General features: G+C 38.9%; 2 protein-coding genes across 2 annotated transcripts; both read left to right on the forward strand.

Annotated features, from left to right (window-relative positions):
- The first annotated feature begins 14,562 nt into the window (after window positions 1–14,562).
- On the forward strand, window positions 14,563–24,752 carry LOC148128668 (vomeronasal type-2 receptor 26-like). The gene is made up of 5 exons (XM_087948609.1): window positions 14,563–14,946; window positions 17,308–17,520; window positions 20,534–20,660; window positions 23,339–23,454; window positions 24,732–24,752. Exons 1-5 carry the CDS (start codon window positions 14,563–14,565, stop codon window positions 24,750–24,752), a joined length of 861 nt encoding a protein of 286 aa, XP_087804735.1.
- A 41,070-nt stretch (window positions 24,753–65,822) lies between these two features.
- On the forward strand, window positions 65,823–121,640 carry LOC113428573 (vomeronasal type-2 receptor 26-like). The gene is made up of 9 exons (XM_087948610.1): window positions 65,823–65,900; window positions 66,894–66,986; window positions 79,231–79,492; window positions 82,904–83,053; window positions 97,276–97,550; window positions 105,564–106,355; window positions 110,037–110,249; window positions 113,294–113,420; window positions 120,584–121,640. The coding sequence occupies exons 1-9, from the start codon at window positions 65,823–65,825 to the stop codon at window positions 121,486–121,488; spliced, it is 2,895 nt and encodes a 964-aa protein (XP_087804736.1). The 3' UTR covers window positions 121,489–121,640.
- The last annotated feature ends 10,500 nt before the right edge of the window (window positions 121,641–132,140 follow it).

Below are 132,140 nucleotides of genomic sequence, written 5' to 3' on the forward strand. Positions count from 1 at the left end.
ATAATAGCTTAAGATTTAGTTAGCTTGTGGAGAAAAAAATGGATTAAATAGAGAAAATGTATTTTATTGCTGCTGCTACTGCTGTTAATACTAATATGAGCATGGTTTTAAACTAATTTATCTTATCTAAAGAAATACATACTACGTGTGATTTTCAATATTGAAGTTATTAATAAAAATTATCAGCCCATGCACAACCTCACACTTGGCTGCAACATCCATGACAACTATGAAAACACCCTCGGCACTTCAGATGCCTAGCTGGACATGCTGTCTACCGGAGAAGCCAATGTTCCCAACTACAGCTGTGGAAGGAAGGACAACCTTTTGGCACTTGTTGATAGAGCTGACAGAGACATCTCCATCCAGATGTCAACTTTAGCAGGTGCCTACAAATTTCCACAGGTTTGTTTTTGTGTTCCCCTATCTAGCAAAGTGAATGGGGTGTAGTGTTTGATGATAGATTAAACCATATCTTCATTATAGAATTCAAAAGCTGCTTTTCACTATATCCATTGTAGGTTTCATGGCTGGGGATTGATATAACAATATCCCAACACGTGGGACCCTCTATTTGCATGTTCTTCCATGCCTATTTGAGTTTATATCCATATCTATCTCTATCTACCTATCTACCTATCTACCTATCTACCTTTCTATCTATCTCTATCTCTATATCACATCTATATATTTATCTATCTATCTCTATATCATATCTATCTATCTATCTATCTATCTATCTATCTATCTATCTATCTATCTATCTATCTATCTATCTATCTATCTATCTAGGCTTAAATACATGCCAGCTTCCCATTGAAGAGAGTTGAAAATGGTAGATGAAAAGTGCATTCCTTGTAGAAGAACCAGCAATCTTTAGGCAGATGAGATCCACTATTGACAATTGTATTGAATTGAATTCTCCCATAACTGGCCTCCAGAAGTTGTAAATGCTCCAACACCGGTATTTTTTTTAAAGAAAATAGTGGACAACCATTTGTCTGAAATGATATAGGGTTTCCTGCCTCAGCAGGGGGTTGGACTGGAAGACCTTTAAGGACCCTTCCAACTCTTCTCTTCTCTTCTCTTCTCTTCTCTTCTCTTCTCTTCTCTTCTCTTCTCTTCTCTTCTCTTCCCTTCCCTTCCCTTCCCTTCCCTTCCCTTCCCTTCCATTCCATTCCATTCCATTCCATTCTATTCTATTCTATTCTATTCTGAATAGAATTGAGAGTGGTAGATGAAAAGTTCCTTGTAGAAGTACCAACAGATTTTAAGCAGATTTGATCCACTATTGGTGGTTGCATTGCCTTGAAAAATCTCAGAATAAAAATATCAGTCAGAGGAAATGATGATTTGCTGCTTTCATAGCATTTGACACAGTAAACATAGAAATATCATGGAAGAAACTAATTGCTCTTAAAATGGAACTCAGAATGCTGATCCTGCTCAAAGCCCTTTCTGCAAGCACTGTGAGAAAAATTAATCCGTGGAACAGCTTGTGTTATGAAGCTGTGCACGCTCCATTGCTGGAGGCTTTCAAAAATAGCTGTATATTCATTTTGTCTGGAATGGTATATGATCTGCTCTGTGAGCAGAGAGTTGGACTAGAAGACCTCAAAAATCCCTTCTATCTCAATTATTCCATGTTCTTCATTCATTTGTTTGAGAGTGTGTTTAGGGGAACATTGAGTTCCCCAATGTTTTCAGCTTTCAAGATTGGGAGGACAAAGGAGATGGTTCATAGATAGATAGGATACAGCATGTGAGCATGTGCTTTCCCTTTACTCACACATGTGAGGATGAGTGTGTGCACATATGCACTTGCTGGCCATTTTCATGACCCAATTGCAAACCCCTCATGGCCCACTAGTGGGTCATGACCCATAGGTTGGGGACCCCTCTTTTAGGATGAATGGAGCCATGAGAGGTAGGACTGATCCTTACCAAATGGTAAGAAAAGTATGATGCCCATGTACATTTGAGTTTCATGTATTGTTAAGAAAACTTGGCTCTTGTTCTCATAAGAATTATCTGATTACTGATAAGTCAATGTCAAAATTTCTGGTCTTTGGGAAATGACATATTGCCATATAGGGCTATTTGATGATGAATAGAATAGAATAGAATAGAATAGAATAGAATAGAATAGAATAGAATAGAATAGAATAGAATAGAATAGAATAGAGGAAGAGGAAGAGGAAGAGGAAGAGGAAGAGGAAGAGAATAGGAATAGGAATAGGAATAGGAATAGAACAGAACAGAACAGAATAGAATAGAATAGAATAGAACAGAATAGAATAGAATTCTTTTATTGGCCAAGTCTGATTGGACACACAAGGAATTGTCTTGTTGCAAATGCTCTCAGTGTACATAAAAGAAAAGATACATTCGTCAAGAGCCAAGAATCATCAGGTAGAACACTTAATTATAGTCAAAGGGTACAATAAGCAATCAAATCATACTAGGAAACAGTCAATATAAATCGTAAGTATACAAGCAACAAATTTACAGTCATACAGTCACACATGGGAGGAGATAGGTGATAAGGAGTGATGAGAAGACTAACAGTAATAGTACTGTAGATTTTGTAAATAGTTGGACAGTGTTGAGGGAATTATTTGTTTAGTAGAGTGATGGCTTTCAGGAAAAAACTATTATTGTGTCTGGTTGTTCTGGAGTGCAGTGCTCTATAGAGTCGTTTTGAGGGAAGGAGTTAAAACAGTTTATGTCCACGATGTGCGGGGTCTGTAAATATTTTCACAACCCTCTTTTTGTCTCGTGCAGTATACAGGTCCTCCATGGAAGGCCCAATATTACCACCATGTACTTATATTGAGCTGAATTTTTGGATTTAATTTATAGTGTTGTGGTAATTCGTTAGGGGAATGAGTGCATACAGGGAGACGTATTTGAGAGTAGTGTTTGAATAATACACAGAGATACACTGTACAGTAAATGTTGGTTTTTACTTCCAATAAAGGTTTTAAGCAAAGTTCAAAATAAGCAGTCCAAAATCATTCACAGGTAAGATCAGTCAGTTTTAGTCCAGGGATAATCCAATAACAAAGTCCAGTGTTGAAAACAGTTCAGTATCAGACTTCCATCAAATCCAGGAATATCAATCAATTAGGAAGAACGGCAATATTCTCCAACAGAAGAAAACAGAGATTCACTCACACTCTCTTCTGAGACTTCTGAGTCTAAGACTAAACAACCCAGCTTTTTGGCACCATCTTATGGCTGTTAGAGAATTACACTTTTAGGATTCTCTTAAAGAGACAGTATTAAAATGTCTATCCTCGTTTATATATTTCCATCCCAAATAGCTGTTAGGTTACTTACATTCCTAACATTCTCCCCTTTTGGGTAGGACAATATATACAACCTTACATTCTAAGTCCATAATCTTCACAGCTAGCCTTATGCTTTATAGAGCCTTGGGCCTTTGTAAAATGATCTGCTATATTGTTTTCTGACATACATTATTCTAGCTTAATCATTTTACTTTGCACACATTGTCTCACATTTAAATATCTTAAATCTCTGTGTTTCGTTCTTGTCTTAACATCAATATTTGAAGTCATCTGTATTGCTGGTTGGTTATCTTCGTAAACAACAATAGGATCTGTTACATCAATTCCCATATAATTAATAATTGCTTATACAAAACTAAATCTCTCCGTAATAAAGATAAACATGAGAATTCAGCCTCCATTGTTGACAAACTTAGATGTTTCTGTCTAATAGACCTCCATCCAATCAATGCTTTCCCCCATAATATTACAGTACCCGATGTAGATTTTCATGTATTTATGTCTGTAGCAAAACTTGCATCAGCTTATGCAGTTAAACTCAGTTCATCTTTAGGCTCCAAATAAAATGCATAGTGCATTGTTTGTTTCAGATATCTTAACACACATTGAGCAGCTTGCTAGTGCTTTTCAGTTGGCTCAGCATTGATATCTCACTAATTGATTAACACTGTGTGCAATTTCTGGCCTTGACCAATTACTGAGATAAGATAAACTACCAATCAAGGACTGATAAATGTTCTTATCAAAAATAGGACTTTGAACATCACTATGGCTAAACTGCTGGCTCATCGGTATTTTAGCCAGCTTCCAAAGTTCCACTTTAAAACTTTTTAGTAATTGGTTAATTTTATCTGCCTCTGAGGTCTTGTATCCTCTCCTAGTTCTATCTATCTTTAAACCAAGATATTGTTTGATTTCTCCTAATTGTTTTATTTTAAATTTCTTTTCTAATAGTGAAATTATTTTAGTAGCTTCTTTTTCAGTTTTGGTGATTAATGCTATGTCATCAGTAAACAATAGCAACAATGAAATCATACCATTACTTTCTCTTTTAAACAAACATGGATCAGCCATGCCAGCTACAAAGCCTATCTTAGTTAATTCTTTAACTATACATTGGTTCCACTCATATCCTGATTGCTTTAAGCCATAAAGACTCTTTTTCAATATCCAGCAATCAGTTGTATTATCAGTTTTGATACCTAAAGGTTTCTTTAAATATATAGTGTGTTGCAACGGTGCGTGCAGATATGCCGTCCCTACATCCAAATGATTTACAATGTATTTCTCCTTAGCTGCCCACACTAATGCTGCCCTTAATATAGTAGCCTTCAGACTAGGTGCAAACACGTCATCGTAGTCATTTGCTGTCTGATTAAACCCTTGTGCTACTAACCTGGCTTTATGGGTAACAGTCCCATCCACACCTGTCTTCAATTTATAAATCCATTTACATCCTATGGCATGTTTACCTGGTGGTAACTTAACATTTTCGTATACCTCCAGTTTTTTTAATGATTCCAGTTCCTTATCCATTGCTTTCTGCCAAGCAGCCTGATCCTTAGCAGGATACAGTTTTAGTTCACTATAATTACTTGGAACTGTATTCACTTGGCATACAACACTAGCCTGATATCTATCAGGTGGTCGTGTTACTCGTGTTGAACGTCTTGGTAATACAGGGCTTACTGGTGGACTTTCCTGTGGCACCTGCTCCAGTTCTTCTACCTCCTCCTGTTCCTGTTCTACTACTTGCTCCTGTTCTTCCTCTTTAATGGCTATTCATGGTTTACTGATTTTATCTTTAGGGACTATTTGGGTATCAATAATGATATCATTGCTGGATTCCTGTTCCAGTTTATCCCACGCAACGTGCTTCAGAAATTTTGCACTAGCACTACCATATACTTGAGCTGTGCGTTGATCCCAAAATCTAAATGATCTATGGTTAGTCTCATAACCAACAAAAAATAATTTCTTAGCTCTATGTTGCCCTTTCAGTCTTACTTGTGAGGGAATATGCACCCATGCCGGACCTCCAAATGTGTGTAGGTAGCTTAAATTTAGTTTTCTGCCATGCCAACGAGTGAATGGCAATTCACCAGTTGTTGTATTAACTACATCGTTTAAAACATGATTACTACACATTAAGGCTTCACCCCACAGTGTTTCAGGTAAACCTGAATCAGATAACATAGTACGAGCCATGGCTTGTAATGTTTGCCCTCTTCATTCTACAAACAAGTTATGTTGTGGTCTGTAAGGTGCATAACATTTATGTTCAACACCAGCCAATTTCAACATAGTTTGGAATCTTTTGTTAACAAACTCAGTCCCATTATCAGTAACTAAAGTAATTACTTTAGTTTTCATTTTTCTCTCAGTAAACTTTAGCCAGTAAAAGAAATGTTGGAATGTTTCTGTTTTGTTGTTCACAAGATAGGAGAAACCGTATCGTGAGTAATGGTCCATAATACTCAAAATATAGCAGGCACCTCCTAAACTTGGTTTCTTAGGACCAATTATGTCAGCAAACACAACCTCTAAAGGTTCTTTGGTCTTAAATCCATTTAGTCTGTTTGCTGGAGTAACCTTACTTTTCTCCTGGCTACAGGCATTACAGTTTAAGTACTTACTACAGGGTTTCAACTTTACTCCTTCTGACAATTTGACAGTTTGAGCATTTTGAAATTAATGTGCCCTAGACGTCTATGTAGTAAATGTATACATTCATCATGTGGCTTAACATTGTTATAAACTGAGATAGCCATTTTCAACTGGTTGTCATGTATTACATATAAATCATTCTCTAATATAGCAGTAACACTTTTACCCTCTTTCTCTATTGTACAGTTATCTCCCCTAAAGGTTACTACATAACCAATATTAACTAAAGCCCTTACTGATAACCAATTAAATTTCAGTTTAGGTACATATAACATAGTTAAATGTTCGTTTATACAAGAACAATATGCAGTACCTTCACCTGATGCTTTAATCTTCCATCCATTTGCCAATGATACATGTTGCTTACTCGTAGACATCTTTACAAACCTCTCTCTATCTTTAGTAATGCACTGCGATGCTCCACTATCAACAACCCACAAATCATGGTTTACAGTTGAATTGATAGACATAGCTAAACTAACATTCTTCCTGGCATTCTGGTGTTTACTAGTATTCTGTTGTTTTCCTTTCTTACAGAATCCAGCTATATGTCCCCTCGCCCCAGAAGAAAAACATTTCCTAACAGTATAGGTAGTTGAAGACAAATCCTCTTCTTGTGGTTTTTTCTTCCTCAGTTTATTTATTTATTTATTTATTTTATTTATTTGATTTGCCAATTGTTTACAAGATAATAAGTATAAGTGTATACATAGTTGTGAATACATGAAATGGGTACATATAAGAAAAATAAAAGAAGAATAAGAGAAACAATAGGACAGGGACGGTAGGCACGTTGGTGCGCTTTATGCACGCCCCTACAGACCTCTTAGGAAAGGGGTGAGGTCAATAGTAGACAGTCTAAGGTTAAAGTTTTTGGGGTTTGGGGAAGAAACTACAGAGTCGGGTAGAGTATTCCAGACATTGACCACTCTATTGCTGAAGTCGTATTTCCTGCAATCAAGTTTGGTGCGGTTAACTATGAGTTTGTATCTATTGTGTGCTCTTGTGTTGTTATGGTTGAAGCTGAATTATTCATTGACAGGTAGGACATTGCAATGTATAATTTTATATACCATGCTTAAATCAGACTGAAGACGGCGTAATTCAAGGTTTTCTAGTTCTAGAATTTCAAGTCTGGTGGCATAAGGTATTCTACAACGAGTAGAGGAGTGGAGAACTCTTCTTGTGAAATATTTCTGGACTTTCTCAATTGTGCTAATATCAGATACGTAATGTGGGTTCCAGACTGATGAACTGTATTCGAGTATTGGTCTAGCAAATGTTTTGTATGCTCTCGTTAGTAGTGTGATATTACCAGAGAAAAAGCTACATAGGATTAGGTTAACAACTCTTAATGTCTTTTTGGCTATGTAGTTGTAGTGGGCTCTAGCACTTAGATCATTAGAGGTGAGTATTCCAAGGTCCTTTACAGAGCTTGGGTCATCAACAAGATCTTGACTATTCAGCTTGTATTTTATTTTCTGATTTTTTTTTGCCAATATGTAAGACAGAGCATTTATTTGTTGAGATTTGAAGTTGCCATTTGTTTGACCATTCTGATACATAGTCAAGATCTTTTTGTAGGGTAGCAGTATTGTCTGTGGTATTGAACAGCTTTACATCATCAGCGAAAAGAACGCAATTGCTCTTAATATGATCACAGAGGTCATTTATGTAGAGTATGAAGAGAGTTGGTCCTAGAACACTGCCTTGGGGGACACCACTATTGACAGGTACAGAATTTGATAGGACGCTCCCAATTTTGACCATTTGTTGTCTGTTTGCCAGGAATGCTTCTATCCAGTTATTCAGTTGTCCAGAGATACCATAGGATTTTATTTTTAGGAGTAGTTTGTCGTGTACCACTGAATCAAAGGCTTTACATAAGTCTATGTAGATTGCGTCTATTGCTTTGCCCTGGTCGAGTTGTGTCGTCCATATGTTTTTGCAGTGTAAGAGTTGCAGATTACAGGATAGTTTTTTTTCTGAAACCAAATTGTTTATTGGAGAGTAGATTGTTTGTCTCTAAGTGGAGGATGATGGATTGGTTAATAATTGATTCCATGACTTTACAGGTGACGCAGCATAAGGAGATTGGTCTGTAATTTTCAACTAGGCTTGGGTCTCCCTTTTTGAAGATGGGGATAACTGTGGCTTGTGACCATAGGTTAGGCAAGGAGCTGGTCCTGAAAGATTTTTCAAAGATTATGCTTAGAGGTTTTGCTATGGCAGTGGATAGCTTTTTAAGAAGTAGTCACATATTCCATCCGGTCCAATAGATAGAGATGGTTTTAGATTGCGTAGTGCTTTTTCAACATTGTCTTCTGTAAAATCGATATGTATTAGATCATTGTTGTTATCTGTGGTACGGCTAGGAAATACTGGGCATGATCCATTGCTGTTTACAAATACTGAGCGAAGAATGTGTTAAAGATGTTGGCTTTAATGGTGTCGTCGTTGCAGTCTTTACCATCAGGTCCTATCAAGGGTGGGATGGACCTTGAGTCTTTTAGTTTGTTGTTTACAAAATTGTAAAAAGCACGGGTGGAATTGGTGCTTAGAAGGTTTTCCTCTTGTTTAATGTGATAATTGGTGCATTCGGTCTTTATCTGGTGGCATAAATTTTTGTATCGGCTTTTGAAATTGGCAACGTGACCAGATTTGTTTTTCCGCCAGAGTGATCTCTTTTTGGATTGAAGTTTCCTTATTGTTATGGGTAATCTGCTTTTTTGTTTTGTTTTGGGAGTTGTTGTTGGTACATATAGTTTGATGACTCTTTTGACTTCAAGTAAAAATATGTTGTAATGGTCTTCAACAGTATTGCATCCAGTGAATAGAGATTGCCACTCAAGGGATGAGAGATCGTTGTCTATAAGATCATAGTTGCCTTTTTTGAAGTTACAATTGGGGATTACATCATTGTGGTGATTTATGTGTGGGTGTATGTTGAGACAAAAGTCAATCATATTGTGGTCACTGCTGGAAAAGGGTTCTTTAGTTTGTATTCCGTAAATTAAATTCAAACTATTGCAGAAGATGAGATCGAGGCAGTTGTTTAGTCTAGTGTTGTTGGTTACTAGTTGTTCCAGTCCCAGATTTGTAATAGCATTGTAGAAGGTTGTGTGTATGATTTCAGTTGTACAATCATTTAGGGTCCAGTCAATATGAAGTAGATTGAAATCGCCAAGAAAGATAAAAGGGTATGGGCAGGATGCAGCCCATGTTAGTAATGTATTTAGCTTGTTTACATGTTCGATATCATAATCAGGTGCTCTGTAACATAGTAAGAATCGAATTGTGATATTTAAGGATAGTTCACAGATGATGGTCTCAGGAAGAGCAAGCTCCTGGGTAACTTGGATATTTTTTAGATGTAAGGACTTTTTATAGAAGATAGCAACACCACCTCCTCTCACGAATTTCACGATCTGATCAGTAAACATGATAGTCTCTTACTGTGGTAATGGAGTCAGGGAGAGATGCATTGAGCCATGTTTCACAGACAAATATAATGTCGAATTTAGCCATATTTAATAGGAGGAAAAATTCAGGTATTTTATTCACGAGGCTTCTTGCATTGAGTAGTTTGCATTTAAGGCCAGCAGTAGTTGGAATTGAGGTAGTTAGGGCGTGCATGCCTAGTCTTGGGTGATGGTGGTTCGGTTGAGGTAGGGTTGTGGTTGAGGGTTAAAGCTGAGTTGCAGGTTGTGTGGCTTACTTTTGATACAGTCAGCATGGTAGTCAATGTACAGGTCCTTCTCTCCATTGTCTAGACGTTTTTGAGTTCAGTGCGGAGTACACGGGGCGGGCACGTTGCTGTATGGTTAGGTCAGGCGACAACGGAGGTTCTTATGGTTGGTGTTGGTTTTGGCGAGTGAATTTATAGTGTAAATGAATTTACGTTTGCTTGATTCATTTTTGCAAATGACCCTGCACAAGCGTGGGGCCACAGAGCCGTCTCTGTTTTTGAGCTCTCGGCCAATGCGGGAAATGTCAAGTATTTCATCAGCGGAGATGGTTGATGCTTGATAATCACTGATGATGTTTCAGACAGTTGTGATGTCATCATTGTCATTGATGTCCTCTAGACCAAATAAGATGGCGTTTGGACGTTTCCGTTCACGCTCAACAGCTTCTCTGATGAGGATTGGGATATCAATATTTGTCTGGGTTGTGTTTTTTTGTGGATTGGGTTTTGGATTGGGTTGTGGTTGTTGGGTAGAGATGTGGTTTGTAGCTATTGGATGTTCAGGTTTTTGCGTTGTGTCTTTTTTTTCAAGGTTGGATATTCTTTCTTTTACGGCGTCCAGGGATGCTACTATGGTGTTAAGGGATGCTTCAATGGTTTCAATGGTATCAACTCTTTCCAACAGATCAACTCTTTCCAACAGATCCAGTTTGGGTTTGCATGATTTGCAATGATATGAAAACTCATTGGATGATTCCAGGTATTGAATAAATTGCTTGGTTAATCCCAAGCAGTCATGATGAGCGTATTTTTTACACAGAGAACATTTGATGGAGTTTTCATTATCCTTTAGATTTTTGTAGCATTTAAGGCATGTGCAGGAGTCTTGTGGTTCATTGGTGGGGATTATCTTCTCTTTAGGTTCTGGTTTGGCATTGGATTTTCTTTTTGGCATGGTAGGTTTGTTAAGATAATACGTTGATTGAATTAATTAAAGGAACAATTTTGGGTAATCTATATAGCCAATATCACACCAATCAATCAATTGCAGTAATCTCTCTAGTCAGATAATATTCCTGAGCAACAATCAGTCTAATCACTTAATTACTCTAATCACTAATCAATTAATTACACTAATCATTAATCACACTGTTCCTTTAAATTCACTAAATCATTGATTTTACTATTCAATTAAATTACATGAATCTTGATCTTTTAAACTAGTCAGTAATCACACTATTTGCACTAAACACTCTAATCACACTAATCAATTAAAACAATAAATCAATTAAACCATTAATAAAATATTTTATAGAAATTGATTATCTAATCGTTGATATAGGTGATGAGGTAGAAAAGTTGTAAGTTTTGAGGTAATGAATTAATCAGTGTTTGATTAAAGTAATGAGGTAGTATTAAGAGTCTGCAAGGAAAGGGTTAATTGTTTTACTAGCAGCTGTAGTTGACTGAATGAGAGGAATTTATTGCTCTTTGTAATAGCAGATTGCTATTACTCTGTAAACAAAAGGTTGTAACACGATGTTCAAAGGGTTTTTTGAAATAGAGTAAAACTTGCTGAATTAAACACTTTGACTACAATCAATATGTCTCTGAATAAGATTGTTTTGCAATAGTTTCTTAAAGCTCTTCAAGTTGAGTAGTAGTAAAAATACAGTCCAGAAGTTTGGGTTAACCAATCCAATATGTCCTTTACTTTTAACTAAATCTGACAGTAACTCTAGATCGTTAAATCGCAGCTATTTTCCTCCTTAGAGTCCCACTTTCCAAGGAAAATTCCACTGCAGAAATTGGAGTGATTTTTTACCAAGATTAAGCACGTTGTTACAAGATCCTCTCGCCACCCTACGCCCTCGGCGAGAGGATCCGAGTGGTCGGAAGGGATTCCCGGCTTGTCCCGCTTAACCCTCTCGTGCGTCGAAAACCACAGGCGCCCTGTGAAGCCTCACTCACTTCCGGGTTTTGAAGAAACTTCGGGACAGAAAATCCTAACTCCTAAGACGTTCCTGGGATCTTGGATTCCCAGCGGATCCCTTGCAAGATCGAGCCCTGCTTTTCCGCGGATCCGCCGCTCGGATTCTTCTTTGCCTGTGAGGCTCGTCCCGGTTAAAAAGGCGTCCCCCTCCACTCCCGGCCCTCGCCCGCTTTCCTTTGCGCCTCCGGGCTGTCTGTTTGCGCTCCTTCGCGGTCGTGAGAACGCTCGCTCCGTGCCCAACGAATCTTTGTATCTTTGTCTTCTCTTTCTTTTCCCTTCTCTCAACTATCCTTCCCTTCTCTCCAACTTCCCTTCTCTCAAACTATCTCTGGATAATTGTTCCCTATCCAGCCGTCTTCTTGCTTCTTCTAACAATCTTTCAGTTATGTCAGTCAATGTCAGTTTATCTTTGGTCAGGACTTCCAGTGAATATACGTAATCATCATAACTTTCATCCAATGAGGAAAGAATGATGTAAACTTGATGCAGCTCTGAAAATATCAGTTCTTTTTCATGTAGCTCTTGAAAAGTTCTTTTCATGAAGTTCAAATGAGCTAACACATCTCCACCTTTCAGAAGATGTGCTCTAAACAGTTTATGTGTAAGATGTATATGTGCACCTCCACTGTCACAAACATAAATCCTCTTCAAATTCTCCCAACACCTAGCAGCAGATTCTTCTCCATGAATATGGACTAGCTGCTGGTCACTCAGTGTTAGTCCAATTATACAAAGAGCTCGTTCATTGTTCTGTTTAAAGTCAGCAAGTTTCTTGGCATCATCCTTATTATTTGGATCCCAAGCATTTACATCCGGTGGATCTTGAACTACATTTCATAACCCTTCTCTACGCAGAAGTAGACTGCACTTCATAGACCAAGAAACATAGTTTGTTCCATCCAACCGGGTTATCAGTGATAGCCTTGTTGAAGTGACTTGTGCCATCTTTACCAGGATAGTAACCCACAATTAAACAGTAAAAAGCTGTCTGTATACAGTAATGTGCATTCACACCAACTCTCAGTTATCTGAGCCTGGTATGGCCTGGGCCCATAACCAGTGTTGAGGTAATTCCCCCGCTCATTAGGAGAATGAGCACATATAGGGAGACTAATTTGAGAGTAGTGTTTGAATAATACACACAGATACACTGTACAGTAAATATTGGTTTTTACTTCCAATAAAGGTTTTAAGCAAAGTTCAAAATAAGCAGTCCAAAATCATTCACAGGTAAGATCAGTCAGTTTTTAGTCCAGGGATAATCCAATAACAAAGTCCAGTGTCAAAAACAATTCAGTATCAGAGTTCCATCAAATCCAGAAATATCAGTCAATTAGAAGGAACGGCAATATTCTCCAACAGAAGGAAACAGAGACTAACTCACACTCTCTTCTGAGACTAAGATTAAATAACCCAGGTTTCTGGCTCCATCTTATGGTCGTTTGAGAAACCACACCCAATTACACTTTTAGGATTCTCTTAAAGCGACAGTATTAAAATGTCTGTCCTGGTTTATATATTTCCCTCCCAAATAGCTGTTAGGTTACTTACATTCCTAACATATACCACTTCTAGAATAAATCCAATCACATCATCTGAGAAGAATCTTAAGGATGGTTAAAATGTTTATTTTTTTATTTATTTTATTTGGTTTGTCAATTGCTTATAAGATAATAGTATAAGTAAAAACATAGTTATGAATACATGGATACATATAAGAAAAATAAAAGAAACAATAGGAAAGGGACGGTAGGCACGTTGGTGCACTTATGCATGCCCCCTACAGACCTCTTAGGAAAGGGGTGAGGTCAATAGTAAAAAGTCTAAGGTTAAAGTTTTTGGGTTTGGGGGAAGAAACCACAGAGTCAGGTAGAGGATTCCAGACATTGACCACTCTGTTCCTGAAGCCGTATTTCCTGCAATCAAGTTTGATTTGATTAACCTTGAGTTTGTATCTATTGTTTGCTCTTGTATTGTTATGGTTGAAGCTGAAGTATTCATTGACAGGTAGGACATTGCAATGTATGATTTTATATACTGTACTTCAATTGTTCCGAAGGTGGCGTAGTTCTAGATTTCTAGATCTAGAATTTCTAGTCTGGTGGCATAAAGTATTCTGCAATGAGTAGAGTAGAGTCTTCCAACTGCTGCCCTGAGAGCTGAATTGGGATTTATTGACAATTTATAAAATTAGGACATGTATTTTTTTTATAAAAATAATGATATGGAAACTGTAAGAATCTGAAATGCTTAGAACAAACACATTTCAACTAAAACATTCTTGAATGAACAATTGACATAGGTACTGCAATCTCTCTGTCTTTTTACAAATAGAGGGAAAAAAACTAAAAAAAAATATGATATGGCCTAATGACTAATCAAGAAGAAACTGTTCTAATATGTGCATGAGAAAAAGGTTGGATTCATTGAAAGCTAAAAATTGGGACTTGGTAGGACCCCAAATATAACCCAGCACTCTTTGTTGATTTTTTCAGATCAGTGAGAAAACTGCTTCAGAGGCTCTGAGTGATAAAAGTCGATTCCCTTTTTTCCATCGAATGCTCCCCAAAGAAGGTTTTCAGTACCCAGCAATTGTCCAACTGCTCCTCCATTTTGGATGGACTTTGATTGGTCTCTTTGCTCCAGACACAGAGAAGGGAGAAAATTTCATGAGAACTTTTACCCCTATGCTTGTGAGGAATGCAATTTGTGTTGTTATATCAGAACAATTCCCAGTGACTGATACAGCAGCCCTCAGGAATGCCCTCTCTATGTGGAAACAAGTCAATGTCTTTGTTCATTTCATAGAATTTGAGTTCATTTCTGACAGAATTTTTCACTTCCATTTAACACTTAGTCATTTACCAGAACCTATTCAAGGGAAAGTCTGGATCATGACAATGGTTGGAGTATATTCAATGAAAAAAACCAGGGATTACAAGTATGTCCATAGTATCTGGAGCTTTCCTTCTAAGTGGAAAAAAAGTTGGCAAAAAGATGATGCCTATAAAAGTGTTTTCTTTGTGGAACCTGAATTTCAAGATGAGTATTTTCATTGTGCTATTTCAAAACACGTCTTTTCTGTCAAAGGCCGGAGAAGATGCACCCAGAAAGCACCACTGGAGACCCAAGAGAAAAAGAATAGGAAGCAGATCAAAAATGACGGCATTACGTACAGTGTCATTAAGATTCTGGCCCACACATTAAATTCTGCGTCCAACTCCAAGAGGGGAAGAAAGAAGGGAGAAGAGAGTTTGGGGGCTCAGAGGCTGCATCCATGGCAGGTATGGGGTCTCAACAAGCAAGGGTTGGATCCAACAGGGTTAACTACTGGTTTGGTGATTAATGAGATTCAGTGATTTACGATGTCATTACAACCCAGGAGATTACAGTACAAGACCCAGGAGTTCAAAACAATAAAACTCAGAAGGTCATCACACAGCCCATTACCCAGGCCGTTAAAACACAGGAGGCTGATAGACACACAGCCACATATGTTCTTACGAAAAAGCCAGCCAATCGGCAAACATCAACTTCATCAACCAATCAAGAAATGAAAACACAGCCAACATCCCCACCAGTATATATAGGGAGACATCAGCTCTGATCACGCTTTGCTTGCACAAGCATGAAGCCAAAATCACCAGCCTTAAGATGGCGAGTGGGACCTCGTCGAAACATTGCCAAGATGCTCTCAATCTTACACGGGAAAAGAACCATGTATGTATGTACCCTAATGTAATATATGTATATATATATATATGTATATATATATGTATATGTATATGTATATATGTATGTATCTTTGGTTATTCGGGTTTTATCCCGCGTAAAATTGGAAGTATCTAGGCAACGTTTCGATGAAGTCTCATTCATCATCTTCAGGCTTGTGTCTTCGGCTCTGTACTTCTCAGAGTAATGTGAGCTTGCAGCTGCTTCTTCCTTTTAACTGCTAGTGGGGGTGTGACTTGATTGGTTGGGGGGTTGGCTGTGTTCTGATTGGCTGGCGGTGTGTTCTGTTCAGGTGGGGGCTTGGTTGTGCTCAGGTTAGTTTTAGTTGCTGGGGGATTTGAGCTGGTGAGCTGTGATCCTGCTGTTTGGCTTCGTGGTCATGCCGCATCTTCATGGTGGGCGTCAGTTCGCTTCATGTATGGGTTGGAGGGGTTTGAAGTGGGTAGTGATGCAGCTGCGGTGCGGCTTCTGGTCCGTGGTCGTGTCTCATCTTCTGTGTGGGTGTGAGTCTTCTTTCTACGTGGAAGTGTGGTGGTAGCATCTTGTGTGGCCCTCGTGGGTGTGGGTCTGGTGTCATTCTTCATGTTAGGTACTTGTCTGTTCATGAGGGTCGGTTTCCAAATGGCTGGTAAGCTCGCCAAAGCCGAACACTTCAACAACAGAATAATCAGAGAAGCCATAGAGATAGAAAAACGCCCACACAGCATGAATAAAAGAGATGACACCTCCCGCTTACCAGCCATTTGGAAACCCACCCTCATGAACAGACGAGTACCTAACATGATGAATGACACCAGACCCACACCCACCAGAGCCACACAAGATGCCACCACCACACTTCCACGTAAAAAGCAGACTCACACCCACACAGAAGATGAGACACGACCACGGACCAGAAGCCGCACTGCAGCTGCATCACTACCCACTTCAAACCCCTCCGAGCCATACAAGAAGCGAACTGACCCCCACCATGAAGATGCAGCACGACCACGAACTCGAAGCCAAACAGCAAGATCACAGCTCACCAGCTCAAATCCCCAGTAACTAAGACCAACCTGAACACAACCAAGCCCCCACCTGAACAGAACACACCTCCAGCCAATCAGAACATGGCCAACCCCCAACCAATCAGAACACAGCCAACCCCCAACCAATGAGAACACACCCCCACCCAATCAGAACACAGCCAAGCCCCACCCAATCAAGTCACACCCCCACTAGCAGTTAAAAGGAAGAAGCAGCTGCAAGCTCACATCACTCTGAGAAGCACAGAGCGGAAGACAGAACCTGAAGATGATGAATGAGACTTCACAACGTGCCTAGATACTTCCAATCTTACGCGGGAAAACCGAATAACCAAAGATATATATATATATATATAGACTTAGTAATAGATAGATAGATAGATAGATAGATGATAGATAGATAGATAGATAGATAGATAGATTAATAGATAGATAGAATAGATACAGATAGATAGATGGATATAGATAGATGTGATAGATAGATAGATAGATAGATAGATAGACTAGATATATAATATAGATAGATAGAAGATAGTGTGTGTGTGTAGATGTGTGATAGATATAGATAGATAGATAGATAGATAGATAAGATAGAGATAGGTCACGAGATAGAGATAGAGATAGAGATAGAGATAGAGATAGAGATAGAGATGAGATAGAGAGAGAGAGAGAGAGAGAGAGAGAGAGAGACAGAGATACACACACACACACAATTGAGAACTATTACTAAACCTTTGTTCTTGAGATTTGAAGACAATGGCAACACTTGTTCTCCCAACTCACAATATTTATAAGTTAAACAACTGTAGAAGAAAGATTAAAATGTAAAAAGAGGATGTGAGGTAAGAAAACAAGATTTCTTAAAATTCCTCAATGTTTCCACTCTAGTTCCATCCATATTTAAAGAAGAATGAATTGTGCAATCTTTCTTTGATGAAAGTGTATTTGGACCAAAATGGAGACATAGCAACAGATCTGCGGATCATTAGTAGGGTGTTTCTGCCCAAGGAGGATCCCATCAACAAGGAATTGGGGAGTTTTGAAAGGCAGAGAATTATAATCAACCAAGATGTTTTGTCACAGCTAAAGTTGCTGAACAAGGTGAGCAAAATATTGATACAACCCCCCACCACCACCACCACCAAAGACTTACAATCCATTTCAAGTGGGCTAAATCTAGTCAAAAGGGTGGGTAACCTTGACTGGGAATTGAATGTGTGGAGTAAAATATCTATAATTTTCTTAGACAGATAGGGAGTTTTCAGATCTATTAACCAAGAGATGCTATAATGCTGAATACTGTTATAACCTGATTCAGCTATTTCCAAAATGAGATTTGGAGTGATTATTACTTAGGACACAAATCTCTGCCATTTTATATGCAGTTTAATACCTCCATAAACCCGGTGAGAGAGGGCATCATATCAGTGGTGGTATGCTACCAGTTTGGACAGTTTTACTCGAACCTGTAGTAAAAAAAATGCCTGGGATCAGCTGAGAGGAAGAAAACAATCCTCCAAAGATCAGCTGAGAGGATAAAAGACTGAAAAATGCACGGGAGGATAGGAGGGTCACTTCTTTACCCTCTCAGCTGATTGGCTTTTAGGGTTGCATATGTTAGGGTGCGCGTACGTGCACGATCTCCCACCGAACCAGTAGTGTCTAAGGTAGGATCCCACTACTGCCTCATATGTTGAGGACTTTGGTGTTACTAGTTTCAGTTTCACTAATTTCTTCTCTTCAAATATCAAAGGTGAAGGCAATTCTGTGGATTGGGACCTGAGTTCAAGTTTGGGCTCAATCTGATGAAATGGAATCAAAATTGGATGGAAGTCTTGTTGATCCCAGTGGGAAATAACCTTAATAAGCAAATATTTCTCTGGACTTTTAGAGTTGTCAGCAAAAAGGGAGTGGGGGAAGTAGTACATTCCTTAAATGCTTTCATAGATAATTGCTAGGTGGCCAAAGCTTCTGGCATGCAAGATTATTACTGGAGAGCATGATTGATGACACTTGGCTTTGGATGTGTCCCAGTGGAGAATGTGCCCCATTCGAATGGGGGTGGATGCTAGAGCCCTGACACTTCATCTTGCCCTGATTGGAGTCAGGGGTCTCCCAAAATTGCAGGCTCATGGTTGGGGAGGACCATCAAGGAGGTCCAAGGCTTTTGGTTCACATGATATAACAATGACTGGTCTGATGTGAGCTTATTTATTCATTGATTGATTAAATTTATTTGCTGCCCATCACACCACAATAATGGCCTGAAAACTGAAGTACTGAAACACAACTTTAGTGCAAAAAAAATCCTGATATCAGAAGTAATAAAGAACAATTTCAAGGGAAATGTTACTTAGGTTTTGGCATTGGCTTTTAAGAGTGCCCTTCATCTGAAAATCCCTTGCATCAGAGGTGGTATTCAGCAGGTTCTGTTCAGTTCTGGAGAATCGGTAGTGGAAATTTTGAATAGTTCAGAGAACCAGCCAATACCACCTCTGACTGGCCCTGCCCCATCTATTCTCTGCCTCCCGAGTCCCAGCTGATTGGCTGGGTCTTATTTTGTTGCCCTGCATAAGAGAACGGAGCTGGAAAGCAGGTTAGTGGGGTGGGGAGGGAATGGGATTTTCCAGTAATCTTCCCCAGGAATGGGAAGAGAAGGGAGATTTTACCTTCCCAAGGAGTGAGAAGGGAAGGGAGACTTTTCCTTCCCCTGCCATGCCCACCAAGCCACGCCCACAGAACCAGTAGTAAAAAAAATTTGAATCCCACCACTGCCTTGCATGCAAATGTTTATTTGGATTGTTAACTATCTTAAGCCACTCTGGGAGTCTCCAAACTTATAATGAATATAGGTGTGCATTTCCCTGTTAGCTTGTGTCACCTAATTGTATCGGGTACCTTGTATTGGATACCTTGTGTTGTATATCACTTTCCCACACAGAGCTCTCACTCATGACCCCACGTGGTGCATCGGAAGATCCCTGACTCACCCTTTTTGATGGACACATTTTCACCTCCATCTCACCTCACTATAATTTTAGAAATTAGTCAGTTTTACTTTTAATTAACCAGCATGACAGCCGTATAAATTGATCAAATAAATATACAGATGAGGAACATCATGTTTAAGGTTGACAGCCTTTACTTGTAAAGAATTTTTCCTTTGTATCTTAACTAGGAGATCATTTTGAACTGTTTTCAAAAAGGAGTTTTGCAATCCAGAAGAAACCATTCTACATCTTACCAATCAGATGTTTCTTTTTTAATCACAGTTTTAATTTACTGCATTTTTTGGAGTATAAGACACACTTTTTCAGCCTCCATGTGCTACATTTTCTGCCCATTCTGATTCCTGCCACTTGGAATGGGGCAAAAATGGGGCACGTGGAGACAGCAATAGGCTATGTCAATCCCTGCAGCCTGAAACAACTGTTGGTAGGGAGGCCGATCCAACCGACAATCAGCTGCTTATGCTAATCAGGCTGTGCTGAAGCTGTTTGCTGCAAGGAGGCAAATTGCTGGGAGGCAGAGGCAGATTTTTTTTCTTGTTTTTCTCCCCAAAAGGTAGGTGGGTCTTATACTTTGGAGCATCTTATACTCCAAAAAATGTGATATTTTAAATAAATTAAAAATAAATACAATTTTAAATAAATGCATTGATGTATAAAATACACATCAATCAATCATTTAATTAGTCAGTTAATCTTTATAAAGTTTACAAATGGAATAGAAATGTAATACATCTTTCACAATAAAGTTTAGTCTAAAATTTAAAATAAGTGGATATCTTATTTTAAAATCATGCATATATGAAGAATGGAGGAGTGCATGTGAATTACACTATGAGGAGGAACTAAGTGTGACTTGATGTTTAATTTTTTTCTCATTTCATCCCTCCAGACTTTATTAAGTAGAAAGGCCCCAAGAAAAAGGAGGAACTAAATGAGGCATCCGCCTGCAATTGTATTCCTGCAATAATTTGGAAGTTGTCAGGGATTTCATATTTTTCTATCTGAAGCCCAGAGATTACTTGGCTAATGTTTCTGTCTACCTCCATGTTACATAGATGGTGAGATTAACCTCTTTCCTTTGGCATTTTTCTTTTTCTTTCCAGTCTCTGCCTCAGTCCAAATGTGTGGAAAAATGTCAGCCAGGATTTGTCAAGAAAGTTCGAGAAGGAGAACCAGTTTGCTGCTATGATTGTGTTCCTTGTCCAGAGGGGACCATCTCAACTCAGGAAGGTTGGTGACACCATAGGGAAACCTTCTGAATTCATCCAAAGCACTCTGATCAATATACATCTTAAAGAGTCATATACGTTTGATGGTTTTGTTTTTAATTTCCATGGTGTCCAATTTCTTCCCTAATGGGAGGCAAAAGAAAAAGATCTCAAAGGATGAGTTAGGAAGAAGGATGTAATGTATTGGGTAGGAAATCTTTTTTAATATATTTTGCCAGTTTGGATGTGTCGTTTCATATTTATCTTTCTTAGAAATATATGAATTCCTTGTAACTTGAGATATGATTTTAGATCAATGCACTTTGCTCATCCAAATCAACCTTACACTACAGGCCAAAAGATACATTTAATCAATTACTCTTTATTAAGATCATAAACTCTTATAAGATGAAATATCTAAATATCTGAAACAATGAAGGGGGAGAAGTTGGGTTCAAAGAACAAATAAAAACCAAACAGAGGACTCGTCATAAAACCATCAAGTGCATATTTACTTCCCACCTTTTCTTATATTTTCAATTTGCATTGTTAAATATTGAGATAAAACCTGTTATAATACCAACCAAAAATGAATATGGTTGTGGTTCTGAAAGGAAAAAAAAATACTAACATACAGTGCTGGGATTAAAAGGAACAAAAAGAAGGGGGGGGAGGAGAACTAATAAAAGACCAATCTACGAATAGATACCAATCTCGATTTCATTATGTCTTTAAAATTGCTGCCAAATCTAGAAAGGATGGAAATATATTGCTTTATCTTCCCATTTTTATTGGATAAAAAGACTTGGCAGATAACAGACTCAGTTCCTCTTCTTGAATTCCTTCACCAATTAATCTTCTTTAAGGCTCTTTCTTTTCAGATTTATTGACCACATTTATATGGTGATCTATTTCACACAAAGTGACTTTTGGTGGTACACAATTAAATCACAAATTAAAAATTAAAAAACCGAGAACTAAATGCTAAGTTTACTTTACTTTATTGTCATTGTACCTCATACAATGAAATCAAACACCATCTTCAGTGCACATCATGACCATGAAAATAAACACAAATGCACATCCTTCACACTCCACACATTGAATTGAAAACCCACCCACCAACATGGTACTATACAGTATAATTCAACAGAGCTATTGCCCTGGGATACTGCCCTGTTTTCCAGTCTATGTGTCCTTGTTTTTATTGTCCTGTACCATCTGCCAGATGCTAATAGTTCAAAAAAAGGGTGCCCAGGATGAGATGAAGCTTTTAGAATATTTTGAACTTTTTTAAGGCAGCGGGAGCTATGAAGCTCTTCCAAAGAGGGGAGAGGGCAACCAATGATCCTCTGAGCAATGACATTAACCCTCTGGAGTGTTGTCCTATCTGCCACTGTGCAATTGGCAAACCACACACAGGTGCAGTAAGTTAAAATGCTTTCTATGGTCAATGGTGGAAGGTTACCAGCAATTTTTCATTCAGCTGTTGTTTTCTGAGAAGTCTCAGGTAGTATAATCTCTGCTGGGCCCTTTTGACCAATGCTGCAATGTGAGCGCCCCAGGTCAGCTCCTCTTTTATGGTAACACCCATAAGAAATCAAGAGAGAAGTACATCAAGATGCTACCTACCATGCATCCAGCACACAGGGTTGTATTGTCAGGGGATCCCCAGGACTGTTGGAAAATATCACATTTTAAGGGATTTCTAGAAGCCTTCAAAGTTTGGAGATACTCTCAATTTCAGGATAATTAATGATTTTTTTCCCTGGAGGGGGCTGTATCCATCTGCCCTGAAGTAGGCAGTGTTGCAACCCTTCTCAAGAGGAACTCCGTGGATCTAACCACATTAGACAAATTTTATCCTGTGTCCAATCTTTTTAGAGCAGTTTATTGAGAGCATCAAAATCAACAACTGATTTTAAACATTCTTGGGATAAACGTATGTCCATCACCTGACAAAAATTTAATAAATAAACAAGTAAGTAAATAAAGAAATAAATTAAGAACCTGGTTGGTTAAGTCAGAGAAGGGAGGTAGTGGAACAAGATTGCCACATGACTATGCGGCAGCAGCAAAAAAAAAAAAGCTAACACAATCCTTGGTTGTGTATAAACAGAGGCATAGAATCAAAATCACGTGAAGTATTAGTACCACTTTATAAAAGCTATGATGACCACACTTAGAATGCTTTGGCATGCAAAAAGGTCTGTTCCCTAAAACATTGCCACTTTATGAGTCCTCAGAAGCCTACCTTTTCTGGTGCAGCTCCTACTCCACTCCACCCTGAAATTCAATAGTCCCCATCCTCTTAAACTTCTGGAGACTTTCTACTTCTCCCAGGAGTTCCCATGGGACAGTTTCTTGTTGCAGTCTGGAACTGGCATTCAACAGGTAGCTCTCCCTCCCCCCCTCTCTTTGTGGCAACTGAAAAGCAAAAAATAGTTGCAATCAACAAACTTTTGCTTTAAAATTGAGTTTGTGGCACCAGATATTTCTTCTTTTCATTTTATTTTCTTGTTCTTGTTTTTTTCTTGTTTAATTTTATTTAGTTGTTCTTGTTTGTACATATTTGGGGATCTTTTTGCTGGAGTGTAAGAATGTACCATTAATGATGCTTTCCTGTCTCTCAATATCACATCTCATTCAAAGTTTTCTTTTAATTTGAAAGACTATAACAAAAAATATTTTTTTTCTCAGATACTGAAAAATGCACAAAGTGCCCAGAAGAACAATGTCCAACCAAGAACCGAGTAAAATGTATCCCCAAAAGAATAAACTTCCTGTCCTATGAAGAACCTCTGGGCATCATCCTCGTCTGCTTTGCCCTACTCTTGTTCCTAACCACAGGCTTTGTTTTAATCATATTCATTAAACATCTAGAAACTCCCATTGTCAAAGCCAACAACCGGGACCTCTCCTACATCCTCCTGATCTCCCTCTTGCTTTTTTTTCTTTCCTCCTTTCTTTTCATTGGCCAGCCAAGGAAAGCCACTTGTTTTCTCCAGCAAACAATGTTCAGCATTGTCTTCTCAGTAGCTGTGTCTTCTGTGTTGGCCAAAACAATCATGGTGATGCTGGCTTTCCTGGCCTCAAAACCAGGAAACAAGATGAGAAGATGGTTAGAAAAGACCTTGGCCAACACTACCATCCTTTCTTGTTCTGGTGTCCAAATTTTCACTTGTGTCATATGGCTGGGAGGTTCCCCCCCATTCCCTGACTCTGACATGCACTCCCAGCCTGGAAAAATCATCCTTCAATGCAATGAAGGCTCTGTATTACCATGTTTTATATTGTCCTCGCCTACATGGGTTTCCTTGCTATCATTTGCTTCATAGTGGCTTTCTTGGCCAGGAACCTGCCTGGGGCCTTCAATGAAGCCAAACTGATCACTTTCAGCATGCTGGTCTTCTGCAGTGTCTGGGTTTCCTTCCTTCCCACCTACCTGAGCACCAAAGGGAAATACATGGTGGCCGTGCAGGTCTTTTCCATCTTGGCCTCTGGTGCTGGACTGCTGGGCTGCATCTTCCTCCTCAAGTGCTACATTATCATCCTTAGACCTGATCTAAACACTAAGGAACATCTCATGATAAAAATAGGGAAGTGACAATGAAATTGTTTCTTAGGACCATAACATTTAATTATTGATTGCAAATTGTTATTGGTTTATATGCTTTGTTTGCCTCTGTTTGACAACATATGTTATTTAAAACAGAAAGAAATAAAAATAGTTGGTTAGATGTGCTGCGGACTGCTTTAAGCTTCAGAGTTAGTTTGGAGGGTCTCAATCTCATCTTCATAGTTTTTTCAGAATTCAGAATCAAGTCTAGGACCAAAGCAATTATTGAATTCTTTCTGCAGTGCTTTTCAGCATGTCCTAGTGGGACTCCCTGAAATAGTATTGAGAGTTGGCCGCCATACAACAAAGAGATGCACTCTGTGGTATGTATGAATTACATACTAAGGATTACACCTGTGAAAATTAGGAACATAAGTAACACCATATTTATCCGATTTCTGACCTATGCAATAATTACTGGAATATTACTGGACTGTTATATAACTATAAACATAAGTTTATTATGTTCTGTAGAAATTTCAATTTTTTGGCTAGAACATGGAAATGTCAAATCTTTGGCAATGATAATATGTGAAATGATTTTGGGTCATCCTGACCTAAAAGGAATTGGTTAATGAGCTATTATATTAAAAACCTGCTGATGTAAAAAAAAAAACAGGAAAAGAAGAAGCCATGAGAATGGCAGTTTCCAAGAGATGAGGTTCTGGGAGGAGTTAGTGGACAAGTACCCAGAGAAATCTAAGGACTTACCAAGAGTGAGAAACAGGAAGGATGATGTGAATGTAGCCTGTTGCAGAACCCTATAAATGTAATATTCAATCTATGCCTGGTGTCCTCATATTCTGAATGTTCAGGAAATGAGGTCCTTTCTTCCGATTTTTGCAAATCTCTGAATAAATAAGTTTTTTATGGTTTTTTGGTCATTGTGTCAATTTTTGGTGTTGATAACAATTGGTGAAGTCAGGCCAGGAGCAAGACTTCTTCCTCTGAATGTCGACGGATTTTGAAAGCTGCAGGTGCCCCCGCTGCTTTCAGTGGATTTAGCAGTTTGATGGATCTCTTGCCCTTGGGAGGGAAATTGCTCTTAGTGACCTGTGGACAGATGACTTGTAATGGCTGAGTGAACCCAGATACTGGTGCATCTGGATACAGGTGAGCTAGCTCTTATAATTTGTTTTCCACTGTGTTGCAACACTGTTTAAAATTTGTTTTAAGGGTTGTTTGAATACTGGGTAAAAAGGGTTTTTCTTAAGCCTGATAAGTTTATGTTAGCCCTGTGTGTGTGTGTGTGTGTGTGTGTTTGTGATAGTGCTGTATTGCTATTGTTCTGCATTATCATTTCCTCTTTTCCCTTTCCTGTGTTAGAAGGGAGAGTGTTACTATTTCTAAATGGAGTCATATTTTACTAAGCCAGATGCAGAGATCCCATCCATTCCACCCTCCTCCCCTCTGGGTGAATTGCTTAAATAATGGAGTGAGCCGTGGTTAAGCCTTTATACAAAACATCTGAATAAAGTAACAATAATTGAGCTTTGCACTGGGGTGTGGCCAATGCTTATCTTAATTCCGCTGAACTATAGGTGGGATAAATTTGGAGAATCTGATTGTTATTGCATAAGAGCTTAGAGAAAAGTTCTTGTTAAAAAGAAGTTAAAAATGCAATTGCCGTATGTGGAGCCCTGGCTACACGTTCAGTGGGTGGACCCTTTTTCTTCTACAAGTAAGAGAATTTTATAGGAAGCAGAGGAGGAGGGAAAGTGGGACCCACTGGAATATGCCAGCTGTCCAAGACCCCCTCCATATAAGATACAGAATGTAGCTGCTGTGGCAGTAGCTGTAGATGCAGACGGAGCTGAGAAAAGTGATTTTCTGGCAGTAAAACAATATAGAGAATTAAAAAGGGAGTTGGTGTCAGGCCTGGAGCCCGCCACATTGATGAAACGATAGTGGAGGAGATGCCTACCGCTTTGCTCGCACCCAACGTCTCCTCCGGCATGTCACGTTTCAGTCAGCTGTTGAGCGGAGAGCTGTTTGATTCCAGAACTACAGGGCTTCACTGTTTAACAGAGGCTTTGCAACTATGAGGCTTCATTCACCTATTGGAGCGGGGATTTGGACAGACAGGACTGCCGTGCTAGCTGAGGGGGAGGGGGAGACTACTGAACTGCCATGGGGGCTGTGTGGGAGGCTGGACTGAGGGTAGGAGGATTAGGTGTGGATGATTAGGCAGAGGGAGCAGGCGCAGGGGATAATTAGCTGAATGGGCAGATGTTAGGCTTGTTGAGAGGGGTTGGGAAACTGCTATAAGGAGCACTGAGAGGCACTTGCTCTCAGCGCTAGCTTTATTTGGGATCCCCGTTGTTGCCAATTAGGATTGGAATTGCTGCAGTGAACCTTTGAAATTCACCTGCAAGCCTGTGAGTAAAGTGCTTTGTCTGTGAGACTCTCCAGTACCCAGTTGAGGCTGACACCAATCTCTTCTTGAAAGTCTCAAGTGATGATGGTCCCACAACTTCCGAGGGCAAGCTGTTCCATTGGTTGATTGTTCTCACTGTCAGAAAGTTTCTCCTACTGTAATTTCCATGTTAAATCTCTTCTTGTTCAGTTTCCATTCTTTGTCCCTTGTTTGGCCTACAGGTGCTTTAGAAAATAGCTTGACCCCCTCCTCTCTCAAATATTGGAAGACTGCTATCATGTCTCCCCTGGTCCTTCTCTTCACTGGACCTTCTCTACCATTTTTTCTCTGCTTCTTTCCTCTGGTCTCAACCATTTCCTGCCTAGATCTTCCAACCTTGCCCACATTCACAAATCCCTTTGTGTTTGTCATAGGTGTAGCTCCTAAACCTTTGCCTACAGAGGGTGATATCATATCTATGTAGCATTATCTTTTGGTCATGAGAGTAATCCACTCATTCTCTTGATGAAGATCTACTATAAGCTCCCAAGGCCTTTCCCATTAAATATGGCAACCTATTCATTCTCAGGCCATTGACAAAAAGTGGCAACTCTTTTGAACATGGTAAAATAAGCCTCTGCATCTTGCATTGCTGAGCAGGAAATTCCAGTCTCAGGAAACTGACTGAAAAAAGGCAAAAATCCTCTGAAGGAATTGTCTTCACAAACCTCTCATTGTTCTCTTCTCACATGCTCCATTGATCAGAACCATCGTGACAACATGTAGCTCAAGCTCAGCCTGAACTGCCTTCCAAAATGGCTTCAAATATATTTATTACTTTATTGGATTGCAGTAAAAATGCCCAGAATCACTTTCTGTGGGATTGGTGGCCATATAAATATGATGAAACAATCATTAAGCACACATCAACAACAGGAGTCTTTGGTGTGATCTGATCTTGTTGTTTTCTTGCCGACATTTCATTACCCAAACTAAGTAACTTCATTGGTGTTATTTGATGTTACTTGCACTGATTATGGAACCTAGTTTGCGTACTGAAATATTTTCAAGAAAACAACCAAGATCAAAGGGCACCAAATACCCCTCCTTTTAAACATTCTCCTTTATTGACAACAACAATAACAGGCCTAGCCTAATCATGAGGTAGTTGGGGCCACCTGGATCTCCAGTTCTTCCACAAGGCAGGGGATGTCAAAGAGAAGGGCTGCTTTGTGGGTCCAACAGGACAATATGATTGTCAGGATTCTGGCAGTTGCCCTAATTAAATTATGAGCCTTGAGCCAAGTTTCAAAAACTTCAAAAAATTTATTAGGAGTGAACATGTCAACATGATCTGTATGAAGCCGATTCTAAGACATATAATTCATTGTCACCCTTGACCCTGGTTTCCCTCCACCCCTCTGGGTGTATCATAATTCATATTCTCCAATGAAACAGATTCATAGCCAAGAGTCATCAATCACATTCTCCAATTAGAGATTTGCGTGGCAGAAATTCTGGTCGCTTAGTTATAATCTTTGCAAGAATGGAATGCACTTTTGGTTCCAAACTGCTGCACTGCTCTTTCAAATCCCCCCCTTCTGTTCATGGCAACTCTAAAACAAGCATGGAAATGTTTTATGAGTTGTCAATGGTTTCATAGAAGGGATACCAAGAATCTTCTTCTGCTAGCCCTGCCCTGAGCCACATTGGATGCCAAAAAATTAACGACTTCCCCTTCTTTATTTTCTGACTGATTCTTTACATGAACCTAACCAAGGACTGCAGAGTATGAAATAAAGTAGACAAGTTTTATAGATGGAAGATTTTATTAGGTTTAGTCACCAAGAGCAGCTCAACAACTTTCATAGGTTTTACATCTGAAAATATTAGGCTATCCTAATTTTACCCATTTAGTTATTTATCTCTATATTTATATTTTGCTGGATACTTTCTATTTCTCTTTTTGTACTGATCCCTGACCATAATCATCTTCTTGTTTCTTATATGATTTAGTTCCACATTTACAAACAATCAACAGCTTTTTTTTTTTTTTGAATGAAAGAAAGCTACATTTTTCAAAGTGGAAATGCCCCAATAGCAGAACCTGAAGTCAAACTTTTGATGTCTATATTGAATAAAAAATAATTTTCAGAGATTTTGTTCTTGTTTGGTACGTTATAAGAGAGAAGAAGTAGTCATGTGAACAAGAGCAGCCACCCAGTGGTAGTATGCTACCGGTTCGGCCCAGTTCGATTGACCCAGTAGTAAAAAAGAGCCTCCAACAATAAGCTGAGAGGAGGGGGAAAAAAGCCTCCAGCTGAAACAAGAGAAAAGCGCAGGATCGGCTCTCCCACCTGCCCCTGCCCTTTTCTCTTCTTTATCATCTCATCTGATTGGCACTGCAGGGCTCAGCTGGTGTGTGGAAAGCTGCACATGTGATCACCGAACCAATAGTGGAACAGATCCCACTCCTGCAGCCACCCATCTTTGAACAAGGCAGCCAAACAGGATCAACTATATCCATGAGGATTGAAATTTCAGTTTCATTCCAAAATTCTCTTTGGAGAGTTGATTGCATCAAGATATTTTCTAAGGCATGTTTGGGAGAAAGTTCTCCCATCTCACTCCTTGCCCCCTTTTTAGAGTTTCACCCCATTTTTGACTCTTCCTAATTGACATCTGCCTGTTGACTCACTCAGAGGTTAGAAAGATGATGTCTCTCCTTGGAGACATTATCCAAATCATAGTGATTTATTTCTTCTCTTGTTGCTAAATCTCAAAAGACATGTTGGATTGCCTTCAGATATCACACAAACACAGCCATAACATGCTTCCACTTTGATATCATATCAATGCCTTGTTGGCTAATGTCTTTGCACTGGGAAATCTTGGGGCCATAAATGGCCCTGGAGAAAAAGAGAACCTTGAAAGCTTTTAGGACAGGCAGGGGATGCAGATATGAAGGCTTGTACAGATTCTGTCAGAATTAGAAAACATCTGGAGCTTCTGTCTTGGAAGAGGGCTTTGCCTTCTTCCACCTCTTCCTATCACTTTGTCTTCAAAGTAAGGATGGCGACTCCATCAGGAACACAAATCATGTTGCTGCTTCTGCTGCTTCTGCTTCCTCGCAAAGTTCTGGCAAGTTTCAGAGCCAAATGCATCTTGACTCTGAATAGGGATGAGGTGCACCCTCAGAACTATTACAAGCCAGGAGAGTTCCTCATTGGTGGTATTGTCTCTGGAACAAGGACAACGCTTCTACCATTGAGCTTCAACAAATCTCCTTTGACTCAAATTTCTCAGTATGTCAAAGTTTCTGCACAGAATTAGGTCCTCTCCATTCCACCCTAAGTGCTAAAGTTTAGCTGCCTCTCTTACAATGAATTATGTCTTTGATCTGCTAGTTTTTCTCTCTTTCTGTCTCAATTTATCCTTGGTTCATCCTTTTCAGCTGATGAACCTGATTTGAAATTCTCAAATGAGTAATCAGAAGATACATTCTGTTTTCTTGACGAAGAAGAAGAAGCACCTGCTTTTCTTGACATCCTCTTAGCAGAGTTGGGCTGAGGATGGAGAAGAGAGGATGGTTCTTTCTTTCTATCACTCTTATACCCATTAAGGTCATCAGCATGGATAGAAAAATGCAGAAATGTTGACTTTGAAGTAAAAATGAGATAAGCTTGACAATTTTATTCTGTACCACCAATTAAATGAATGGATCCGTAAGGATTGATATTTCTTAGATGTGTGAATCCCATTTGAATGAATGCCAGAAGCTTATTCATACAATGTGTTAAATGTCAATTAAATCTCTATTGTGGACATGTGGGCCATATAAACATCTCCAGCAATTGAGCATCTACCCCATTTGTTAACAGTCATAGTTGCTCATTTTATGTGTCATTGTGGGTGTCTGTCTGTATGATTCTATATTTCATGTGGAATAATAGGTCAGACTTCCAATTATTAATTATTGGAGGGGATAAATAGGCAAAGACTGACAGAGAGAGATTGAAAGTCTAAAATCTTAATACAACAGCAAGAATAAAGATAATATGAAGAATAACCCAAAACTGAATGTGTAACTGAATTATGTACAAATGATAAACATGTAATAACAAAAATATATAGTTTTAAACATTTCAAACAGAAGATGAACAGGTTAAATTTGTGTGACTGAATGCACTGTTGACTGTTAAATAGAGATTCAGTTTACACACTGTTATAATTTAAGATATTTTTTAAAACCAAAAAGATATAACACCAGACAAGTTATCAAAAATATGTAAATATATTTCAAACCAATTGCAGGAATAGTAAAAAGCATTTAGGAACATTTTTATCATTCAGAGTGAACTTGTGAGAAAGCTAGGAAATTTTAGATGCAAACTGAAACAATAATGCAAAGAATTTGAAAGGTTAAAAATTATGAAGAAACCAGAATTATTTTTTATTGGGACATCTGAGCAATCAATTAGAAAAGATCCATAGTGGATGGATATTATATATGGTAACTACAGCAAGATTATTGTATGCATAATGATGGAAGAATTGTGGAATTCCCACAGTGCAGGACTAGATTGTGAAAAATGTAGATTTTGCAGAAATGAAAAATTATCTGTTGAAAAGAAAATCAGAAAATGTTTTTTAAATTTAAATGTTTTGTAATTTCCTGTTTTTTTTTTATTTTTTTTTTTTTTTTTTTTTTTTTTTTTTTTTTTTTTGGTTTTTCGGTGGTTTTTTAAAATATTTTGCCCCCTTCTTTTTTGTGACAGCCTCTCAAATATTGGAAGACTACCATTTTTTCTCTGCTTCTTTCCTCTGGTCTCAACCATTTCCTGCCTAGATCTTCCAACCTTGCCCACATTCACAAATCCCTTTGTGTTTGTCATAGGTGTAGCTCCTAAACCTTTGCCTACAGAGAGTCATCTCATATCTATGTAGCATTATCTTTTGGTCATGAGAGTAATCCACTCATTCTCTTGATGAAGATCTACTATAAGCTCCCAAGGCCTTTCCCATTAAATATGGCAACCTATTCATTCCCAGGCCATTGACAAAAAGTGGCAACTCTTTTGAACATGGTAAAATAAGCCTCTGCATCTTGCATTGCTGAGCAGGAAATTCCAGTCTCAGGAAACTGACTGAAAAAAGGCAAAAATCCTCTGAAGGAATTGTCTTCACAAACCTCTCATTGTTCTCTTCTCACATGCTGCATTGATCAGAACCATCGTGACAACATGTAGCTCAAGCTCAGCCTGAACTGCCTTCCAAAATGGCTTCAAATATATTTATTACATTATTGGATTGCAGTAAAAATGCCCAGAATCACTTTCTGTGGGATTGGTGGCCATATAAATATGATGAAACAATCATTAAGCACACATCAACAACAGGAGTCTTTGGTGTGATCTGATCTTGTTGTTTTCTTGCCGACATTTCATTACCCAAACTAAGTAACTTCATTGGTGTTATTTGATGTTACTTGCACTGATTATGGAACCTAGTTTGCGTACTGAAATATTTTCAAGGAAACAACCAAGATCAAAGGGCACCAAATACCCCTCCTTTTAAACATTCTCCTTTATTGACAACAACAATAACAGGCCTAGCCTAATCATGAGGTAGTTGGGGCCACCTGGATCTCCAGTTCTTCCACAAGGCAGGGGATGTCAAAGAGAAGGGCTGCTTTGTGGGTCCAACAGGACGATATGATTGTCAGGATTCCGGCAGTTGCCCTAATTAAATCATGAGCCTTGAGCCAAGCTTCAGAAACTTCAAAAAATTTATTAGGCGCGAACATGTCAGCATGATCTGTATGAAGCCGATTCTAAGACATATAATTCATTGTCACCCTTGACCCTGGTTTCCCTCCACCCCTCTGGGTTTATCATAATTCATATGCTCCAACGAAACACATTCATAGCCAAGAGTCATCTATCACATTCTCCAATTAGAGATTTGCGTGGCAGAAATTCTGGTCGCTTAGTTATAATCTTTGCAAGAATGGAATGCACTTTTGGTTCCAAACTGCTGCACTGCTCATTGAAATCCCCCCTTCTGTTCATGGCAACTCTAAAACAAGCATGGAAATGTTTTATGAGTTGTCAATGGTTTCATAGAAGGGATACCAAGAATCTTCTTGTGCTAGCCCTGCCCTGAGCCACATTGGATGCCGAAAAATTAACGACTTCCCCTTCTTTATTTTCTGACTGATTCTTTACATGAACCTAACCAAGGACTGCAGAGTATTAAATAAAGTAGATAAGTTTGATAGATGGTAGATTTTATTAGGTTTAGTCGCCAAGAGCAGCTCAACAACTTTCAAAGGTTTTACATATGAAAATATGCTATCCTAATTTTACCCATTTAGTTATTTATCTCTATATTTATATTTTGCTGGATACTTTCTATTTCTCTTTTTGTACTGATCCCTGGCTGTTAAGTTTGGAGAATAAGGAGACCAGACATCTGACCAGTGACTTCAACTCTTTAATAATAACAGGAATCAGAATGGAACAGAGCAAAGCTATGGGCAGCAGTAGCCCTTTTATAGGGTTAGCTGCTACCTTATTAACCAATGAACTTGCAATAGGTTCAAACTATTAACCAATAAGAAGTATTCCCAAAATGGCCAATCAGGGTCTAGTTCTGGCCCAATCCCAAGTTGTTGTACAAGGACCAATCAAGTCTGCAGGTTTTCAACCCCTGATTTGCATTTAGAATATCAACTTTTATTGATTCACAACACCCCTCCCCCTTGGGCTCCGTTTGAGGGGAGCTGTAATAAAATCCTCAAGATAGGCAGACCGTTTGGTCTGCCTGGATGATTTCCGAGGCTCCACCGGGTTTTGTCTAATGTCCGGTTCCGGTGGAGCGTTTGGATGACCTTTATTAAATTCTATTTCGCTGCACGGCGATTCCGTGCTGCATTCGCTTTGGTTGTCTCTGCTACTCCGTGTTTCTTCGGGGTTTAGCAGTTCAGTTTCCCCCGTAATAGAGTTCCCTGGCAAAGTCAACTCCCTTCCCGCTTCACGCTCTGGTGTTTCGCTGGGCTGTAGGGCCTCCGTTGGCCCGCTATTAATTATATCAAAGTCACCCTCCTCGATGCTTCCTCCCCCTTGAGTTGGAGAAACCGGGGGCCCATGACCGCTGGGTGGTAATCTCGACCGGAGCTGGTCTATGTGGCGTTTCCACACCCTCCCATCGTCTGTAAGCAGGCGGTAAGATCTAGGCCCGGTGAGGTGGGTAACGGTTGCGGGTATCCATAGCGGGTCGCCGGAAAAGTTTTTGGCAAAGGTTAAATCGCCTACCTTAAATTCCCGGCATTTGCTGCTGGAACCGAAAGGCTTTTCTGGTGCGAAAGCAGGGTGGAGCCGGTCAAGGTGCGATCGGAATTTCCGCCCCATAAGAAGTTCAGCGGGCGTTTTGTTGGTCACGCTGTGAGGCGTGATGTGTTGCAACAAGAGAATTCGATTGATTTTCTTGTCGATGTTGCCAAATTCCATTTTGTGAAGGGTCTTTTTTACGAATTGTACCATGCGTTCTGCATGTCCATTCGCCGCAGGGTGCGCGGGCGAGGTTAACGCATGGCGGATGCCCCGATCGGCAAGATATTGTTCAAAGGGCAATGCAGTGAACTGAGGGCGTTGTCCGAGACCAACACGTCCGGAAACCCGTGTGTGGCAAATAGTCTGTTTAATTTATTAATAACTGAGTCTGTTGTAGTTGTGTGCATTCGATGAATCTCGAGCCAGTTAGAATAGGCGTCGACAGTAATCAGGAAAGTGTGCCCTTTGGTAGGCCCCGCAAAGTCAATATGAATACGGGACCATGGTCCCCTCGGCGTTTCTCATTCAGTTGGGCTTGCTTTAGGTGGGGCATTGCTGACGTCCTGGCAACGTTGGCAAGTAGCGACCCAGGCCTCGATTCGTTTGTTGATTCCCGGCCACCAAGCGTAGCTGCGTGCAGTGATTTCATCCGCACAATACCGGATGTCCCTCATGCAATACCGCCAAAACAGTCTGTTGCAATTTGTCAGGGATTACGACTCGATTGCCCCACAAGATACAGCCTTTTTGGGAAAACAGCTCGGTTTGGCGGGCTTTGAAAGGCACCCATTCAGGTGCTATTTGGTCCGTCGGCCATCCCCGTTCGACCCAGCGGAGTATGTGTCGCAGAACTGGGTCGCGTTTCGTTTCAAAAGCAATGTCTCTAGCCGTCAAGGGTGGTGCTTGTAGAGCTTCGATCTGGAGTGTTGAGATGGTTGGGGCTGGATCCACAACAGAGTCTGGAAGCGGTGTTCTGCTCAATGCATCAGCGTGGAGAATCGATTCCCCGGGCGATGTTGCAAAGTGTAGTTGTAGGCCGCCAAGAATTCGGACCATCGGGTCATTCTGGGGGACAATATATACGGGGTTGGTTTATTACCCGCAATGATCCCCAGTAGCGGTTTATGATCAGTGATTATTGTAAATGCACGGCCATAAACATATTCATGAAATCTTTTAACTGCAGCAACAATAGCTAAAGCTTCTTTGTCCAGCTGACTATAATTTCGTTCAGCTTTAGCTAGGGTTCGTGAAAAAAACACGATGGGGGCTTCCGCTCCGTTTGGTAACACGTGGGCCAGGATTGCCCCAACCCCAAAAGGCGACGCGTCACACATGATAGTGAGCGGCAGAGTCTCGTTGTACTGCATAAGTACTGAATCCGAAGTTAGCAATTTCTTTACTTGTTGGAAAGCATGTTGTTCCCGTTGCCCCCAAACCCACGTTGCTTTTTTGTCTAATAGTCTATGCAATGGTTCAGTTACTGTTGCTTTGTGTGGTAAAAAAACATTATAGAAATTGATAAGTCCAAGGAACGCCTGTAGGTCTGCCTTGTTCCTTGGAGTGGGTGCCTTTTTAATTGCTCGTAATTTGTCTTCGGTGGGATGAATTCCTTGGCTGTCCAGGAGGTATCCCAAAAATTCTACTCTTTTCGGTATATAACTGGCATTTATCCTTTTTACTCTGAGGCCTGCATTCTGGAATCTTCGTAAAACCTCTCTGAGTCTTTTTTCTAGAATGTCTCTGTTAGGGCGGCGATGAGTACATCGTCGAAATATGGGACAACGCCTTTTATCCCCTGTAACAACCTTTCCATTAAACTCTGGAAGATTCCAGGGGCGACGCTTACCCCGAATTGGAGCCGGTTGCATTTAAATGCGCCCCTATGTGTTACGATCGTTTGTGCCTCAGCTGTGGTTGGGTCTACCGGCAATTGTTGATACGCCTGGGCTAGATCTAGTTTGGCGAAAACTTTCCCGCCGCCCAGAGAATGGAGCAAATGTTGTACTACCGGTACTGGATAAGCACTTTGCTGTAGTGCGTGGTTTAATGTAGCCGCAAATTAGTCTCCGCAAATTCTTAAGGACCCATCAGGCTTGATAGGCGTCACTATTGGGTTTTCCCAACGGGCGTGGTCGGTGGGTTCCAGTACGCCCTGCGCTATCAGCTTATCGAGTTGTTCGTCGATTTTAGGCTTCAAGGCGAACGGCACCCGACGCGGTTTAAGGCGAATGGGTGCTATCTCAGGGTTCAAGTTAAACGAGATTGGGGTCCCCTTATACTTGCCTAGTCCGTTCGCGAAAACGTCTTGGAATTCTTGCACGAGGTCTTCCTCCCAATCGACACTTTCGGCCTTGTGGACTCCGGCTACCGTGATTCCGAGCGGCTCGAACCATTGAAGGCCTAGAAGACTAGGCTGTCTCGATCCACAACAGTCAGTGGTAGTTCGACAGTGCGGTCCTTGAATGAGACCTGGAATCTGCGGGACCCGACAACGGGAATTCTATTTCCCTGATAATCTTTGATTATAACCCTTTGAGGGTTAAGGTCTTGGCAGTGGATCGCGGGAATGAGCTGTTGGAGCGTTTTCCACGACACCATCGAGAGGGAGGATCCCGAGTCTACCTCCATCACGCAAGGTTTTTTTTCGATGGCGACCTTCACTCGGATTTTCCCGGCATCAAGGGATGTAGCGTGGCCTATGGTGATTGTTTGGTGGGTCTCTTCCCACCGGGTTTCTTCGCGCCTGGTGGAAGTGGTGGATGGTTTGTTTCTGTAGGAGTGGTTCACTTTTTCTCGGTGTGTGCCGAAGAATCCAGAAGACTGGAATTCGGCCTGTCGGGGTTTGGAGTTCTGTTTGCTTCTGCAAACCTTTGCGATGTGACCGCGTCTCCCGCAATGGCGGCAAAGTGCGTCAAGGAATTTGCAGCCGGATCGTGGGTGATTTGCTCCACAGCCGGCACACGGTCGAAATGAGTGTTGTGAGGACTGGTCTCTCTCTGTTCGAAGTCGGTTGACCTCTTCCTCATCGCTGTCAGACGGGGACTCTAGGTCTTCGTGGTGAGTTGATACCGGGTGTCTCTCTGAGCAAGGCGAGGTATCAGTAGCGAGTTTACGTTGTGGTGCGTTGGTGCGGCGCATTTGGGCTGCCGACTTCTTTGTCGCCTCTGCTGCCGAGGCTTCTTTAAGGGCATCGGTGAGGCTGATGTCCCCCTTAGCCATAATTTTACTCTGGATCATGCCGTCTTCTAGGCCCAGAACCAGGCAGTCCCGGAGGGCTTCTTCTAGGTCTGCAAATCCGCAGAGGCCTCCTAGGTTCCGGAGGTCCGCGATGTAATTGGCAAGGCTTTTGCCCTTCCGTTGGTCCCTCTGGTAATATTCGTGTCTTCTTACTAGGGTTGGCACGGAAGGCGCATAGTGAGCCCTGAGTAACGGCTCGAGGACGTCCCAGTCCATTTCTTTTACCTCTGCTGGCTTGGCAAGTGATTTTGCCATCTTAAACATGGTTGGCCCGCAGTGAGTTAGAAAGATAGCTCTTTTTTTGCCGGTTGTTGCATCTTTCAAATTGTTGGTCTCCAGAAACATCTGGAATCAATCCATGTAGGCCTCCCAGTCTTCGGTTTCTGGGTTGAATGGAGCGGGTGGTACGGCACCGCTGGCCATGTTGCCGTTGATGGTGCGTGATCAACCACATGCTCTGTGGGTTGCTCTGTAGGTTTAGTCAGCTCTTGGTCTCCTATCCCACCTTCGTCGCCAGTGTTAAGTTTGGAGAATAAGGAGACCAGACATCTGACCAGTGACTTCAACTCTTTAATAATAACAGGAATCAGAATGGAACAGAGCAAAGCTATGGGCAGCAGTAGCCCTTTTATAGGGTTAGCTGCTACCTTATTAACCAATGACCTTGCAATAGGTTCAAACTATTAACCAATAAGAAGTATTCCCAAAATGGCCAATCAGGGTCTAGTTCTGGCCCAATCCCAAGTTTTTGTACAAGGAACAATCAAGTCTGCAGGTTTTCAACCCCTGATTTGCATTTAGAATATCAACTTTTATTGATTCACAACAGAGGGCAAATGAAATTTCACTTCAGTTACAAGAATTATAAAATGAGCCCCTAATTAGGATTAATATATGAAGATCTCATTGAAAAGAAAATCCCATATAGCGCTACTCTTTGTCGTAAAGACAAAGTGATTAAATTAGTGGATCAGCTGTGGACATGGTATTCTGGGATTTCAGTAAGGTATCTGACAAAATAGACCACAACCTGCTTCTTGGTAAACTAGAAAATGTGGGATAGACAGCATCACCAACAGATGGACTGGACAGCTCTTTGCTTGAAATGGTATAGGGTCTCCTGCATGAGCAAGGGGTTGTACTAGAAAACCTATAAAGTTTCTTTCAAATCTGTTAAACTGTTATTCTAACATTAGACTGGGTTCAAGGATACTGATTGCTTCCATGGCATTAGAGCACAGACAGCACTAGAGTTAATTATCACCAACCGAGAGTGGCACCAAACTCCACAGCTCTGGATGACCTTCCCTAGCAATCTCTGGAAGCAAGAGATTCCATTGAAGGACAGCATAAGTCACTTTCCTGGCTCTTGAAGTATCTTGCTCCAAGCATGACTTTATGCACATATCCTAACAGGAAAGACTATGACCAGTTCAGGACAGTGCGCCAATGGGTGTATCTGTGGTTTTTCACCAAAGTCCTTTTTTCTGCCTACTCCTCATTAGATGGAAGAAGTTCAGGGTCCCAAGAGGACAAGTTTCTTCTCACTGTAATTGTTACCTTACATGCCTTGAGACCTCTTCTTCTACTTCTCCAGTGTCTGCTTTTGATGTAAACATGAGACTGAAGCAACATGGAAGCGACCTTGCATTATAAAAGGATAAATACTACAGGTTATGCCCTTTGTGGCTCAAATAACAGGACAGGTGGGAGCTGTGCTCTTGAATGTACCTTTATCTCTTCCAGATGAATCTTGTCTGTTTGAATCAGGAAAGCCAGAGGATATTCTATCCTGTGAGAGTGCTTTGAATTCTGCTAATTCTTCTTTAAAAATAGGAAGGAGATTGATTCAGCCCCAGAAATTATGGATCTCCTGCTTCTGCTTTTGCTTCTACTGATGTCCCAGCCGGTCTCCGGAAGCTGAGAATGAAGTGCCCACTGAGTTTGGACAACCAGGATGGAGAAAAGCCATGGAGCTATTATAAGCCAGGCGATCTTCTCATTGGTGTAGTCATCTCTCTATCAACAATAGCACATGTAACATTACCTTTCAACAGGGCTCCTAGGCAGATTCAGTTGTAAGTCATTCATTGTGATGGAGTTTCATTCCTTACATTTGCAGCTCTAACACTCTTTCTTTCTCCTTCATCTTATTTTACTCATTTTTATATTGCAGGACCTGACTAATTTCTTGAACCCTTTTGATTTCCACAGTCTCTATCTCTTTTGTCTTATTTTCTGGGAGAGGTTCAAATCAAAACATGAGGCAAATAAAACCTGAAAAAGCCCACATTATTTATGTTTCCCTGTTCAATTCTCAATTCATGACTTGAGTAGTGAGTTTTATTGAAAGTAGTGATTGTTGTAGATTCCCCTGCCGAGGTCCTTTTCATATTTTCATAACCTCTCATTGATATTCAATGCTTGATTTTTATAAGAATAGAGGATGCCTCTTTTTCAGAACAGCTTTTCTGGGTCACTTATCAAAAATCCTGTATCTTTTAGGATTGTTCTACTTTAATGACTGAATTATTCTTCAAACTGTTTACTGCACTGATGAAAATTAGTACTTCTATAAATAATGGTGTATTTCTGATTTTAACCCTTTTGGAAAACTATATCCATTCTATCATCTCCACACTCACAACATTTAAGGATGATGAGTGATTATCATTTGCCTCCTGTTTTGGATCAATAATAGCTTAAGATTTAGTTAGCTTGTGGAGAAAAAAATGGATTAAATAGAGAAAATGTATTTTATTGCTGCTGCTGCTGCTGCTGTTAATACTAATATGAGCATGGTTTTACATTAGTTTATCTAATCGAAAGAAATCCATATTACGTGTGATTTTCAATATTGAAGTTTTTAATAAAAATTATCAGCCCATGCACAACCTCACACTTGGCTGCAACATCCATGACAACTATGATAACACCCTCAGCACTTCAGATGCCTTGCTGGACATGCTGTCTACCGGAGAAGCCAATGTTCCCAACTACAGCTGTGGAAGGAAGGACAACCTTTTGGCACTTGTTGATAAAGCTCACAGAGACATCTCCATCCAGATGTCAACTTTAGCAGATGCCTACAAATTTCCACAGGTTTGTTTTTGTGTTCCCTATCTAGCAAAGTGAATGGGGTGTAGTGTTTGATGATAGATTAAACCATATCTTAATTATAGAATTCAAAAGCTGCTTTTCACTATATCCATTGTAGGTTTCATGGCTGGAGATTGACATAAAAATATCCCAACAGGTGGGGCCATCTATTTGCAGGTTCTTCCATGCCTATTTGAGTTTATATCCATATCTATCTCTATCTTTGTCTACCTATCTACCTTTCTATCTATCTCTATCTCTATATCATATCTATATATTTATCTATCTATCTCTATATCATAACTCTATCTATCTATCTATCTATCTATCTATCTATCTATCTATCTATCTATCTATCTATCTATCTATCTATCTATCTAGGCTTAAATACTTGCCAGCTTCCCATTGAAGAGAGTTGAGAATGGTAGATGAAAAGTGCATTCCTTGTAAAAGAACCAGCAGTCTTTAGGCAGATGCGATCCACTATTGACAATTGTATTGACTTGAATTCTCCCATAACTGGCCTCCAGAAGTTGTAAATGCTCCTACACCGGTATTTTTTTAAAGAAAATAGTGGACAACCATTTGTCTGAAATGATATAGGGTTTCCTGCCTCAGCAGGGGTTGGACTGGAAGACCTTTAAGGTCCCTTCCAATCCTTCTCTTCTCTTCTCCCCTTTCCCTTCCCTTCCTTCCTTTACCTTCCATTCCATTCCATTCCATTCCATTCCATTCTATTCTATTCTATTCTATTCTATTCTATTCTATTCTATTCTATTCTATTCTATTCTATTCTGAATAGAATTGAGAGTGGTAGATGAAAAGTTCCTTGGAGAAGCACCAACAGATTTTAAGCAGATTTGATCCACTATTGGTGGCTGCATTGCCCTGAAACCTCTCAGAATAAAAATATCAGTCAGAGGAAATGATGGTTTGCTGCTTTCACAGCATTTGACACAGTAAACATAGAAATATCATGGAAGAAACTGATTGCTCTTAAAATGGAACTCAGAATGCTGATCCTGCTCAAAGCCCTTTCTACAAGCACTGTGAGAAAAATTAATCTGTGGAACAGCTTGTGTTATGAAGCTGTGCATGCTCCATTGCTGGAGGCTTTCAAAAATAGCTGTATATTCATTTTGTCTGAATGGTATATGATCTGCTCTGTGAGCAGAGAGTTGGACTAGAAGACCTCAAAAATCCCTTCTATCTCAATTATTCCATGTTCTTCGCTCATTTGTTTGAGAGTGTTTAGGGGAACATTGAGTTCCCCAATGTTTTCAGCTTTCAAGATTGGGAGGGCAGAGGAGATGGTTCATAGATAGATAGGATACAGCATGTGTGCATGTGCTTTCCCTTTACTCACACACGTGGGGATGAGTGTGTGCACATATGCACTTGCCGGCCATTTTCATGACCCAATTGCAACCCTCATGGCCCACAAGTGGGTCATGGCCCATAGGTTGGGGACCCCTCTTTAGGATGAATGGAGCCATGAGAGGTAGGACTGATCCTTACCAAACGGTAAGAAAAGTATGCTGCCCATGTACATTTGAGTTTCATGTATTGTTAAGAAAACTTGGCTCTTATTCTCATAAGAATTATCTGATTACTGATAAGTCAATGTCAAAATTTCTGGTCTTTGGGAAATGAAATATTGCCATATAGGGCTATTCGATGATGAATAGAATAGAATAGAATAGAATAGAATAGAATAGAGGAAGAGGAAGAGGAAGAGGAAGAGGAAGAGGAAGAGGAAGAGAATAGGAATAGAATAGAATAGAATAGAATAGAATAGAATAGAATAGAATAGAATAGAATAGAATAGAATAGAACAGAACAGAATAGAACAGAATAGAATAGAATAGAATTCTTTTATTGGCCAAGTCTGATTGGACACACAAGGAATTGCCTTGTTGCAAATGCTCTCAGTGTACATAAAAGAAAAGATACATTTGTCAAGAGCCAAGAATCATCAGGTAAACCACTTAATGATAGTCAAAGGGTACAATAAGCAATCAAATCACACTAGGAAACAGTCAATATAAATTGTAAGGATACAAGCAACAAAGTTACAGTCATACAGTCACACATGGGAGGAGATAGGTGATAAGGAGTGATGAGAAGACTAACAGTAATAGTACGGTAGATTTTGTAAATAGTTGGACAGTGTTGAGGGAATTATTTGTTTAATAGAGTGATGGCTTTTGGGAAAAAACTATTATTGTGTCTGGTTGTTCTGAGTGCAGTGCTCTATAGAGTCATTTTGAGGGAAGGAGTTAAAACAGGTTATGTCCAGGATGTGCGGGGTCTGTAAATATTTTCACAGCCCTCTTTTTGACTCGTGCAATATACAGGTCCTCCATGGAAGGCAGGTTGGTAGTAATTGTTTTTTCTGCAGTCCTAATTTTCCTCTGAAGTCTGATGAACTGATAGAGCAAGTTCACGCTATCCTTACCTTGGTGCATTTCTTTCAGTGACTAGATCTTTTTTTCTTCAACATTAAAAGAGGCCATTTAGACCAAAGGTACAAGTGAAAACACTAAGAATTTAAAAATATCATATCTATGCAGCCCCCTTATCCTGAAATATTAGTACAAAAGCCCAATATTACCACCATGTACTTATATTGAGCTGAATTTTTGGATTTAATTTATAGTGTTGAGGTAATTCCCATTAGGGGAATGAATACATACCGGAGACGTATTTGAGAGTAGTGTTTGAATAATACACACACAGCACAGATACACTCTGACAATAAATGTTGGTTTTTACTTCCAATAAAGGTTTTAAGCAAAGTTCAAAATAAGGAGTCCAAAATCATTCACAGGTAAGATCAGTCAGTTTTTAGTCCAGGGATAATCCAATAACAAGGTCCAGTGTCAAAAACAGTTCAGTATCAGACTTCCATCAAATCCAGGAATATCAATCAATTAGGAAGAACGGCAATATTCTCCAACAGAAGAAAACAGAGATTCACTCACACTGAGACTTCTGAGACTAAGATTAAACAACCCAGATTGTTGGCACCATTTTATGACCGTTTGAGAATTACACTTTTAGGATTCTCTTAAAGAGACAGTATTAAAAAGTCTATATTGGTTTATATATTTCCATCCTAAATAGCTGTTAGGTTACTTACATTCCTAACATTCTCCCCTTTTGAGTAGGACAATATATACAACCTTACATTCTAAGTCCATAATCTTCACAGCTAGCCTTATGCTTTATAGAGCTTTGGGCCTTTGTAAAATGATCTGCTATATTGTTTTCTGACATACATTATTCTAGCTTAATCATTTTACTTTGCACACATTGTCTCACATTTAAATATCTTAAATCTCTGTGTTTCGTTCTTGTCTTAACAGCAATATTTGAAGCCATCTGTATTGCTGATTGGTTATCTTCATAAACAACAATAGAATCTGTTACATCAATTTCCATATCAATTAATAATTGCTTATACAAAACTAAATCTCTCCATAATAAAGATAAACATGAGAATTCAGCCTCCATTGTTGACAAACTTAGATGTTTCTGTCTAATAGACCTCCATCCAATCAATGCTTTTCCCAATAATTACAGTACCCGATGTAGATTTTCGTGTATTTATGTCTGTAGCAAAACTTGCATCAGCTTATGCAGTTAAACTCAGTTCATCTTTAGGCTCCAAATAAAATGCATAGTGCATTGTTTTTTTCAGATATCTTAACACACTTTGAGCAGCTTGCAAGTGCCTTTCAGTAGTCTCAGCATTGATATCTCACTGATTGATTAACACTGTATGCAATATCTGGCCTTGACCAATTACTGAGATAAGATAAACTACCAATCAAGGATTGATAAATGTTCTTATCAAAAATAGGTCTTTGAACATCACTATGGCTAAACTCCTGGCTCATCGGTGTTTTAGCCGGCTTACAAAGTTCCATTTTAAAACTTTTTAGTAATTGGTTAATTTTATCTGCCTGTGAGGTCTTGTATCCTCTCCTAGTTCGATCTATCTTTCAACCAGGATATTGTTTGATTTCTCCTAATTGTTTTATTTTAAATTTCTTTTCTAATAGTGAAATTATTTTAGTAGCTTCTTTTTCAGTTTTGGTGATTAATGCTATGTCATCAGTAAACAATAGCAACAATGACATTACATCATTATTTTCTCTTTAAACAAACATGGATCAGCCATGCCAGCTACAAAGCCTATCTTAGTTAATTCTTTAACCATACATTGGTTCCACTCATATCCTGATTGCTTTAAGCCAGGCTTGTCCAACTCACAGCCCGGGGCCGCATGCGCCCAGGTCGCCCGTAATGTGGTCTAGTACCCACCCCAACCTTCCTGCAAGAGCCAGCGAGGAGGAGGAGGAGAGGCAGGCGCGAGGCGGGCGAGGCAAGCGCCACGCCAAGCAGCAACATAAAAGGCGGGCGCCGTCAGAGCGCTCCTCGTGCCGAGGCAGCCGCAGCACAAGAGTCCCGCCACGCCATCTCCTGCTGTTGCCACCACCGCCGCTGCTGCCGCTGCCGCTGCTTCTGCTTCTGCTGCCACCGCCACCGCTGCCGCTGCCGCCGCTGCGCGCCGCCGCCGCTGCTGCTTCTTCCCCGCCGCCGCCGCCGCTTCTGCCCCCGCCGCCACTGCTGCTTCTGCCACCGCTGCCGCCGCTGCTGCTTGTGCCACCGCCGCGCCGCTGCTGCTGCCGCCGCCACCGCCTCCTTCTCCTCCTTTCCGCTGCAGCTACCCCGCAGCCAAGTGAGGGCGAAGAGTCCACCGACTTGGAAAAGTGGCATGCCACAAGCAGGCGGCTGGCTGGAAAACGCGGCGAGGGCGGGAACACCCCCCCACTGCTCCTCCGGCTCGGTCTGCGAGCTGCTCAGTGGGACGAGAAAGTCTGCGGGGGTAAAATGCGGCAGCAGCCTCCCAGGGTGAGGGAAGAGACTTCGCCTGGCCCAGGTAACTGTCTCTTGGGGATTTAAGGGGGAGTTTCTGGAAAGGCAACGGGCGTCCTTCCTTCCTTCCTTCCTTCTCTCTCTCTCTCTTTTCGCCGGGCAGGGCTGCTTTTGGTGTCTCCACCACCATTCTTGGTCGTTGAGTCGGGAAGAAAAGCAGCCCAGGTTTGCTTCCCCCCCACAAGGAAAGAAGCTGTCGCGAAAAACTCAAAACTTTCCTCTCACCTTCCCTTCTTGCTCTCTGGCGACTTTTTGAGTTTTTTTCCGCTTCTTTTGTAGACTTAAAACTTACACTGCTCTTGTGACGTCATCGTCGTACCATCCCCTTCCCCCCTTTCTGCACTGTTGCTTGTGCATTTGAGAAAAATAATTGGGAGTGTTTAGGAACGATACTTTCTTGTCTGGAAGACTCCCCCACCCCCCACCCCCACTTTCCATAGGTCCCGCTCCGTCCCGTCCCCCTCCTTGCTGACATGTCTCTGGCTTTTTCAATTAGTGGAACTGAATTCCACCTCACCCCCCGCTGCTTTCTTCAGGGATGTTAATGGAAACAAGAAGCAGTCTAAATCTATTCTGTGTGGGCTGTCTTCCTCTTCAAGTGTACATTAGCTTTTGTTTTAGGAAAACTGTCTCTATAATAAACTGATCATTTTTTGGATGATCAGGTATCGTTACTGTTATTTTATTTTATGTGCGGCCCAAACCAAATTTTCATCTTCTAATGTGGCCCAGGAAGGTGAAATGTTGGACACCCCTGCTTTAAGCCATAAAGACTCTTTTTGAATCTCCAGCAATCAGTTGTATTATCAGTTTTGATACCTGAATGTTTCTTTAAATATATAGTGTGTTGCAACGGTGCATGCAGATATGCCATCCCTACATCCAAATGATTTACAATGTATTTCTCCTTAGCTGCCCACACTAATGCTGCCCTTAATATAGTAGCTTTTCAGACTAGGTGCAAACACCTCATCGTAGTCATTTGCTGTCTGATTAAACCCTTGTGCTACTAACCTGGCTTTATGGGTAACAGTCCCATCCACACCTGTCTTCAATTTATAAATCCATTTACATCCTATGGCATGTTTACCTGGTGGTAACTTAACATTTTTGTATACCTCCAGTTTTTTTTAATGATTCCATTTCCTTATCCTTTGCTTTCTGCCAAGCAGCCTGATCCTTAGCAGGATACAGTTTTAGTTCACTATAATTACCTAGAACTGTATTTACTTGGCAACAACACTAGCCTGATATCTATCAGGTGGTCGTGTTACTCGGGTTGAACATCTTGGTAATACAGGGCTTACTGGTGGACTTTCCTGTGGCACCTGCTCCTGTTCTTCTATCTCCTCCTGTGCCTGTTCTACTACTTCCTCCTGTGCTTCCTCTTTAATGGCTATTCATGGTTTACTGATTTTATCTTTAGGGACTATTTGGGTATCAATAATGATATCATTGCTGGATTCCTGTTCCAGTTTATCCCACCCAACGTGCTTGAGAAATTTTGCACTAGCACTACAATATACATGAGTTGTGCGTTGATCCTAAAACCTGAATGATCTATGGTTGGTCTAACAACCAACAAAAATAATTTCTTAGCTCTATGTCACCTTTTCAGTCTTACTTGTGAGGGAATATGCACCCATGCAGGAACTCCAAATGTGTGTAGGTAACTTAAATTTGGTTTTCTGCCATGCCAACGAGTGAATGGCAATTCACCAGTTGTTGTATTAACTACATTGTTTAAAACATGAGTACTACACATTATGGCTTCACCCCACAGTATTTCAGGTAAACCTGAATGGCTTGTAATGTTTGCCCTCTTTGTTCTACAAACAAGTTATGTTGTGGTCTGTAAGGTGCATAACACCAGCCAATTTCAACATAGTTTGGAATCTTTGTTAACAAATTCAGTCCCATTATCAGTAACTAAAGTAATTACTTTACTTTTCATTTTTCTCTCAGTAAACTTTATCCAGTTAAAGAAATGTTGGAATGTTGATGTTTTGTTTTTCACAAGATAGGAGAAACCGTATCGTGAGTAATGGTCCATAATACTCAAAATATAGCAGAGCTTGTTCATTGTTCTGTTTAAAGTCAGCAAGTTTCTTGGCATCATCCTTATTATTTGGATCCCAAGCATTTACATCCAGTGGATCTTCAACTACATTCCATAACCCTTCTCTACGTAGCGGTAGACTGCACTTCATAGACCAGGAAACATAGTTTGTTCCATCCAACTGGGTTATCAGTGAAAGCCTTGTTGAAGTGACTTGTGCCATCTTTACCAGGATAGTAACCCACAATTAAACAGTAAAAAGCTGTCTGTATACAGTACTGTGCCTTCAACCCAACTCTCAGTTATCTGAGCCTGGTATGGCCTGGGCCCATAACCAGTGTTGAGGTAATTCCCCGTTAGGAGAATGAGCGCATGCAGGGAGACCTATTTGAGAGTAGTGTTTGAATAATACACACAGATACACTCTACAGTAAATGTTGGTTTTTACTTCCAATAAAGGTTTTAAGCAAAGTTCAAAATAAGCAGTCCAAAATCATTCACAGGTAAGATCAGTCAGTTTTAAGTCCAGGAATAATCCAATAACAAAGTCCAGTGTCAAAAACAGTTCAGTATCAGACTTCCATTACATCCAGAAATATCAGTCAATTAGAAGGAACGGCAATATTCTCCAACAGAAGGAAACAGAGATTAACTCACACTCTCTTATGAGACTAAGACTAAAACAACCCAGGTTTCTGGCTCCATCTTATGGTCATTTGAGAAACCACACCCAATTACACTTTAGGATTCTCTTAAAGAGACAGTATTAAAAATGTCTATCCTGGTTTATATATTTCCCTCCCAAATAGCTGTTAGGTTACTTACATTCCTAACATATACCACTTCTAGAACAAATCCAATCACATCACCTGAGAAGAATCTTACGGATGGTTAAAATGTTTATTTTTTATTTATTTTATTTGGTTTGTCAATTGCTTATAAGATAATAGTATAAGTAAAAACATAGTTATTAATACATGGATACATATAAGAAAAATAAAAGAAACAATAGTAAAGAGATGGTAGGCATGTTGGTGCGCTTATGCATGCCCCCTACAGACCTCTTAGGAAAGGGGTGAGGTCAATAGTAGAAAGCCTAAGGTTAAAGTTTTTGGGGTTTGGGGAAGAAACCACAGAGTCAGGTAGAGTATTCCAGACATTGACCATTCTGTTGCTGAAGCTGTATTTCCTGCAATCAAGTTTGGTGCGATTAACCTTGAGTTTCTATGTGTAGTGTTTGCTCTTGTATTGTTATGGTTGAAGCTGAAGTATTCATTGACAGGTAGGACATTGCAATGTATGATTTTATATACTATACTTTGATTGTTCCAAGGCGGCGTAGTTCTAGTTTTCTAGATCTAGAATTTCAAGTCTGGTGGCATAAGGTATTCTGCAATGAGTAGAGTAGTCTTCCAACTGCTGCCCTGAGAGCTGAATTGGGATTTATTGACAATTTATAAAATTAGGACATGTATTTTTTTATAAAATTAATGATATGGAAACTGTAAGAATCTCAAATGCTTAGAACAAACTCATTTCAACTAAAACAGTCTTGAATGTACAATTGACATAGGTACTGCAATCTCTCTGTCTTTTTACAAATAGAGAAAAAAACCTTAAAAAAATGATATGGCCTAATGACTAATCAATAAGAAATTGTTCTAATATGTGCATGAGAAAAAGTTGGATTCATTGAAAGCTAAAAATTGGGACTTGGTAGGACCCCAAATATAACACAGCACTCTTTGTTGATTTTTTCAGATCAGTGAGAAAACTGCTTCAGAGGCTCTGAGTGATAAAAGTCGATTCCCTTTTTCCATCCAATGCTCCCCAAAGAAGGTTTTCAGTACCCAGCAATTGTCCAACTGCTCCTCCATTTTGGATGGACTTTGATTGGTCTCTTTGCTCCAGACACAGAGAAGGGAGAAAATTTCATGAGAACTTTTACCCTATGCTTGTGAGGAATGCAATTTGTGTTGTTATATCACAACAATTCTCAGTGACTGGAAATACAGCAGCCCTCAGGAATGCCCTCTCTATGTGGAAACAAGTCAATGTCTTTGTTAATTTCATAGAATTTGAGTCCATTTCTGACAGAATTCTTCACTTCCATTTAACACTTATGCATTTACCAGAACCTATTCAAGGGAAAGTCTGGATCGTTACAGTTGTTGGAGGATATTCAAAAAAAGAAAACAGGCATTACAAGTACGTCCATAGTATTTGGAGCTTTCCTTCTAAGTGGAAAAAAGTTGGCAAAAAGATGATGCCTATAAAAGTGTTTTCTTTGTGGAACCTGAATTTCAAGATGAGTATTTTCATTGTGCTATTTCAAAACACGTCTTTTCTGTCAAAGGCCGGAGAAGATGCACCCAGAAAGCTCCACTGGAAACCCAAGAGAAAAAGAATAGGGAGCAGATCAAAAATGATCGCAGTACGTACAGTGTCATTAAGATTCTGGCCCACACATTAAATTCTGCGTCCAATTCCAAGAGGGGAAGAAAGAAGGGAGAAGAGAGTTTGGGGGCTCAGAGGGTGCATCCATGGCAGGTATGGGGTCCCAACAAGCAAGGGTGGGATCCAACAGGGTTAACTACCGGTTTGGTGATTTAAGAGATTCAGTGATTTACGATGTCATTACAACCCAGGAAATTACAGCACAAGACCCAGGAGGTCAAAAGAATAAAACTCAGAAGGTCATCACACAGCCCATTACCCAGGTCGTTAAAACACAGGAGGCTGATAGACACAGATGCACACATGTTCTTATGAAAAGCCAGCCAATCGGCAAACATCAACTCCATCAACCAATCAAGAAATGAAAACACAGCCAACATCCCCACCAGTATATATAGGAGACGTCAGCTCTGATCATGCTTTGCTTGCACAAGCACGAAGCCGAAATCACCAGCCTGAAGATGGCGAGTGGGACCTCATTGAAACGTTGCCAAGATGCTCTCAATCTTACACGGGAAAAGACCCGAACACGCCAAGACTTTCATACCTGTACCCGTGAAAATCTATGAATGTGTGTGTATACATACATACATACATACATATATATATATATATATATATATATATATATATATATATATATATGTGTGTGTGTGTGTGTGTGTGTGTGTGTGTGTGTGTGTGTGTGTGTGTGTGTGTGTTTGTGTGTGTGTATGTATGTATGTATATATATATATATATACACATACATATATATACATACATATATACATACACACACACACACACACACACACATATTTGTTTTCTTAAGTTTTCGCGAGTACTTTACATATATGGTATTCAGCTTTGTTCGGTATTTTCCCATGTCATTGTAGTTGTGCTTTTAAAGTTGTAGCAACGTATCGGCAGAATCTCATCTGCCATCATCAGGTTTCTGTATTGTGTCCGTCTGTGAGTCAGGCCCCCACAGTTGTTTCAGTTTTAAATTTGGGGCAGCCTATTGCTGTGCCAGAATGGTTTTTCTTCATCCTTATTGGTTGGGAGTCTTGATCTGTGTTTATTGGTCTTGGAGTTTGCTGTGTTCTGCTAATATCTTCTGTCTGTTTTGTGGCTCTTTTTGTGTCTTGATTGGCTGGCAACATTGTGTTCCTTTATTGGAGGCCTTTAGTGCAGCTTGGCTCTGAGTAAATGGATGGCTATCATTTGTTAGGAAGCTAGGTTTCATCTGGGTGCCTGGTTGGGGTGTGTTTGAGTTGGAGGTATCAGGGGGATCTGTTTGTGCCCAGGTGTTTGCCTGGCTTGTGGTGTGGAGATTTTTTTTGTTTGTGAGTGCAGGCTTCCAAATAATTGACAGTCTGGTGGAATCATCTCTTCTATTCATACTTTCAGGTCTTTTTCAATCTCTATTGAAATCTCTGAAACAACTGTAAAAGTCTGATTCACAGATGAACAAAATAAAGAAGCCTGATGATGGCAGATGAGATTCTGCTGAAACGTTGCTACAACTTTAAAAGCATAACTATAATGACATGGGAAAATACCCGAACAAAGCTGAATACCATACATATTCATATTCATATTCATATTCATATTCATATTCATATTCATATACATATACATATACATATACATATACATATACATATACATATACATATACATATACATATACATATACATATACATATACATATATGTAGGTCTAGGTGTGTTCGGGTCTTTTCCCATATAAGATTAATAGTATCTTGGTGATGTTTCGGTGAGGTCCCACTCGCCATCCTCAGGCAGGTGCTTTCGGCTTTTTGCCAGTGCAAGCAGTCTGTGATCGGAGCTGCCGTCTCTCTATAAATACTGGTGGGGGTGTGCTGGGCTGGTTGGCTGTGCTCCTGCCTCTTGATTGGTTGATGGAGTTGATTTTTGTATAATGGGCTGTGTGATGGCCTTGTGAGTTTTGTTTTGGAGATATCCTGGATCTTGTACTTTAATCTCCTGGGTCGTTTGTGTTTTGATCTCTTTTCCATTAGCCTCCTGGGTTGTAACGGTTTTGGTCATGGGTTGTGCGGTGACCTTGTGAGTTTTATTGCTGTGGTATCCTTGGTCTTGTGCTGTGATTTCCTCGGTCATTTGCTGTGTTGCAACTTCTTGAGATCTTGTGGTGTAATTTCTTGAGTTTTCTGATGTGATATCCTGAGCGGGTGGCTGTGATGTAGCATTCTGGGTTTTAGTCTGGCTTTGAGTTTGGGGTCTGGGTCTGTGTTCTTGGCGTGTGTCAGCTTGTTTGGTTTTGAGGTCGGGGGTGCGACAGCTGGTGAAGCAGCCGTGGTCTGTTTTCTGGATGGTGGTTGTTCTTTGTTTATAGGATGGGCTTGGGCCTGGGTCTGATGAAGGGGATTGCCGGTGGTGTCCCGTGTTGTTTTAGGTCTGGTGTTGGTTTTCGTGGCTGGGACTCATTTGTTAGTGAGGGCAAGCTTCCAGATGTCTGGTAAGAGGCAGGTATCGTCCCGTCTATTCATGTTATGGAGTTGTTTCTCTGTCTCAATGGCTTCCCTGATTATTCTCTTGCTGGAATGTTCAGTGTTGGATATTAATTTGGTTCTTTCGAAATTAATTTCATGTCCTGTGGCATTAAGGTGCTGGAAGAGGGAGGAAGTATTTTCTTTTCTTCTGATTGTGTTTTTGTGTTCTGCGATGCGTGCATTTATTCTCCTGTTGATTTGTCCAACGTATGTGGCTGGGCAATTGTTGCATGGTATTTCATAAACTCCTTGGTTTTCTAGCTGGATCTTGTCTTTGGGGTTTCTTAGGATGTTGGCTATTTTTTGGTCAGTGCCAAAGGCTGTCCTGATATTGTGTTTGTGGAGAATTTTGCTGATTTTGTCTGTGGTGCTGTAGATGTAGGGGAGGAGTGCAATACCATTGTCTTGTTCTGTGTCTTGGTTTTTTGGGGGTATCTCTTTTCAGATTAGATTGGTGATAGTGTTCCTTTGGAATCCTAAGAAACCCCAAAGATAAGATCCAGCTAGCACCAGCCTGAGGATGGCGATCGGGACCTCGCCAAAACGTTGCCAAGATACTCTTAATCTTACATGGGAAAAGACCCGAACACACCTAGACCTACATACCTGTCCTTGTGAAAATCTACGAAAATAAATATTGTATCCTCTAGGGGAGGAAACCTTCTGGCTAACCAGGACCTACGAGAAACTCAAACTCTGAAGAGCCATCATCTTGTGTGATCTCACATTCCTACTCAATTGTCGAGACAAAAATGTGTCTCCCATATGCTTCCAACTCAAATTCCATTCCAAAACTTTAGCCACTTAAAGGATCCTGAAAAAGAACAGAATTAGCCCTAATCAGAAATGAACATGAAAGCCACAGGTCATAGCATCGACTTCAATGGCACCAAAACCCTAGCCACTATAGAAAACCCCAGCTACAGAATTATCAGAGAAGCCATAGAGATTGAAAAAGACCTGAAAGCATGAATAGAAGAGATGATTCCACCAGGCTGTCAATCATTTGGAAGCCTGCACTCACAAACAAAAAAATCTCCACACCACAAGCCAGGCAAACACCTGGGCACAAACAGATTCCCCTGATACCTCCAGCTCAAACACACCCCAACCAGGCAACCAGATGAAACCTAGCTTCCTAATAAATGATAGCCCTCTTTTTACTCAGAGCCAAGCCCCACTAAAAGCCTCCAATACAGGAAACGCAATGTTGCCAGCCAATCAAGACTAAAAAGCTACAAAACAGACAGAAGTTATTAGAAACACCAATCAAGCAGATCACAGCAAACTCCAAGACCAATAAACACAGACCAAGACTCCCAACCAATCAGGATGAAGAAAAAACCATTCTGGCACAGTGTAGGCTAGCACCAAATTAAAAACAGAAACTGCTGTGAAAGTCTGACTCACAGACGAACACAATACAGAAGCCTGATGATGGCAGATGAGATTCTGCCCAAATGTTGCTACAACTTTAAAAGCACACTCTATAATGACGTGGGAAAATACCGAACAAAGCTGAATACCATACATGTAAGTACCCGTGAAAAGATATATATGTTTTCTTAAGTTTTCGTGGGTACTTACATGTATGGTATTCAGCTTTGTTTGGGTATTTTCCCACGTCATACACACACACACACACACACACACACACACAATTGAGAACTATTACTAAACCTTTGTTCTTGAGCTTTGAAGACAATGGCAACACTTGTTCTCCCAACTCACAATATTTGCAAGTTAAACAACTGTAGAAGAAAGATTAAAATGTAAAAAGAGGACGTGAGGTAAGAAAACAAGATTTCTTAAAATTACTCAATGTTTCCACTCTAGTTCCATCCATATTTAAAGAAGAATGAATTGTACAATCTTTCTTTGTTGAAAGTGTATTTGGACCAAAATGGAGACATAGCAGCAGATCTGCGGATCATTAGTAGGGTGTTTCTGCCCAAGGAGGATCCCATCAACAAGGAATTGGGGAGTTTTGAAAGGCAGAGAATTATAATCAACCAAGATGTTTTGTCACAGCTAAAGTTGCTGAACAAGGTGAGGAAAATATTGATACAACCCCTCCCCGCCAAAGACTTACAATCCATTTCAAGTGGGCTAAATCTAGTCAAAAGGGTGGGTAACCTTGACTGGGAATTGAATGTGTGGAGTAAAAATCTATAATTTTCTTAGACAGATAGGGAGTTTTCAGATCTATTTACCAAGAGATGCTATAATGCTGAATAGTGTTATAACCTGATTCAGCTATTTCCAAAATGAGATTTGGAGTGATTATTCCTTGGGACACAAATCTCTGCCATTTTATATGCAGTTTAATATCTACATAAACCCGGTGAGAGAGGGCATCATATCAGTGGTGGTATCCTACCAGTTTGGACCGGTTTACTCTAACCTGTAGTAAAAAAATGCCTCAGATCAGCTGAGGGGAAGAAAACAATCCTCCGAAGATCAGCTGAGAGGATAAAAGACTGAAAAGTGCATGGGAGGGTGGGAGGGTCACTTCTTTACCCTCTCAGCTGATTGGCTTTTAGGGGTGCATATGTTAGGGTTGCGCATATGCGCACAATCTCCCACTGAACCAGTAGTGTCTAAGGTAGGATCCCACTACTGCCCCAATATGGTGAGGATTTTGGTGTTACTAGTTTCAGTTTCACTAATTTTTCTCTTCAAATATCAAAGGTGAAGGCAATTCTGTGGATCGGGACCTGAGTTCAAGTTTGGTCTCAATCTGATGAAATGGAATCAAAATTGGATGGAAGTGTTGTTGATCCCAGTGGGAAATAACCTTAATAAGCAAATATTTCTCTGGTCTTTTAGAGTTGTCAGCAAAAGGGAGTGGGGGAAGTAGTACATTCCTTAAATGCTTTCATGGATAATTGCTAGGTGGCCAAAGCTTCTGGCATGCAAGGTTATTACTGGAGACTGTTAGGGATACACCCTAGCAGAACGTGCAATGGCAGTCAGGCAGTCAGGCAAATATGTGAGATAAACGTTTTTGTAGCTTGCACTCAGTAAAACAGATACACTGTGCCAGTTAAATAGTTTATTCCAGTTAGAGTTTGAGCATAGTCAAACAGTCCATATATCTTTCACTTGTTCAGTCCGTCCGGGGATTATTCATTAGCAAAGTCCAGTGTCGAAAAGAGGTCAGTAAACTTACAAATATCAGTCCAGTAATAAATCTCTTCAGCAGTAGAGATAAGAAGAAATCAAACCTCCTTTCTTCCTTCGCCGTTGAAGAAAAACTCAGTAGCAGGAAAAACACGCAGTTAGCAAACCATCAATCATCAATCCAATAAGCCAGCAAACAGTAAGCTAGCAAGGTTCTCTTGCTCCCTCTTATGGTGGTTTCACAACCGCACCCAAAATTACATGCTTTGCATTTAAAGTGACACACACTTAAAACTCACTATCATAGTTTATATATATTATTTTACCCAAACTACGTTAGGTAACCTATGTTATTCCTAACAGAGAGCATGATTGATGACACTTGGCTTTGGATGTGTCCCAGTGGAGAATGTGCCTCATTCGAATGGGGGTGGATGCTAGAGCCCTGACACTTCATCTTGCCCTGAATGGAGTCAGCGGTCTCCCAAAATTGCAGGATGATGGTTGGGGAGGACCATCAAGGAGGTCCAAGGTTTTCGGTTCACATGATATAACAATGGCTGGTCTGATGTGAGCTTATTTATTCATTGATTGATTAAATTTATTTGCTGCCCATCACACCACAATAATGGCCTGAAAACTGAAGTACTGAAACACAACTTGCAAAAAAAGTGCAAAAAAATTCCTGATATAAAATAAATAAATAAATAAATAAATAAAAAACAATTTCAAGGAAAATGTTACTTAGGCTTTGGCATTGGCTTTTAAGAGTGCCCTTCACCTGAAAATCCCTTGCATCAGAGGTGGTATTCAGCAGGTTCTGATCAGTTCTGGAGAATTGGTAGTGGAAATTTTGAATAGTTCAGAGAACCAGCCAATACCATCTCTGACTGGCCCTGCCCCATCTATTCTCTGCCTCCTGAGTCCCAGCTAATTGGCTGGGTCTTCTTTGTTGCCCTGCACAAGAGAACGGAGCTGGAAAGCAGGTTAGTGGGGTGGGGAGGGAATGGGATTTTCCAGTAATCTTCCCCAGGAATGGGAAGAGAAGGGAGATTTTACCTTCCCCAGGAGTGGGAAGGGAAGGGAGACTTTTCCTTCCCCTGCCATGCCCACCAAGCCACACCACACCTACCAAGCCATGCCATGCCCACTAAGCCACGCCCGCAGAACCAGTAGTAAAATTTTTTGAATTCCCACCACTGCCTTGCATGCAAATGTTTATTTGGATTGTTAACTATCTTAAGCTACTCTGGGAGTCTCCAAACTTATAATGAATACAGGTGTGCATTTCCCTGTTAGCTTGTGTCACCTAATTGTATCAGGTACCTTTTATTGGATACCTTGTGTTGTATATCACTTTCCCACACAGAGCTCTCACTCATGACCCCACGTGGTGCATCGGAAGATCCCTGACTCACCCCCTTTTTTAAAAAAAAAACAATTTTATTGATTTTCTACAAACAAACAAGACAAACAAAACATTAAAACATCAACTCTCTTATGTACGTACAGTGTGTCGGTTGGTTCATCGGTTTGTGCATTCATTTCATAGTCTCAATTGCAGTTATATTACATAACAACTCATATTGTAAATCCAAACTTATATATCCTAATATCGCTATTAATAAATCATTTGACTATACTTTTAATCATTCATGCTTTATGAGAGAACAATACTTTAAACAGTTTATTCTATAACAAATCATATAATCATACCAAATCTATCCTAAAAACACTTTATAGATATAATGTCAAATAACAGGCAAAAGAAAAATAAAAGTATTCCTTGCTATCTAACTTTCTAAATATTCTATTATCGTGTTTTGTGATCTAGCCACTGATAAAAAAGATCCCAAATTTCATAAAATTGTTTATCCTCTTGCTCTCTAATTTCAAATGTCAATCTACTCATCTCAGCACATTCCAATATTTTCTTAATAATTTCTTCCTGTGATGGTATTTTCTCATTCTTCCAGTTTTTAGCAAATACAATCCTAGCCGCTGTTAACACATTTACAATCAGGTATTTCAAATCTTTACTATATGTATCCGGTAAGATTCCCAATAAAAAGAACTCCGGTTTCAAATCTACATGTTTTTTTGTCATTTTTTCCAACCACATGCGAATTTTAGTCCAATATTTTTTAGCGTCCTCACAAGTCCACCACATATGGTAATATGAGCCAGGTATCTGATGACATTTCCAGCATTTTTCAGATTTGTTCTTGAACATTCTTGCTATTCTTGTGGGGGAAAGTGCCACCTGTAAAACATCTTATACAAATTTTCCTTATATGCTGTTGACATTGTCATTTTATAATTTTGAGACCACAATTTTTGCCATTTCTCTAAATCAATCCCATATCCAAAATTCTTCCCCCAAACAATCATAGTTTCTTTAACTTGTTCTTCTTCTAATTTAATTCCCAGTAAATAACCATATAATTTTTTAATCACCTTCTCATCAGTACCCATCAAAATCTTATCTAGATCAGTCTGTTTATCATAAAATCCCTCTGTTTTAGAATCTTCATCATACCTTGAATGTATTTGCGCATATGAAAACCAATTCATCTTTATACCTTGTTCCTCTAAATTTTGTATTGATTTAAGTTCACCCTTTTTATCCAATAGTTCCCCATATCTAACTGTTTGTTCCTTCTTATAAATTATAGGATAGGAAAATGCTTCAATAGTCGATAACCAAACTGGAATTTTCAAATAACATTGTCTTTTTATCTTCTCCCAGTTTAACCACAAAGACTCCGTATATAATGTCTTCTAAAATAACCCTGTGTTTTAGTTCCCTATACCATAAAAAAGCATGCCAACCCAACAGCAAGTCATGACCTTCTAATGTCAACAATCTAGTCTTTCTTAATGTTATCCATTCCTTAACCCACATCAAACTTGCAGCTTGATAGTACACTCCCAATTGGGCAGACCAAAACCTCCTCTAATTCTAGCATCTTGCAGAAGCTTTAGCTTTATTTTCGCTTTCTTACCTTGCCATATATACTTCAACATAATTTTATTTAAATCATCAAAATAGTCTTTTCCGAGCCTAATTGGTATTGTTTGAAAGAGAAATAGGATTCTAGGTAAAATATTCATCTTAATTGTTGAAATTCTCCCTATTAATGACAATTGCAGGTTTTCCCATTTCTTCAAGTCTATAGCTATCTGTTGTTTAAGTTTAATATAATTATTCTCTTTTAATGTGCTACATCTTGCTGTCAAATGTATCCCCAGATACTTAACCTTATTTGTAACTTGGATTTTCAGCAGGTCTGCCAGTTCTTCTCTTTGTCTCAGTAGCATGTTCTTTGTCAAAATCTTTGTTTTGTCTTTATTTATTTTCAAACCAGCCACCTCACCATATATCTCTATCTTTTCCAATAACTTTGGAGCTGTTTCTAACGGATCTTCCAAAATAAAGACTAAGTCGTCAGCAAAAGCTTGCAGTTTAAATTCTTCCTTTTTAATTTTCATTCCTTTTATGCTTTTATCATCTCTAATATTTCTATTCAGCACTTCCAAAGTCAATACAAATAGCAAAGGAGATAGGGGACATCCTTGTCTTGTGCCTTTTCTTATATTAATAAAATCTGTAAGTTCTCCCTCCATCATTACCTTTGCTGTCTGTTTATTGTATATGGCTTCTATTGCTTGGACAAATTTTCTGGCAAAACCCACCTGTTCCAATAGTAATAACATAAATCTCCAGTTCACGTTGTCAAACGCCTTTTGAGCATCTAGAAATATCAAAGCCATTTGCTTTTCAGGATGTGCCTCATAATATTCCAAAGTATCCAAGATTACTCTCATATTATCTCTAATTTGCCTCTTTGGCAGAAATCCATTTTGATCTGGGCGAATAAAATTATTTAAGTATTTTTTAAGTCTTTCTGCTAAAATTGAAGCAAAAATTTTATAGTCTGCATTTAATAGAGAAATAGGTCTATAGTTCTTAATTTGCAGTGGATCAGCCTCTTCTTTTGGAATAAGTGTAATATAAGCCTCTGACCATGTTTTAGGTATCATCTTCTTTGACATAGCTTCATTCATAACTTCAAGCAATGGAATGCTCAATGATTCTTGAAATGTTTTATAGAATTCTGCTGGAAGCCCATCTGGACCCGGTGCTTTCCCATTATTTTGTTTCTTAAGTGCTTCAGTTAATTCCATCATTGTTATGTTGCTTTCTAGCATTTCTTCAGTCTCTTTAGGCATCTTCGGTAGGTTAGCATTCTGTAAATACTGTTTAACTTTTTCTTCATCAATATTCTCTTGTTTATATAGTTGCCCATAAAAATCTCGAACAATTTCCTTTTTCTCCTTGTTACCATAACAAACTTGGCCTTGATCATCTATTAACTTCAATATTTTTCTTGATTCTTTCTCTTTTCTCAATTTATATGCTAGCCATCTACCTGGTTTGTTTGCATCTTCAAAATAATTCTGTTTAGCATTTCTAATTTTTTGTGCCAATTCTTCTTTCTCTATTAATTCCATTTTATGTTTAGTTATATCCAACTTCAATTTAATTTCCTTTTTCTGTGGCATTTTCTGTAATTCTTTTTCAAGTCTTTTATACTCATTTTCCAAGGTCTTAGTGGCTTACCTTTTCCTAATATTCTTTTTTCTTATATAATCTATTATCAAACCTCTAACATATGCCTTCATTTTATCCCAAACATTCTGCGATGAAGTATCTTCTTTTTTATTTTCCCTAAAGAAAAAAACCAATTCTTTCTCCATCCACTGTGTAAAATCTTTTTCCTTTAAAATAGTATTGTTTAACGTCCATCTCGATCTTTTTTTTTGTCCCTTCCATTTAATTGTCATTGGGCTATGATCTGCCCAAGTACTTGTTTCAATGTTTGTTTCTTGAATATTAGATATTAATTCTGATGACATCCAAATCATATCCAATCTGGACCATGATAAATGTCTATTTGAATAAAAAGTATATTGTTTAGCTTTAACATTTCTTTCTCTCCAAATATCTTTTAAGATTAATTCATCTGTCATTTTAAAAAAAGATTTAGGGAGAGTCTTTCTATTTTGCTTTGTTATTGTTGCTGTATAGTCCAGTTTATTGTCCACAATTCCATTAAAATCTCCCATCATAACTATATTGACATAGTCCAGTCCAATTATTTTCATGTGTAATTTTTTATAAAATTCTTCTTGTTTATCATTCGGAGCATAAATTGCAATCAAGAGTATTTTTATATTATTGTCCATTATTTCCACCATTAATACTCTTCCGTCTTCATCCGTATAAATCAATTTTGCTGGGATGACCTCTTTGATGTATAGAACCACTCCTCTTTTCTTACATTGAGTCAAAAAAGTAAATATTTTCCCTAATTTTGGTTGTACTAACAATTGCTCATGTTGTTTTTTGATATGTACTTCTTGTAAACAAATTATATCAAATTTTAATTTCTCTAATTTATGAAAAGTTTTCCTTCTTTTAACAGCTGAATTGAGTCCATTTATATTCATTGTAGTCAATTTTTTTTCTTCCATGATTAGTCTAACAGCTCTCATGGATCTCACTTCACGCTGTTCTTTACTATCCACCTGTCCACCTACTGCACCTTCCTCTTCTTAAGTCTCCAGTTGTTCCTCTTGAAACTCAATTAATGAGACCTCTTTCTCTGCCTCTTCTTCTCTCCTTAAGTTTTCTCGGGTACTTACATGTATGGTGTTCGGCTTGGTTCGGGTATTTTCCCACGTCATTGTAGTTGTTCTTTTAACAGATGGCACACTAGGACACACCATGTACCAGAAGAAAACCCACACCAACCGCTACCTCAACGCCCAATCCCACCACCACCCAGCACAGATAAACTCTGTGGCTAAAACACTAATTACCAGAACCAAACGCCTGGCAGACAAGACATACATTAAGACTGAACTATGCACCCTGACTAAAGTACTGAAAGCCAACGGCTTCCACAAAAGCAAAATCACCAGCTTGATCCACAAAAACACACTGAAACATAATAGAGACCCAGAAGATGAACAGACCTATGGAACAGCTGTCCTGCCCTACATAAGAGGTACTACAGACAAAATTAGTAAGGTACTACACAGACATCACATCAGGACTGCCTTCAAAACAGACAGAAAAATAGCAGCCATCCTTAGCAACCCCAAAGATAAAATTGACCTGGAAAACCAAGGCATATACGAAGTCCCCTGTGCATCATGCCCGGCCACATACATTGGACAGACCAATAGAAGAATAAGCACCCGCCTGGATGAACACAAAAATGCAGTCAAAAAGCTGGAACACACTTCCTCACTAGTCCAACACATGGAAGCCACAGGTCATAGCATCAACTTCAATGGCACCAAAACCCTGGCCACTATAGAAAACCCTAATCACAGAATCATCAGAGAAGCCATAGAGATTGAAAAAGACCAGAAAGCATGAATAGAAGAGATGATTCCACCAGGCTGTCAATCATTTGGAAGCCTGCACTCACAAACAAAAATCTCCACACCACAAGCCAGGCAAACACCTGGGCACAAACAGATCCCCCTGATACTTCCAGCTCAAACACATCCCAACCAGGCACCCAGATGAAACCCAGCTTCCTAACTAATGATAGCCGTCCATTTACCCGAAGCCAAGCTGCACTAAAGGCCTCCAATAAAGCAACACAATGCTGCCAGCCAATCAAGATACAAAAAGAGCCAAAAACAGACAGAAGATATTAGAGACACCAATCAAGCAGAACACAGCAAACTCCGAGACCAATAAACACAGACCAAGACTCCCAACCAATCAGGATGAAGAAAAAACCATTCTGGCACAGCAATAGGCTGCCCCAAATTTAAATCTGAAACCACTGTAAAAGTCTGACTCACAGACGGACACAATACAGAAGCCTGATGATGGCAGATGAGATTCTGCTGAAACGTTGCTACAACTTTAAAAGAACAACTACAATGACGTGGGAAAATACCCGAACCAAGCCGAACACCATACATATATATATATATATATATATATATATATATATATATATATATATATATATATATATATATATATATATATATATATATAAAAAATAAATAAATAAATAGCCAAAGGGAGCCTCTATCCTAAAAAAAAAAAAAAAAAATCAAAAAGGAGCAAATATATATAAGAGAAAATTCAGTCTGGTTAACTACAAAGTCGCGCTGAAGTTCCAAAAAAAAAAAAGTAAGAAATTGAAAAAAAAATCCAAGCCTCAATTTGACATCTTTTAAAAAACGCCGCTCTTACAGTTTTGTCAAAAAAAAGTCTCACAGATTTCTTCTTATATTCAGAGTGTCCTTTGAAAACTCAGCTAATTAGCAAAAAAAAAAAAAAAAAAGTTTCTCACCCAGCCGACACACTTTCACTCTCAGCTCTTCCTTTCCGGAGCTGTCCTGACTTCAGCAGCTATGGAGGCTGCCTCTCCACCGCCAGCAATAGGACTTCTTCCGGATCGAACCAGGGACTTTGCGATGTCCCTGGGATCCAGGAAATGTGCCCTACACGGTCACCGTCTCTACAGGACAGTTTAGGTCCGTTAGGACCGACCGGGGGCGAAAATATCAGCTGCGATCTCGGAGCCCCGAGATTGCAGCTGTATCGCCGAAACGAAGCTCCGCCTTCTCCCAAAACATGGTCAGAGGCTTATATTACACTTATTCCAAAAGAAGAGGCTGATCCACTGCAAATTAAGAACTATAGACCTATTTCTCTATTAAATGCAGACTATAAAATTTTTGCTTCAATTTTAGCAGAAAGACTTAAAAAATACTTAAATAATTTCATCCACCCAGATCAAAATGGATTTCTGCCAAACAGACAAATTAGAGACAATATGAGAGTAATCTTGGATACTTTGGAATATTATGAGGCACATCCTGAAAAGCAAATGGCTTTGATATTTCTAGATGCTCAAAAGGCATTTGACGACGTGAACTGGAGATTTATGTTATTACTATTGGAACAGATGGGTTTTGCCAGAAAATTTGTCCAAGCAATAGAAGCCATATACAATAAACAGACAGCAAAGGTAATGATGGAGGGAGAACTTACAGATTTTATTAATATAAGAAAAGGCACAAGACAAGGATGTCCCCTATCTCCTTTGCTATTTTTATTGACTTTGGAAGTGTTGAATAGAAATATTAGAGATGATAAAAGCATAAAAGGAATGAAAATTAAAAAGGAAGAATTTAAACTGCAAGCTTTTGCTGACGACTTAGTCTTTATTTTGGAAGATCCGTTAGAAACAGCTCCAAAGTTATTGGAAAAGATAGAGATATATGGTGAGGTGGCTGGTTTGAAAATAAATAAAGACAAAACAAAGATTTTGACAAAGAACATGCTATTGAGACAAAGAGAAGAATTGGCAGATCTGTTGAAAATCCAAGTTACAAATAAGGTCAAGTATCTGGGGATATACTTGACAGCAAGATGTAGCACATTAAAAGAGAATAATTATATTAAACTTAAACAACAGATAGCTACAGACTTGAAGAAATGGGAAAACTTGCAATTGTCATTAATAGGGAGAATCTCAACAATTAAGATGAATATTTTACCCAGAATCCTATTTCTGTTTCAAACAATACCAATTAGACTCAGAAAAGACTATTTTGAAGATTTAAATAAAATTATGTTGAAGTATATATGGCAAGGTAAGAAAGCGAGAATAAAGCTAAAGCTTTTGCAAGATGCTAGAATTAGAGGAGGATTCGGTTTGCCTAATTGGGAATTGTACTATCAAGCTGCAAGTTTGATGTGGGTTAAGGAATGGATAACATTAAGAAAGACCAGATTGTTGACACTAGAAGGTCATGATTTGTTGTTGGGTTGGCACGCATTTTTATGGTATAAGGGAACTAAAACACAGGGTTATTTTAGAAGACATTATATGCGGGAGTCTTTGTGGTTAAACTGGGAGAAGATAAAAAGACAATGTTATTTGAAAATTCCAGTTTGGTTATCGACTATTGAAGCATTTTCCTATCCTATAATTTATAAGAAGGAACAAACAGATATGGGGAACTATTGGATGAAAAGGGTGAACTTAAATCGATACAAAATTTAGAGGAACAAGGTATAAAGATGAATTGGTTTTCATATGCGCAAATACATTCAAGGTATGATGAAGATTTTAAAACAGAGGGATTCTATGATAAACAGACTGATCTAGATACGATCCTGATGGGTACTGATGAGAAGGTGATTAAAAAATTATATGGTTACTTGCTGGGAATTAAATTAGAGGAAGAACAAGTTAAAGAAACTATGATTGTTTGGGGGAAAAATTTTGGATATGGGATTGATTTAGAGAAATGGCAAAAATTGTGGTCTCAAAATTATAAAATGACAATGTCAACAGCATATAAAGAAAATTTGTATAATATGTTTTACAGGTGGCATTTCCCCCCGACAAGAATAGCAAGAATGTTCAAGAACAAATCTGAAAAATGCTGGAAATGTCATCAGATACCTGGCTCATATTACCATATGTGGGGGACTTGTGAGGACGCTAAAAAATATTGGACTAAAATTCGCATGTGGTTGGAAAAAATGACAAAGAAATGTATAGATTTGAAACCGGAGTTCTTTTTATTGGGAATTTTACCAGATACATATAGCAAAGATTTGAAATATCTGATTGTAAATGTATTAACAGCGGCTGGGATTGTATTTGCTAAAAACTGGAAGAATGAGAAAATACCATCACAGGAAGAAATTATTAAGAAAATATTGGAATGTGCTGAGATGAGTAGATTGACATTTGAAATTAGAGAGCAAGAGGATAAACCATTTTATGAAATTTGGGATCTTTTTTATCAATGGCTAGATGACAAAATACGATAATAGAATATTTAGAATGTTAGATAGCAAGGAATACCTTTATCTTTTTTTTCGCTTTTGCTATTTGACATTATATCTATAAAGTGTTTGTAGGATAGATTTGGTATGATTATATGATTTGTTATAGAATAAACTGTTTAAAGCATTGTTATCTCATAAAGCATGAATGATTAAAAGTATAGTCAAATGATTTTTTAATAGCGATATTAGGATATAAAAGTTTGGATTGACAATATGAGTTGTTATGTAACATAATTGTAATTGAGACTGCGAAATGAATGCAGAAAACTGATGAACCAACCGACACACTGTATGTATATAAGAGAGTTGATGTTTTAATGTTTTGTTTGTTTGTAGAAAATCAATAAAATTGTTTTCAAAAAAAAAAAAAAAGGAATCCCAACATTTTGTTCAATGTCACCCTGGAATACAACATCTATGACAATTATTTCAGAGCACAAATGACTTCAGAGGCTTTGCTGGACTTGCTTTCGGAGGGGGAGGCCAATGTTCCCAACTACAGTTGTGGAAGGCAGAGAAAGACCATGGCTGTTCTTGAAGGGGCTGATACTGACACCTCCTTCCAGATTTCAACCATGTTGGGAACCTACAAAATCCCACAGGTGTGTCTTTGTGCATTTTGTGAAGACCATTTTTAGACATGCAACATAGAGCCAGACATCCTCTGTTCTACATGAAGAGAACAGTTCTATTGTGGGAATTGCATGAAGTAAGGATGAAGGTTCTATCAAATAGAAGAGAAGGACCTGAACAGACAATCCTCTCCCTGGCACAATTGTCATGCAGACTGTGAAATTCTGCTGGCTGCTTGCAACAGCCAAATGCTACACTAAAGTGAGAAGAAAAGCAATGTAAGAGCAGAATAACCATAGACTCCCTATAAAAGGTTCTTCATAGCAAGCTGTTGAACAATTCCTCCATTAGAGCTAAATGTTGTCTTAATGGTATAATAATAATAATAATAATAATAATAATAATAATAATAATAATAATAATAATAATAATAATAATAATAATAATAATAATAATAATAATAATAATAATACTGACTACAAGCAGCGGCATGACAAAGTAGCAACAATGGTGCATTGGAAGATTTGCAAGAAATATCATTTGCCTGTAAGCAAGAACTGGTGGGACCATAAAATAGAAAAAGTCATAGAAAATTAAAAAGTTAAATTGCTCTGGGACTTCAGAATCCAGACAGACAGGCACCTGCCACATTACACCCCAGACATAACAGTTGTTGATAAGAAAGACCAAAAAGTCTGGATAGTGGATGTGGCAATGCCTGGAGACAGCCGAAGAGAAGAGAAAGAACTGGAGAAAATAACAAAATATAAAGACGTACAAATACTTGAACACCATAGGCATTGACAAATTTGCCATCAGTCAATTGCAGAAGGCAGCTTTACTTGGAACAGCTTCTATCCTGCGGTGATATCTGTAACACCATCAAGCATCCAGATTTGCCTATCCCAGGTCCTTGGTAAGGAATCAATAGGGAGACAAAAATGCCACACCCGGTCTGAACATCTGGCTGACTGTGCAATGAATACTAATAATAATAAAGTTGACTTTTTTTCCCTTTTCAGATCAGTCACGGTTTTGATTCCCAGGTTGTGAGTGATGAAAATCCTTTCTTCTACCCAATGCTCCCTGCTGAAGGAGCCCAGTACCCAGGGATGGTAAAACTGGTCCTCCATTTCAGGTGGACCTTGGTGGGTCTCCTTGCTCCAGACACTGAGAATGGACAAAGGTTCATGAGGACGTTGACTTCCATGCTGGTCAGGAATGGCATTTGCCCAGTTTTATCACAAACCTTTTCCCCAGCTTCTTAGATTGTGAACGTAGACTGGCATTTATACCACAGTTGGAGAAAGGTGAAGGTCTTTATTTATGGTGCAGACTTGACTTCATTCAATGCAGGTGCTACACTTTTGGGTCAGGTTTGGGAAAGGCTTACTGAGCCTCCCAGAGGAAAAGTCCTGATCACCACAATCCGCTGGGATTTCACTATTTATTTGTCAAAAAAACCCTTTCCAGTTCAATACATCCACAGCATATTTTACTTTCCTATGATGAAAAATCAAATTACAAAGTATGGTTGGCAGTTGAAGTTTAATTCTTTTATGAGACACTATGTAGAGACCTCTGTTAGGGATATACACCCTAGGAGAACCTGCAGGGCAGGCAGGCAGGAAGGCAAATATGTGAGACAAACGTTGTAGTAGTTTACACTCAGTAAAACAGATACACAGTGCTAGTTAAATAATTTTATTCCAGTAAGATTGTTAGCATAGTCAAACAGTCCATATATCATACACTAAGTTCAGTCCGTCCAGGGATTAATCAGTTGCAAAGTCCAGTGTCGAAAAAAAGAGGTCATTAAACTTACAGATATCAGTCCAGTAATTTATCTCTTCGCAGTATGAGATAAGAAGAAGTAAAAACCTCTTTTCTTCCTTCACCGTTCAAGAAAAACAGTAGCAGGGAAAAACCATCAATCCAATAAGCCAGCAAACAGTGAGCTCTCTTGCTCCCTCTTATGGTGATTTTACAACCGCACCCAAAATACATGTTTTACAGTTAAAGTGATACACACACTTAAACTCACTAACATAGTTTATATATATTATTTTACCCAAACTAAGTTAGGTAACCATGTTATTCCTAACATTCTCCCCTTTTGGGTAATATAATAACATATATATCTATTTACAACTTTAACCCATAGTTTTCACAATTTTCCTTGTGCTTGACCGAACCTTGGGCTTTTGTAAATCCATCTGCAAAATTTTCTTCAGTCATGCAATATTCCAGTCTTATTAAACTATTTTTTACAGATTGCCTTACATTCAAATATCTAAGATCAGTATGCTTAGATCTTGTTTTTACAGCAATATTTGTAGCCAACCGTATGGCTGCTTGATTGTCCTCATACAATACAATGGCTTCATTAACAGTTATTCCCATATCTAATAACAACTGTTTATACAGAATTAAATCAGTACATAATAAAGATAGGCATGAAAATTCTGCTTCCATTGTGGACATACTTATGTGTTGCTGTCTAATTGACCTCCAACCAATCAGTGCTTTTCCTAATAGTATAGCCGTACCTGAAGTTGATTTCCTAGTGTTTATGTCTGTTGCAAAACTTGCATCAGCATATGCACTTAAAATCAGATCATCTTTTGGCTCCAAATACAATGCATAGTGCATTGTCTTTTTAAAATACCTTAATATTCGCTTTAGCGCTTGCCAGTGACGTTCAGTGGGTTCAGTGTTGAATTTCGCCAATTGATTCACGCCATATGCAATGTCTGGCCTTGACCAATTACTAATATACGATAAACTACCAATTAATGACTGATAAATAGTCTTATCGAATTTTGAACTTTGAGCATCAGTTCGGCAAAATTCCTGACTCATTGGAGTTTTTGCCGGCTTACAAAGTTCCATTTTATACGTTTTTAGCAATTGGTAAATTTTATCTTCTTGAGATATCTTAAAGCCACTCTTGGTTTTGTTTATTGTCAATCCTAAATACTGTTTTATCTCTCCTAATTGCTTTAATTTTATCCTTTTACCTAATAATGATATTATTTCAGTAGCTTAATTATTAGTCTTCGTAATTAAAGCAATATCATCTGTAAACAACAATAATAATGATACTGTTCCATTTTTCTCTCTCTTAAAATAAACATGGATCAGCTAAACCTGCTTTAAACCCTATATTGTTTAACTCTTTTACAATATATTGGTTCCATTCATAACCAGATTGTTTCAATCCATAGAGACTCTTTTTCAGTTTCCAACAGTCATTATTATTTTTATCATCCTTTATACCTACTGGTTTTCTTAAATATATAGTGTGCTGCAATGGTGCATGCAGATAGGCAGTTTCTACATCTAAATGATTTATAATATAATTTTTCTTAGCTGCCCACACTAAAGCTGCTCTCAAGGTTGTTGCCTTTAAATTTGGTGCAAATACCTCATCATACTCATATGCAGTTTGATTAAATCCTTGAGCTACCAACCTAGCCTTATGGGTTACAGTCCCATTTTTACCAGTTTTTAATTTAAATATCCATTTGCAGCCAATGGACTTTTCACCTGGAGGTAATTTGGCATTTTCATAAACTTTCATTTCCTTTAATGAATTTAGTTCCTTTTCCATTGCCTTATGCCAATTTTCCTGATCCTTAGCAGGATACATCCTAAGTTCTTCAACACTAGTTGGAACTTTATTTACTTGGCAAACTATACTTGCTTGATACCTATCAGGTGGTCTGGTTACACGTGTTGACCGTCTAGGTATTACAGGGCTTACAGGTAGACTTTCATGTAGTACCTGTTCCTGGTTATCTATTTCTTCCTGATCAACTATTTCTTCCTGTTCTGGTCCTATTTGCTCTTCCTGTACTTCCTCTTTAATTGCGCTCTTCTTATTACTGATTTGTTCTTTTGGTCTTTTGTAGGTTTCTATGATTACTTCCTTACTTGAATCTTGTTCCAGTTTTTCCCATCCTACATGTTCAAGGAATTGTACACTAGCACTACAGTAAACTCTAGATGTACCTTTTTCCCAGAATCTGTATGATTTGTGATTAGATTCATAACCTACGAAGAATAACTTTTTAGCCCTATGCTGCCCCTTTTGTCTCAGTTGTGTAGGGATATGCACCCATGCTGGTGCTCCAAATGTATGCATGTAGCTTAGGTCAGGTTTTCTGCCATGCCACCGTGTGAATGGTAATTCACCTGTTGTTGAGTTAACAACATTATTCAGTATATGATTACCACACATTATTGCTTCTCCCCACAAAGTTTCAGGTAATCCTGAATCTGACAACATAGTACGAGACATTGCTTGTATTGTTTGGCCTCGTCTTTCTATAAAGGAATTATGTTGTGGCCTATATGGTGCAGACTTTTTATGTTCAACACCTGCCATTTTCAGTCTATTTTGGAATTTATTGTTTATAAATTCCGTACCATTATCAGTGACATATAAATTTATATGTCCTAAACGTCTGTGTAACAAATGTATGCACTCATCATGAGGCTTAACATTATTATAAACTGTGTTAGCCACCTCTAAATTATCATTTAACACATACAATTCACCTCTTAAAGTTGCAGTCACTTTTTTACCTTCCTTTTCAATTATGCAATTGTCTCCCCTAAAGGTAATTACATAACCTAGTTTAACCAAAACTCTAACCGAAAGCAAATTAAACTTAAGCTGTGGTACATATAACATTTTTACATTTTCTTTTATGCAAGAACAATATGCTATACCTTCACCTTTAGCTTTCAGTTTCCAGCCATTAGGTAACGATATCTGCTGTGAACTCGTGGACATCTTAACAAATTTTTTCTTATCTTTCGTTATGCAGTGCGATGCTCCACTATCTACAACCCATAAATTATTATTCACAGTTTCGTTGCTATACATGGCTAACTCATTTTTTATCCTTTTGATGCCTTTTAGCATTCTGGCTGGCATTTTGGCTTTTTCCTTTCTTGCAGAATCTAGCCAAATGTCCTTTTCCTCCACAATTAAAACATTTTCTAATTGTATAGGCTGACGAAGATATTTTCTCTTCTTCACATTGTGGTTGTTCCCTTCTGAGTTGATCCCTTTCAAGCCTTCTCCTGGCTTCTTCAATTAATCTGCCAGTAATGTCAGTTAATGTGAGGTTATCCTTTGGCAGTACTTCAAGTGAAGTTACATAGTCGTCATAACTCTCATCTAATGAAGACAAAATTATATAAACTTGGTGTAGTTCAGTGAAGATAAGTTCTTTTTCATGCAGTTCTTGAAAAATTCTCTTCATAGAGTTTATATGATTTAACATGTCTCCATTCTTTTGAAGATGTGTTCTAAACAGCTTCTGTGTAAGATTTATATGTGCTCCTACACTGTCTCGAACATAAATCTTCTTTAAATTCTCCCAACACTTTGCAGCTGTTTCTTCTCCACGAATATGGACAAGTTGCTGGTCAGAGAGTGTCAGTCCTATTATACAGAGAGCTTGCTCATTCTTCAGTTGATATTCTTATATTTTCTGGGCATCATCCTCATCCTCTGGATCCCATGCATTTACCTCTGGTGGGTTTTGTATTATATTCTGTTAGTGTTTTGGGATAAACCCCTAGCAGAGTATGCAGCAGCAGTCAAGCCAGGCAGCCAAATGAGAGAGGAAGGTTTTTAGAGTATACACACACTGAACACAAACACTGTTTGTAGTTTAAATAGTTTTTAATCCAGTTAGAGTTTAAGCATTGTCAATCAGTCCGTATGTCATTCACAATATATCCATTCAGTAAGACTCACTAACTCAGTCCAGATAATAGTCCTTACTATATCTTTATCAGCCGATAAAGATATCTTCTCCTCCTCCGATGCCTTTCTCCAGAGGATAACGCTGGATATTCAGTAGAACGATCAAACAGTAGACAGTCGCAGTAAAACAGTAGTAAACAGTTGTATCCAGCAGTAAACAGCAGTAAACAGTAAACAGCAAACGGTAAACAGTAAAACAATAGGCAGTAAGCAGTAGGCAGTAAGCAGCAAGCTTTCTCCTGCTTCCTCTTATTGCAGTTTCTAACCGCACCCTTAATTGGCTAATTACATGCAGTGTGGTGCTTAAAGTTACAAACACTTAAACTATGATACCTTAGTTTATATATTTATCCACCCAAACCTTGTTGGGTATCAATGTTATACCTAACATTCTCCCCTTTGAGGTGATATAAATATATAATACCTTTACAATCTAACCCCATAGTTTTCACAACTCTCCTGGTGCTTCCTGGCACCTTGGGCTTTTGTAAAATTATCAGCTACATTGTCCTCCGACATGCAGTACTCCAGCTGTATCATTTTACTTCTCACAGATTGTCTAACGTTTAGGTACCTTAAATCTGTATGCTTGCTCCTAGTTTTGACTGCAATATTTGTGGCCATTTGAATTGCTGCCTGATTATCTTCATGTATAATTATAGGATAATTCACAGTTATGCCTATATCATTCATCATTTGCTTATACATAATCAATTCTGTACATAATAGCGATAAACAGGAGAATTCTGCCTCCATAGTTGACAAACTTATATGCTGTTGTCTTATTGACTTCCAACCTATTAATGTCTTACCCAGCATTATGGCTGTTCCTGAAGTCGACTTTCTTGTGTCTCTTTCTGATGCAAAACTAGCATCAGCATAAGCACTCAGAATTAGATTACCTTTTGGTTCTAGATACAATGAATAATTCATTGTCTTTTTAAGATATCTTAATATTCTTTTAGCTGCAATCCAGTGTCTTTCACTTGGTGCAGAATTGAAACGAGCTAACTGATTCACACTGTACGATATGTCTGGTCTAGACCAATTGCTAATGTAAGACAAACTATCAATTAATGATTGATAAATTACCTTATCAAATCCCGGGCTTTGTGCATCAGTGTTGCTAAACTCCTGACTCATTGGAGTCTTAGCCGGCTTACAAAGCTCCATTTTATAATCTATTAGCAATTTGCATATCTTATCTTCCTGAGATATCTTAAAACCCTTCTGTGTTTTCTGTATATTTAAACCGAGATATTTTTTTATCTCCCCTAATTGCTTTATCTTTATTTTCTTTTCTAATGATGCTATTATTTTATTGGCCTCATCATTAGTTTCAGTAATCAATGCAATATCATCAGTGAACAACAATAATAATGATATTTTCCCATTTGTCTCCCTCTTAAATAGACATGGATCGGCTAACCCAGCTCTGAATCCTATATTGTTTAGTTCCTTTACAATATACTGGTTCCATTCATAGCCTGATTGTTTAAGACCATAGAGGCTTTTTTTTAACAACCAACAATCATTATTATCTATTATTTCACTTTTAATTCCAACAGGTTTTTTCATATATATAGTGTGTCTTAATGGGGCGTGCAAGTAAGCGGTTTCCACATCTAGGTGGTTAATTATATATATTTTTGCTAGCTACCCACACTAAAGCTGCCCTCAAGGTTGCTGCCTTAAGACTAGGTGCAAACACCTCATCATAGTCATTGGCATTCTGTCTAAAACCTTGGGCTACTAATCGTGCCTTATGGATTATATTTCCATCTTTATCAGTTTTTACCTTAAAAATCCATTTGCAGCCAATGGACTTCATATCTACAGGTAATCTCGCATTCTCATATACTTTCATATTCTTTAATGAGTTCAGTTCCTTATTCATTGCTGCATACCAACTTTCCTTATCCTTAGTAGGATACATTTTTATTTCATCTACAGTACATGGAACTTTATTAATCTGGCACACTGTGTTAGCCTGGTACCTATCAGGCAGTCTAGATATGCGTGTAGTTCTTCTGGGAATTACAGGGCTTGCAGGAGGACTTTTTTGAACTACTACCTGTTCATCTTCCTCATCCTGCTCAGCTATTGGATCTATTTCTTCCTTTATGGGCTCTATTTCTTCCTGTATTTCTCTCTTTACTTTATTCTTAAAGTTACAGGGATAACTAATGGGATTTCTATAGGATTCAATAATTACTTCTTTATTGGTATCCTGTTCTAACTTCTCCCATCCTACGTGCTTTAGAAATTGGGCACTAGCACTACATAACACCTTAGATGTGCCTTTCTCCCAAAATCTATATGCCCTATGGTTTGCCTGGTAACCAACGAAGAAAAATCGTTTAGCTCTGTGTTGCCCTTTATGCCTGAGTTGTTTAGGGATATGCACCCATGCTGGTGCACCAAATGTGTGCAGGTAACTTAGGTCAGGTTTCCTGCCATGCCACTTGGTGAATGGTATTTCACCAGTCGTTGTGTTAACAACGTTGTTCAATATGTTATTAGCACACATTGTAGCCTCCCCCCACAAAGAATCAGGTAATCCAGAATCAGTTAACATTGTTCTAACCATTGCCTGTAGTGTTTGGCCTCTTCTCTCTATGAATGCGTTGTGTTCTGGCCTGTATGGTGCAGACTTCTTGTGCTCTATTCCAGCTACCTTTAGTCTGTTCTGGAATTTGTTGTTAACAAATTCCGTACCATTATCTGTCACCAGGGTTATCAGTTGCCGTTTAGTCTTTCTTTCTGCAAATTTAAGCCAGTTGAAAAAATGTTGATATGTTTCAGTTTTGCTCTTCATTAAGTAGCAAAACCCATATCTAGAATGGTGGTCCATAATGCTCAGTATATATCGAGCACCCCCATACTGGGTTTCTTTGGACCTATGATGTCTGCAAATATCACTTCTAAAGGTTCTTTGGTTTTGAAACCATTTAACCTATTTGCAGGCAATACTTTGCTCTTATCTTCACAGCAAACATTACAACGCAAATATTTATCACAAGGTTTTAACCTTATTCCATCAGATAACTCTACTGTACGTTTTAGCATTTTAAAATTTACATGCCCCAAACGCCTATGCAATAAATGGATACATTCATTATGAGGCTTTATATTGTTAAATACAGTCTGTGCCTCCCCTTTCTTACTATCATCTAAGACGTATAACGTTCCATTTAAAGCTGCAGTTACCCTTTTTTTATCCTTCTCAATTATGCAATTATTATTTTTAAATGTAATTACATAACCTAGTTTGGCTAATACCCTTACAGAAAGCAAGTTGAACTTTAGTTGCGGTACATACAACATTTTTATATCCTGATTTATGTACGGACAATGTGCAGTACCTTCTCCTTTCGCTTTCAGGTTCCAGCCATTAGCAAGTGATATATGTTGAGAGCTTGTAGACATTTTTACAAATTTTGTCTTATCTCTCATGATGCAGTGGGATGCACCACTGTCCACCACCCATAAATCATTCTTCACATCACAGTTGCTAAACATGGTTAGTTCAAAGGCTTTCTTGGGCTTTTTTACATTCTGGCTTTTTCCCTTTCTGCAAAAACTTGCCAAATGTCCTCTTCCTCCACAATTAAAACACCTTTTAATTGTGTATGCCGTCGAAGATAAATTCTCTTCTTCCGGGTGCTTTCCTTTACTAAGCTGGTTTCTATCAAACTTTGAAGATAATTTCTCTTCTTTCTTAGATTTATCTTCTCTCAGCTGGTCACGTTCACACCTTCTTCTGGCTTCTTCTAGTAGCCTGCCTGTAATCTCGGTTAATGAGAGGCTATCCTTAGGCAATACTTCCAACGAAGTCACATAGTCATCATAGCTTTGATCTAATGAAGATAATATAATGTATACTTGTTGCAGCTCATTAAAGATAAGCTCTTTTTCTTATAATTCTTGAAAAATGCTCTTCATACAGTTTAAATGAGCTAACATATCTCCATTCCTTTGAAGATGTGTTCGAAAAAGCTTCCGTGTAAGATTTATATGCGCTCCCACACTGTCCCGAACATATATCTTCCTAAGGTTCTCCCAGCAGTTTGCAGCATTTTCTTCTCCACGAATATGGACAAGCTGCTGGTCACAGAGAGTCAGTCCTATGATGCATAAAGCCTGCTCATTCTTCCGTTTATATTCTTGTAACTTTTGGTTATCCTCTTCATCATCAGGATCCCAGCTACTCACATCTGGTGGGTTTGTTATTATGTCCCACAAACCTTCTCTACGTAGAAGTAAACTACATTTCATTGACCATGAAACATAGTTTGTTCCATCCAGTCTGGATATAAGGGACAGATGTGGTAGATTTACTTGTGCCATTACTCTTCAGATATATGACTATTTTAAACTAATCAAAACAGTTTGTTTTTACAGTAATGTGCAACTCACACCAACTCTCACTGCTATATTCTGGTTAGTTAGACTGTGCAGCTGGGCCCATAACCATTGTTAGTGTTTGGGGATAAACCCCTAGCAGAGTATGCAGCAGCAGTCAAGCCAGGCAGCCAAATGAGAGAGGAAGGTTTTTAGAGTATACACACACTGAACACAAACACTGTTTGTAGTTTAAATAGTTTTTAATCCAGTTAGAGTTTAAGCATTGTCAATCAGTCCGTATGTCATTCACAATATATCCATTCAGTAAGACTCACTAACTCAGTCCAGATAATAGTCCTTACTATATCTTTATCAGCCGATAAAGATATCTTCTCCTCCTCCGATGCCTTTCTCCAGAGGATAACGCTGGATATTCAGTAGAACGATCAAACAGTAGACAGTCGCAGTAAAACAGTAGTAAACAGTTGTATCCAGCAGTAAACAGCAGTAAACAGTAAACAGCAAACGGTAAACAGTAAAACAATAGGCAGTAAGCAGTAGGCAGTAAGCAGCAAGCTTTCTCCTGCTTCCTCTTATTGCAGTTTCTAACCGCACCCTTAATTGGCTAATTACATGCAGTGTGGTGCTTAAAGTTACAAACACTTAAACTATGATACCTTAGTTTATATATTTATCCACCCAAACCTTGTTGGGTATCAATGTTATACCTAACATATTCCACAAACCTTCTCTTCGTAGAAGTAGGCTGCATTTCATAGACCATGAAACATAGTTTGTTCCATCCAGTTTGGATATTAGAAACAAACTTTGTAAATTGACTTGTGCCATCTTTTTCTGGATATTAAACTATAATTAATAAAACACAGCTGTCTGTTTTTGTGTTGTGCTGTCTGTATTGTGTTGCTACACAAACTCTCACTTTATATAAGCCTGATATATCCTGGTTAGTCTGACTGTGAAGCCTGGGCCCATAACCAGTGTTACACCCTAGCAGAACCTGCAGGGCAGTCAGGCAGGAAGGCAAATATGTGAGACAAACGTTGTAGTAGTTTACACTCAGTAAAACAGATACACAGTGCTAGTTAAATAGTTTTATTCCAGTAAGATTGTTAGCATAGTCAAACAGTCCATATATCATACACTAAGTTCAGTCCGTCCAGGGATTAATCAGTTGCAAAGTCCAGTGTCGAAAAAAAGAGGTCATTAAACTTACAGATATCAGTCCAGTAATTTATCTCTTCATAGTATGAGATAAGAAGAAGTAAAAACCTCTTTTCTTCCTTCACCGTTCAAGAAAAACAGTAGCAGGGAAAAACCATCAATCCAATAAGCCAGCAAACAGTGAGCTCTCTTGCTCCTTCTTATGGTGATTTTACAACCGCACCCAAAATACATGTTTTACAGTTAAAGTGATACACACACTTAAACTCACTAACATAGTTTATATATATTATTTTACCCAAACTAAGTTAGGTAGCCATGTTATTCCTAACAACCTCCTTCCTGTGTTCCTACAACAACAACACCTTTTGGGTGAAAGTCTGAAGACAGTGCAGGCAGAGAGAAGAACTGGAAGCTCTCATGGAAGAGGAGATGGATCTAATCCTGACTGAGGATGACTATTTCATTTACAACACAATCTGGGCTCTGACACGGGCCTTAAATGCAGCTTATTTATCCAGATCCAGGAGGACATTTAAAGGAGGTAATAACTTGAAAACTCCTATACTGAAAGCATGGCAGGTACTTATTTTCTATTGCATAGCTGTCCATAGCAGTTGGGAATCAATGTTGCAACTGTAAGAACAGTGTGTCTATTCTGGCAATGTTTTATTGTATTCTGAAAAAAAAAAACAATGAAATTAAATTCCAGTTTTCCATTGCTCTCTTTTTTGCAATTCATTTTTTTCCAATTTCTTTTTACAAACTTCTTGGTAAATATTTTCCCCTCCACCACTTTCTTCTTGGACACTTTTCTTTAGAATGAGGACCATTACCATGTGACACAAAGTCTTAAAAAATGTGCTGTGTATGTTGAGTTGTCCAACAACTCCGAACCCTCTCACTTTGTGGGCTGCCCTTTTGCTCCAGATCAGCCTTTACTCAGAGTGGATCAGTGGTGGGATTCACTACTGGTTCTGTGAGCATGGCTTGGTGGGCAAGGCAGGGGAAGGATACTGCAAAATCCCCGTTCCCTCCCCACCCTACTAACCTGCTTTCCAGCTCCATTCTCCTGTGCAGGGCAACAAAAGAAGACTCAGCCGATCAGCTGGGACTCAGGAGGCAGAGAATAGTTTGGGGCGGGGCCAGTCAGAGGTGGTATTTGCCAGTTCTCTGGACTACTCACAATTTCCACTACCGGTTCTCCAGAACTGAACAGAACCTGCTGAATACCACCTCTGCTAAGAATTCCTTTGATTTCCTTCTCTGGCTCAAAACTCCCCATAGAATCACAGATAACAAAGGATCTCATCAAGTAGTAGCAGATTAAGAAACCTTTTTGGGTCAAGAAGCTAAGCTAAGCCTGAGAAAAGATGAAGAGTTCGACTTAAAAAAAGGCACAAGAGTAAAGAATGTTCCATAAAATATTCCATAGATGTTCCATAAAAATTGAAGGAGGTGACCCTAACTGGTGATCATCATTCACCATGAAGATATTGGGTTGTTTGCTCCATGCCAAGTGACTAATCTATCCCCTCAATGCAGAGTTTCATAAGCACAACCAACTAATGAAACAAAGGCCCCCACAGCCCTCCTCAAAGTGAGCAAAGATTTTTATCTTCCTACCTGCCAATTGACCTGTACACCATTTTTTATGGCATTGTCTACGGAGGACCTGATTTGATTTTGGCCTCATTGGCATAATTCTTTCTGTGTGCTTGTGTACAACATACATTTCCTTTAAGGTTTTAACTTTGGGCCTCATTAGTTCACACTGGATGTTTCCTTTGCTTTGGTTACTTCCCATTTGTTTGCCAAACTTTGCAATGACAACTATGATTGGACAAACATCCTTCACTCTCATTTTCCACAGCATTCTTGGTCCTTCTAACAAATTTTTTATTCTATATTCCTCAGTAGAAATATATAGTTTTTTATGTATAATTTTTTATTCTATATTCCTTCATGCCAGCTCAGGTGGATGAGTTTTACCAAAGAGCTTTCTGTGTCCTGTGTGACATTGCCCATTTTCTCTTCCATTCCAGCTTCATTCTTTCCTTCAAACCTCTCAGTTTTATAATAATTCCATCAATGGGGTCTATTGGAATGAGAATGGAGAGCTGGTAGCTGACCTGGACATTGTGAACACAGTGATTTTCCCCAATCTCTCTGTTAGCAAAGTGACAGTTGGAAATCTACAAAGAGTGGGATCCTTGGATTTTAAGTTGATGATGAACCAGAATGCTATTGCAAAGATGGAAATGCAGAACAAGGTGGGGAAAAGACTTTATTCTGCTTTTTCTGAAGGTATTTCCAAGACGATTGCAGAATTGGAGAAGGGACAGACTTGATAAGTAATCTCTATTCTCCCAGAGAGAGATACATCTTCCTGTTAGATGTTCAAGTGTCTATGAGAAAAATATCCTTAACTATTCCAGTTAATTGTTTATCAAACTTCAAAAGGAAGCTGGATTTATATCATGGAACAAAGTAATTGATTTTGTCAAAGCAGAACTCTATTCAACTCTCTTTTCAGTAGGTTCATTGAGAATTTAAATTAAAAATTTAGTGGGGGGAAAATTAATAGAGAAGATAAATACAATTCTTTATTGGACAAGTGTGATTGGACACACAAGGAATTTGTCTTCACTGCATAACCTCAGTGTACATAAAGCTATAAGTGATAAATCATGATCATAGTCATCATAAAAATCATAAATCAAAAGATTCAATACTTGGTGAAAGTCATAGGATACTAAATAAGGAATTAACATAAATCATACTAGGAAACTAAATAAAATATAAAGCATAAAGATACAAGCAGCAAAGTTATCATCATAAGTAGAAAAGGAGATAGGTAATAGGAAATATGAGAAGAAGAATAGTAATACAGCCTTACTAAATAGCTTGACAGAGATCCCCAACCTTTTTATTTTACCTAATTTAGGAAATAAAATAATTCATGTAATGGATATTATTCCCCCCCTCTTTCTGGCAAGCCCCTGCCTCCTTCCAGGTGTGTGGAAAGCTGTCCTCCTGGTTTAATGAAGGTGGCTCAGGAAGGGAAACCCATCTGCTGCTACAATTGTTGTCCTTGTGCAGAAGGAACCATCTCCACCCAGGAAGGTGAGTGACAGCAGGAGAAAGGGGCAGACTTTGGGGAGGATCAGAGATCCTGAGATTTTCCATGAACAATTATTTTGAAAGGCTTGGCTGGGGTGGATCCAATCTCTTTAACTCTTGAGCAACATATACATTCAGAAGTGGGATTCAGCCGGCTCTCACCGGTTCATGTGAACTGGTTGTTAACCTTTTGCCCAATTTGGAAAACTGGCGAATCCCACCTCTGCCTGACCCCACCCATCTCACCCCTCCCTGGAGTCTCTCCATGTGCCCCATTTTGGGTTCCAGGTTGGTGCAAGACACCTTCCAGGCCCAAAACCCCTGCTCTAGGGTGAGTTGGGCATGGATATTTTTCATGATCATTACTGTTTGAGTTGGGAATGGGGATTTTGTATTATCATTACTTTGGGGTCAGTTTGGAATGGAGATTTTGCATTATCATTACTGTGGAGTCAGTTTGGAATGAGCGTTTTGCATTATGATTGCTCAAAAGTAAGTAGGAACCAGTAAAAGAGGAATGGAAAAATCCCTACCTGTAGATCAGCATTTTTCAGTCTTGGCAAATTTAAGATGGATGAACTTTATGCTGCCTGGGGAACTGAAGTCCATGCACCTTAAAGTTGCCAAAGTTGAGAAGTGTGGGTCTACACTAAAGTTTAGGATTTTCCATTCCTGTTTTATTTAGAATTTGGTGCAATTAAATAAATCAGTTGAGGTCTCATTAACAGTGATTAAACCATTATGAACCATTACTGGACTTTTTGTGAAGTCCAAATTTGCTGTTTGCTGGGGAGGTATATAGCTAAAATTTAATCTTATATTAACTTACATTTAGTGTACCTCTAAATTTGGGGATATTTCTTCTTAACCAAACAAAAGTATATTTTCTGTGCAGTTCACACCCCTTGCTCATTGGATCTGGATTTCACAAAGCAAAGCCCACATTTTGTAATTAACCCCCATGCCCATTTTGTCTGGCAGAGTGCTGAAGGAGGCTGAGTGCTGTCACACACCCCTGGCCATGCCCACCCAGCCACATCCACTCAGCCAGTCATTAGGGCTGACAACAAGATGTTAAGTTATTTGAATCCCACAATTGTATACATTTATGTAATAGTGAATTATAAGAATAGATTTTGGAGATTAATATGGCATATAGGCAAGCAAACAGGGATAGAGCTCATGGATAAAGATACAGTATAAGTGAGGGTTCAGTATTGTGAGAGAGATGACAGCTCTTGCTCTTTGTCTTTCACAACACATCTTTGACATTTCAAATTACTATTTACTTCATTGGTTTGAATAGTGAGAGTTTCCAAATTCCAGAATATAATGATGGAGGTTTGATTAGATTTTTCTAGGAGGATTGATCAGATTCTTGCAAATGTCCACGTCTCATAGGTATTTTTGGGTAGCCACAGTTTCAGGTTGTAGCTACTTGTAGCTCAAAGGATGTATTTCTTTGCTAAAGGAGTCTCACAGTGTGTCTGATGTGCTCTTCATCCTACTTACTGGGAAGGGAAGTTGGTAGCCTTAGTCATAATCAGTTGACTGCTCTATCTGTTCAGGTGGTGCCTTTTTTGGTCTTCTTCTGGTGACTCCTAGGTTTATATTTCCTGAGGCTGACATTGCAGAGGTTCTGCTGGTGGCTCCTCTTAAAGCAATTTTCAAACTTGTGGTCCTTGGAGAGGGGACGGGAGGGGTGAGAATTGACCCTGAAGATTACATATGTGTAGCCATGTTTTATTATAGTCATTTTAATTCTTTCTTCGCTTCTTTATTATTGTATAAAAGGGACTGTGGGTATTGAGGCTTGCCACATTCTAGCAACTGGGAGGAGGGAGCGTAGATAAGGGGGATTTTTTGGCTGGGTGAAATTTTTTTCCTGTGGGAATAGAGAGTGTGTCTGCAGCTGCCTGAAGTTGAAGTCTGGCATCATCGGGCAGATGAATTGTAACCTGATTGGAGAATGTGACTATGGGGGAAGTTTCAAATGTATGCTTTTACTGTGTAAAATTCTGGATTTGGTCATATCCAAAATTACACCAAACCTTGCCAATTTGATGTGTTCCTAATAAAAAAGACTTATTGGAAGATGTTCCTCTTTCTGATAAAAAAAAATGAGGAATACATTTTGATGTCCTCACTCTATATCCAACTCATCTTCAAGGGCCACTCCATCTAACATTTCCTTCTCCATGGCAAAGTTAGTGTTTATCATTTTCATCTAGCATAAGCTGCATTAAGTGATCCTTCACATGTACTTAATTCCACTATCTATCTCATTGGTGCCTCAAAGCATTTACAAAAGGCTGGGCTCCAATTTGCAAGAGATTCAGCAGTGGACAGGTAAAATGATGAACTGCTTTTGTTTCTTGAATCCTTTCTTCTTCCCTTCTATTCTCTCAACCAGTTCATTGATAAATTGGTAACAGTAAAAAAGAAAGAATATTAAGATTTTCTAGCTGGAGGGAAATAAAGAAATATATTGATTTCACCTACACCCAATCATTCACACCAAAAACAAGTTTCCCCAAACAATGCACTTGATTAGAGGACATGTTAAATGGAGACCCTCTTCTTGCTCTTTTTCAGATGCAGACAAATGTACCAAATGTCCAGATGATCAACATCCAAACATCAATCGAGTTCACTGTATCCCCAAGATTAAAAGTTATCTTTCCTATAAGGAAAATCTGGGCATTATCCTGACTGCCATTGCCTTGTTCCTCTCTTTAACCTCAGGTGAAAAATATTCCACAAAATATTCCAAAGATGTTCCATAAAATTGAAGGAGGTGACCTTAACTAGTACCAGAGATTATTTTTCACTGTGAAGATATTTATTTATTTATTTATTTGATTTGCCAATTGTTTACAAGATAATAAGTATAAGTGTATACATAGTTGTGAATACATGAAATGGGTACATATAAGAAAAATAAAAGAAGAATAAGAGAAACAATAGGACAGGGACGGTAGGCACGTTGGTGCGCTTATGCACGCCCCCTACAGACCTCTTAGGAAAGGGGTGAGGTCAATAGTAGACAGTCTAAGGTTAAAGTTTTTGGGGTTTGGGGAGGAAACTACAGAGTCGGGTAGAGTATTCCAGACATTGACCACTCTATTGCTGAAGTCATATTTCCTGCAATCAAGTTTGGTGCGGTTAACATTGAGTTTGTATCTATTGTGTGCTCTTGTGTTGTTATGGTTGAAGCTGAAGTATTCATTGACAGGTAGGATATTGCAATGTATGATTTTATATACCATGCTTAAATCAGACCGAAGACGGCGTAATTCAAGGTTTTCTAGTTCTAGAATTTCAAGTCTGGTGGCATAAGGTATTCTACAACGAGTAGAGGAGTGGAGAACTCTTCTTGTGAAATATTTCTGGACTTTCTGAATTGTGTTAATATCAGATATGTAATGTGGGTTCCAGACTGATGAACTGTATTCGAGTATTGGTCTAGCAAATGTTTTGTATGCTCTGGTTAGTAGTGTGATATTACCAGAGAAAAAGCTATGTAGGTTTAGGTTAACAACTCTTAATGCCTTTTTGGCTATGTAGTTGCAGTGGGCTCTAGCACTTAGATCATTAGAGGTGAGTATTCCAAGGTCCTTTACAGAGCTTGGGTCATCAACAAGATCTTGACTATTCAGCTTGTATTTTATTTTCTGATTTTTTTTTGCCAATATGTAAGACAGAGCATTTATTTGTTGAGATTTGAAGTTGCCATTTGTTTGACCATTCTGATACATAGTCAAGATCTTTTTGTAGGGTAGCAGTATTGTCTGTGGTATTGAACAGCTTTACATCATCAGCGAAAAGAACGCAATTGCTCTTAATGTGATCACAGAGGTCATTTATGTAGAGTATGAAGAGAGTTGGTCCTAGAACACTGCCTTGGGGGACACCACTATTGACAGGTACAGAATTTGATAGGACGCTCCCAATTTTGACCATTTGTTGTCTGTTTGCCAGGAATGCTTCTATCCAGTTATTCATTTGTCCAGAGATACCCTAGGATTTTATTTTTAGGAGTAGTTTGTCGAGTACCACTGAATCAAAGGCTTTACAGAAGTCTATGTAGATTGCGTCTATTGCTTTGCCCTGGTCGAGTTGTGTCGTCTTATTGGGTCTTTTCTCCATGGCAAGTTGTCCATCTGTCACCTCAATGCAGAGTGTCATAAGCACAACCTACTAGTAGAGCAAAGGTCCCCACATTCATCCTCAAAGCGAGCAAAGATTTTTCTCTTCCTATCTGCCGATTGACCTGTAAACCAGTTGTTTACAACATTGTTTCTGTGTGGGCATCTGATTTCATTTTGGCTTTATTGGCAAAATTCCTTCAGTGTGTTTTATTTATTTATTTGTTATTTATTTCCTTTTATTTCTCAAACATGTATTAGATAACATATAATTAGAACATGATCGTGATTACATGAAATGGGTTCATATAAAAAGGGACATTAGGACAGGGCCGGTGGGCACATTGGTACTCTTATGCATGCCCCCTGAGACCTCTTAGAAATGGGGTGAAGTCAATAGTAGACAGTAGAAAGTCTAAAATCAAAGTTTTAAGGGTTTGGAGAAGAAACCAGAGTCAGGTAGTGCATTCCAGGCATTGATAACTCTGTTGCTGAAGTTGTATTTTCTGCAATCGAGTTTGCAGCAGTTTACCTTATTGTTGTAATGACGAGGCAGTCGAGATGTTTGATCATGATCAAATGAATCATGATGAACTTTATTGGAGTCTAGTCTTGCATTTATACACATTTTTAGTAATCCTCAAACATTGGTTAACTTTAGTTATTGCTTAACTTTCATTACTTTTTAGCATAGTAATTAACACAATTAACTATCTCTAGTAAAAGTCTAACATATGTTTACTTCCTCTCTCTAATCCTCCTTTACATTAATGACTTTGTTTGCCTGAGTTGTATTTGCTTTGCAAACATTCATTACCTGAGGTTTGCCATCAGATAGGAACATTCCTGCAATTACAACTCTACATATCCTCATTTTTTATTTTAAATGGAAGATTCAAAGATTTATGAATGTATCACAATTGTAAAGGAGTAAGAGAGGGGGAAGTAGAACGAAACAATGCAAATAAATTTGGAATACATTGAATAAAACAACAGGTTACAATTAGTACAATAATAATAATTATAGCATAAAAGAAAAACTGTCTGAGCCAAGACCAATCAGGGAGCCAATTGGTTAGCCACTCAAAAAGTGAGTAATGAGCATGGATATTATTCTGAATGTATGATTGTAAATTGGCAAGCTTATCCTCAATAGTTTTATTCAAAGAATGAAAAATTCTGAGGATGAACATTAGTGGCATATTTATATTAGATTGATCAGAGGCATTAAAAATAGGAAAATTGTCAGGATACATATCAGGAGCTATATTAATGCCATACAAAGAAGAATTAAAGGTACCTGACAACCAATAGTAGTCAGAACAATAACTATAATTCCCTAGCTTTTTAAATATGTGCTGAGCAGCATCATAATCAGACCAATTATGAAGCCAAGTGTGTTTAGCGTGACAACAGAAACACAGACCCCTTGTAAATTGACTAACTTTCAAGTAACGCCAATGGACAGAATTCAATTGCATAGGGGGTTTAGAAAGTGAGTGTGAAATAGATTGTAGTTGTGAGACAATATATGTAGAAGACATGACCAAGTTAGGGATAAAAGAAATTTGACCAAATGCCATTGGGGCTCATAGTATAAAGTAATATTTTGTCATGGGTCATAAACATGTATTGGGCATGACGAACCCACAAATTAGGGTTAAGACGAACCACAGAAGTGTCATTTTGAGCAGAAACACCATTAACCATAAACAAGAAAATACAAAGTAAAATTGTAACAGAATTAGCAGTAATAATAGCAAAAACAGCAGCAACAAGATTTTCAGGAGTCTGAGGTAATGAGGCTTGTTGCAGTTGTTGTTGAGCTTGATATGTAGTAGATTTAACCTGTCCCCAAGTGATGGATTGCGGGCGCTTCGACTTTGGAAGACGGATTTCTGTGTTCAGATGAAGATTGAAATCCGGAATCGGGTTGTGAATACAGACAAACACAGCGCGCTGGAACCCACACTGCTTGTCCAGTAGAAGGATCTTCCATGGCAGTGTAACCACAACCCCAGGTGATCAGTAGTGTAGGGCCTTTCCAGGTTGGATCTGGAGCTTGGCGATACTTTACCAAAGGCCTTGCTAAAGATTCAGTAGTTCCAAAATGCAAATTAACAGGTGAGTCTGCAAGAGAATCTAAAAAAGTTAAATAATTCCAAGTATATAATGCTACAGCAATGAGATTTTGAATCTTTTGCAGATGGTAAGGGCCAGACTCAGTTTGTAATTGTTTTTGAAGCAATGCCTTAAAAGTACGATGAACTCGCTCAACTATAGCTTGACCCTGAGAGTTGTAAGAAATTCCGTGCACTAAAGTAATATTCCATTTCTGACAAAAGGTTTGAAATTCCTTACTAATATAAGCTGGGCCATTATCAGTTTTCAACTGAGAAGGCTGACCCATTATAGCAAAATAGGATAGGCAATGAGAAATAACATCCTTTAAGGCAGTGATCCCCAACCTTTTTACACGGCCCGGTACCGGCATCAGCTGGGCGCCGCGGCCCGGTACTGGCATCAGCTGGGTGCCACTATCTTTTTTTGATGAAAAAGTGCTTCCGGTGACCTCACCGGAAGCACTTTTTCATCAAAAAAAGATGGCGGCGCCAGCGCTTCCGGTGAGCTTTTCTGGGTAGAAATGGCTTTCTACCCGGAAAAGCTCACCGGAAGAGCTGGCGCTGCCATCTTTTTGATGAAAAGCGTGCTTCCGGTGAGCTTTCTACCGGAAAAGCTCACCGAGCGCTGGTGCCGCCATCTTTTTGATGAAAACGTGCTTCTGGTGAGCTTTCTACCCGGAAAAGCTCACCGGAAGCACTTTTTCATCAAAAAAAGATGGCGGCGCCCAGCAAGCCAGCGGCCCGGTAGGACTTGTTCCGCGGACCGGTACCGGTCCGCGGACCGGTGGTTGGGGACCCCTGCTTTAAGGATTCATCTGCCTTCTGATTTCCTTCAGTCAAGGCATTAGTAAAGGGAGTATGACTTCGAATGTACATTCTACATACAAAGAATACAAGCGAGTTTCCAAACTATTCTTTAAATATAAAAACAAGGATAACAAATTCTTATCCAAAGAGAGAGAACAATAAGAAAAAGGAAGAGATTGCATAGCTAAATACACATATTGAGTATCAACGATCAAGTTAATAGGTTGGTCATTGAACAATTGTAAAGCCAAAATCACAGAAGCCAGTTCAGCACGTTGAGCGTGGCAGTAAATTTAGAATACCATTGTTGTTGAATCTGCCAGACGACCACACCCCTTGTAGGTGAGCCATCAGTAAAAACTAAGAGCTTTAGAAATAGGATTTTGCACAAAAATGAAAGAAAAGGCCAGATTTAAAGTAGTAGTAACCACTATTCTAGGATCCTTGGGTAAAGAATACAACAAGTTTCCCACATATTGAGAAAAGGCTATCTGATATGATTCTGAAATCATCATCAAATGCTCATGTTCAACTTTTGTATCAGTGAAAGCTATGCTAATGAGATCCTGTCCTGTAAGATGTAAGGCTCGTTTACAACCTTTAATAATCAAATCCTCTAATGCTGATTGATAAGGATAAATGATTCTAGGCAGAGTAGCTGACAAATTAATCCATTCATGAATGTTGACTGCTTGTGGAGAGTCATTAGAATAAAGACATCCCGTGGGTAAGGGTGCAGTGGGAAGAATAGCTAAACAAAGTCCTATTGTTAAGGATGTTATCCTGTCCACATATCGATGCGTAAACTTATTCAATATTTCTTGAAGGCATGTTCTTTGAAGATCAGTTAATACAACTAGATCTCCTGGTGATTGTGCTCCCTTCAAAGACTGAAATAAGGGCAACATATCACCAGTTGTAATGTAGAAAAATGGGCGTGCCCAATTAATAATGCCAAGTAATTTTTGCCATTGTACTAAAGTATATGATTTCTGTACTTGTAATTCAGGAAGAATTGGAATGGAGAAATTGTGCAACATTCTATATCCTAAGTAGGTATAAGGTTCCACCTTTTAAATTTTGTCTGAGGCTATATACAATCCCTGTTGTGCCACAATATCCATTAACTCTTTTAACAATTTAGATTCATCAAAATCTGGGGCTGCTATCAATATATCATCCATATAATGATAGACTAAATAGGAAGGAAATTTATTCCTAAAGGATTGAAGAGCATTATCCACGAAATATTGACAAAGTGTAGGGGAATTAAGCATTCCCTGAGGCAACACTTGCCAATGATATTGTTTTGTGGGCATGCTATTATTAAAAACTTCTCTTAAATCATGAAGGAAATGCCATTTCCCATTTTTCTTTTTTATAACAAAAACAGGAGTATTCCAAGACTAGCAGAAGGTTCTATATGACCAGCAGCCAATTGTTCTTGAACCAATTGCTGTAAAGCAGCAAGTTTTTCCCTTGATAATGGTCATTGTTCCACCCAAACCAGCGTAGAACAGAGCCATTTAAGAGGAAGAGCCATCATCAAGAATCAAATTGACGTTAAGAAGAGAAAGGATATTACGGCCCCAAATATTAGTATGAATATCTAGAATGTATGGTTGTAGGAAAAAAACTTACCAGCAGATTTTGTAACATTAATTTCTTGAACACTCTGCCAAGCAGCTGTAGAACCTCCTATTCCCCACAATGAAGAAACTGTCATTTTTGCCACTGTACTAGCCAATGTAAAGAGGAGATGACAGTAACATCGGCTCCAGTATCCAATAACCCTTGAAATGGTTGTTTATTTAGGAAGAGTGTTAACAAAGGATGAGAGGAGTTCAGCTGATGAAGTAAGCCTACAGATAAAGAAGTTGATCCAAATCCTGCATCCACACGATTACCTATACCAGGAGATGGATTTTCATATAGAAGAAGAAACAATTGAACAACAGAAGAATTACAAGGAAGAACTTGAGGAAGATTCACCCAAATCTGAATCATGAGGATACCAATGTAATCTGAATCTATTACCTCAGGCACAAAAAACAGCCCTTTTTGTGTGCAGAAGAACGAGGCAAAATTAAGCCAACTAATCCTGAAGGAAGAGGTCCTTTAAATTGAGATGGAACTATTTTAACTTCCAAGGGAAATTTAAACTCAATTTCCTCTTGAGTGATTAAATCAATTCCAGCGCTACTAGCTGTGGCTGTGGGGGAGTGAGACAGACTGCTGGAGGAGTCAGGTAATATTTGCTTCCAATCTTCAGGAATCATTGTATAACCATTTTTTATTCCTTCTACAAGTCCTCTTGTAAAATTACCACTAATCCCAGAGTCTGTAACTTCCTTTTTTAACTCTCCTAAGATCTGATAAGGCAGACCCTCCCATTCTGCTACTTGCAGTCCAAGCTGTGGCCCCTGACCAGGATGATATTGTACTGGACAAACAGACAGTAATTCTGCAAGTTCTATTCCTGAGACAGAGGCATCTTTTTCACAATCCTCAACCATTTTCTGAAAAGAAGACTGAACAATAGAGTCAGGAGGCTTTTGCCCTGTATCTGCAAAAGCTGAGGGAATGGAAGACATATATTCAGGTGAAGAAGGAGGATAAATGACAGCATTAGTATAACGTGAAGGTGGAGGTGTTAAAAGAGAAAGTTCATTGTGACTAAATTTTTCAATTGCATGCCTCACCTGCAAAACTTCTATTTTTGCTCTAGGTTCAGTATGCAATGTTTTCCCTATACGTTCCCAATCAGTTAATTTTAAAGACCCCTCTTCTGGATACCATAAGCACTGAGCTGCAATCTCCTGTAAAAGCCTTAAGAGATTTTTCTGTGGTACCTCAATATTATTTTTCTTCAACAAATAGCCTAATTCATCTACATGCTTCCTTTGTTCCTCAGAAAGCGAAGACCCCATACTTACAGAAACCGAAAAAGGTTGAAGAAACCACAAAGGGTTGAAGGTACACCAAATCCTTGCCGGAAGAAGTAAGAGGGTCCCTGTTCAGGTGCCACTTGTTGTAATGACGAGGCAGTCGAGATGTTTGATCATGATCAAATGAATCGTGATGAACTTTATTGGAGTCTAGTCTTGCATTTATACACATTTTTAGTAATCCTCTAACATTGGTTCACTTTAGTTATTGCTTAACTTTCATTACTGTTTAGCATAGTAATTAACACAATTAACTATCTCTAGTTAAAGTCTAATAAATGTTTAATTCCTCTCTCTAATCCTCCTTTACATTAATGACTTTGTTTGCCCGAGTTGTATTTGCTTTGCAAACATTCATTACCTGAGGTTTGCCATCAGACAGGAACATTCCTGCAATTACAACTCTACACCTTATGTTTGTATCTATTGTGTGATCTTCTATTGTTCTGGTAAAAGCTGAAGTAGTCATTGATGGGTAGGACATTGTAGCAGATAATTTTATGTACTACGCTTAGGTCAGATTGAAGGTGGCATAATTCTAAATTGTCTAAGCCCAAACTAAGTGGTATAATATATTCTGTTGCAAGAAGAAGAATTGGTCTAGCAAATGTTTTGCGTGCTCTAGTTAGCGGTACAATATTACCAGAGAAGAAGCTATGCAAGATTAGGTTAACATCTCACAATACTTCTTTGGCAATATTGTTACAGTGGGCTCTGGCACTTACAACATTTCCTGTAGGGTTTTAATTTTGGACCTCAATCGTTCATACTGGATAAATCTTTAAATTTGCTTACTTCCCATTGGTTTTCCAAAGTTTGCCATGACAATAATGACAATTAGCAGGTTCTGTGGGCGTGGCCTATTTTATGGGTGTGGCCTAGGGGTCATGTGACTGTGTGGGTGTGGCTAATTTTGTGGGCATGGCTTGGTGGTCATGTGACTGGCTGGGTGTGACTTGGTGGTCATGTGACTATCTGGGCATGGCTTGGCGGTCATGTGACTGGCTCAGAGATGGTATTCAGCAGGTTCTGTCCAGTTCTGGAGAACTGGTAGCGGAAATTTTGAGAAGTTTGGAGAACTGGTAGAGGAAAATTTGAGAATACTACCTTTGACTGGCCATACCCCCATCTACTCTCTGCCTCCTGAGTCCCAGCTGATCAGCTGGGTCTTCTTTTGTTGCCCTGCACAGGAAAAAGAAGCTGGAAAGCAGGTTAGTGGAGTGGGAAGGGAATGGGGATTTTGCAGTAAACTTACCCTGGGGTGGGAATGAATTTTGCAGTATATCCTTCCCCTGGAGTGGGGTGGGAATGGAGGTTTTACAGTATCCTTCCCTTGCCATGCCTACCAAGCCATGTCCACCAAGACATGCCACGCCTATCAAGCCAGGCCCACAGAACCAGTAGTAAAAATTTTAAATCCCACCAGTGCAGCCAGGGAAGGACAGGATAGCAAATTAGATTATCCTATATTAAGATAAGATGGCTGAAGAGAAGAGACAAGATTTCCTAAAGAGAAGGGAAAGGGGTATTTTGCCTTGGGTGGGATGAATATGGAAATTTAAGTCTGTGTGAACATGCCCTCTTTCTCTCTATGCGTTGTTCTCTAAATTAAGGGATGGAAAACTCACACGTTGAAACTCAACAAGTTCTCAACCTGACACTTTGTTTTATGCAGATGCACAAACAAACCTAAATAGACAAATACCCACAAAGAGAAAATACTGGTGTCAGAACTTTGACAATGAAAAAAACACCATCCTCCTTCTGACTGTGTTTTATCACAGCCCTATAGAGGCACAGGACACTTCTTCACAGGACACTTCTTCCCTGTTGGGAGGGAAGGGGGGAGACTGTCAATTAAGGGTTGTAGGGCATTGTCTTTTGACCTTCTCAATTTGTACTAAGACTTCCCCGGCCCCATTATGATCACATATGATCCTCCCATGAAATGATTCCAGTGTATTTGTCCACTTCCCTTGGTATAATAGGAATTTATAACGCCTTGATAAGATCACACTTGGAATACTGCATCCAGTTTTGGCCTCCACACTGTAAAAAAATATGGCAAGATTCTGGAAAGAGTACAGAGAAGACCAATAAAGATGATTAGGGGACTGGAGGCTAAAACATATAAAGAACAGTTGCTGGAATTGGGTATGTTTAGTTTAATTCAAAGAAGTACTAGGGGAGACATGATAGCAGTGTTCCAATATCTCAGGGGCTGTCACAAAGAAGAGGGAGTCAAGCTATTCTCCAAAGCATCTGAGGGCAGGACAAAAAGCAATGGGTGAAAATTAATCAAGGAGAGAAGCAACTTAGAACTAAGGAGAAATTTCCTGACAGTGAACAGCTTTCCTCCAGAAGTTGTGAATGCTCCAACACTGGAAGCTTTAAAGAAGAGATTGGACAATCATTTATCTGAATTAATATAGGGTTTCCTACCTAAGCAGGGGATTGGACTAGAAGACCTCCAAGGTCCCTTCCAACTTTGCTCTTCCATTTTTCTGTTATAAGATGACCCTTGGATTACTTGGATAGTTCATTGGTTTCCATTGTCCCAGTCAAAACCGATGTTTCTCCCAGACACTCTTAATTCCCATCAATATACTTTTATCCTATGGTTGCTTCCTACATACAGGATCTGGAGATACTCATTGATGGCTTTTTCTTTTCTTTTCCTTTTCTTTCTCTGCAGTATTATTTGGTCCTTGGATTCACATGGTAGGCTGCTCTTAATTCAGGAGGGCTACCTCTTTATGAACATTTACATTTTCACATGCTCTCTCTCTCTTTCTAAAAGAAGTTTGCTTTGTATTGCCCTACCTGCCAAGCAGCAGCTAAGGATACTTCCTTCAAATAAACAGCAGGATAAAATTTGACTTTGAACAGAGCCAAAGGGCCAAGTTTCTGCTCAACATGGAAGGGACACAATCACTCCTTCAAACTCAATTTCCCTTATTTGAGTCATTTCTCCAGTCATTTCTCAGTTGAGCTCTCTACATAAAAACTGAGAACTGGACTAAAAAAGGGGACACACACATTTAAGAAACCTCCCAACCAAAATAAACGTTTAGATTGCTGCCTTAAGCACACTCCTATATGGTACCCTTTCTTTGGCAGCAGAAAATGACATATGATCAAACTCACCACAACACATAGGATGCCCTATTGTAATTCCTGGTCACAGATCAAAAATTGTAAATCTCATTTCTGACACCAATTTGTGTGGAATCAAAACACTGAAACCAAAGCAAACAGTCAAGGCTCACTGCAACATTTATTACACAGGACATACTGAGAGTTGATCTTGTCCAAAAAAATAGAGAGAAATAAACAAAGGGATACACTCACATGCCACTTACACTGGCATGGGATTTTAATGAGGTTTTTTAAAATATTGTGAACGTTATAGTTGCAATCTGCCCAGTGGAATCTATAGGTGAACGTGGCAGCCTTATACATTTGTTTAATAAGAATATATAAATATTTATGCTTTGCAGAAAAGAGACTAAAATGATGCAAAACAGAAGGAGAAAATGTGGTATACATACATAAATAATAACATAAGAAATTTCAGATTACTTCTTGCCCTTCTGTTATCTGCAAAGAAAAATAGTCTTTGTTATAAGAAGCATTTTCATCTTCTGATTCAGGAATTGCTATGGGAATATTCTGATAAAACTTCCCACAGGTCACTAGGAACTGCAAGGCCACATTCCTTATGTCTCCATTGGCTTACTGGAAAAACTCATTCATCTGGAAAGAGATTTTACCCACATTATTGTGACGAAAAATAAGACTTCATATTTTGTTTTAGGAATGTTTAGAAATATGGAAGAATAGGAATAGGATTAGCTTTAGGAATAGGAGGAATATATGTGTCAGGGTTCCGGTGATAGCCCTAATTAAATCATGAGCCTCGAGCCAAGCTTCAAAAAAACCCTCAAAAGATTTATTAGGAGCAACATGCTGTCATTAACCTAAATGAAGCCAAGTCTGTCATACATAATTCACAGTCACCTGTGACCGTGTTTTGCCCCTCCCCCCGGGTGTATCATAAATCAGATTCTCCAATAAAGCACTGCCCAGGTATCATAAATCACATTCTCTAATAAAGGATTTTCACAACCAGAAGATCCGGTAGCCTAGCTACAACCTTTTTAAGATAATGGTGGAATGTACTTCTGGTTTTACTGCTGTACTGCTCCTTCAGATTCCCGCGCCCTTGTTTATGGCAACTTGAAAACAGACATAGGAATGTTTTATGAGTTGACAATATGTTCAATATGTGTATTTCCTTCTCCCTTTCCCCTGTTGTCAATTGTAAAACAATTTTAGTGATACTATTTATTCTTCAAATGTTTTAATGTTTCATCGTGTTTTTATTGATTGTAAGATACCTTTAGGGAAGCCAGGAAGCCTATAACTTAAATAAATAAATATTAAATGGTCAAAAACTGTAAATTGATACTACTAAATGCCATTTTTGAAGAATAACAGATTGGTAAAAGTCATTTTTTTCTATATTATTTTAATATCAAATATTCTTTGGTATTCAGATCTGACCTGAAAATGACAATGTCAGATTTAGGGATGAAAATGCAGGCCAGCAATCCAGCACTGGATGCTAAAATGGAGAAGACCTGCACAGTTACCATGTACCTCCCTTTGGTGCTCAGGTAGAAGGCACAAAGGATACCCAGACACTGCAGAAGATCAGCATGCTGAAGGAGATCAGCTTGGCTTCGTTGAAGGCCCCAGAAAGATTCCTGGCCAGGAAAGCCACTGTGAAGCAGACAGCAGACAGAAAGTCCATCTATCCAAGGGCAATATAAAACATGGTGACAGAACCTTCATTGCATTGTAGCATGACCTCTCTAGGTTGGGAGTGCATGTCAAAGTCAGGGAATGGGGGGGAAAGTGCCCAACCAGATGCTGCAGATGACAACTTTGAGACCAGAACAAGAAAGCACAACTGAGTTGGCCAAATTCTTCCCCAACCATCTCTGCATTTTTTTCCCTGGTTTTGTGTCCAAGAAAGCTAACACCACTGTGATAGTTTTTTCCAAGACTGAAGAAATGGCAATTGAGAAGACAATGCTGAAGGCTGTTTGTTGGAGGAGGCAAGTCAGTCTCCTTGGTCGGCCAATGAGCAGAATGGAACAGGTCAAGATGGAAAGCAGGAGAGTGACCAGGAGAATGTAGGAGAGGTTCTGATTGTTGGCTTTGTCAATTGGTGTTTCTAGAACAGATGGCAAATGAAATTTCACTTCAGTTACAAGAATTATAAAATGAGCCCCTAATTAGGATTAATATATGAAGATCTCATTGAAAAGAAAATCCCATACAGCCCTACTCTTTGTCGTAAAGACAAAGTGATTAAATTAGTGGATCAGCTGTGGACATGGTATTCTGGGATTTCAGTAAGGTATCTGAAAAAATACACCACAACCTGCTTCTTGGTAAACTAGAAAAATGTGGGATAGACAGCATCACCAACAGATGGACTGGACAGCTATTTGCTTGAAATGGTATAGGGTCTCCTGCTTGAGCAAGGGGTTGGACTAGAAAACCTATAAAGTTTCTTCCAAATCTGTTAAACTGTTATTCTAACATTAGACTGGGTTCAAGGATACTGATTGCTTCCATGGCATTAGAGCACAGACAGCACTAGAGTTAATTGTCACCAACCGAGAGTAGCACCAAATTCCACAGCTCTAAATGACCTTCCCTAGCAATCTCTGGAAGCAAGAGATTCCATTGAAGGACAGCATAAGTCACTTTCCTGGCTCTTGAAGTATCTTGCTCCAAGCATGACTTTATGCACATATCCTAAAAGGAAAGACTATGACCACTACAGGACAGTGCACCAACGGGTGTATCTGTGGTTTTTCACCAAAGTCCCTTTTTCTGCCTACTCCTCATTACATGGAAGAAGTTCAGGGTCCCAAGAGGACAAGTTTCTTCTCACTGTAATTGTCACCTTACATGCCTTGAGACCTCTTCTTCTATTTCTCCACTGTCTGCTTTTGATGTAAACATGAGACTGAAGCAACATGGAAGCGACCTTGCATTATAAAAGGATAAATACTACAGGTTACGCCCTTTGTGGCTCAAATTACAGGACAGGCGGGAGCTGTGCTCTTGAATGTACGTTTTATCTCTTCCAGATGAATCTTGTCTGTTTGAATCAGGAAAGCCAGAGGATATTCTATCCTGTGAGAGTGCTTTGAATTCTGCTAATTCTTCTTTAAATATAGGAAGGAGATTGATTCAGCCCCAGGAATTATGGACCTCCTGCTTCTGATTTTGCTTCTACTGATGTGCCAGCCGGTCTCCGGGAACCTGAGAATGAAGTGCCCACTGAGTTTGGACAGCCAGGATGGAAAAAAGCCATGGAGCTATTATAAGCCAGGCGATCTTCTCATTGGTGTAGTCATCTCTCTATCAACAATAGCACATGCAACATTACCTTTCAACAGGGCTCCTTCTAGGCAGATTCAGTTGTAAGTCATTCATTGTGATGGAGTTTCATTCCCTCCATTTGCAGCTCTAACACTCTTCTTTCTCCTTCATCTTATTTTACTCATTTTTATATTGCAGGACCTGACTAATTTCTTGAACCCTTTTGATTTCCACAGTCTCTATCTCTTTTGTCTTATTTTCTGGGAGAGGTTCAAATCAAACTTCTACAAATAATGGTGTATTTCTGATTTATAACCCTTTTGGAAAACTATATCCATTCTATCTTCTCCACACTCACAACATTAAAGGATGATGAGTGATTATCATTTGCCTCTGGTTTTGGATCAATAATAGCTTAAGATTTAGTTAGCTTGTGGAGAAAAAATGGATTAAATAGAGAAAAAGTATTTTATTGTTGCTGCTCCTGCTGTTAATACTAATATAAGCATGGTTTTACACTAGTTCCTCTCATCTAGAGAAATCCATACTACGTGTGATTTTCAATATTGAAGTTTTTAATAAAAATTATCAGCCCACGCACAATCTCACACTTGGCTGCAACATCCATGACAACTATGATAACACCCTCGGCACTTCAGATGCCTTGCTGGACATGCTGTCTACTGGAGAAGCCAATGTTCCCAACTACAGCTGTGGAAGGAAAGACAACCTTTTGGCACTTGTTGATAAAGCTCACAGAGACATCTCCATCCAGATGTCAACTTTAGCAGATGCCTACAAATTTCCACAGGTTTGTTTTTGTGTTCCCCTATCTAGCAAAGTGAATGGGGTGTAGTGTTTGATGACAGATTAAACCATATCTTCATTATAGAATTCAAAAGCTGCTTTTCACTATATCCATTGTAGGTTTCATGGCTGGAGAGTGATATAAAAATATCCGAACAGATGGGGCCCTCTATTTGCAGGTTCTTCCATGCCTATTTGAGTTTATATCCATATCTATCTCTATCTCTATCTACCTATCTACCTTTCTATCTATCTCTATCTCTATAACATATCTATATATATATCTATCTATCTCTATATCATATCTATATCTATCTATCTATCTATCTATCTATCTATCTATCTATCTATCTATCTATCTATCTATCTATCTATCTAGGCTTAAATACATGCCAGCTTCCCATTGAAGAGAGTTGAGAATGGTAGATGAAAAGTGCATTCCTTGTAGAAGAACCAGCAGTCTTTAGGCAGATGCGATCCACTATTGACAATTGTATTGACTTGAATTCTCCCATAACTGGCCTCCAGAAGTTGTAAATGCTCCAACACCGGTATTTTTTTTAAAGAAAATAGTGGACAACCATTTGTCTGAAATGATATAGGGTTTCCTGCCTCAGCAGAGGGTTGGACTGGAAGACCTTTAAGGTTTTTTTTTTTTTTTTTTTTTTTTTTTTTTTTTTTTTTTTTTTTTTTTTTTTTTTTTTTTTTTTTTTTTTTTTTTTTTTTTTTTTTTTTTTTTTTTTTTTTTTTTTTTTTTTTTTTTTTTTTTTTTTTTTTTTTTTTTTTGTGGGGGGGGGGGGGGGGGGGGGGTGGGGGGGGGTGGGGGGGGGGTTTGTTTTTTTTTTTTGGGGTGTGGGTTTTTTTTTTTTTGGTGTTTTTTTTGTTAAAAATTTGGGGGTGGGGGGGGGGGGGGTTGGTTTTTTTTTTTTTTGTTTGTTTAAAAAAAAAGAATTGGGAGGGGGTGTTTGTTTTTGAAGGGGGGTTTTGTGGTTTGTGTTGTTCTTTTTTTTTTTTTTTGTGGGGTGGAAAAATTTTTATTGTTTTTTTTTTTTTGTTTTTGGGTTTTTTTTTTTTTTTTTGGGGGGGGTTTTCATTTTGTCTGAAATGGTATATGATCTGCTCTGTGAGCAGAGAGTTGGACTAGAAGACCTCAAAAATCCCTTCTATCTCAATTATTCCATGTTCTTCATTCATTTGATTGAGAGTGTGTTTAGGGGAACATTGAGTTCCCCAATGTTTTCAGCTTTCAAGATTGGGAGGGCAGAGGAGATGGTTCATAGAGAGATAGGATACAGCATGTGTGCATATGCTTTCCCTTTACTCACACACGTGAGGATGAGTGTGTGCACATATGCACTTACCGGCCATTTTCATGACCCAATTACAAACCCCTCATGGCCCACTAGTGGGTCGTGGCCCATAGGTTGGGGACCCCCCTTTTAGGATGAATGGAGCCATGAGAGGCAGGACTGATCATTACCAAATGGTAAGAAAAGTATGCTGCCCATGTACATTTGAGTTTCATGTATTGTTAAGAAAACTAGACTCTTATAAGAATTATCTGATTACTGATAAGTCAATGTCAAAATTTCTGGTCTTTGAGAAATGACATATTGCCATATAGGGCTATTCGAAGATGAATAGAATAGAATAGAATAGAATAGAATAGAATAGAATAGAATAGAATAGAATAGAATAGAATAGAATAGAATAGAATAGAATAGAATAGAGGAAGAGGAAAAGGAAGAGGAAGAGGAAGAGGAAGAAGAAAAGAAAGAGAATAGGAATAGGAATAGGAATAGGAATAGAATAGAACAGAACAGAACAGAACAGAATATAATAGAATAGAACAGAATAGAATAGAATTCTTTTATTGGCCAAGTCTGATTGGACACACAAGGAATTGTCTTGTTGCAAATGCTCTTAGTGTACATAAAAGAAAAGATACATTTGTCAAGAGCCAAGAATCATCAGTTAGAACACTTAATGATAGTCAAAGGGTACAATAAGCAATCAAATCATACTGGGAAACAGTCAATATAAATCATAAGCATACAAGCAACAAAGTTACAGTCATGCAGTCATACATGGGAGGTGATAGGTGATAAGGAGTGATGAGAAGACTAACAGTAATAGTACTGTAGCTTTTGTAAATAGTTGGACAGTGTTGAGGGAATTATTTGTTTAGTAGAGTGATGGCTTTCGGGGGGAAACCATTATTGTGTCTGGTTGTTCTGGAGTGCAGTGCTCTATAGAGTCATTTTGAGGGAAGGAGTTAAAACAGTTTATGTCCAGGATGTGTGGGTGTGTAAATATTTTCACAGCCCTCTTTTTGACTCATGCAGTATACAGGTCCTCCATGGAAGGCAGGTTGGTAGTAATTGTTTTTTCTGCAGTCCTAATTATCCTCTGAAGTCTGATGAACTGATAGAGCAAGTTCACACCTTTCCTTACCTGGGTGTATTTCTCTCAGTGACTAGATCTTTTTTCCTTCAACATTAAAAGAGGTCATTTAGACCAAAGGTACAAGTGAACACACTGTTATAAGAATTTTTTAAAAATCATATCTATGCAGCCTCCTTAGCCTGAAATATTAAAGTACAAAAGCCCAATATTACCACCATGTACTTATACTGAGCTGAAATTTTGGATTTAATTTATAGTGTTGAGGTAATTCCCCATTAGGGGAATGAGTGCATACAGGGAGACGTTTTTGAGAGTAGTGTTTGAATAATACACACAGCTACACTGTACAGTAAATGTTGGTTTTTACTTCCAATAAAGGTTTTAAACAAAGTTCAAAATAAGCAGTCCAAAATCATTCACAGGTAAGATCAGTCAGTTTTTAGTCCAGGGATAATCCAATAACAAAGTCCAGTGTCGAAAACAGTTCAGTATCAGACTTCCATCAAATCCAGGAATATCAATCAATTAGGAAGAACGGCAATATTCTCCAACAGAAGAAAACAGAGATTCACTCACACTCTCTTCTGAGACTTCTGAGTCTAAGACTAAACAACCCAGCTTTTTGGCACCATCTTATGGCCGTTAGAGAATTACACTTTTAGGATTCTCTTAAAGAGACAGTATTAAAATGTCTATCCTCGTTTATATATTTCCATCCCAAATAGCTGTTAGGTTACTTACATTCCTAACATCCTCCCCTTTTGGGTAGGACAATATATACAACCTTACATTCTAAGTCCATAATCTTCACAGCTAGCCTTATGCTTTATAGAGCCTTGGGCCTTTGTAAAATGATCTGCTATATTGTTTTCTGACATACATTATTCTAGCTTAATCATTTTACTTTGCACACATTGTCTCACATTTAAATATCTTAAATCTCTGTGTTTCGTTCTTGTCTTAACATCAATATTTGAAGTCATCTGTATTGCTGATTGGTTATCTTCATAAACAACAATAGGATCTGTTACATCAATTCCCATATCAATTAATAATTGCTTATACAAAACTAAATCTGTCCGTAATAAAGATAAACATGAGAATTCAGCCTCCATTGTTGACAAACTTAGACGTTTCTGTCTAATAGACCTCCATCCAATCAATGCTTTTCCCAATAATATTACAGTACCCAATGTAGATTTTCATGTATTTATGTCTGTAGCAAAACTTGCATCAGCTTATGCAGTTAAACTCAGTTCATCTTTAGGCTCCAAATAAAATGCATAGTGCATTGTTTGTTTCAGATATCTTAACACACTTTGAGCAGCTTGCGAGTGCCTTTAAATCTGCTCAGCACGATTAATCTCGCTAATTGATTAACACTGTATGCAATATCTGGCCTTGACCAATTACTGAGATAAGATAAACTACCAATCAAGGACTGATAAATGTTCTTATCAAAAATAGGACTTTGAACATCACTATGGCTAAACTGCTGGCTCATCGGTGTTTTAGCCGGCTTACAAAGTTCCATCTTAAATCTTTTTAGTAATTGGTTAATTTTATCTGCCTGTGAGGTCTTGTATCATCTCCTAGTTCTATCTATCTTTAAACCAAGATATTGTTTGATTTCTCCTAATTGTTTTATTTTAAATTTCTTTTCTAATAGTGAAATTATTTTAGTAGCTTCTTTTTCAGTTTTGGTGATTAATGCTATGTCATCAGTAAACAATAGCAACAATGAAATCATACCATTACTTTCTCTTTTAAACAAACATGGATCAGCCATGCCAGCTACAAAGCCTATCTTAGTTAATTCTTTAACTATACATTGGTTCCACTCATATCCTGATTACTTTAAGCCATAAAGTCTCTTTTTCAATCTCCAGCAATCAGTTGTATTATCAGTTTTGATACCTAAAGGTTTCTTTAAATATATAGTGTGTTGCAACGGTGCATGCAGATATGCCATCCCTACATCCAAATGATTTACAATGTATTTCTCCTTAGCTGCCCACACTAATGCTGCCCTTAATGTAGTAGCCTTCAGACTAGGTGCAAACACCTCATCATAGTAATTTGCTGTCTGATTAAACCCTTGTGCTACTAACCTGGCTTTATGGGTAACAGTCTCATCCACACCTGTCTTCAATTTATAAATCCATTTACATCCTATGGCATGTTTACCTGGTAGTAACTTAACATTTTCGTATACCTCCAGTTTTTTTTAATGATTCCAGTTCCTTATCCATTGCTTTCTGCCAAGCAGCCTGATCCTTAGCAGGATACAGTTTTACTTCACTATAATTACTTGGAACTGTATTAACTTGGCATACAACACTAGCCTGATATCTATCAGGTGGTCGTGTTACTTGGGTTGAACGTCTTGGTAATACAGGGCTTAGTGGTGGACTTTCCTGTGGCACCTGCTCCTGTTCTTCTACCTCCTCCTGTGCCTGTTCTACTACCTCCTCCTGTGCTTCCTCTTTAATGGCTATTCATGGATTACTGATTTTATCTTTAGGGACTATTTGGGTATCAATAATGATATCATTACTGGATTCCTGTTCCAGTTTATCCCACCCAACGTGCTTGAGAAATTTTCCACTAGCACTACAATATACATGAGCTATGCATTGATCCCAAAATCTAAACGGTCTATGGTTGGTCTAATAACCAACAAAAAATAATTTCTTAGCTCTATGTCGCCCTTTCAGTCTTACTTGTGAGGGAATATGCACCCATGCCGGACCTCCAAATGTGTGTAGGTAACTTAAATTTGGTTTTCTGCCATACCAACGAGTGAATGGCAATTCACCAGTTGTTGTATTAACTACATTGTTTAAAACATGATTACTACACATTATGGCTTCACCCCACAGAATTTCAGGTAAACCTGAATCAGATAACATAGTACGAGCCATGGCTTGTAACGTTTGCCCTCTTCGTTCTACAAACAAGTTATGTTGTGGTCTGTAAGGTGCATAACACCAGCCAATTTCAACATATTTTGGAATCTTTTGTTAACAAACTCAGTCCCATTATCAGTAAGTAAAGTAATTACTTTACTTTTCATTTTTCTCTCAGTAAACTTTATCCAGTGAAAGAAATGTTGGAATGTTTCTGTTTTGTTTTTCACAAGATAGGAGAAACCGTATCGTGCGTAATGGTCCATAATACTCAAAATATAGCAGGCACCTCCTAAACTTGGTTTCTTAGGACCAATTATGTCAGCAAACACAACCTCTAAAGCAGGGGTGTCCAACCTTTCACCTTCCCTGGGCCACATTAGAAGATGAAAATTTGGTTTGGGCCGCACATACAATAAATTATTATAAAATAATGTGGCGGCAGAAGCGGCGGCGGCGGCGGTGGGGGCAGAAGCGGTGGCGGTGGTGGGGGCAGAAGCGGCAGCGACGGCAGCAGAAGCGGCGGCGGCAGGGGAAGAAGCGGCAGCGGGGGCAGAAGCGGCAGCGTCGGCGGCGGGGAGGAAGGGCCGCAGTGGTGGCAGAAGCAGCAGCGGCAGGGGCAGAAGCAGCAGCGGCGGCGGCGGGGTGGTGGGGCGGCGGCGGCAGAAGTAGCAGCGGCGGTGGCAGGGGCGGGCGGCGGCAGAAGCGGCGGTAGAAGCAGCGGCGGCGGCAGCGGGGGCAGAAGCAGCAGTGGTGGTGGGGGGCGGCGGCAGCGGCAGAAGCGGTGGCGGGGGCAGAAGCGGTGGCGGGGGCAGAAGCAGCAGCACCAACGGTGGTGGCGGGGGGGGCGGCGGCGGGGGCAGAAGCAGCAAAGGCCTTTTCTGTTGCTCCTTGGCGTGGTGCTTGCCTCGCCCCACCTCGTGCCCGCCTCTCCTCCTCCTCCTCGCTGGCTCTTGCCAGAAGGTTGGGGTGGGCACTGGTCCGCATTACAAGGCGACCTGGGCCGCATGCGGCCCGCAGGCCATGGGTTGAACAAGCCTGCTCTAAAGGTTCTTTGGTCTTAAATCCATTTAGTCTGTTTGCTGCAGTAACCTTACTTTGCTCCTGGCTACAGGCATTACAGTTTAAGTACTTACTACAGGGTTTCAATTTTACTCCTTCTGACAATATGACAGTTTGAGCATTTTGAAATTAATGTGCCCTAGACGTCTATGCAGTAAATGTATACATTCATCATGTGGCTTAACATTCTTATAAACTGAGTTAGCCATCTTCAACTGGTCATCATGTATTACATATAAATCATTCTCTAATATAGCAGTAACACTTTTACCCTCTTTCTCTATTGTACAGTTATCTCCCCTAAAGGTTACTACATAATCAATATTAACTAAAGCCATTACTCATAACAAATTAAATTTCAGTTTAGGTACATATAACATAGTTAAATGATCGTTTATACAAGAACAATATGCAGTACCTTCACCTGATGCTTTAATCTTCCATCCATTTGCCAATGATACACGTTGCTTACTCGTAGACATCTTTACAAACCTCTCTCTATCTTTAGTAATGCACTGCGATGCTCCACTATCAACAACCCACAAATCATGGTTTACACTTGAATTGCTAGACATAGCTAAACTAACAGTCTTCTTGGCCTTCTGGTGTTTACTAGTATTCTGTTGTTTTCCTTTCTTACAGAATCCAGCTATATGTCCCCTCGCCCCACAAGAAAAACATTTCCTAACAGTATAGGTAGTTGAAGACAAATCCCCTTCTTGTGGTTGTTTCTTCCTCAGTTGGTCCCTATCCAGCCGTCTTCTTGCTTCTTCTAACAATCTTTCAGTTATGTCAGTCAATGTCAGTTTATCTTTGGTCAGGACTTCCAGTGAATATACGTAATCATCATAACTTTCATCCAATGAGGAAAGAAGGATGTAAACTTGATGCAGTTCTGAAAATATCAGTTCTTTTTTATGTAGCTCTTGAAAAGTTCTTTTCATGAGGAAAGGGGTGAGGTCAATAGTAGAAAGCCTAAAGTTAAAGTTTTTGGGGTGTGGGGAAGAAACCACGAAGTCAGGTAGAGTATTCCAGACATTGACCACTCTGTTGCTGAAGCCGTATTTCCTGCAATCAAGTTTGATGCGATTAACCTTGAGTTTGTATGTAGTGTTTGCTCTTATATTGTTATGGTTGAAGCTGAAGTATTCATTGACAGGTAGGACATTGCAATGTATGATTTTATATACTATACTTCGATTGTTTCTAGATTTCTAGATCTAGATTTCTAGATCTAGAATTTCAAGTCTGGTGGCATAAGGTATTCTGCAATGAGTAGAGTAGTCTTCCAACTGCTCCCCTGAGAGCTGAATTGGGATTTATTTACAATTTATAAAATTAGGACATGTATTTTTTTAATAAAATTAATGATATGGAAACTGTAAGAATCTCAAATGCTTAGAACAAACACATCTCAACTAAAACATTCTTGAATGTACAATTGACATAGGTACTGCAATCTCTCTGTCTTTTTTCAAATAGAGAAAAAAGAACTTAAAAAAATGATATGGCCTAATGACTAATCAAGAAGAAACTGTTCTAATATGCGCATGAAAAAAAAGTTGGATTCATTGAAAGCTAGAAATTGGGACTTGGTAGGACCCCAAATATAACACAGCACTCTTTGTTGATTTTTTCAGATCAGTGAGAAAACTGCTTCAGAGGCTCTGAGTGATAAAAGTCGATTCCCTTTTTTCCATCCAATGCTCCCCAAAGAAGGGTTTCACTACCCAGCAATTGTCCAACTGCTCCTCCATTTTGGATGGACTTTGATTGGTCTCTTTGCTCCAGACACAGAGAAGGGAGAAAATTTCATGAGAACTTTTACCCCTATGCTTGTGAGGAATGCAATTTGTGTTGTTATATCACAACAATTCTCAGTGACTGGAAATACAGCAGCCCTCAGGAATGCCCTCTCTATGTGGAAACAAGTCAATGTCTTTGTTCATTTCATAGAATTTGAGTCCATTTTTGACAGAATTCTTCCCTTCCATTTAACACTTAGGCATTTACCAGAACCTATTCAAGGGAAAGTCTGGATCGTTACAGTGGTTGGAGGATATTCAATAAAAGAAAACAGGCATTACAAGTACGTCCATAGTATTTGGAGCTTTCCTTCTAAGTGGAAAAAAAGTGGGCAAAAAGATGATGCCTATAAAGCTGTTTTCTTTGTGGAAACTGAATATCAAGATGAGTATTTTCATTGTGCTATTTCAAAACACGTCTTTTCTGTCAAAGGCCGGAGAAGATGCACCCAGAAAGCACCACTGGAAACCCAAGAGAAAAAGAATAGGAAGCAGATCAAAAATGACCGCATTACGTACAGTGTCATTAAGATTCTGGCCCACACATTACATTCTGTGTCCAATTCCAAGAGGGGAAGAAAGAAGGGAGAAGAGAGTTTGGGGGCTCAGAGGCTGCATCCATGGCAGGTATGGGGTCCCAACAAGCAAGGGTGGGATCCAACAGGGTTAACTACCGGTTTGGTGATTTATGAGATTCAGTGATTTACGATGTCATTAAAACCCAGGAGATTACAGCACAAGACCCAGGAGGTCAAAACAATAAAACTCAGAAGGTCATCACACAGCCCATTACCCAGGTCACTAAAACACAGGAGGCTGATAGACACAGATCCACACATGTTCTTATGAAAAGCCAGCCAATCGGCAAACATCAACTCCATCAACCAATCAAGAAATAAAAACACAGCCAACATCCCCACCAATATATATAGGGAGACGTCAGCTCTGATCACGCTTTGCTTGAACGTTGCCAAGATGCTCTCAATCTTACATGGAAAAAGACCCAAACACGCCATGACCTGCATACCTGTACCCGTGAAAATCTATGAATATATATATATATATATATATATTCTTAAGTTTTCGCAGGTACTTACATGTATGGCATTCAGCTTTGTTCGGGTATTTTCCCACATCATAGTAGTTGTGCTTTTAAAGTTGTAGCAACGTTTCAGCAGAATCTCATCTGCCATCATCAGGCTTCTGTATAGTGTTCATCTGTGAGTCAGACTTTTACAGTGGTTTCAGATTCAGTAAAGTCTGACTCACAGATGAACTTGAAAGCCTGATGTGGCAGATGAGATTCTGCTGAGAGTGCTAACTAAGCACAACTACGTGGAAAATACCGAACTAGCTGAATGCCATACATAAAAAAAGAACTATAAGTTTTGTGTGTGTGTGTGTGTGTGTTTTCTTAAGTTTTTGCGGGTACTTACATGTATGGCATTCAGCTTAGCTCGGGTATTTTCCCACGTCATAGTAGTTGTGCTTTTAAAGTTGTAGCAACGTTTCGGCAGAATCTCATCTGCCATCATCAGGCTTCTGTATAGTGTTCATCTGTGAGTCAGACTTTTACAGTGGTTTCAGATTTGAATTTGGGGCAGCCTATTGCTGTGCCCGAATGATTTTTTCTTTATCCTGATTGGTTGGGAGTCTTGGTCTGTGTTTATTGGTCTTGGAGTTAGCGGTGTTCTTCTTGATTGGTGTTTCTAATATCTTCTGTCTGTTTTGTGGCTGTTTTTGTGTCTTGATTGGCTGGCAACTTTGTGTTCCTTTATTGGAGGCCTTTAGTGCAGATTGGCTCCGAGTAAATGGACGGCTATCATTTGTTAGGAAGCTAGGTTTCATCAGGGTGCCTGGTTGGGGTGTGTTTGAGCTGAAGGTATCCGGGGGGATCTGTTTGTGCCCAGGTGTTTGCCTGGCTTGTGGTGTGGATATTTTTTTGTTTGTGAGTGCAGGCTTCCAAATAATTGACAGTCTGGTGGAATCATCTCTTCTATTCATACTTTCAGGTCTTTTTTCAATCTCTATTGAAATCTCTGTAACAACTGTAAAAGTCTGACTCACAGATGAACACAATACAGAAGCCTGATGATGGCAGATGAGATTCTGCTGAAACGTTGCTACAATTTTAAAAGCACAACTATAATGACGTGGGAAAATACCCGAACAAAGCTGAATACCATACTTATACATATACATATACATATACATGTACATAGGTCTAGGTGTGTTCGGGTCTTTTCCCATGTAAGATTAAGAGTATCTTGGCGATGTTTCGGCGAGGTCCCACTCGCCATCCTCAGGCAGGTGCTTTCAGCTTTGTGTCAGTGCAAGCAGAGTGTGATCGGAGCTGCTGTCTCTCTCTAAATACTGGGGGATGGCTGGTGTGCTGGGCTGGTTGGCTGGTTTTCGTGGCTGGGACTCATTTGTTGGTGAGGGCAAGCTTCCAGATGTCTGGTAAGCAGGAGGTATCGTCCCGTCTATTCATGTTATGGAGTTGTTTTTCTATCTCAATGGCTTCCCTGATTATTCTCTTGCTGGAATGTTCAGTGTTGGATATTAATTTGGTTCCTTTGAAATTAATTTCATGTCCTGTGGCTTTAAGGTGCTGGAAGAGGGAGGAAGTATTTTCCTCTCTTCTGATTGTGTTTTTGTGTTCTGCGATGCGTGCATTTATTCTCCTGTTGATTTGTCCAATGTATGTTGCTGGGCAATTGTTGCATGGTATTTCATAAACTCCTTGGTTTTCTAGCTGGATCTTGTCTTTGGGGTTTCTTAGGATGTTGGCTATTTTTTGGTCGGTGCCGAAGGCTGTCCTGATATTGTGTTTGTGGAGAATTTTGCTGATTTTGTCTGTGGTGCCTTTGATGTAGGGGAGGAGTGCGATACCGTTGTCTTGTTCTGTGTCTTGGTTTTTTTGGGGTATCTCTTTTTGGATTAGATTGGTGATAGTGTTTCTTTGGAATCCTAAGAAACCCCAAAGATAAGATCCAGCCAGCACCAGTCTGAGGATGGCGAGTGGGACCTCGCCAAAACGGCACCAAGATACTCTTAATCTTACACGGGAAAAGACCCGAATACACCTAGACCTATATACCTGTCCCTGTGAAAATCTATGAAAACAAATATTGTACCTCTAGGGGGAGGAAACCTTCTGGCTAACCAGGACCTATGAGAAACTCAAACTCCGAAGAGCCACCATCTTGTGTGATCTCACATTCCTACTCAATTGTCGAGACAAAAATGTGTTCCCCATATGCTTCCAACTCAAATTCCATTCCAAAACTTCAGCCACTGAAAGGATCCTGAAAAGAACAGAATTAGCCCTAATCAGAAACTAACATGAAAGCCACAGGTCATAGCATCGACTTCAATGGCACCAAAACCCTAGCCACTAAAGAAAACCCCAGCTACAGAATTATCAGAGAAGCCATAGAGATTGAAAAAAGACCTGAAAGCATGAATAGAAGAGATGACTCCACCAGACTGTCAATTATCTGGAAGCCTGCACTCTCAAACAAAAAAATCTCAACACCACAAGCCAGGCAAACACCTGGGCACAAACAGACTCCCCCTGATACCTCCAGTTCAAACACACCCCAACCAGGCAACCAGATGAAACCTAGCTTCCTAATAAATGATAGCCGTCTGTTTACTCGGAGCCAAGCCACACTAAAAGCTTCCAATACAGGAAACGCAATGTTGCCAGCCAATCAAGACTAAAAAAGCTAAAAAACAGACAGAAGATATTAGAAACACTAATCAAGCATTTCACAGCAGACTCCAAGGCCAATAAACACAGACCAAGACTCCCTACCAATCAGGATGAAGAAAAAAACATTCTGGCACAGCGTAGGCTAGCACCAAGTTTAAAATAGAAACGGCTGTGAAAGTCTGACTCACAGACGAACACAATACACAAGCCTGATGATGGCAGATGAGATTATAATGACGTGGGAAAATACCCGGACAAAGCTGAATACCATACATGTAAGTACCCGTGAAAACATATATATGTTTTGTTAAGTTTTTGTGGGTACTTACATGTATGGTATTCAGCTTTCTTCGGGTATTTTCCCACGTCATACACACACACACACACACACACACACACACACACACACACACAATTGAGAATTATTACTAAACCTTTGTTCTTGAGCTTTGAAGGCAATGGCAACACTTGTTCTCCCAACTCGCAATATTTGCAAGCTAAACAACTGTAGAAGAAAGATTAAAATGTAAAAAGAGGATGTGAGGTAAGAAAACAAGATTTCTTGAAATTCCTCAATGTTTCCACTCTAGTTCCATCCATATTTAAAGAAGAATGAATTGTACAATCTTTCTTTGTTGAAAGTGTATTTGGACCAATATGGAGACATAGCAGCAGATCTGCGGATCATTAGTAGGGTGTTTCTGCCCAAGGAGGATCCCATCAACAAGGAATTGGGGAGTTTTGAAAGGCAGAGAATTATAATCAACCAAGATGTTTTGTCACAGCTAAAGTTGCTGAACAAGGTGAGGAAAATATTGATACAACCCCCCCCCCCCCGGCCAAAGACTTAAAATCCATTTCAAGTGGGCTAATTCTAGTCAAAAGGGTGGGTAACCTTGACTGGGAATTGAATGTGTGGAGTAAAACATCTATAATTTTCTTAGACAGATAGGGAGTTTTCAGATTTAATGACCAAGAGATGCTTTAATGCAGAATACTGTTATAACCTGATTCAGCTATTTCCAAAATGAGATTTGGAGTGATTATTACTTAGGACACAAATCTCTGCCATTTTATATCCAGTTTAATATCTCCATAAACCCGGTGAGAGAGGGCATCATAACAGTGGTGGTATGCTACCAGTTTGGACCAGTTTACTCTAGCCTGTAGTAAAAAAAATGTCTCGGATTAGCTGAGAGGAAGAAAACAATCCTCCGAAGATTAGCTGAGAGGATAAAAGACTGAAAAGTGCATGGGAGGGTGGGAGGGTCACTTCTTTACCCTCTCAGCTGATTGGCTTTTACGGCTGCATATGTTAGGGGTGCGCGTACGCGCACGATCTCCCACTGAACCAGTAGTGTCTAAGGTAGGATCCCACTACTGCCTCATGTGCTGAGGATTTTGGTGTTACTAGTTTCAGTTTCACTAATTTCTTCTCTTCAAATATCAAAGGTGAAGGCAATTCTGTGGATCAGGACCTGAGTTCAAGTTTAGTCTCAATCTGATGAAATGGAATCAGAATTGGATGGAAGTCTTGTTGATCCCAGTGGGAAATAACCTTAATAAGCAAATATTTCTCTGGTCTTTTAGAGTTGTCAGCTAAAAGGGAGTGGGGGAAGTAGTACATTCCTTAAATGCTTTCATAGATAATTGCTAGGTGGCCAAAGCTTCTGGCATGCAAGATTATTACTGGAGAGCATGATTGATGACACTTGGCTTTGGATGTGTCCCAGTGGACAATGTGCCCCATTCGAATGGGGGTGGATGCTAGAGCCCTGACACTTCATCTTGCCCTGATTGGAGTCAGGGGTCTCCCAAAATTGCAGGCTCGTGGTTGGGGAGGACCATCAAGGAGGTCCAAGGCTTTTGGTTCACATGATATAACAATGACTGGTCCGATGTGAGCTTATTTATTCATTGATTGATTAAATTTATTTGCTGCCCATCACACCACAATAATGGCCTGAAAACTGAAGTAATGAAACACAACTTTAGTGCAAAGAAAATCCTGATATCAGAAGTAATAAAGAACAATTTCAAGGGAAATGTTACTTAGATTTTGGCATTGGCTTTTAAGAGTGCTCTTCATCTGAAAATCCCTTGCATCAGAGCTGGTATTCAGCAGGTTCTGATCAGTTCTGGAGAATTGGTAGTGGAAAATTTGAATAGTTCAGAAAACCAGCAAATACCACCTCTGACTGGCCCTGCCCCATCTATTCTCTGCCTCCCGAGTCCCAGCTGATTGGCTGGGTCTTCTTTTGTTGCCCTGCACAAGAGAACGGAGCTGGAAAGCAGGTTAGTGGGGTGGGGAGGAAATGGGATTTTCCAGTAATCTTCCCAGGAATGGGAAGAGAAGGGAGATTTTACCTTCCCCAGGAGTGGGAAGGGAAGGGAGACTTTTCCTTCCCCTGCCATGCCCACCAAGCCACACCACACCTACCAAGCCATGCCATGCCCACCAAGCCACGCCCACAGAACCAGTAGTAAATTTGTTTGAATCCTACCATTGCCTTGCATGCAAATGTTTTTTTGGATTGTTAACTATCTTAAGCCACTCTGGTAGTCTCCAAACTTATAATGAATACAGGTGTGCATTTCCCTGTTAGCTTGTGTCACCTAATTGTATCGGGTACCTTGTATTGGATACCTTGGGTTGTATATCAGTTTCCCACACAGAGCTCTCACTCATGACCCACGTGGTGCATTGGAAGATCCCTGACTCACCCTTTTTGATGGACACATTTTCACCTCCATCTCACCTCACTATAATTTTAGAAATTAGTCAGTTTTACTTTTAATTAACCAGCATGGCAGCCGTATAAATTGATCAAATAAATATACAGATGAGGAACATCATGTTTAAGGTTGACAGCCTTTATTTGTAAAGAATTTTTCCTTTGTATCTTAACTAGGAGATCATTTTGAACTGTTTTCAAAAAGGAGTTTTGCAATCCAGAAGAAACCATTCTACATCTTTCCAATCAGACGTTTCTTTTTTAATCACAGTTTTAATTTACTGCATTTTTTGGAGTATAAGACACACTTTTTAAGCCTCCATGTGCTACATTTTCTGCCCATTCTGATTCCTGCCACTTGGAATGGCTCAAAAATGGGGCACGCGGAGACAGCAATAGGCTATGTCAATCCCTGCAGCCTGAAACAACTGATTGTATGGAGGCCGATCCAACCGACAATCAGCTGCTTATGCTAATCAGGCTGTGCTGAAGCTGTTTGCTGCAAGGAGGCAAATTGCTGGGAGGCAGAGGCAGATTTTTTTTCTTGTTTTCCTCCCCAAAGGTAGGTGGGTCTTATAGTTTGGAGCATCTTATACTCCAAAAAATGTGGTATTTTAAATAAATTAAAAATAAATACAATTTTAAATAAATGCATTGATGTATAAAATATACATCAATCAATCATTTAATTAGTCAGTTAATCTTTATAAAGTTCACAAATGGAATAGAAATGTAATAAATCTTTTACAATAAAGTTTAGTCTCAAATTTAAAATAAGTGGATATCTTATTTTAAAATCATGCATATATGAAGAATGGAGGAATGCATGTGAATTACACTATGAGGAGGAACTAAATGTGACTTGATGTTTAATTTTTTTCTCATTTCATCCCTCCAGACTTTATTAAGTAGAAAGGCCCCAAGAAAAAGGAGGAACTAAATGAGGCATCCGCCTGCAATTGTATTCCTGCAATCATTTGGAAGTTGTCAGGGTTTTCATATTTTTCTATCTGAAGCCCAGAGATTACTTGGCTAATGTTTCTGTCTACCTCCATGTTACATAAATGGTGAGATTAACCTCTTTCCTTTGGCATTTTTCTTTTTCTTTCCAGTCTCTGCCTCAGTCCAAATGTGTGGAAAAATGTCAGCCAGGATTTGTCAAGAAAGCTCGAGAAGGAGAACCAGTTTGCTGCTATGATTGTGTTCCTTGTCCAGAGGGGACCATCTCAACTCAGGAAGGTTGGTAACACCATAGGGAAACCTTCTGAATTCATCCAAAGCACTCTGATCAATATACATCTTAAAGAGTCATATACGTTTGATGGTTTTGTTTTTAATTTCCATGGTGTCCAATTTCTTCCCTAATGGGAGGCAAAAGAAAAAGATCTCAAAGGATGAGTTAGGAAGAAGGATGTAATGTATTGGGTAGGAAATCTCTTTTTTTTATATTTTGCCAGTTTGGATGAGTCGTTCCATATTTATCTTTCTTAGAAATATATGAATTCTGTTAGGTATAACATTGATACCCAACAAGGTTTGGGTGGATAAATATATAAACTAAGGTATCATAGTTTAAGTGTTTGTAACTTTAAGCACCACACTGCATGTAATTAGCCAATTAAGGGTGCGGTTAGAAACTGCAATAAGAGGAAGCAGGAGAAAGCTTGCTACTTACTGCCTACTGTTTTACTGTTTACCGTTTGCTGTTTACTGTTTACTGCCGTTTACTGCTGGATACAACTGTTTATTACTGTTTTACTGCGACTGTCTACTGTTTGATCGTCCTACTGAATATCCAGCATTATCCTCTGGAGAAAGGCATTGGAGGAGGAGAAGATATCTTTATCGGCTGATAAAGATATAGTAAGGACTATTATCTGGACTGATTTAGTGAGTCTTACTGAATGGATATATTGTGAAAGACATACGGACTGATTGACAATGCTTAAACTCTAACTGGATTAAAAACTATTTAAACTACAAACAGTGTTTGTGTTCAGTGTGTGTATACTCTAAAACCCTTCCTCTCTCATTTGGCTGCCTGGCTTGACTGCTGCTGCATACTCTGCTAGGGGTTTATCCCCAAACACTAACACTGGTTATGGGCCCAGCTGCACAGTATAACTAACCAGGATATAGCAGTGAGAGTTGGTGTGAGTTGCACATTACTGTAAAAACAAACTGTTTTTATTAGTTTAAAATAGTCATATATCTGAAGAGTAATGGCACAAGTAAATCTACCACATCTGTCTCTGATATCCAGGCTGGATGGAACAAACTATGTTTCATGGTCAATGAAATGTAGTTTACTTCTACGTAGAGAAGGTTTGTGGGACATAATAACAAACCCACCAGATGTGAGTAGCTGGGATCCTGATGATGAAGAGGATAACCAAAAGTTACAAGACTATAAACGGAAGAATGAGCAGGCTTTATGCATCATAGGACTGACTCTCTGTGACCAGCAGCTTGTCCATATTCGTGGAGAAGAAAATGCTGCAAACTGCTGGGAGAACCTCAGGAAGATATATGTTCGGGACAGTGTAGGAGCACATATAAATCTTACACGGAAGCTGTTTGAACACATCTTCAAAGGAATGGAGACATGTTAGCTCATTTAAACTGTATGAAGAGCATTTTTCAAGAATTACAAGAAAAAGAGCTTATCTTTAATGAGCTGCAACAAGTATACATTATATTATCTTCATTAGATCAAAGCTATGATGACTATGTGACTTCGTTGGAAGTATTGCCTAAGGATAGCCTCTCATTAACCGAGATTACAGGCAGGCTACTAGAAGAAGCCAGAAGAAGGTGTGAACGTGACCAGCTGAGAGAAGATAAATCTAAGAAAGAAGAGAAATTATCTTCAAAGCTTGATAGAAACCAGCTTAGTAAAGGAAAGCACCGGAAGAAGAGAATTTATCTTCGACGGCATACACAATTAAAAAGTGTTTTAATTGTGGAGGAAGAGGACATTTGGCAAGTTTCTGCAAAAGGAAAAAGCCAGAATGTAAAAAGCCCAAGAAAGCCTTTGAACTAACCATGTTTAGCAACTGTGATGTGAAGAATGATTTATGGGTGGTGGACAGTGGTGCATCCCACTGCATCACGAGAGATAAGACAAAATTTGTAAAAATGTCTACAAGCTCTCAACATATATCACTTGCTAATGGCTGGAACCTGAAAGCGAAAGGAGAAGGTACTGCACATTGTCCAACATAAATCAGGATATAAAAATGTTGTATGTACTGCAACTAAAGTTCAACTTGCTTTCTGTAAGGGTATTAGTCAAACTAGGTTATGTAATTACATTTAAAAATAATAATTGAGAAGGATAAAAGCATAATTGAGAAGGATAAAAAAAGGGTAACTGCAGCTTTAAATGGAACGTTATACGTCTTAGATGATAGTAAGAAAGGGGAGGAACAGACTGTATTTAACAATATAAAGCCTCATAATGAATGTATCCATTTATTGCATAGGCGTTTGGGGCATGTAAATTTTAAAATGCTAAAACGTACAGTAGAGTTATCTGATGGAATAAGGTTAAAACCTTGTGATAAATATTTGCGTTGTAATGTTTGCTGTGAAGATAAGAGCAAAGTATTGCCTGCAAATAGGCTAAATGGTTTCAAAACCAAAGAACCTTTAGAAGTGATATTTGCAGACATCATAGGTCCAAAGAAACCCAGTATGGGGGGTGCTCGATATATACTGAGCATTATGGACCACCATTCTAGATATGGGTTTTGCTACTTAATGAAGAGCAAAACTGAAACATATCAACATTTTTTCAACTGGCTTAAATTTGCAGAAAGAAAGACTAAACGGCAACTGATAACCCTGGTGACAGATAATGGTACGGAATTTGTTAACAACAAATTCCAGAACAGACTAAAGGTAGCTGGAATAGAGCACAAAAAGTCTGCACCATACAGGCCAGAACACAACGCATTCATAGAGAGAAGAGGCCAAACCCTACAGGCAATGGTTAGAACAATGTTAACTGATTCTGGATTACCTGATTCTTTGTGGGGGGAGGCTACAATGTGTGCTAATAACATATTGAACAACGTTGTTAACACAACGACAGGTGAAATACCATTCACCAAGTGGCAAGGCAGGAAACCTGACCTAAGTTACCTGCAAACATTTGGTACACCAGCATGGGTGCATATCCCTACACAACTCAGGCATAAAGGGCAACATAGAGCTAAACGATTTTTCTTCGTTGGTTACCAGGCAAACCATAGGGCATATAGTTTTTGGGAGAAAGGCACATCTAAGGTATTATGTAGTGCTAGTGCCCAATTTCTAGAGCACGTAGGATGGGAGAAGTTAGAACAGGACACCAATAAAGAAGTAATTATTGAATCCTATAGAAATCCCATTAGTTATCCCTGTAACTTTAAGAATAAAGTAAAGAGAGAAATAAAGGAAGAAATAGATCCAATAGCTGAGCAGGATGAGGAAGATGAACAGGTAGTAGTTCAAAAAAGTCCCCCTGCAAGCCCTGTAATTCCCAGAAGAACTACATGAATATCTAGACCGCCTGATAGGTACCAGGCTAACACAGTGTGCCAGATTAATAAAGTTCCATGTACTGTAGATGAAATAAAAATGTATCCTACTAAGGATAAGGAAAGTTGGTATGCAGCAATGAATAAGGAACTGAACTCATTAAGGAATATGAAAGTATATGAGAATGCGAGATTACCTGTAGATATGAAGTCCATTGGCTGCAAATGGATCTTTAAGGTAAAATCTGATAAAGATGGAAATATAATCCATAAGGCACGATTAGTAGCCCAAGGTTTTAGACAGAATGCCAATGACTATGATGAGGTGTTTGCACCTAGTCTTAAGGCCGCAACCTTGAGGGCAGCTTTAGTGTGGGCAGCTAGCAAAAATATATAATTAACCACCTAGATGTGGAAACCGCTTACTTGCACGCCCATTAAGACACACTATATATATGAAAAAACCTGTTGGAATTAAAAGTGAAATAATAGATAATAATGATTGTTGGTTGTTTAAAAAAAGCCTCTATGGTCTTAAACAATCAGGCTATGAATGGAACCAGTATATTGTAAAGGAACTAAACAATATAGGATTCAGAGCTGGGTTAGCCGATCCATGTCTATTTAAGAGGGAGACAAATGGGAAAATATCATTATTATTGTTGTTCACTGATGATATTGCATTGATTACTGAAACTAATGATGAGGCCAATAAAATAATAGCATCATTAGGAAAGAAAATAAAGATTAAGCAATTAGGGGAGATAAAAAAATATCTCGGTTTAAATATACAGAAAACACAGAAGGGTTTTAAGATATCTCAGGAAGATATAATATGCAAATTGCTAATAGATTATAAAATGGAGCTTTGTAAGCCGGCTAAGACTCCAATGAGTCAGGAGTTTAGCAACACTGATGCACAAAGCCCGGGGTTTGATAAGGTAATTTATCAATCATTAATTGGTAGTTTGTCTTACATTAGCAATTGGTCTAGACCAGACATATCGTACAGTGTGAATCAGTTAGCTCGTTTCAATTCTGCACCAAGTGAAAGACACTGGATTGCAGCTAAAAGAATATTAAGATATCTTAAAAAGACAATGAATTATTCATTGTATCTAGAGCCAAAAGGTGATCTCATTCTGAGTGCTTATGCTGATGCTAGTTTTGCATCAGAAAGAGACACAAGAAAGTCGACTTCAGGAACAGCCATAATGCTGGGTAAGACATTAATAGGTTGGAAGTCAATAAGACAACAGCATATAAGTTTGTCAACTATGGAGGCAGAATTCTCCTGTTTATCGCTATTATGTACAGAATTGATTATGTATAAGCAAATGATGAATGATATAGGCATAACTGTGAATTATCCTATAATTATACATGAAGATAATCAGGCAGCAATTCAAATGGCCACAAATATTGCAGTCAAAACTAGGAGCAAGCATACAGATTTAAGGTACCAAAACGTTAGACAATCTGTGAGAAGTAAAATGATACAGCTGGAGTACTGTATGTCGGAGGACAATGTAGCTGATAATTTTACAAAAGCCCAAGGTGCCAGGAAGCACCAGGAGAGTTGTGAAAACTATGGGGTTAGATTGTAAAGGTATTATATATTTATATCACCCAAAAGGGGAGAATGTTAGGTATAACATTGATACCCAACAAGGTTTGGGTGGATAAATATATAAACTAAGGTATCATAGTTTAAGTGTTTGTAACTTTAAGCACCACACTGCATGTAATTAGCCAATTAAGGGTGCGGTTAGAAACTGCAATAAGAGGAAGCAGGAGAAAGCTTGCTACTTACTGCCTACTGTTTTACTGTTTACCGTTTGCTGTTTACTGTTTACTGCCGTTTACTGCTGGATACAACTGTTTATTACTGTTTTACTGCGACTGTCTACTGTTTGATCGTCCTACTGAATATCCAGCATTATCCTCTGGAGAAAGGCATCGGAGGAGGAGAAGATATCTTTATCGGCTGATAAAGATATAGTAAGGACTATTATCTGGACTGAGTTAGTGAGTCTTACTGAATGGATATATTGTGAAAGACATACGGACTGATTGACAATGCTTAAACTCTAACTGGATTAAAAACTATTTAAACTACAAACAGTGTTTGTGTTCAGTGTGTGTATACTCTAAAACCCTTCCTCTCTCATTTGGCTGCCTGGCTTGACTGCTGCTGCATACTCTGCTAGGGGTTTATCCCCAAACACTAACAAATTCCTTGTAACTTGAGATATGATATTAGATCAATGCACTTTGCTCATCCAAATCAACCTTACACTACAGGCCAAAAGATACATCAATCATACATTTAAACAATTACTCTTTATTAAGATCATAAACTCTTATAAGCTGAAATATCTAAATATCTGAAACAATGAAGGGGGAGAAGTTGGGTTCAAAGAACAAATAAAAACCAAACAGTGCACTCGTCATAAAACCATCAAGTGCATAGTTACTTCCCACCTTTTCTTATCTTTTCAATTTGCATTGTTAAATATTGAGATAAAAACTGTTATAATACCAACCAAAAATGAATATGGTTGTGGTTCTGAAAGGAAAAAAATACTAACACACAGTGCTGGGATTAAAATGAACAAAAAGAAGGGGGGGGAAAGGAGAACTAATAAAAGACCAATCTACGAATAGATACCAATGTCTATTTCATTATCTCTTTAAAATTGTTGCCAAATCTAGAAAGGATGGAAATATATTGCTTCATCTTCCTATTTTTATTGGATAAAAAGACTTGGCAGATAACAGACTCAGTTCCTCTTCTTGAATTCCTTCACCAACTAATCTTCTTTAAAGCTCTTTCTTTTCAAATTTATTGATCACATTTATATGATTGTCTATTTCGCACAAAGTGACTTTTGACGGTACACAATTAAATCACAAATTAAAAATTAAAACAACGAGAACTAAATGCTAAGTTTAGTTTACTTTATTGTCATTGCACCTCGTACAATGAAATCAAACACCATCTTCAGTGCACATCATGACCATGAAAATAAACACAAATGCACATCCTTCACACTCCACACATTGAATTGAAAACCCACCCACCAACAGGATACAGGATCTAACCACATTACACAAATTTTATCACCTGACAAAAATTTAATAAATAAACAAGTAAGTAAATAAAGAAATAAAAAAAGAACCTGGTTTGTTAAGTCAGAGAAGGGAGGTAGTGGAACAAGATTGCCACATGACTATGTGGCAGCAGCAAAAAAAAAAAAAGCTAACACAATCCTTGGTTGTGTATAAACAGAGGCATAGAATCAAAATCACATGAAGTATTAGTACCACTTTATAAAAATCTATGATGACCACACTTAGAATGCTTTGGCATGAAAAAAGGTCTGTTCCCTAAAACATTGCCACTTTATGATTCCTCAGAAGCCTACCTTTTCTGCTGCAGCTCCTACTCCACTCTACCCTGAAATTCTATAGTCCCCATCCTCTTAAACTTCTGGAGACTTGCTGCTTCTCCCAGGAGTTCCCATGGGACAGTTTCTTGTTGCAGTCTGGAACGGGCATTCCACAGGTAGCTCTCCCTCCCCCCCTCTCTTTGTGGCAACTGAAAAGCAGCAATAGTTGCAATCAACAAACTTTTGCTTTAAAGTTGACAAAGGAGTTTGTGGCACCAGATATTTCTTCTTTTAATTTTATTTTCTTGTTCTTTTTTTTTATTGTTTAATTTTATTTAGTTGTTTTTGTTTGTACATATTTGGGGATCTTTTTGCTGGAGTCTAAGAATGTACCATTAATGATGCTTTCCTGTCTCTCAATATCACATCTCATTCAAAGTTTTCTTGAAATTTGAAAGACTATAACAAAAAATATTTTTTTTCTCAGATACTGAAAAATGCACAAAGTGCCCAGAAGAACAATGTCCAACCAAGAACCGAGTCCAATGTATCCCCAAAAGAATAACCTTCCTGTCCTATGAAGAACCTCTGGGCATCATCCTCGTCTGCTTTGCCCTACTCTTGTTCCTAACCACAGGCTTTGTTTTAATCATATTCATTAAACATCTAGAAACTCCCATTGTCAAAGCCAACAACCGGGACCTCTCCTACATCCTCCTGATCTCCCTCTTGCTTTGTTTTCTGTCCTCCTTTCTTTTCATTGGCCAGCCAAGGAAAGCCACTTGTTTTCTCCGGCAAACAATGTTCAGCATTGTCTTCTCAGTAGCTGTGTCTTCTGTGTTGGCCAAAACAATCATGGTGGTGCTGGCTTTCCTGGCCTCAAAACCAGGAAACAAGATGAGAAGATGGTTAGGAAAGACCTTGGCCAACACTACCATCCTTTCTTGTTCTGGTGTCCAAATTTTCATTTGTGTCATGTGGCTGGGAGTTTCCCCCCCATTCCCTGAATCTGACATGCACTCCCAGCCTGGAAAAATCATCCTTCAATGCAACGAAGGCTCTGTTACCATGTTTTATATTGTCCTCGCCTACATGGGTTTCCTTGCTATCATTTGCTTCATAGTGGCTTTCTTGGCCAGGAACCTGCCTGGGGCCTTCAATGAAGCCAAACTGATCACTTTCAGCATGCTGGTCTTCTGCAGTGTCTGGGTTTCCTTCCTTCCCACCTACCTGAGCACCAAAGGGAAATACATGGTGGCCGTGCAGGTCTTTTCCATCTTGGCCTCTGGTGCTGGACTGCTGGGCTGCATCTTCCTCCTCAAGTGCTACATTATCATCCTTAGACCTGATCTAAACACTAAGGAACATCTCATGATAAAAATAGGGAAGTGACAATGAAATTGTTTCTTAGGACCATAACATTTAATTATTGATTGCAAATTGTTATTGGTTTATATGCTTTGTTTGCCTCTGTTTGACAACTTATGTTATTTAAAACTGAAAGAAATAAAAATAGTTAGTTAGATGGGCTGCGGACTGCTTTAAGCTTGATAAAACTAACTTCAGAGTTAGTTTGGAGGGCCTCAATCTCATCCATAGTTCTTTCAGAATTCAGAATCAAGTCTAGGACCAAAGCAATTATTGAATTCTTTCTGCAGTGCTTTTCAGCATGTCCTAGTGGGACTCCCCAAAATAATATTGAGAGTTGGCCCCCATACAACAAAGAGATGCACTCTGTGGTATGTAAGAATTACATACTAAGGATTACACCTGTGAAAATTAGGAACAAAAGCAACACCATATTTATCTGATTTCTGACCTATGCAATAATTACTGGAATATTACTGGACTGTTATATAACTATAAACATAAGTTTATTATGTTCTGTAGAAATGTCATTTTTTTGGCTAGAACATGGAAATGTCAAATCTTTGGCAATGATAATAGGTGAAATGATTTTGGGTCATCCTGACCTAAAAGGAATTGGTTAATGAACTATTGTATTAAAAACTTGCTGATGTTCAAAACATCCTGCCCTGAGAGGTCCAGGGTTTTTGGCATTGATATCAGAAGGAAGACAAGAAGAAAAAGCATGGAGAGGTTTGTAAGAACGTGGAAAGACAGGAGGATGGACTGGGTAATCATCAGAGAATCAGATAGATAGATGAGACACACAGAGATGAAAACATGATTATTTTAATTATCATGGTATCCCATGGTATTTAGCTAGGGAATACTTTATGTTGCGTTGAGGTCTTTTATCTAATATTTTTGTTCCGTTTGTAATACTTCTGCCCAAGCAATTACATCAACTGAAAAACATCAACGTTTGGCAATTTAATTACTTCTGTAAATAAACTGATGGAGAGAAAAAGGAAACTGTGTGACTCTGTGGCATAATGTGTGGTTAAAACAAAGGAAGGCCTTCCACAATCAAATTCAAACAAAAAGATATAAAGAATACAGAATAATGATTTTGCAGTAACCTTAACCTGGGGTGGGAATGAATTTTGCAGTATATCCTTCCCATGGAGTGGGGTGGGAATGGAGGTTTTACAGTATCCTTCCCATGCCATGCATACCAAGCCATGTCCACCAAGACATGCCACGCTTACCAAGCCAGGCCCACAGAACCAGTAGTAAAAAAATTTAAATCCCACCAGTGCAGCCAGGGAAGGACAGGATAGGGAATTAGATTATCCTATATTAAGATAAGATGGCTGAAGAGAAGAGACAAGATTTCCTAAAGAGAAGGGAAAGGAGTATTTTGCCTTGGGTGGGATGAATATGGAAATTTAAGTCTGTGTGAACATGCCCTCTTTCTCTCTATGCGTTGTTCTCTAAATAAAGGGATGGACAACTCACACATTGAAACTCAACAAGTTCTCAACCTGACACTTTGTTTTATGCAGATGCACAAACAAACCTAAATAGACAAATACCCACAAAGAGAAAATACTGGTGTCAGAACTTTGACAATGAAAAAAAACACCATCCTTCTTGTGATTGTGTTTTATCACAGCCCTATAGAGGCACAGGACACTTCTTCACAGGACACTTCTTCCCTGTTGGGAGGGAAGGGGGGAGACTGTCAATTAAGGGTTGTAGGGCATTGTCTTTTGACCTTCTCAATTTGTACTAAGACTTCCCCCAGCCCCATTATGATCACATTTCCTCCCATGAAATGATTCCAGTGTATTTGTCCACTTCCCTCGGTATAAGAGGAATTTATAATGCCTTGATAAGATCACACTTGGAATACTGCATCCAGTTTTGGCCTCCACATTGTAAAAAAAATATGTCAAGACTCTGGAAAGAGTACAGAGAAGACCAATAAAGATGATTAGGGGACTGGAGGCTAAAACATATAAAGAACAGTTGCTGGAATTGGGTATGTTTAGTTTAATTCAAAGAAGTACTAGGGGAGACATGATAGCAGTGTTCCAATATCTCAGGGGCTGTCACAAAGAAGAAGGAGTCAAGCTATTCTCCAAAGCATCTGAGGGCAGGACAAGAAGCAATGGGTGAAAATTAATCAAGGAGAGAAGCAACTTAGAACTAAGGAGAAATTTCCTGACAGTGAACAACTTTCCTCCAGAAGTTGTGAATGCTCCAACACTGGAAGTTTTAAAGAAGAGATTGGACAATCATTTATCTGAATTAATATAGGGTTTCCTACCTAAGCAGGGGATTGGACTAGAAGACCTCCAAGGTCCCTTCCAACTTTGCTATTCCATTTTTCTGTTATAAGATGACCCTTGGGTTACTTGGATAGTTCATTGGTTTCCATTGTCCCAGTCAAAACTGATGTTTCTCCCAGACACTCTTAATTCCCATCAATATACTTTTATCCTATGGTTGCTTCCTGCATACAGGATCTGGAGATACTCATTGATGGCTTTTTCTTTCCTTTTCCTTTTCTTTCTCTGCAGTATTATTTGGTCCTTGGATTCACATGGTAGGCTGCTCTTAATTCAGGAGGGTTACCTCTTTATGAACATTTACATTTTCACATGCTCTCTCTCTCTTTCTAAAAGAAGTTTGCTTTGTATTGCCCTACCTGCCAAGCAGCAGCTAAGGATACTTCCTTCAAAAAAACAGCAGGATAAAATTTGACTTTGAACAGAGCCAAAGGGCCAAGTTTCTGCTCAACACAGAAGGGACACAATCACTCCTTCAAACTCAATTTCCCTTATTTGAGTCATTTCTCCAGTCATTTCTCAGTTGAGCTCTCTACATAAAAACTGAGAACTGGACTAAAAAAGGGGACACACACATTTAAGAAACCTCCCAACCAAAATAAACTTTTAGATTGTTGCCTTAAGCACACTCCTAAATGGTACCCTTTCTTTGGCAGCAGAAAATGACATGTGATCAAACTCACCACAACACATAGGATGCCCTATTGTAATCCCTGGTCACAGATCAAAAATTGTGAATCTCATTTCTGACACCAGTTTGTGTGGAATCAAAACACTGAAACCAAAGCAAACAGTCAAGGCTCACTGCAGCATTTATTACACAGGACATACTGAGAGTTGATCTTGTACAAAAAAATAGAGGGATACACTCACATCCCAGTTACACTGGCATGGGATTTTAATAAGGTTTTTAAAAATATTGTGAATGTTAAAGTTCCAAGCTGCCCAGTGGAATCTATAGGTGAACATGGCAGCCTTATACATTTGTTTAATAAGAATATATAAATATTTATGCTTTGCAGAAAAGAGATAAAATGATGCAAAACAGAAGGAGAAAATGCGGTATACATACATAAATAATAACATAAGAAATTTCATATTACTTCTTACCCTTCTTTTATCTGCAAAGAAAAATAGTCTTTGTTATAAGAAGCATTTTCCTCTTCTGATTCAGGAATTGCTATGGGAATATTCTGATAAAACTTCCCACGGGGTCACTAGGAACTGCAAGTCCACATTCCTTATGTCTCCATTGGCTTACTGGAAAGACTCATTCATCTGGAAACAGATTTTACCCACATTATTGTGACTAAAAATAAGACTTCATATTTTGTTTTAGGAATGTTTAGAAATATGGAAGAATAGGAATAGGATTAGCTTTAGGAATAGGAGGAATATATGTGTCAGGGTTCCGGTGATAGCCCTAATTAAATCATGAGCCTCAAGCCAAGCTTCAAAAAAAACCTCAAAAGATTTATTAGGAGCAACATGCTGGCATTAACCTAAATGAAGCCAAGTCTGGCATACATAATTCACAGTCACCTGTGACCCTGTTTTGCCCCTCCCCCTGGGTGTATCATAAATCAGATTCTCCAATAAAGCACTGCCCAGGTATCATCAATCACATTCTCTAATAAAGGATTTCCACAACCAGAAGATCCGGTAGCCTAGCTACAATCTTTTTAAGATAATGGTGGAATGTACTTCTGGTTTTACTGCTGTACTGCTCCTTCAGATTCCCCCTGCTTGTTTATGGCAACTTGAAAACAGACATAGGAATGTTTTGTGAGTTGACAATATGTTCAATATGTTCATTTCCTTCTCCTTTTCCCCTGTTGTCAATTGTAAAACAATTTTAGTGATACTATTTATTTTTCAAATGTTTTAATGTTTCATCTTGTTTTTATTGATTGTAAGCTGCCTTTAGGGAAGCCGGGAAGCCTATAACTTAAATAAATAAATATTAAATGGTCAAAAAATTGTTAATTGAGACTACTAAATGCCATTTTTGAAGAATAACAGATTGGTAAAAGTCATTTTTTCTATATTATTTTAACATCAAATGTTCTTTGGTATTCAGATCTGACCTGAAAATAACAATGTCACATTTAGGGATGAAAATGCAGGCCAGCAATCCAGCACTGGATGCTAAAATGGAGAAGACCTGCACAGTTACCATGTACCTCCCTTTGGTGCTCAGGTAGAAGGCACAAAGGATACCCAGACACTGCAGAAGATCAGCATGCTGAAGGAGATCAGCTTGGCTTCATTGAAGGCCCCAGGGAGATTCCTGACCAGGAAAGCCACTGTGAAGCAGACAGGAGACAGAAAGTCCATGTATCCAAGGGCAATATAAAACATGGTTACAGAACCTTCATTGCATTGTAGAATGACCTCTCTAGTTTGGTAGTGCATGTCAGTCAGGGAATTGGGGGGAAATTGCCCAATCAAATGCTGCAGATGGCAACTTGGAGACCAGAACAAGAAAGCACAACTGACGTGGCCAAATTCTTCCCCAACCTTCTCTGCATTTTGTTCCCTGGTTTTGTGGCCAAGAAAGCTAACACCGCTGTGATAGTTTTGGCCAAGATTGAAGAAATGGCAATTGAGAAGACAATGCTGAAGGCTGTTTGTTGGAGGAGGCAAGTCAGTCTCCTTGGTCGGCCAATGAGCAGAATGGAACAGGTCAAGATGGAAAGCAGGAGAGTGACCAGGAGAATGTAGGAAAGGTTGTGATTTTTGGCTTTGTCAATTGGTGTTTCTAGAACAGATGGCAAATGAAATTTCACTTCAGTTACAAGAATTATAAAATGAGTCCCTAATTAGGATTAATATATGAAGATCTCATTGAAAAGAAAATCCCATACAGCCCTACTCTTTGTCGTAAAGACAAAGTGATTAAATTAGTGGATCAGCTGTGGACATGGTATTCTGGGATTTCAGTAAGGTATCTGACAAAATAGACCACAACCTGCTTCTTGGTAAACTAGAAAAATGTGGGATAGACAGCATCACCAACAGATGGACTGGACAGCTACTTGCTTGAAATGGTATAGGGTCTCCTGCTTGAGCAAGGGGTTGGACTAGAAAACCTATAAAGTTTCTTCCAAATCTGTTAAACTGTTATTCTAACATTAGACTGGGTTCAAGGATACTGATTGCTTCCATGGCATTAGAGCACAGACAGCACTAGAGTTAATTGTCACCAACCAAGAGTGGCACCAAACTCTGGATGACCTTCCCTAGCAATCTCTGGAAGCAAGAGATTCCATTGAGGGACAGCATAAGTCACTTTCCTGGCTCTTGAAGTATCTTGCTCCAAGCATGACTTTATGCACATATCCTAACAGGAAAGACTATGACCACTACAGGACAGTGCACCAATGGGTGTATCTGTGGTTTTTCACCAAAGTCCCTTTTTCTGCCAACTCCTCATTAGATGGAAGAAGTTCAGGGTCCCAAGAGGACAAGTTTCTTCTCACTGTAATTGTCACCTTACATGCCTTGAGACCTCTTCTTCTACTTCTCCAGTGTCTGCTTTTGATGTAAACATGAGACTGAAGCAACATGGAAGCGACCTTGCATTATAAAAGGATAAATACTACAGGTTATGCCCCTTGTGGCTCAAATTACAGGACAGGTGGGAGCTGTGCTCTTGAATATACGTTTTGTCTCTTCCAGATGAATCTTAGTCTGTTTGAATCAGGAAAGCCAGAAGATATTCTATGCTGTGAGAGTGCTTTGAATTCTGCTAATTTGTCTTTAAAAATAGGAAGGAGATTGATTCAGCCCCAGGAATTATGGATCTCCTGCTTCTGCTTTTGCTTCTACTGATGTCCCAGCCGGTCTCCGGGAAGCTGAGAATGAAATGCCCACTGTGTTTGGACAACCAGGATGGAGAAAAGCCATGGAGCTATTATAAGCCAGGCGATCTTCTCATTGGTGTAGTCATCTCTCCATCAACAATAGTACATGCAACATTACCTTTCAACATGGCTCCTTCTAAGCAGATTCAGTTGTAAGTCATTCATTGTGATGGAGTTTCATTCCCTCCATTTGCAGCTCTAACACTCTTTTTTCTCCTTCATCTTATTTTACTCATTTTTATATTGGAGGACCTGACTAATTTCTTGAACCCTTTTGATTTCCACAGTCTCTATCTCTTTTGTCTTATTTTCTGGGAGAGGTTCAAATCAAAACAAGAGGCAAATAAAACCTGAAAAAGCCCACATTATTTATGTTTCCTGTTCAATCCTCAATTCATGACTTGAGTAGTGAGTTTTATTGAAAGTAGTGATTGTTGTAGATTCCCCTGCGAGGTCCTTTTCATATTTTCATAACCTCTCATTGATATTCAATGCTTGATTTTTATAAGAATAGAGGATGCCTCTTTTCAGAACAGCTTTTCTGGGTCACTTATCAAAAATCCTGTATCTTTTAGGATTGTTCTACTTTAATGACTGAATTATTCTTCAAACTGTTTACTGCACTGATGAAAATTAGTACTTCTACAAATAATGGTGTATTTCTGATTTTAACCCTTTTGGAAAACTATATCCATTCTATCTTCTCCACACTCACAACATTAAGGGATGATGAGTGATTATCATTTGCCTCTGTTTTTGGATCAGATTTAGTTAGCTTGTGGAGAAAAAAATGGATTAAATAGAGAAAAAGTATTTTATTGTTGCTGCTGCTGCTGTTAATACTAATATGAGCATGGTTTTAAACTAGTTTATCTTATCTAAAGAAATACATACTACGTGTGATTTTCAATATTGAAGTTTTTAATAAAAATTATCAGCCCACGCACAATCTCACACTTGGCTGCAACATCCATGACAACTATGAAAACACCCTCGGCACTTCATATGCCTTGCTGGACATGCTGTCTACCGGAGAAGCCAATGTTCCCAACTACAGCTGTGGAAGGAAGGACAACCTTTTGGCACTTGTTGGTAGAGCTGACAGAGACATCTCCATCCAGATGTCAACTTTAGCAGGTGCCTACAAATTTCCACAGGTTTGTTTTTGTGTTCCCCTATCTAGCAAAGTGAATGGGGTGTAGTGTTTGATGATTGATTAAACCATATCTTCATTATAGAATTCAAAAGCTGCTTTTCACTATATCCATTGTAGGTTTCATAGCTGGGGATTGATATAACAATATCCCAAAAGGTGGGCCCCTCTATTTGCAGGTTCTTCCATGCCTATTTGAGTTTATATCCATATCTATCTCTATCTCTATCTACCTATCTACCTTTCTATCTATCTCTATCTCTATATCATATCTCTATATATATCATATCATTATATCTATCTATCTATCTATCTATCTATCTATCTATCTATCTATCTATCTATCTATCTATCTATCTATCTATCTATCTATCTATCTATCTATCTATCTATCTATCTATCTATCTAGGCTTAAATACATGCCAGCTTCCCATTGAAGAGAGTTGAGAATGGTAGATGAAAAGTGCATTCTTTGTAGAAGAACCAGCAATCTTTAGGCAGATGCGATCCACTATTGACAATTGTATTGACTTGAATTCTCCAATAACTGGCCTCCAGAAATTGTAAATGCTCCAATACCAGTATTATTTTAAAGAAAATAGTGGACAACCATTTGTCTGAAATGATATAGGGTTTTCTGCCTCAGCAGAGGGTTGGACTGGAAGACCTTTAAGGTCCCTTCCAACTCTTCTCTTCTCTTCTCTTCTCTCTCTCTTCTCTTCTCTTCTCTCTCTTCTCCTCTCCTTCCTTTCCTTTCCTTCTTCCTCCTTCCCTTCCTTCCTTCCATTTCCATTCCATTCCATTCCTTCCATTCCTTTCCATTCCATTCCATTCCATTCCATTCCATTCTATTCTATTCTGAATTGAATTGAGAGTGGTAGATGAAAAGTTCCTTGTAGAAGAACCAACAGATTTTAAGCAGGTTTGATCCACTATTGGTGGTTGCATTGCCTTGAAACATCTCAGAATAAAAATATCAGCCAGAGGAAATGATGGTTTGCTGCTTTCATAGCATTTGACACAGTAAACATAGAAATATCATGGAAGAAACTGATTGCTCTTAAAATGGAACTGAGAATGCTGATCCTGCTCAAAGCCCTTTCTACAAGCACTGTGAGAAAAAATAATCCGTGGAACAGCTTGTGTTATGAAGCTGTGCATGCTCCATTGCTGGAGGCTTTCAAAAATAGCTGTATATTCATTTTGTCTGGAATGGTATATGATCTGCTCTGTGAGCAGAGAGTTGGACTAGAAGACCTCAAAAATCCCTTCTATCTCAATTATTCCATGTTCTTCATTCATTTGTTTGAGAGTGTGTTTAGGGGAACATTGAGTTCCCCAATGTTTTCAGCTTTCAAGATTGGGAGGGCAGAGGAGATGGTTCATAGAGAGATAGGATACAGCATGTGCGCATGTGCTTTCCCTTTACTCACACATGTGAGGATGAGTGTGTGCACATATGCACTTGCTGGCCATTTTCATGACCCAATTGCAACCCCCTCATGGCCCACTAGTGGGTCGGCCCATAGGTTGGGGACCCCTCTTTTAGGATGAATGGAGCCATGAGAGGTAGGACTGATCCTTACCAAACGGTAAGAAAAGTACATTTGAGTTTCATGTATTGTTAAGAAAACTTGGCTCTTATTCTCCTAAGAATTATCTGATTACTGATACGCAGAAGTAGACTGCACTTAATAGACCAGGAAACATAGTTTGTTCCATCCAACCGGGTTATCAGTGATAGCCTTGTTGAAGTGACTTGTGCCATCTTTACCAGGATAGTAACCCACAATTAAACAGTAAAAAGCTGTCTGTATACAGTACTGTGCATTCACACCAACTCTCAGTTATCTGAGCCTGGTATGGCCTGGGCCCATAACCAGTGTTGAGGTAATTCCCCGTTAGGAGAATGAGCGTATACACGGATACGTATTTTAGAGTAGTGTTTGAATAATACAAGAAGATACACTGTTCAGAATAAGCAGTCCAAAATCATTCACCGGTAAGATCAGTCAGTTTTTAGTCCAGGGATAATCCAATAAAAAAGTCCAGTGTCAAAAACAGTTCAGTATCAGACTTCCATCAAATCCAGAAATATCAGTCAATTAGAAGGAACGGCAATATTCTCTAACAGAAGGAAATAGAGACTAACTCACACTCTCTTCTGAGACTAAGACTAAAACAACCCAGGTTTCTGGCTCCATCTTATGGTCATTTGAGAAACCACACCCAATGACACTTTTAGGATTCTCTTAAAGAGACGATATTAAAATATCTATCCTGGTTTATATATTTCCCTCCCAAACAGCTGTTAGGTTAGTTACATTCCTAACATATACCACTTCTAGAACAAATCCAATCACATCATCTGAGAAGAATCTTAAGGATGGCTAAAGTGTTTATTTTTTATTTATTTTATTTGGTTTGTCAATTGCTCATAAGATAATAGCATAAGTAAAAACATAGTTATGAATACATGGATACATATAAGAAAAATAAAAGAAACAATTGGAAAGGGACGGTGGGCACATTGTTGCACTTATGCATGCCCCCTACAGACCTCTTAGGAAAGGGGTGAGGTCAATAGGAGAAAGTGTAAGGTTAAAGTTTTTGGGGTTTGGGGAAAAAACCACAGAGTCAGGTACAGTATTCCAGACATCGACCACTCTGTTGCTGAAGCCGTATTTCCTGCAATCAAGTCTGATGCGATTAACCTTGAGTTTGTATCTATTGTTTGCTCTTGTATTGTTATGGTTGAAGCTGAAGTTTCATTGACAGGTAGGACATTGCAATGTATGATTTTATATACTATACTTCGATTGTTCCGAAGGCGGCGTAGTTCTAGATTTCTAGATCTAGAATTTCAAGTCTGGTGGCATAAGGTATTCTGCAATGAGTAGAGTAGAGTCTTCCAACTGCTGCCCTGAGAGCTGAATTGGGATTTATTTACAATTTATAAAATTAGGACATGCATTTTTTAATAAAATTAATGATATGGAAACTGTAAGAATCTCAAATGCTTAGAACAAACACATTTCAACTAAAACATTCTTGAATGTACAATTGACATAGGTACTGCAATCTCTCTGTCTTTTTACAAATAGAGAAAAAAAATGATATAGCCTAATGACTAATCAAGAAGAAACTGTTCTAATATGTGCATGAGAAAAAAGTTGGATTCATTGAAAGCTACAAAATTGGGACTTGGTAGGACCCCAAATATAACACAGCACTCTTCGTTGATTTTTTCAGATCAATGCGAAAACTGCTTCAGAGGCTCTGAGTGATAAAAGTCGATTCCCTTTTTTCCATCCAATGCTCCCC

The sequence above is a fragment of the Notechis scutatus genome, unplaced genomic scaffold (assembly GCF_049901735.1).
Source record: "Notechis scutatus isolate UNSWTSFEM ecotype Mainland unplaced genomic scaffold, rNotScu1.2 NSCUCTG25, whole genome shotgun sequence".
NCBI lineage: Eukaryota > Metazoa > Chordata > Lepidosauria > Squamata > Elapidae > Notechis > Notechis scutatus.

Excerpts from the sequence above, each read along its gene's own strand:
- LOC148128668 (XM_087948609.1), top strand. The coding sequence starts at position 14,563 with ATGGTTGGAGTATATTCAATGAAAAAAACCAGGGATTACAAGTATGTC. Across the intron at positions 17,521-20,533 it reads AGCTAAAGTTGCTGAACAAG|TCTCTGCCTCAGTCCAAATG; the intron begins GTGAGCAAAATA and ends TTTTCTTTCCAG. Across the intron at positions 23,455-24,731 it reads AACCTCTGGGCATCATCCTC|AAATTTCAATTTTTTGGCTA; the intron begins GTCTGCTTTGCC and ends TATGTTCTGTAG.
- LOC113428573 (XM_087948610.1), top strand. The coding sequence starts at position 65,823 with ATGGCTGTTCTTGAAGGGGCTGATACTGACACCTCCTTCCAGATTTCA. Across the intron at positions 65,901-66,893 it reads GAACCTACAAAATCCCACAG|ATCAGTCACGGTTTTGATTC; the intron begins GTGTGTCTTTGT and ends TTCCCTTTTCAG. Across the intron at positions 110,250-113,293 it reads AGCTAAAGTTGCTGAACAAG|TCTCTGCCTCAGTCCAAATG; the intron begins GTGAGGAAAATA and ends TTTTCTTTCCAG.